Genomic DNA, 144,179 nt, shown 5'->3' with positions numbered 1-144,179 from the left:
GACTTTTCCAGCTTGGAAGCATTTGCACTGATGCATTCCTTTTGAGTCACTTTGGCTTAATTACATACAATCAGAAGGCGGCTGGTCAGATGAATGAGGTACTTTTTCTACTCAGGCATTAACGGAGCTCAGATACCATCTTAAGAGCTACCACCACTAGGCAGAGTGACGAATACGGGCAGAGAACACCCTGGTCTTGCTTTCCTTTCTTCTGAGAAGATAAGAATTGTTTCATAGACTCTAGGGAGAGAGTGTGCTAGGAAGCACCTTGAGCAAAAGTTGTAGGATCTCGACCTGAGGCCATCTCAGTCACTAAATGGGGGATCTTAATTTCTTCATCTCTATAGATAGAGAGGGGAAATGAACTCACATTGGAATTTTCTTATAAACCTAGAAATACATAATTCTGCAGTTCCTGTTTCTTTGCAAAAATAAATGAACTTCATTTATCTCAAGGCCAGACTCCAACCAACCACCACACAAATTAGAAAATTCAATCTTTGAATGATGAATGGCATCTCAAATTGAATTGGAAAGCCTTTAAGAGGTCAGACCGGAAACAGTAAGAACAAACCTTTGCAAAATAATAGCAGACTACAGTAAGACACAGCTGAGTTCTTAGGTGGTGAATTCACCTTCTTGCCTAGTACATAATTTTTTTTTAAGAATTTCATCTTTGGCCAGGCGTGGTGGCTCAAGCCTGTAATACTAGCACTTTGGGAGGCCGAGGCAGGTGGATCACGAGATCAGGAGATCAAGACCATCCTGGCTAACAAGGTGAAACCCTGTCTCTACTTAAAATACGAAAAAAAAAAAAAAATTAGCCAGGCATGGTGGCGGGTGCCTGTAGTCCCAGCTACTCAGGAGGCTGAGGCAAGAGAATGGCGTGAACCCGGGAGACAGAGCTTGCAGTGAGTGGAGATTGCACCACTGCACTCCAACCTGGGCGACAGAGCAAGACTCCATCTCAAAAAAAAAGAATTTCACCTTTAGTGATTCATTTACAGTGACTTGGGCACATCATTTAATTTTTATGAAGCATGAACTTTTTATTAATGGGAGTGTAGGAGCAGGGTGTGGGTGTAATGCTTACATTAGGAATCACCTCTCTGTTCTGCCGCAATCCACCTGAAATGACTCAGAATGTTGTCATTGTCACCATCATAAGAACTGTCATCCATTGGTCACTGTGTCTCAGGTGCCTAAAATATCCTTATGTAATTCTGCAAAGGAGAAGTTTTGGGGTTTTTATTTGTTTGTTTGAGACACAGTTTCACTCTTGTCACCCAGGCTGGAGTGCAATGGCGTGACCTCGGCTCACTGCAACCTCCACCTCCTGGGTTCAAGCAATTCTCCTGCCTCAGCCTCCTGAGTAGCTGGGATTACAGGAATGCATCACCACACCCAGCTAATTTTTTGTATTTTTGTAGTAGAGATGGGGTTTCACCATGTTGGCCAGGCTGGTCTCGAACTCTTGACCTCAGGTGATCCATCCTCCTCAGCCTCCCAATCACGCCTGGGATTACAGGCGTGAGCCACTGCGCCGGGCCAGGAGAAGGTTTAAAGATAGTTCCAATTGATGAGTAACTCTCCCATTCGGTTTTAGAGTTTTCATAGTAATGAAACATTTTAATACTGTTGAAGTTCAGTTATTTTTATAAATATTAATATATTGATAATCAACAATAAATACAGTTAATTCATCTTGACATTTTTGCCAAGCAATAACTACAAAACCTTGTTTCATATATGTTTTCTTTTAAAGACACCTATTTTGTATATGTTGTGGATTCATTGACATTGACTTCATGACTAACTGCACTGTCACTCATGTCCAGACAAAGCTTATCTAACACACGCTTTTTCTCCATAAGGCACATCATACCCTTCTTGCACTTAGGAACACTAGACGGCATTTCAGCACTACACTTGGAGGTCTTTAAAAACAATAAATCACCAATGATAAGCACAAAAAAAAAATGTTAAAAAGTTGTACTAAAATACCTAAAATACTTCACAAAGGACATTCATTTACAGTATTGAGAGCCAAAACAGGAAAGCAAAGACTTTGTTTACATCTCAGACACTCACATTTTTTGCCACTTTGTTGCATATGTGTGTCTGTGAAGCCGAACAAAGGCCATGAGTATGAATCTTTTATTTGTTTGTTTTCGTTTTTTTGAGACAGAATCTCGCTCTGTCACCCAGCCTGGAGTGCAGTGGCGCGATCTCGGCTCACTGCAAGCTCCGCCTCCCGGGTTCACACCATTCTTCTGCTTCAACCTCCCAAGTAGCTGGGACTACAGGCAACCGCCACTACGCCCGGCTTTTTTTTTTTTTTTTTTTTTTTTTTTGTAGACAGGGTTTCACCATGTTCGCCAGATGGTCTCGATCTCCTGACCTCGTGATCCGCCTGCCTGGGCCTCCCAAAGTGCTGGGATTACAGGTGTGAGCCACTGCGCCGGTCCAAATCTTTTTTTTTTTTTTAAGACAGGGTCTCACTCTGTTGTCCAGGCTGGAGTGCAGTGGTGTGATCTCGGCTTACTGCAAACTCCGCCTCTTGGGTTCAAGTGATTCTCCTGTCTCAGCCTCCTGAGTAGCTGGGATTACAGGTGCCTTCCACCATTCCCAGCTAATTTTTGTATTTTTAGTAGACACTAGGTTTTGCAATGTTGGCCAGGCTGGTCTCAAACTCCTGACCTCAGATGATCTGCCTGCTTCGGCCTCGCAAACTGCCAGGATTACAGGCATGAGCCACCGTGCCCTGCTTGAATCTTGAGGTGACAAATACATTTTAGTGACCAGAGCAACTCACAAATACGGAATCTGCAAATAATGAGGATTGATTGTAGTTTGAAAACTATGGTCTTAAATAAGGAAGCAGAATAATATACACGTTAAGAGCAAGAGTTTTAGAGGAAGACTCCCTGTGCTCAAATCCTGGCTTAACCACATACTAAGTGGGCAAATTCTCCTTCATGTATTGGCTTTATTTCCTATGAAATTGGACAATAAATGTATTCAGCTACATAGGACTGGCATGAGGAACAAAAGAGTTAAAATGTATAAAGTTCTCAGAACTGTGCCTAGCATGTAATAAATGCTCACAAACATTAGCTGGTTTTCCTCACCTCCCTCCCCTGCCCTGCCTTCCTTGAGGGAGCTAGCGAAAGAAAAATAACCCCAAACTGAGAAGACCCCATTTTAGATTTCCATACTTGAAAAAGCAGAAGCGATTCCCCCATTTTCCATTTAACAAAGAAAAACTCAAATACACCATTAAAATATTCAGTTGAATAATAAATATGCATACTTGTGAGTTTCTAGAATTTTCTGAGACTATTTCCCCATTCACTTCTGTAATAACTTATTTCCACTGAACTTCCATATATCATTTGCTTTTTATGAAGCTTGATACTCTGCTCACTGGAAGAGTAGGAAATGGGAATGAAGCTGATGTTTACACAACATGTGGCAATACCTTCTTGGCCCAGGGCTCAAAGGTATGATTCACTGTGTCATACATAGCTGTTTAATCCCCAGATAAGTCTTCAAGAATGCACCTACCTTACAGTCTGGATCATGTAGCAGAAGAACCACCATCAGGTGACACCTCATCCACATCACAATTCCTTTTTCTTAGAGAATAAATAAACTCTTTTTTATAAGATTGAATTTGCAAACTGATGTGTATGGCTAGAGAGTAGCTGAGAAACAAGAGACAAGAAAATATACAACTAACATCATTACTAGTAATTTCAAGGATTTATTACTAAAATTAATAACATTCACTTTAAGATTACTTTCATCTAGTAAACAAGATTCTTGAAGGTATCAAAAGAAAGAAGATTTCTGGTTAGAGTTGGTGTTTGTAATAATAATAATAATAATAATAATAATAATAATAAATGTTATTGTTACCACCATCCGTTATTAACATTAGAGCTGGCCCTGTCCCTCTTTCCAAGGATGATTGAGGTGACCAAAGAAGGATGAGGACAAGAGAGTTTGCAGGAGATGGTACAAGGCTTATAAAGGAAGTTGCTTTCAGCTCAGGAATGGGAAAAGATAGCCACATACATTCACAGCTTGCATCTTCATTTGAAATTACAGCATCAGAATACCTAGGAAATAGTAGCACACGGATAGCAAATACATAAATTCACCATATCAGCTCGTGTTCTTTGGGGATGATCTCTGGAGCCCTGTTGGAAGGGTTGGAGTGCAGTGGTGGGATCTCGGCTCACTGCAACCTCTGCCTCCTGGGTTCAAGTGATTCTCCTGCCTCAGCCTCCCTGAGTAGCTGGGATTGCAGTCGCCCTCCACCATGTCCAACTAATTTTTGTATTTTTAGTAGAGACTATGTTTTGTAGTGTTGGCCAGGCTGGTCTCGAACTCCTGACCTCAGGTGATCTGCTAATTTTTGTATTTTTAGTAGAGACTAGGTTTTGCAATATTGGACAGGCTGGTCTCGAACTCCTGACCTCAGGTGATCTGCCCGCCTCTGCCTCTGTGGGATACAGTGCCAAACCATAAATTGGGAAATTATGACTGCATCTGGGTGCTGTGATGCTTTTTATGCTGTGATGCTCCACCTGATGCTTGTTATGCATCAGCTCATTGCTTCCTCACAATGGGCATGTGAGGAATGCCCATTTTATTGAAGAAACATGCACAAGATCCCATTGATTAACAAAGCTAATTGCTAATACATGTCCTTGGATATCACCAAGGTGTTTCTTTAGTCAAAACCCCTCGGCTGAGAGCCAATACATTTGAATATGGTAGCTCCTGGTTACACCACTTGATATCCATGGGACCTTGGACACTTTTCTTTAATCTCTCTATACCTCCACTTCACTTAATAGAGGTAGTAATAGATCCCTGTTGCAGGGTTGCTGTGCCTACGATAGTGTTATGGAAAGTCTTAGCATAGTGCATGGCAGACAGTAAGTGCCCAATAAAAATGTTAGTTTTTATTATTGCCATTATTGGCTTTCCAGGGTGCACTGAAAGTCACTAATGCTGCATTTCTGGCACCACCCAAGCAGTTAGTATCCAAAGTCCCTTGGTGGGAACATACTGCAGACTCAGCCAAAAGGGATGTAGCTGACGCTTGGTGGATAAACTTTTATCAGACTAAGTAAAACTGCACCTCAGGTCCCGATCATAAGTCTTTATGGAAAATCATCAAACTATACCAAACAGTACAAAACTCCTTTACCGATTTCCTTAGGAATTATATCAGGTATATAATTGGAATATATGTTATTTCATTTCATGTATTCCATCTTTTCCTGTGAATTGATCACTCCTGCCATCTTGGGGCTCCAGCAGCCTGCCCGCAGCTGTCTTAAGCACTTGTCAGATTTTCTGACCCAGTGAGGTTGGCATCATTATAACCACTTTAAAAATGGGAAAATTAATGTTTTGCGACCTTGGGTAAACTTGCCAAAGTCCACAGAGCTAGCAAGCGGCAGAGCCAGGCTTCATCCCAGGCACCAGAGCCTGTTCCCTAAACCGAATGGTAGAATTCTAGCATGGCGTTTGCAGTGGCTACATTGTGTATTCATTGTATCCACTGTGACTGAAACATCATTTATTTGACCAGTCCCCCATTATTGTGCATTTAGAATGTTGCCAGTTTTTTCACTATTACACCTGTGACACCAGATACCCTTATACACCCTTTGGTTATTTTCTTAAAACAGTGTTCCTAGAAGGGGAATTGCTGGATTAAAAGGCTTTCTGAGATTTTAAAGTTATGGATAAATAATGCTAGATTGGCCTCCAAAAATAATCTATCATTTAAAACTCTCACTAATGATAAATTAGTGTTAATTTCCCTTTTCTTGATTGTGTATTCCTTTAATCAACAAGATACTTAAGCACCTATTAAGCAAGGCACTGATTAACCATAGTGCATTCATATGTGCTGATTTTTTTTATAATTATAATAGGTGAAAAATTATACATTTGTTTAGAGGTCCTCCAATAATCCAAGAAAAAGGCAGCTAAGAAAATTCTACAGAAGAGGAAACAGATATGCAGTGAGTTTTGGTAGCACATCCAGGGTCGTGCAGCTGGTGAGGACACAGCCAGGATTAAAGCCATCCGGCTCCAAAAGCAGTGCTCTCGCCCTTCTGCCACCCTGCCAACCCCTGGCACCAAGAGTATCCAAGGGTTTTTGTGCAATTTCCTGTCCCTTCCCCACAAGCTGCATATTTTGAGCAAAGTCAGTAAAGGGAAACAAGGAGAAGAGCTGATGGAAGAGAAAGTTGAAATGGGGTGATAATTTACAAGCTTCCAGGCTAACCTGAATGTCATGGATATCCTGATTCTGTCTGCCTGAGGAATCCCAGCAGCTGATAGATGCCAAGGTGATGGCTCTACAGTTCCGTGGCAAATGATATTGAAACTGAATCAGACTCTAGAAATCATCTGCACAAAACCCTTTATTTTTAAAATGTCAATACAGAAGCCCAGAGGGAATGGCTGCCTGGTATCCTGTCAGGTGCTGAGCGATAGCAGCAGAGGGATTAGAACCCAGGGCTTCTTAAGCTTCAGACCTGTTCTCCTTCCATACATTTTTTTCTGAACAAGCCCAGATGGCTCTTGACCCTTTCCACTAATAACCAGCCCTCTTCTCATCTTGGCAGTCCCAGTACGAGAAGGAAAGGCGAGGTCCCTGTCAAGTATCTGGGATTTTTATCTCCATCTCTCACCCTTCACAATCCTTCTCATAAAATTTAAAAACTCCTCTATTAAAAAAAATAATAATAATCCCAGCCCTCTGGGAGGCCAAGGCAAGAGGATCACTTGTGCCCAGGGGTTTGAGACCAGCCTGAGCAACTTAGGGAGGTCTCATCTCTACAAAACAATAATAATAATAATATAAAACTTTGAAAAGCAAAAACCACCAACAAAACAACAAACTGGAAAAATGTTTGCAATTCATATTCAAATACATATGCAAATATTAATGAATAAGGAGGTCATACATAAATTTGTGAAAGATAAACAATCCCATGAAAAATGGCAAATGGAGATAAGCAGCCATGTCAGAAAAACAGAAACACAAATGGCCTTATAAGAAGCAAGGTCTCACTCACAATTAAGTTCAAATAAGAATAACAGCAATTACTAAATGATAAAATAGCAAAAAAAAAAAAAAGATATCTCATTTTAAATAAAATTAGCAAATGTTTAGAAAATACCTACCAATCTTTGGCTTCTCTTGCTTCTTTGCCATGTTGTTCCAGTAACAGAAGGAAATGCTTCCCAGTATTTGCTTTACTAGTTAAACAATTTAATCTCCCTAGTCTTAATTCCAGTCAAATGAATAGAATAGTTTGTTTTTCTCTCAATAAATAAAATAAAACCCAGTTCTCATAAGGAAAAGATGTTCTCTTAAAGCATAGCTTGCCTGGCCACAGAGTAGGAGAAAATATTTGCAATACATACATCCCATAAATGATTTGTATGTCCTTATATAAAGTATTCTTATAACTTAATAAGAAGACAACTCAGTAAAAATGGACAAACTATTTGGACAAACATTTGGCCAAAGAAGATATGCAGATAGCAAATAAATAAATGAAAAGATGCTCAGCATCATTAAACCATTATGGAAAAGCAAATTAAAACTATGATGAGCTATCACTACACATTCACTAGAATATCTGTGGTTAAACAGACTGGTATACCAAGTGTTGGCAAGGATGTAGAGAAACTGGAACTCTCAAACTTTGCTAACAGAATGTCAAATGGTGCAACCACTTTGCAAATCAGTTTGGCAGTTTCTCAGAATTGAAATATACATTAAGAGGATAACAAGATAAATTAGAGACCGGGAGAAAGTATTTTCAAACCACATGTCTGACAAGACTACCATCTGAAATATATAAAGAACCCCCCAAATTAATGAAACAAACAATTTGATTAAAAAGTGGGTAAAAGAGGTGAACAGATATTTCACTGAAGAGGATGGACAGAAGACACATAAGCACATGGAAAGATTTCAAAACCATGAGCCATGAGGAAAATGCAAATTAAAACCAAAATAAGATCTCACCACATGCCTATCAGAATAGCTAAAATAAAAAATAATGACAATACCAAAAGTTGGCAAAACTGGTTTACTCACACATTGCTTGTGGGAATCTAAAATGGTACGGCTGTTATGAGAAACAATTAGGCAGTTTTTTGTTGTTTGTTTGTTTGTTTGTTTGTTGTTTTGAGACGGAGTCTTGCTCTGTCGCCAGGCTGGAATGCAGTGGCAATCTCGAGTCACTGCAACCTCTGCCTCCCAGGTTCAAGCAATTCTCCTGCCTCAGCCTCCCAAGTAGCTGGAACTACACCACACCCAGCTAATTTTTGTATTTTTAGTAGAGATGGGGTTTCACCATGTTGGCCAGGATGGTCTTGATCTCTTGACCTCATGATCCGCCCACCTGGGCCTCCCAAAGTGCTGGGATTACAGGCGTGAGCCACCACGCCCGGCTGGTAGTTTTTTTTATAAAATTAAACATACAATTACCAGAGAACCCATCTTTCTGGATATTTAGCCCAGAAAGATGAAAACTTATTTTCACAAAAATCTGTACACAAATGTTCAGCTTAATTCATAACAGACAAAAACTAACAACCAAATGTCCCTCAACCAGTGAATGGTTAAAACTGCACAACCCGCATGTACAGACTGAGATGAATGCACAACTTAGAGGAATCTTAAGGGAATTATTCTGAATGAAGAAAAGTCCATCCCAGGCCGGGCGCCGTGGCTCAAGCCTGTAATCCCAGCACTTTGGGAGGCCGAGACGGGCGGATCACGAGGTCAGGAGATTGAGACCATCCTGGCTAACACAGTGAAACCCCCGTCTCTAAAAAAAATATAGAAAACTAGCCGGGCGAGGTGGAGGGCGCCTGTAGTCCCAGCTACTCGGGAGGCTGAGGCAGGAGAATGGCGTAAACCCGGGAGGCGGAGCTTGCAGTGAGCTGAGATACAGCCACTGCACTCCAGCCTGGGCGACAGAGCGAGATTCCGTCTCAACAACAACAACAAAAAAAGTCAATCCCAAAAGGTCACATACTGTATGATTCCAAGTACATAACCTTCCTGGAGTAACAAAAATAGAGAAATGGGAACAAGTTAGTAGGTTCCAGGGCCAAGGGCAGGGCTGGGTCAGGGAGAAGGGAGGTGAGTGTGGATGTCATGGGCACACACATGATCCTCCTGGGGCTGGAACTATTTTGTATCTTGGCTGAGGAGGTGGAACATACACATGTGATAAAATTGAATAGAACTAAGTACAAGTCTACAAAAACGAGTACAAACAAACTGGGGAGATCCACACAAGATCTGTGGATTGTATCAGTATCAATATCGTGGTTGTAACATTGTACTATAACTTTGTAAAATGTCACCACTGGGAGGAAATTAGTAAGATATTGTTTTTTACAGTTGCACGTAAATCTGTAATTTTCAAAAAATTAAAAGTTTGACATAAAAACATTAAACATACACTTACCATATGGACAAGCCATTCCATTTCTAGGTAATTATTCCAGAGCAATGAAAGCTTATGTCTACATGACAGTCCCAGAGCAATGAAATCTTATGTCTACATGATAATCCCAGATCAAGTAAAGCACATGTCTATCAAAACCTGTGCCAAGAAGTTTATAACAGTGTTATTTCTAATAGCCAAAAATTTAAAACAATCCAAATATTTCTCAGTAGGTGAGCAGACAAACAAATTTTGGCATACCCACGCAATGGAATCCTACCCAGCCATGAAAAAGAACAACCTATTGCTACACACAACCACATAGATGAATCTTAAAATAATTATGCTTTAGTAAAAAAGTACATACTGTACTGTGTGATTCTCTTCGTTTAAAATCCTAGATAATGAAAACTAATCTATAGTGGCAAGAAACAGATCAGTAACTCCCTGGGGAAAGGATTGGGGCAGGAAGGAGTGGGAGGGAGGGATGACAAAATGGGACAAGAAAATTTTGGAGCATAATAAATATGTTCATTACCTTGATTTTGTCACAGATATATATGTATGTATAGTACATGAGGAAGCTTAACAAATTGTTTACTATGTATCACTTATACCTCCATAAAGCTGTTAAATAAACAACAATAATAACGGCACAGCTTGCCTTGAAGTTTTCCGTCTCACCAATATACCCAGCACTATTCAATTCTTTCCAGTGTCTCCTGCCCCAGCTCTTAGTGATTAGGTTCCTTACAGTGGTGTGTGCTTCTTGACTTGTTGAATTGTTACTGTATGGATTTCCTTCATGTTTCTGTATCTTCCTATCAGATCCTCTTAGGAATTTGTGTCAAAAGAACTGGAAATAATAATAATATCATCCCAATAGACTCAAGGCAAGGAGAGCAGAAGCTACTCTCATCTGTCATGGAGAAGGAAACTTGAGCTCAGAGCAATTGGATGATCCGGATAAAATACAAGTCCAGGGCTGAAGCATTCTGGTCCAGTGCCCGTTCTAGCACACCTCACGGAACAGGGGAGAATCCTTTTCCTTCTTTCCCCATACTTCAGCCAGGAAGGTCAGGGAATTGTTGAAACCTTCATGAGATGATTCCCAAGAGACGAGGGGTTGATAATATAGTTGATGTGTCTGAGTCTGAGAATTTCATCGGGCCAAATTTGACAAGAGGATGGGTAGTCACTGAATGAAATGTGGAGGATGCCCACACATGGGCTCTCTTTCCGGTCCTCTGCCTCCAAGCCTGGGTGATTATGTCCAGTCCCATCTACTCCGGACAGACCATCCTAGATCCGGAGAGCAGGAATCAATGAGGTCTCCTGGACTAAAGCTACACTTAACTGTTCAGTCTTACCAGGGAGCTCTGCCTTGGGAGTGAGGAGGATTTGGTATGTTCTTATGTGTTTCTCACTCTGTCTTGGCAGGGAGAATGGGTGTGTATCAGAATGCAAGCATTAAAAACCAGTTTGCAAATCCCTAACCGCACATCTCCATGGCTCTGCCATGCCCCACCTCCCCCAAAAGTCCAAGACTTGTCTGCAGCTCGGGCGCTCCTTCCCTTTTGGGAGAGAGATGCAGAATCTTAAGGAAGGTTAACTTTATAATCCAAGTGGATTCCTCAGAGCTTCTCAAATGGGGTTAGTGTGGCAAAAGCTGCTAGTTGACTACATTAACCCTTCCCTCCTTGGTAACAGAACCCCAACTGGGTACTTTGCTAACTAAAAAAAGAAAATAGACTACTTCCAGGCTTCCCTGCAGTTAAGTATGGCCTATGACCATGAGACCAAGTTCTGGCCACTGAGACTGAGTGGGAGTGCTGTGTGGAGCTTACGGAAGGAAGGCTACTTATAAGAGCTGCCTGAGATGAGAGGGGATTGTCTTTCCTCCTTTCTGTCACCTGGAATGTGGAGGTCTTGGCTGAAGTTCTGTTAGTCCTCTAGGACTAAATAATGAGGGAGCCACGTCCTGAAGATGGTGGAGCAGAAGATAAGAGCTTGGCATCCTGATGCCCATGAGCCCTCCAGCCTGAATCACCCACTTCTGGACAATGTGTGTGCAAGAGAAATAAACTTCTATCTTGCATAAGTCACTTATTTCTTGGGTTTCTGGTGTATACACCTAATGCTAATCTTGAATTAGTGAGCCTTCTCTCTTTCTTTCCATAGCTAGCACTTTGGTGGCTCACTGCGTTCTGCTGGATTATCTCTTTACACGTATTTACATTTCTCTACTAGTCTATGGCTTTGGTAAGAGAGGGGACCATATATTAGTCATCTGCAGGTGCCTGGTACCTTCCTGCCTTGCACACAGCAGGTACCTTTTGAATATGTTTGAATATTTGAAGGAGAGAAGGTCCAAGATGAAATTCAAAAGCTGTCTGGAGTTGGAATGTCCTATAATCTTCACCCTCTTGCTCCGCTATAGATGATTCATGAAGACCAGCCTCAGGGCTTTCCTTGCTGGCAAACTCAGCTAGCGGGGCCCAGAAATAAGGGTGTAAAAAAGCCATTGTTGGCTCCCCTCCCACCCATCCAGGACCTTCCCCCTCACTCGCAGATGACAAAGCTAAGGCTTTGTTTAGGCAAAGTGCAACATTACATTTCTGACCTCTCAGTCCCCAACCAAAACTCTAGAAATGGAGAAAAAAAAAAGTCTCCATTCTCCCATTATTCCTTGCATATCCAAGTCAACATTTGTTTAAAATATCCAGACACTATTTTGGTATAGTTTTCTCCTTCTTAGATTTCTACCCTGGTATTGAACCTTCTATCTCCTCTTCTATCAGCTGCACATTCAACATTTCCACCTCTTTATTTACTACTCTCCTTTTTTCTGTAAATGAATTCACTAAATAAAATTATGTTGGCAGCACCTAATTAATGCTTCACATTGTACAAGGTGCTTGGAATATGAAGACAAAAAATATGATTTCAAGTTGGGTTTCTCCACTAGATGTAAACAAACAAAACACAATTTGGCTGGTAGCTATCCTGGCACTCAGAGCCACACACAGTGGTGGCCTTGAGGAAGAACTCCCTAAGCTTTTTCCAGACAGTTGAGAGAGGCCTGGCAGTGAGAAGGACTTCCTATTTGAAGTACCTGGGGAAGAAGAGCATTTGTGGGTAAGTTGATATGGTTTGAATGTTTGTCCCCTCCAGATCTCATGTTGAAATACGATTTCCATGTTGGAGGTGGGGCCTGGTGAAAGGTGCTTGGATCATTGGGGCAGATCTCTCATGAATGACTTGGCGCCATCCCTAGTTATAAGTGAGTTCTCATCCAGTCAGTTCATGCAAGACCTGGTTGTTTAAAAGAGGCGAGGACACACACCCCCTTGCTCCCACTCTTGTCATGTGATATATCAGCTCCCTCATGCCTTCCGCTATGATCATAAGCCTCCTGAGGTCCCACCAGAAGCTGATCAGATGCTGGCACTGCACTTCCTGTACAGCTTAAAGAGCTGAGAGCCAATTAAACAATTTTTTCTTTATAAATTACCCAGCCTTGAACATTTATTATAGTAACACGGTAACAGTTTAACACACAAGTTGAATCCCTCTTAGCCAGAAAATAAGAAGAATACATTTTCATATGAAAGCAAATAAGTTGGACATTAACACCCTACTTGATGGAAATACAGAGAGGGGTCCAGGTATGAAAAGTCTTAGGCTCCTTCTGCCTCTTCTATTCATTCATTTATGAGAAGTTCCAGTTGAAGTCTAACCATGAAGGAGCCTGACCAGGAACCACAGGGCCCTCTGGATTTGGCAAACTGGACTGATTATCCAGAGCCAAGCTGAATACGGATGTCCTGGCTGCTGCAGCTAAAACACTGTGGTCAATCCCAGAAAACTGTCAAGGCAACTGCCAAGGACATCTCCCAGCTGCTATGTCCTCAAGCTCCAGTGAGAAGGCGTAGGTTAACTATTTAACTCTGGCTTCTGACTCAGTCCTTTAGGCTTGTCCGTGGGCACTCGCTTGGATTCAGGACTGGGCATGATGCTTTTTGCTCTGTGACCACAAGGTAGTAAGATGTGTTCACAACATCCTAGAGAGTTAGGGCTGAAGTTGACGTCATCATAATGTGGCTGGGGCCTTTATTTTATAGAGGAGGAAGCTACAGCACAGAGAAGAGATGTGACTCATTCTATGAGCTAAGAACTGTGCCCTGGCCAAGTAGTGCTGGTGTAGCCAAAGATGGGTGGTCCAAACATCATCTAGAAAGCGTGTTAGTGTTTATCCAGCTCTCCACTGTGGAAAGAGGCAGGGAGGGGATGCCTCTGACAACTTCAACCAAACCCAACACTGGTGTGGCCCATAGTGGAGTAATACGCCTCCCAGTGAATGCAAGGCAACCTCTAAGCCTAATCTTTTCATTGCTCAGAGTATTTGTTCACAAAACACTCTTGACTACTAGATCCCAAGGTGTCTTAATCATAGAACACAAGATCCTTGGAAAATTATAGGAAGCCATAGAGATAGATATCCTACTGTAGCCTCATATTCATTGGCACATTAGACCCTTATGAGTTTGGTAAATGTGAATTACTTTTCCCAGAGGGAGATGATCCTTGTGTCCATCCTTCTGCAAGAGTGACCCCACAGGCTCTGCCTGGAGGAGCCAATGAGATCTTCTCACTCTACTACCTCTCAATGACAACAGGCAGAAGATAGCTTCTCTCATCTAGTGGATGTTAGGTGATTTTGGTGAGTGTTGTCTCAGAAAAGTAGTGAGTGAGTATTTATGCCTCATGCACCACCAACCATGAACACCGACCATATATAAGGAGGCAGATCATAGAATCCCATTCTTTATCCAGTAACTGATTAGTCTTCAGATGCCCCCAAAGCCCCATTCTCTACCCCTCCTTCTTCTGAGTGATCCCTCTTTTCTCTTCCTTCTGTGCTCCAGGCTCCAATAAGTTTTCTTACTCTTCCTTTCCTAATAAAATGTCTCTCAGAAAGAATTATCTGAAAAATGCCTTGGGGGCAATATCTGAGGCTCTGATCTCTCCTCTCCATTCCCTCTGCCCCTGACTTTATTCAGTCCCGCCCCTTTCCACACCCAGATATTGAAACAGCCCTGCAGCTGGTTTCACTGCCTTCATTGCTATCTGATTCAGCTCTGTTCTCATCAGGACACTTCCTTACCTAGATATATTCAGTGGCTCCTCACTGCATATGGAATCCACTCGAGACTCCTGTGCCAAGTCTTGCACAAACTGAACTCAGTGGTTCTTTTTAGTCTCATCTCTTTCTCTTTCCCCTTCACTGGCCTTCCCTCCAGCCGGCACATCCCCTTGTGTTATTCCAATTCTTCCTTACACAGCCTTCCATTTCCTGGCTTCATGCTCACTCTACTTGGACTGTTTTTTCCCCAACCCTCACTTCCATTTATCTAAGTCTTACCCATGTGTATGAGTTAGGATTCATTAGGAACAACAGAGACTCGAAATAACAGGTTTAACCATGATCAGAGTTTGTTTCCCCTCATATAGACATTTGGAGACCTAGGCTCCTTCTAGTCCATTGCCCCGTCATCCTTAGAATGGTCCAGGATGGGCCGGGTGCAGTGGCTCACGCCTGTAATCCCAGCACTTTGGGAGGCCGAGGTGGGTGGATCACAAAGTCAGGAGTTCGAGAGCAGCCTGACCAACATGGTGAAACCCCATGGCTACTAAAAATATAAAAATTAGCCAGCCATAGTGGTGCATGTCTGTAATCCCAGCTACTCAGGAGGCTGAGGCAGGAGAATCCCTTGAACCCGAGGCAGAGGTTGCAGTGAGCCGAGATCACACCATTGCACTCCAGCCTGGGCGACAGAGCAAGAATCCGTCTCTCAAAAAAAAAAAAAAAGATGGTCCAGGATGGAGCCTAGAGTTCCATTCACCACATCTGTTATTTCATGAATCTGGGTTCAAAAAAATAAAGAAAGAAAGAAAGAAAAAGAGGAAAAGGGTGTGTACCAGCTGTCTTTTGGGGATAGTTCCTGGAAAGTGCCACTTCTAACATTTCGGCTTACATCTTTTGAAACTTAATCATGTGATCACATTTAGCTACTACGAAGGCTAGGAAATGACTCAATTCTGGGTGACTATATTCGCAGTTAAAAATTAGGTGCTCTACCATTGTAGACAGAGAGAACAGCTATTCATGTCTGCTACACCCTTGTTCAGCGCTACCTCCTCCACGAGCCTTCTTTCCATCTCCTGAACTCCTAGAGTAGTTTATCTCATCTTTTCTCCTAGCACATGACACTTCTTACCCTCTTACGGCCACCTGTGTTCTTTTATTATGTCCCCTGCTGACCTATGGTCACCTGCAGGGCAGGATTTTGTGCTGAATTCATTTGAATGCCTCCTGTCCTCACCACCAGTGGCTAGAGAGGGGACAATATTTACCAGAGTGGTCCACAGTTCCCTGGCTGTTGGCAAACCTTCTCATTCTGAGCCACTGCAGATAAGCATCCTTAAGAGCATGGATCTATTTTTACTTTCAGATCCTCTTTTTTACTTGAATCCAGATACATGTTCACATGTTGCACCATGGATGATTTGAGTGACACCCACACAGACTTACCTCTCCCTTCCAACAACTGGAAAGAGCTTTAGCACACCTGGGTACTCATGCCTTAGGATGGGCTCCCTCCCAGGATCCCCTTCAGGCTCTCATGAAAATACTCTTGCCAAGGTTCACCCCATTCCTCCTTCATGGACATGTCTGGATTCCATCTTAGGCTTGTAAGTGGTTACATAATCATAAGCTATTGCATAAATAATCATAGACTGTTATATAAACAGTACCCAAAGCCTCTGGTGCTGTGCATATAGGGTGTGATAAACATTTGACAGATGGGTAATTATTGCCTCCAATTTGCCAGTTCTCTGGATCATTTGATGAGGCTTAATGCTGACCAGTTTTTGAAATGCGAGCAGATAACCGTGGAATCTCAGTTGAATGTACAGATGATGACAGTGAGGGGATGTGTTATAGGTAAGTCAATAGAAATCCTGTCATACAAGGGGAAGGTAAGGATAACCGATGGTGTGCAGGCAGAGAAGCCTGTTCTGTCTTCAAACAAAAAATAGTTTCCAGAGTCTTATTTCATGAGAGATGTTAGGTGCTTCTTGGACATTACATCTTAGCCCCACAACAGCTTGAGGGTATAGGCTCCATTCTACAGATGAGAAAACTGGCACACAGAGAACAGAACAACTGGTTTGCCCTGCACCACCTAAATCTAGTTTGTTTGTTTATTTATTTATTTAATTATGAAACCGAGTTTCTCTCTTTTTGCCCAGGCTGGAGTGCAATGGTGACATCTCAGCTTACTGCAACCTCTGCCTCCCAGATTCAAGTGATTCTCCTGCCTCAGCCTCCAGAGTAGCTGGGATTACAGGCACACACCACCACATCCGGCTAATTTTGTATTTTTAGTAGAGATGGGGTTTCACCATGTTAGCCAGGCTATAAATCTATATTTTAATTTGAGCTCAGATCTGTCTTATCTGAGCTCAAATTATTATTATCCAAGCAGATCCAGTGGGATTTTTGCAACTGGATGGCCATTTGGATACTTGATGAGCCTTTTGGAACATGCAGGGGTGGATGGGCAACAACCATCGACCATACAGTAAGGTCGTACAGAGAAACCCATACAGAGAGGCCGCTAGGGTTTGGCAGCGTGAGAGTGGCCCAGGAGGAAAATGATCCCTTCACTGAGGGCTGAACATCAAGGGCAGGTTTGAGCAGAAGCCTCCTGACCAGATGTTGGGAGGCCATGGAGAGGGTTGCGTTTCACAAGGTTGGTGTCTGTCTCCCTACTGACTCCAGGACTGTAACCAAAGCAAAGGTTCTTCAGCCAAGAGGAGAGCAGGTTTCTCACGAAGAATGTGGGTGAGAACACGGATTTAAAAAGTCAGTGGAAAACGGCATGACAACTTAGAGCCTTTTGAAATGTACCCTTAAAAATGACTGGGTAGGCCGGGCGCAGTGGCTCACACCTGTAATCCCAGCACTTTGGGAGGCCGAGGTGGGCAGATCACAAGTTTAGGAGATTGAGACCATCCTAGATAAAACAGTGAAACCCCATCTCTACTAAAAACACACAAAAAATTAGCCGGGCATGGTGGTGGGCGCCTGTAGTCCAGTTATTCGGGAGGCTGAGGCAGGAGAATGGCGCAAACCCGGCAGGCGGAGCTTGCAGTGAGCCGAGATGGTGCCACTGCACCTCCAGCCTGGGCAACAGAGTGAGACTCCATCTCAAATAAATAAATAAATAAATAAATAAATAAATAAATAAATAACTGGGTAAATTTTATAATAAATTGTATGTCGTGGGTGTTGTACCACAATTTAAAAAAAAAAAAAGTCAGGAGAAGAAAAGTGACAAATTCATCCCTAGACCAAACAATAGGCCTGGTGTGATTTCCAGTATTATAAGAGGGAAGGCTATTTGGCTTCATCCTTTAGACTCTAGGTAAAAAGAAGCAACTTTGGTACAAGACTGGACATGTATGTCCTGGAATTGGAATAAAGATGGATGAAAAAAATTAGTCAATAGCATCCTCTGCCCACCCACTGAGCTCACGCAATTAGCTCTGTGATGCAGGTCACCCCGAGTCCAGCTTCCCTGGTAAGTCAAAGGTTGTTCCATCAGGGATTTTGCCATGATAATTAAAAACAACAACTGGGGCCGGGTGCAGTGGCTCACTCCTGTAATCCCAGCACTTTGGGAGACTGAGGTGGGTGGATCATGTGAAGTCAGTAGTTCGAGACCAGCCTGGCTACATGTTGAAACCCCGACTCTACTAAAAATGCAAAAATTACCCAGGCAAGGTGGCAGGCACCTGTAATCTCAGCTTCGTCAGAAGACTGAGGCAGGAGAATTGCTTGAACCCGGGAGATGGAGGTTACAGTTGGCCGAGATTGTGCCACTGCATTCCAGCCTGGACAACAAAGCGAGACTCTGTCTCAAAAAAAAAAAAAAAAAAAAAAAAAAAAAAAAAAAAGAAGTAGAAGAAGAAGAAAGAAAGAAAAAAGAAAAAAACTGGATTTCTTATGCACTTACTACCTGCCGAAAGGTGCTCTGGTAAGCCTTGTGCTAACTCAGGCTGAGGGACTCAGGATCAGCGTTAGAGAGGAGACAGTTGGGCCTGAAGGAAGGGTGGGAGAGGATAGGGCAGAGAGGACCTAGGGGAGGCTGCAGACCTAATAACTGGGTTGGGGAAGGGTGATGCCCTGCCTTTCTGGACAGGCTCTGCCCCTCTGAATGTGAGGGAACAGCACATTCAGTTCTCTGTGGTTGGTTGAAGACTGATAACAGATCAAGAAGTCTCTTAAGACCGCATGTATCTTCTGTTTAAATTCAAGTTCATTTTTTGGCTAGGATTCCTTCAATAATTCAAAGAACTGAGACTTTGCTTTCATAAATCTAGTGTTCTGACCTGCCAAAAGTATTTACATTTATGAAGAGCAGCAGTGTCCTTGGGGAGCAAATGAGCAGAGTCACAGGAATGGGCAAGCACTTGCCATGGCCAGGCGAAGGGCTTGCCAGCGTGCTTGCTCTCACCACCACCCCATCCCTGTCCTAGCCCTCCACTGCCATACCCCTTGGTTATAGTCAAAGGCTTTTTTCCTGGGCTCCCTGCTACCAGCTTCTCCAGACCCCAGCCTACGCATTCAGGTGCAGGAATGTCTTCCTCAAAGGCTGCTTCGGTCATTTTGCTTTCTTGCTTCCGAACCCAGCAGAGATCTTCAATCCCCCGTCTGAGCCTCACCACCGTCCTCGGATCCCAGTTCACCTTCATCTCTCATTCCTGTCGCCTCTCACTGTCTTCATTAGCGCCAGCCAAGCCCATCTCATTAACAACCACCGCAGACAACTGGTGTTTTCTGGCATCTGTGCTTTGTCATGAGTCACTTCACCCATTATAAAACCTCCTCCCTCTTCATCAATTCAGGGCCACCACCTCCTGCAGGACCCAGCTCACCGCCACTGGGAAATGTTCCAAAACAGCCATTTGAGAATTGGTTCATTGTGCCCAGTGTCGCTCGGCTCAGAGACCTTCAGTTTCACCATCTCCCGAGGGAAAAAGAATGTCTGGTTTCCTATCAGCACGGGGTCCAGGCAGTGCTCTGGCTGTGCAGATGGAGGAGGAAATAGGGGTGGGGGTGGGGTCTCTAACATTTTCTTAAACAGTTTTTCAAGGCATGTTCCCTTTTTTGACCTCCGCTTCTAAAGGCACACAGTGCTGCCATTCCCGGGCCGTTAGAGGGTTCTGTGGTCTAAATTGGACTGCTTTTTGTCTTTCTTCGCTCATGGTTAGCAATGAGTTTTCCACATCTGCTAAATCAGTTGCTATTTGTCCATGTGCTTTATACCTTCCAAAAAGCACCCTCCTTTTCTGTATCCTCGCAGCTTTCTGCCCTCTTGTTCCTTAACCCGTCTCTGTAATGTTGATAGAGTTCCACAAACATGTGGTCAAGCTGTCCTCTTTAACTGGGAATCCTAAGTGACCACTTGCTCTTTGCTGCTGTGTTCTCTCTGCCCTGAAGGTACCTGCCCTCCCCGGCTGTATAATAGACTCCTGGTCTCTCTGTCTGCCACTACAGAGTGCAACTCTCTAGACACACACAGAGATGGCTTTTAACAGATGCCTCAGCAGCCTCTGTTGACTGGGAGCCATCCCAGGGCCACATGAGTCACTGAGCTTCCTCCAGTGTCTTGTTGTGTCTGCCAGGGCTGGCCAAAGCCCTGGGGAGAGACACTGGTGTTCCTTCACTCTTTCCCACGTGGCAAGTTATGAAGTACATTGAGCTACGTCCTCTGTCGTGTCGCGTGTTTCCCACGGAGTCTGTGTTAGGATGTGGAGGTATAGTGTCAGTCAGGCAAACGCAGTCCTCAGCCTGATGTTCTTATTTCCCCAGAGAAAACAGAAGATGCTTGGCGTTAAGACACACAGTAAGAAGAGCCTCATACCCCTGGGCCTACTCTGACTGATGACACCCTGGTATCGGATCTGTTTCTGAACATCAGGGAAAATTGCTGAGGTCCAGTTCTGTTCTGGGCTCCTGCCCTTCCCCATGCACACATCTGGTATACATTGTGCTCTAACCTACCAGGTGCCCCGGAGACAGGCAAGGAAGAACTGACCCAGATGGGTGGGTTATTCCTTCCTTCCACCTACATTGTTGGAGTTATTTATATTGGTGGAGAGTTTGGGCCTTGATTCAAATAATCAGAACTGGCCAGGCTTGGTGGCTCATGCCTATAATCCCAGCACTTTGGGAGACCGAGATGGGTGGATCCGTTGAGCCCAGGAGTTCGAGACCAGCCTGGGCAACACGGCAGAACCTCATCTCTACTAAGACACAAAAATTAGCCAGGTGTAGCGATATGCACCTGTAATCCCAGCTACTCAGAAGGTTGAGGTATGAGAATTGCTTGAACCTGGGAGGGGGAGGTTGCAGTGAGCCAAGATTATGCCACTGCACTCTAGCCTGGGCAACAGAGTGAGACTTGTTCTCAATACTACTGCTAATAATAAATAAATAAATAAATAAATAAATAAATAAATAAATAACCAGAACTGCAGACCCCAGATTTAATTAGGTCTACTACAGAGAGGGCAGCATCCCAAAATTCGGACCCAAGAAAGCAGAAACAGGGTGACTGTGGTCTCACATTGGAGTGCATAATCAATTTGCTCATTTCTTAAGTATGCATTGAGTCCCTTCTCTGTGCAAACTCTGCGGTTAGATGCTGGGAGTTCAAAAAGAAGCAAGTAGCCTTGGCCCTGTACTACAGGAGATTAGAATCTATAGAAGATGCAACCAGGTAAATGGGTACCCTCTGTGTGGTAAGTGTTACGCCAGGGTGCTAGAGACAAGTACCAGGAGACTTCGAACAGTTCTTGGAAAAAATGGAATTAAAAGGTAAACATTAAAAATGTAATCTTTATTTCTCAACATAACCTCCATCAAGTTCAATACACTTTTGTAAGCAATGATACCAGCCATTTAGTCCATCCTTAAAGAAATGAGGGTCTTGAGAATTTAACCATGTCAGTGCAGTCTTTTTTTTTTTTTTTTTTTTTTTTTTGAGACAGAGTCTCACTCTGTCACCCAGGTTGGAGTACAATGGCATGATCTTGGCTCACAGCAACCTCTGCCTCCCGGGTTCAAGCAATTCTCCTACATCAGCCTCCCAAGTAGCTAGGATTATAGGCACCTGCCACCATGCCCAGTTAATTTTTTGTATTTTTAGTAGAGATGGGGTTGCCATGTTGGCCAGGCAGGTCTCAAACTCTTGACTTCAGGTGATCCACCCGCCTCGGCCTCCCAAAGTGCTGGGATTACAGGCGTAAGCCACCATGCCTGGCCCCAATGCAGTCTTTTTACATTATTCACTGAAGAAAAATGGGTGCCCTTTACAATTTTTTTAAAATTAGGGAACGAAAAAACAAAGACAGAAGGAGCCAAATCAGGACTGTAAGGTAGAAGCCTAATGATTTCTCATCAAAACCCTCACAGAATCTTCCTGTTTGGTGAGAGGAATGAGCAGGCGCATTGTAATGGTGGAAAGGACTCTCTGGCGAAGCTTTCCCAGGCATATTTCTGCTAAAGCTTTGGCTTTCTCAAGACACTCTCATAGTTAGCAGATGTTATTGTTCTTTGGCTCTCCAGAAAGTCAACAAGCAAAATGCCTTCAGCATCCAAAAACTATTGTTGCCATGACCTTTGCCCTTGACTGGTCCGCTTTTGCTTTGACTGGCCCCCTTCCACCTCTTGGTAGCCACGGCTCTGATTGTAATTTGTCTTCAGGATCATTCTACTAAAGCTGTGTTTTATCTCCTGTTATAAGTATTTGAAGAAATGCTTCAGGATCTTGATCCCACCTGTTTAAAATTTCCATTGAAAGCTCTGCCCTTGTTTTCAGCTGATCTGGGCACAACAATTTTGGCACCCATCAAATGGAAATTTGCTCAACTTTAATATTTGAGTCATAATTGGATAAGCTGAATCTTTGAGATAGCTATGGTGTTGGCTCTGGCTACCGTTTCTGCTGTTAATCATTAGTCCTCTTCAATTAGGATGCAAACAATATTAAATTTTTCTTTGAAAACTGATGCAGATTGTCTGCTACTGTGGGCTTAACCTTCAATATCATTTCATCCCTTCTTAAAACAATGTACCCATTTGTAAACTGGTGATTATTTTGGAGCGTTGTTCCCATAAACTCTTCATTTAAAAAAAAAAAAAAACAATGATTTAATCATTTTTCCACCCAAACATTACCATACACTTGATGAGTTTTTTTTTTTTTATTCAATTTTAATAGAATTCATGTTGCTCTGGTGGAGGCTCCTTTGAAACTGATGTCTTACTCTCCTTAGTGCCTCAAACTAAATCCTGTTCACGCACGTCATAACAAGTTAGTGCAAGTTTCTTTTGATGCCAAAACATTTTGAATTCATACATAGTTTTTTCATCATACCCACTTTCCAAGAACTTTTTGAAGGCCCCTCTCATGTGATCCCAGTCTAGGGATCAAGGCGGACTCCCAAGAAAGGTGGCATCTGATGTGAATAATGAGTGAGACTTAGGCAAGCAGAGGAGGCAGGATAAGGCCAGAGCTGAAGCCTAGAACTCCAGCATTGTTCCATGTGGCCCACTGGAGGGTGGTGGTGGAACGATGGGAGATGAGGGGGCTAGGGCTTGCACAGGTTTAGGGGTCAACAAAGAGTGTGGACCTAGCCCAGAGAACAATGGAGAGCCACAGGCAGTGCTATGGAGAGACATAATTTAAATTTTGGAAAATGTCTCTGATAGCTGAGTGCAAAACAAATTGCAGGGAGAGGGGTCTAGGTGGTGGCAGGAAGATGAGACCCCAGCAGGGGTACCAGGGAGAGAAGACGGTGGCCTGCGCATGGGAATACAGTAGAGCTGGACTCTAAGCTCTTCAGTGGGGAAGAATCGGTGGGATTTGGTGATGGATTCACCAAGGGTGATGAGGTTTAGGGAGGAGGCTGGATGGTGGTCCTACTTCTGGTTTGGGCATCTGTGTGGTGATGTTTACTAAGACAGGGAATCCTAGGAACAGTTCTGCAAGATTCGCTCTATCTTCTTTACTTAAAAAAGGGTGACAGTGAGAACTGAAGATGCCTCTTCCAGGAAACTGCACTCTACGAACTTGAGGAAGGGGCCAGCAACACCCTGAATTCACCAGCCCTTTCTCAGCACTGCTCACTGCCAATGCACTGCCCTGCTCCTCAAACTGTCTCTATAATTGGACTTTGTGTACAATGAACAGCCAAGAAAACCCAGCGCGTTTGGCTGACTCCCATAGCATCCCAACCTAGCCCCAGCTATACTTCATGATTTCAGGTGTTAGTCTCTGGCCCCAGCTATACTTCATGATTTCAGGTGTTAGTCTCTGGCCCCAGCTATACGTCATGATTTAATGTTTAGTCTCTGGCCCCAGCGATACTTCATGATTTCAGGTGTTAGTCCTCGGCCCCAGTCGATACTTCATGATTTCAGTGTTTTTATTCTCTGGCCTCCAGCGATACTTCCAGATTTCAGGTGTTAGTCTCTGGCCCCCAGCGATCTTCATGATTTCGGTGTTAGTCTCTGCCCCATCGTACTTCATATTTCGGTGGTTGTCCTCTGCCCCAGCGATACTTCATGATTTCAGGTGTTAGTCTCTGGCACCCAGCGTACTTCATGATTTCAGGTGTTAGTCTCTGGCCCCCAGCCGATACTTCAATGATTGCAGGTGTTAGTCTCTGGCCCCAGCGATCTTCATGATGTCAGGTTTGTTAGCTCTGGCCCCAGCGATACTTCATGATTTCAGTGTTAGTCTCTGGCCCAGCGATACTTCATGATTCAGGTGTTAGTCTCTGGCCCCAGCGATACTTCATGATTTCAGGTGTTAGTCTCTGGCCCCAGCGATACTTCATGATTTCAGGTGTTAGTCTCTGGCCCCAGCGATACTTCATGATTTCAGGTGTTAGTCTCTGGCCCCAGCGATACTTCATGATTTCAGGTGTTAGTCTCTGGCCCCAGCGATACTTCATGATTTCAGGTGTTAGTCTCTGGCCCCAGCGATACTTCATGATTTCAGGTGTTAGTCTCTGGCCCCAGCTATACTTCATGATTTCAGGTGTTAGTCTCTGGCCCCAGCTATACTTCATGATTTCAGGTGTTAGTCTCTGGCCCCAGCTATACTTCATGATTTCAGGTGTTAGTCTCTGGCCCCAGCTATACTTCATGATTTCAGGTGTTAGTCTCTGGCCCCAGCTATACTTCATGATTTCAGGTGTTAGTCTCTGGCCCCAGCTATACTTCATGATTTCAGGTGTTAGTCTCTGGCCCCAGCTATACTTCATGATTTCAGGTGTTAGTCTCTGGCCCCAGCTATACTTCATGATTTCAGGTGTTAGTCTCTGGCCCCAGCTATACTTCATGATTTCAGGTGTTAGTCTCTGGCCCCAGCTATACTTCATGATTTCAGGTGTTAGTCTCTGGCCCCAGCTATACTTCATGATTTCAGGTGTTAGTCTCTGGCCCCAGCTATACTTCATGATTTCAGGTGTTAGTCTCTGGCCCCAGCTATACTTCATGATTTCAGGTGTTAGTCTCTGGCCCCAGCTACTTCATGATTTCAGGTGTTAGTCTCTGGCCCCAGCTATACTTCATGATTTCAGGTGTTAGTCTCTGGCCCCAGCTATACTTCATGATTTCAGGTGTTAGTCTCTGGCCCCAGCTATACTTCATGATTTCAGGTGTTAGTCTCTGGCCCCAGCTAGACTTCATGATTTCAGGTGTTAGTCTCTGGCCCCAGCTAGACTTCATGATTTCAGGTGTTAGTCTCTGGCCCCAGCTATACTTCATGATTTCAGGTGTTAGTCTCTGGCCCCAGCTAGACTTCATGATTTCAGGTGTTAGTCTCTGGCCCCAGCTAGACTTCATGATTTCAGGTGTTAGTCTCTGGCCCCAGCTAGACTTCATGATTTCAGGTGTTAGTCTCTGGCCCCAGCTAGACTTCATGATTTCAGGTGTTAGTCTCTGGCCCCAGCTAGACTTCATGATTTCAGGTGTTAGTCTCTGGCCCCAGCTAGACTTCATGATTTCAGGTGTTAGTCTCTGGCCCCAGCTAGACTTCATGATTTCAGGTGTTAGTCTCTGGCCCCAGCTAGACTTCATGATTTCAGGTGTTAGTCTCTGGCCCCAGCTAGACTTCATGATTTCAGGTGTTAGTCTCTGGCCCCAGCTATACTTCATGATTTCAGGTGTTAGTCTCTGGCCCCAGCTATACTTCATGATTTCAGGTGTTAGTCTCTGGCCCCAGCTATACTTCATGATTTCAGGTGTTAGTCTCTGGCCCCAGCTATACTTCATGATTCAGGTGTTAGTCTCTGGCCCCAGCTATACTTCATGATTTCAGGTGTTAGTCTCTGGCCCCAGCTATACTTCATGATTTCAGGTGTTAGTCTCTGGCCCCAGCTATACTTCATGATTTCAGGTGTTAGTCTCTGGCCCCAGCTATACTTCATGATTTCAGGTGTTAGTCTCTGGCCCCAGCTATACTTCATGATTTCAGGTGTTAGTCTCTGGCCCCAGCTATACTTCATGATTTCAGGTGTTAGTCTCTGGCCCCAGCTATACTTCATGATTTCAGGTGTTAGTCTCTGGCCCCAGCTATACTTCATGATTTCAGGTGTTAGTCTCTGGCCCCAGCTATACTTCATGATTTCAGGTGTTAGTCTCTGGCCCCAGCTATACTTCATGATTTCAGGTGTTAGTCTCTGGCCCCAGCTATACTTCATGATTTCAGGTGTTAGTCTCTGGCCCCAGCTATACTTCATGATTTCAGGTGTTAGTCTCTGGCCCCAGCTAGACTTCATGATTTCAGGTGTTAGTCTCTAGCCCCAGCTAGATCATGATTCAGGTGTTAGTCTAGCCCCAGCTATACTTCATGATTTCAGGTGTTAGTCTCTGGCCCCAGCTATACTTCATGATTTCAGGTGTTAGTCTCTAGCCCCAGCTATACTTCATGATTTCAGGTGTTAGTCTCTGGCCCCAGCTATACTTCATGATTTCAGGTGTTAGTCTCTGGCCCCAGCTATACTTCATGATTTCAGGTGTTAGTCTCTGGCCCCAGCTATACTTCATGATTTCAGGTGTTAGTCTCTGGCCCAGCTAGACTTCATGATTTCAGGTGTTAGCTCTAGCCCCAGCTATACTTCATGATTTCAGGTGTTAGTCTCTGGCCCCAGCTAGACTTCATGATTTCAGGTGTTAGTCTCTGGCCCCAGCTATACTTCATGATTTCAGGTGTTAGTCTCTGGCCCTTCACTGCCCTGTACCAACACACACACACATCTCAGGCACCGCAGCAGCCTACAAACCTGCCACGGCCTCTTCACTCCTGAGTCATGGGTGCACACCTCTGCCTGGAGCTCAGCCCCCAGCCACCCTCTCCCTATTCTCAGGCTTATGCTCACAGCCCTACTAGATCCCCAGGCCTCCTGAGATGCCTCTTCTAGATGAAACCCGAGCAGCGAATGCTGTGTCAGCCCGAACCTCCTCTCCTTTTTTCCTCTGTTCAATCACACAGAGACGGGTAAGCAAAAAGACACGACGCATCCTCCCACTGTACAAAGATAACCACCTGGTTATCTTGGCGTGTAAGATCCGAACTCCCCTTAATAGTGCTGAGCTGAAGTTAACCCGGGGAAGATCATGGGGCTAACTCAGATGCAGTCTCTATCAGCAAGAAGTGGAACAATCACTCACGTGACTCACTGCTGTTTAAAGTTAACTGTGATTGCTACTGTTACAGGCTGAATTGTGTCACCCACTCCAAATTCTCATGTCGAGGCTATAACTTCCAATACCTCAGAATGTGACTGTATTTGAAGATGGGTTCTTTAAATGGCAATTAAGTTTAAATGAGGTCTTATGGGTGGGCCCCGATCCGATATGACTGGTGTCCCTATAGGAAGAGGAGATTAGGACACAGACACACAGAGAAGGCAGAGCATGTGAGGACACGGGGAGAAGATGCCATCTACAAGCCATCTACAAGCCAAGGAGAGAGGCTTCCTGAAAATGGTTCAAAAACCTGCTGACACCTCACCCTTGGACGTCTAGTGTCCAGCACTGTGAGAAAAAAAAATGTCTATTTCATAAAATACCGTAGCCACCCATCTACGGTATTTTGGATGGCAGCTCTGGCAAACTAACACAAGCGCTATACCAGAGATCCAGAAAATGTGCTGCAGGAACGCAAAGGAGAGAGAGAAATCCTCAGGAGAAACGAGTCAGCACAGGGGTTACTTGTGTGTGCTCCAGAGTGGACTGGCTGGGTTCCAACCTCCCTGACTTGCTGTTTCCCTCGTGAGACCCCCCCACCTGGCATGGTGGTTGGAAGGATTAATAAAATGAAGCGGGGACGGCAAGGATCCGACCGTGAGGCACCGTAAGGCCAGCTATTTGCAAAGGAAACCCGTGTCACCTAAACTGGGAACTGGAAGACAGAGAAGACTGCAGGGCTGCTGGTGGAAGAAAGGTCATGTCCAGCAGAGGGGACCCCATGAGGCAGGGCTCGTGGTTGGGCGGGGCAAGGTCCAGGAAAAGCAAGTCACCTGGGGGAGTTGGGGCCAGGGGAAGGAGGCCTGGGCAGGAAAATGGGGGCGAGATGGCAGAGGAGAAACTGAAACACCAGACTAGATCTATTCCCAGGGAAAGAGAAACCATAAAGCAAGGAAGCAGCAAGATGGTAAGGGAATCCCAACAAAGCCGCCAGAAACGAGATGGGGATTGAGGCAGGAGAAACAGTTGCAGGCTTCTGTGATGCAGAGGAGAGGCCAGGGAGTGATTTGCATTCTTCTATTTGCTCATGTGAAATATTAATTTCAATGTTTGCATGCATAAACAATGAGAGAGCCCAGACACAGCCACTCCTCTCCAGTTCTTAAAAGACTTTTTGTGAAGTGTTCCTGGAAGAGATAGTTAATGCCTTGCCCTACTTGCCCTGAAATTGATTTCTGAGAAACAGGGCCCTGCATTTGTGAGTTGGCTGCGGAGATGGAGGATTTCTCAGCCCAGCCCCTCGGCCCATCGCACCTCGTGGGCATGAGTATGTAAGAAGACTCAGGAGCTCAGGTTGCCAAAGAGAGAGTAGTCTTTATGGAATTCAGTGGGCGGTGGCAAACGAAAAAAGAGTGCCCTCTGTGCTCCTCCATTTAGCCGTGCCATGCTGTTTAACCTTTGATCAGACAGTGCGAGCATGTGCCCTTTCTGCAGGAATGGAGACTGGCTGTGCGAACTGTCATTTCTTTCTAACTTACCCATTACCTGGGTAGCAGAAAAGTTGAAAGTTGCCTGTAAGGGCCAGGCGCGGTGGCTCACGCCTATAATCCCAGCTCTCAGGGAGGCAGAGGCGGGAGGATAGCTTGAGCCCAGGAGTTCGAGACCTGCCTGGGTAATACAGCGAGACCCCGTTCTCCACAAAAAGGAAGAAAAAAAAAAAAAAAGACAAAAAAAAAAGAAAGTTGCCTGTAAGTTGGATATGATCTAGTTCAACTCTCCTGTTCTACAGATGAGGAAACGGAGGCCCAGAGAAGAGATTTACTCAAAGCCTTCCAGGTTTGTTAGTGCAACAGTTGACATTGGAACTCCGATGCAGTGACTCCCAGCCCAGCGTAGCATAACATTTAGCGTCCACTGGAAAAGTGTTGCCCGACAGAAATACAACACAAGCCACGTATGTAGTTTTAAGCCTTCAAGTAGCCACATTAAAAAGATAAAAAGGGCCAGGAGCAGTGGCTCAAGCCTGTAATCCCAGCACTTTGGGAGGCCGAAGTGGGCGGATCACAAGGTCAGGAGATCGAGACCATCCTGGCTAACATGGTGAAACCCCGTCTCTACTAAAAAAATACAAAAAATTAGCCAGGTGTGGTGGCAGGCGCCTGTAGTCCCAGCTACTCGGGAGGCTGAGGCAGGAGAATGGCCCGAACCCGGGAGGCAGAGCTTGCAGTGAGCCGAGATAGTGCCATTACACCTCCAGCCTAGATGGCAGAGAGAGACTCTGTCTCAAAAATAAAATAAAATAAAATAAAATAAAATAAAAAATAAAAAGAAACAGATGAAATTGGCCTTATATACAGTCACACCAGGGATATGTTCTGAAAAATACGTCACTAGATGATTTCATTGTTGTGCAAACATCATAGAGTGTACTCACACAAATTTAGATGGTCTAGATCCATTATCATCTCACCAGACCACCATTGTATATGTGGTCCATCATTAATGAAAATGTCGCGATGCATGACTGTATTCTGTTGAATGCAGTATACGTAAAATATACAGATTCTGTCTGTGAACACCTTCCCATTCACTAGGCCAAATCACTTTATGCACCTGCTCAGGCCTAGCTAGGCTGAGGGTGGAAAGGTAGGAGTCAGACTCCAAATAGAAGCATGAAGGCCTCTCCGAGGAAAGCCATTAACTGCAAGCCCATGAAGTCACACATTTAGCAGAAAATATGCACTTCTCTCAGGAGCATTAAGCATATAGAGAAATATTCCCAAAATAAAAGTGTAGGTTGTGGTAGACGCTGTCCCAGCCAACAACAGACAGAGGACCTTTTATACAGCCACCCATTTCCAGGGTGCTTTTTGCTGACAAGGGACGACTGTGGGCTGCTGGTATTCCATCTATGTCTTGAGGTGGCTGGATGTGGGTGGCCATGCCAACTCCTGGGCAGAATACTTGAACAGAAGTGCCTGGGGGGACAGAGGATTGCCCCTCACCCTGGGGCACTTATGAGGTCAACCCAGATGACTCATATGGAACCCCCAAGCCTCCTGGATCCAAGAAACTACACTGACCTCCAGAGTTCATTCTGGAACTATGCTAAGTGCCAGAAATCCACTTCTTTCCAAAAGTTCAGAATTCCATTTTAATTCCCCTACAAACTGCTGCCTACTGACTTGGCCTCCGCCCTCCTCAAAGGTGTCAACATGCTTTGAGGGCCAAGTGCTTCTTCTCCGACCCTCGAAACAAGTTCCCATGTTGGCGCCACAAAGCAGGTGGACCAACTAGAGCTGCTGATGAGCAGCAGGTTCCCACAATAAGAAACCCCTAAAAGCAAAGTTGGCCTTTTCCCCACCACCAGCTGGTCCATGGCGTGACTTACCTGAGTGCTGATCAAGGCAGACACTCCCATCAGAGGAGTTAGGAAGCTCCTGGGACAACAGGTGGTCCCAGTTTGATTGTGCAGAGGTTGAATCTGCAACTATGCTGACCAATCCATGTGGGCACTTGAGTCCCTGAAGAGTGACTTGACCAAGCGGAGACATGGTTGGTGTAAGTGCAAACTATGCACCAGGTATCAGACATAGTATGGAGGGGAAAAAAGGATATAAAAAATATAAAGTACCTCACTGAAAATATTTCTGTTGATATATGTTGAAATGATATTTTTTATGTATTGGATTAAATGCAATGGATTATTAAAATTACTTTTACCTATTTTTAATTTTAAGGAAACTATTTTAAAATTACCTATGTGGCTCACGTTTTACTCTCATCAGACAGCACTGTTCTAGTGGAAGCATTTCATTTGAGGAGCCACCACTTGGGGTGCAATTCTGATGGCATTGGCTGAGATTTGACTAGCAGTGTGGTGATGGATGGCATGAGCCTGGTGGTCACTATCCAGGACATGGGATGTGAAGTGGGGGGACTGGCTGGGGGTGCTGTTGGATAAGAGAGGCCACACCCCCATCCCCTGCTCCATTCACTGCCCTGAATGAGCAGCTGAATTCACTGCCCCAGTTTAAACCATAGGCTGAGGAGCCATCAGCCTGGGCCCAGGTCTCCCCACTGCTACCACTGTGGTATCCCCCAGAAAACCTAAAACAGGACACTCCAAAGGAAGGCTGAGCTGTTTATTGCTTCTCATCCTTTAGAAACGGAAACTAAAATTTAGGGCTGAACTTGGGGGCCTGGTCAACACAAAGGATCCTTGCTCTGTATCTTGATTTTGGTGGTGGCCATATGACCCCACACAGGTATAAAATTGCATAGAACTAAATACATGTACACACACACCCCTATGTTATTTCCTATAACTGCATGTGAATCTACAATGATCTCATAGTTCAGGTCCATATTTATACACCCATATTCATAGCACCATTATTCGCAATAGCCAAAAGATAGAATAACCTAAGTGTTCATCAACAATGAGTAGATAAACAAAATGTGGCATATCCATGCAACGGAATCTTATTCAGCCTTAAAAAGGAAGGAAATTCTGCCGGGCGCGGTGGCTCATACCTGTAATCCCAGCACTTTGGGAGGCCGAGGCAGGCAGATGACCTGAGGTCAGGAGTTCAAGACCAGCCTGGCCAACATGGTGAAACCCCGTTTCTACTAAAAATATAGAAATTAGCCGGGCATGGTGTTGCAAGCCTGTAATCCCAGCTACTCAGGAGGCTGAGACAGGAGAATCGCTTGAACCCAGGAGGCGGAGGTTGCGGTGGGCCGAGATCCCACACTGCACTCCAACCTGGGAGAGAGAATGAGGCTCTGTCCCAAAAAAAAAAAAAAAAAAAGGAAGGAAATTCTGACACATGCTACAACCTGGATGAACCTTGAGGACACTATGTTAAGTGAAATAACCCAGACCCAAAAGGACAAATGCTGTATGAGTCCACTCATATGATATATACTGAATAGTCAAATTCATAGAGGAAGTAGGATGGTGGTTGCCAGGGCCTAGGGGAGAAGGGAATGGAGAATTGCTTAGAAGCTGTGGTGTTTCAGTTTGGGAAGATAAAAAGAGTTCTATGGCTGGATGGTGGTGATGGTTGCACAACTATATGAATGTGCTTAAAAATAATTAAGATGGCCAGGTAAGGTGGCACACATCTAGCTGTGGTCCCAGCTATTCAGGAGGTTGAGGTGGGAGGATCGCTTGAGCCCAGGATATCTAGGCTATAGTTCTAGGCTATGCCAATCGGGTGTCTGCACTAAATTCCACATCAATATGGTGACCTCTTGGGAACAGGCGACTATCAAGTTGCCTAAGGAGGGGTGAACCAGCCCAAGTCAGAAACGGAGCAGGTCAAAACTCCCATGCTGGTCAGTACTGGGGATGCACCTGTAAATACCACTGCATTCCACTCAGGGCAACATAGCAAGACCTCATCTCTTAAAAAATAAAATAAAATTTTAAAAATGTTTAAAATGGTAAAGTTTAGTCATGTGTATTTTACCACAATTTTTTAAAGTTAAAAATTTTTTAAAGTCAGAACCTTTTGACCTAAAGATTAGTGACTCTCTTTTACAGTGACCCTGTTCAAGAAGGTGAACCAAAAAGCTATGGAGCCCGTTCGAAGGAACCAGACTTCCAGCACCTGGATAAATAAACCATAAGGAAAGCAGGAGCTGAGAGTGGTCCTTGGTGAGGTGCTGGGTGTCGGGGAAGGTGGGGGCCAGCTTGGCATCCGCTGCCTGTGCTTCACCCCAGTCACCCCAGCACATCGAGTACCCAGGTGGAGCTCTTGTGCCACCCAAAGGTGAAACTAAACCTGTGATTACAAAGTTAGCCTTGATCAACATTGTTGGTAAATGCGGGGGTTAGAGAGGTGAAAGTGCTAGAAGGAGGCATGAACGCCTAGGGCTGAAAGGTGATGGAGAAGACAAGGACAGACCCCAGGGTCAGCAAATCGAATCTACTTAAGGTGCGAGATGGGGTGGGCATTTGGGGACATAGTCACCTATATCATATCAACAGAGCTACAAAGGTGTTTTATTTTTGTTTTTGTTTTTGTTTTTGTTTTGTTTTGTTTTGCAAACTAAAGGGTTTAAAAAGTCAGAGCCTTTTGACCTAAAGATCAGTGACTCTCTTTTTACAGTCACCCTGTTCAAGAAGGTGAACCAAAAAGCTATGAAGCCCGTTCAAAGGAACCACCCCAGTTGTACCATTGAAACAGCCCCGATTTTCCTAATGTATGGGAAGGGCATGAAAGAATCCCCGGAGTAGGGCAGGGCAGGGAACCTGTCTGCACTCCAAGCAGTTGGCCACCCGAAGGAGGTAACTTCAGATGCTTCCACTGAGAATCTGTGAGACAGTAGTTAGGAGGAGGGAGTGGCCAGGCTGAGATTTTTCCCTCATCCGATCATGACTGAGTACAAGATAACAAGAGTCCCATTTTTGGTAATGGGGGCATTTCAAAGGAGAATTATTTTGTACCCTTAAGTTCACGTAGGTTGGCCAGAAGCCCCCAGCCTGCCTGGAATGTGCATTTAAAATGCCAGATATCTCAGCAATAATTTCCAGCCTCAGGGCATTTACTAAGACACGCAGCACCTCTACCACTCTACTCAGATGCACCGTCACGGCCATCCCGCAGACCTGTGCCAGACAGCAGCGCCGGTGGCTCTGCACCCGACCGCAGCTGAGAATGTGTGGATGCCCATATGATTCTGCTCAGTTCATGGTGTCTTCTCAGCCACTGTGTCCTGAGCCAAGAGATTTGAGTGTTTGTGAAAACCAGCATTGTTTTCCCTCTTGGTCATGTAAGTCATGGGAAATTTTTGTGTGGTGATGCATAAATCCCAGAAAGTTTGGTTTAAAAAGCTCCCTAAAGTGTGGGTGGTTCCTCAAGTATGTCCAGATTTAGTGAATATCCTGAATCCGTAAAACAAGCCTGAGAGTTTCACCCAAATGCCATCTCTGTGAAGAGGCCCTCCAGATTCATGGACACCCCCATTAGTGAGTTCTGGCAGCTGGCTGTTAGACGTAGGACTTTTAAACTCAAATTTAAAATGAGTCTACATGCCTGAGTGAGTAAAGTTGCTGGGAAATATTACGCTTCAAGGCAGGTCAGGCCAACTCTCCTATGATCTAAAATCCCTGTATTTAAAAAGTTATAATTCATCCCGAATAAATTAGCTTTCCTCTTTGAGAAATCTTCCTTTAATGTTTTGCTCAATCCATCAACAATTATTTCATGAGCACCTGTGCATCCAGGATTGGCAATACCACAGATTCTAATTCCTTCTCCTATCCTTACTCCTTGTCCTCATCAAGAAAATGATTTGCCTCTGATCCTCCACCATGACTTGGGCAGCCACAGAAAATGAGGCTTCAAATAAATGTGTTGATGTGGAAAGACAGCAAGGCTTATAAAGGAGTATATATTTCATTCCATTTTCATAAATATGTAAATAGTATGGGCTTAATCCCACTTTTATAAATACATATTCTTAGGCAGATAAATATATATTCATGTGTATATTTCAATAAAACAAAACCTAAAAGGATATATACCAAGGTGTTAGCAGTGGTTATCTCTGAGTAGTGGAATTAATTTTCTTTTCTTTTAGCTTCTCTGTGCATTTTTTCTAAAAGAAACACATATTATATGTTAAAAATGGAAAATGTTGTAAAGGAAACAGTGGCATTGAGAGGTGGTGGTAGTTACGTTTGGTAGCCATTTAAAGAGGTTTATGGCTGGGTGGAGTGGATCATACCTGTAATCTTAGCACTTTTGGGAGGCTGAGGCGGGAGGATCACTTGAGTTTGAGACCAGCCTGGTCAACACATCAAGACCCCATCTCAACAAAAGAAAAAAAATGGTGGTGCATGCCTGTAGTCACAACTGCTCAGGAGGCTGGGGTGGGAGGATCACTTGAGCCTGGGAGGTCGAGGCTGCTATGAGCCATAACCACGCCACTGCACTCCGGCCTTGGTGATAGAGCGAAACATTGTCTAAAATAATATAAATAAATAAAAATAAAGAGGTTTGTGTGTTTCCGGTTGGGGAACTCAAACTTTTTTCTGAGACTAAATGCTTCTGTACAGGAACATTTTAGGCCTAAACAAAGAGAAAAAGTAAAGTTTATATTTTTCCTATGTGACTGGGACTAAAAAACATACATACATAAATATAATTTATATTTTTAAAATGATGTCTTTGCAACCTCCTCCTTAAAATGAGGAAGGAATCTTCTCTGGTCTGGTCCAGCTGATTCCTGGCCCTGCCTTTGTTGTTCTTACTGAAACAAAGGCTGCAGAAGAGACTAGAAAAAGCAAAGAGAAGCTAAATTGATCTACATACGGAAGAGCATAACGCTAGCAAAAACGGGGAAAATACACAAAATGGGGAAGGAAGTTGACAGAGCTGGAACAGAGAAGGGAAGGGAAAGTAGGACAGAAGCAGTGCAGCTGGGATTTTAGGGGGGAAAAAGAAGTAGAGAGGAGAGAGAGAGAGAGAAGGCATTGAGCAGCTGCTCTGTCTTGGGGCCGTTGGAGCAGGAGGAGAGAAGGGAAGTGGAAGAAGCAGAGACCTCATTCATCAAAAGAAACTGTAGCAGAGCACGCTCTTCGCCTCCTTCTCCAGAAAACCTTCAGTGCAGAGGGACATTGCTCTTGAGGGCTGGGGCTCCAGTTTGTATCTCTGGGGATACATTAGCTGAGATGAGACTCACAGCTGAAGCCAAGAAGGCCCAAATCTAGTTGGATCTGAAATTTTGTTTTGCAAGATTGGAAATCCAGTCAGCTGAGAACTCCCTGGGACTCCACCTCATCTGGGAAGATCAGGAGACAGCCCCGCCCTGTCTTTGCTGAGCAGTGGAGGGCAGTCAGATGGGCCACTGGGTTGGCCCCATATCCAGTGCGATTCTACTAAATCCGGGCCCTCTTGCTTCAGCTGAAAGTCTCATCTCAGCTAATCCATCCCCAGGGACAAAAACTGGAGCCCCAGCCCTCAAGAGCAATGTCGCTCTTCACTGAAGGTTTTCTGCAGCCCCGTTCCGGGGACTCCACCCCCTCATCGTGAGCTCCAGCAACAGTATTTCCACTTCGCTGGCATCCTGGGTGCTGATCCAGGGTACCCATCTGGATTAGTTTCCTAAGGCTGTTGTAAAATTGACACAAGCTGGCTGGCTTTAACGACAAGAACTGGCTGTGTCACAGCTCTGGAGGCTGGAAGTCCAAGATCAAGACGCTGGCAGGGCAGGTCCTTTCTAAGGACTGTGGGAATGAGCTGTTCTGGGCCCCTGTCCGGGCATATGGATCCGTCTTCATCTCCACATGGCCTTCTCCCTGTATGTCTGCCTGTATGTCCAAATTTCCCCTTTGTTTGAAACCAGTCACACTGGATTAAGGCCCATCCCAATGACCTCACTTTAACCTGATCACATTTATAGAGACCCTATCTCCAAATGAGGTCACCTTCTGGGGTACTGGGGGTTCGGACTTCCACGTGCCAATCTTGGGTGGAGGAGACACAATTTAACCACCGTGCCCACTGACAGCCCCATGGCCGGCGCACATCCTCAGTGCCTGCAGCCCCCACCTTGGCGGTCACTCCGGGGACTCCTCCCTTTTCTTTCACACGTGTTCACTTCACAGCTGTCCAGGTCATTCTGCCCTCATCTGAGGAATTTGCAGAAATTCCCCAGAACTCAGGCTTGTTGATTTCACCCTTCTCTGTTTTCAGTCAGCGGAGAGTTTTGTCCTAGGCTTCTGTTAATCTGGTGAATTCAGTAGGGATTGAGGAGGGAGGAGAGACTCATGGGTGGGTTCAAACCCCTTTCTTGATGCTGATGTTGCTTTAAAGCTACTTCCCTGGAGGACCTCAAGTGGGCCGGGATGCTGTGTATGGGCCTGCCGACAGCTTCCTGCTCCTGCCCGGTCCTGCCCTTGGACAGAATTGGGCTGTGGACTCATTTTCTTAGGGGATTCCTCCAACCCTCACGGGGACATGTCTGCTCCTTAAAGCATGGGTTCTCTGCTGCAGATGCCGGGGGAAGGCTCTGTAGCCGGAGAGACTGAGGAATGAAAGGTACATTCAGGCCATGCAGAGTCACTTAGCTAAAGGGTGGGCTGGAGATGGACAACTGGACAAAGAGGCACAGAGAGGTTCGACGTGAGGAAAGTTGAGAGGAGGGACTGCATTATCACGGGAAGGACATGCTGCTTTGATCCGGATGAAGGAGCTCCCACGTCTTCTAGTCATCTAGGTGCAGCAAAAGGTTTGCATTAAAACCCAGGTTACTGGAGTGAAATACTGAGGGGAATGTGGTTCATGAGAATAGCAATTTCTATTTGAAAAACATTTTAAATCATGTCTTAAAGGATTTGTAATTGTAGGGCTTCTTAAAACTAGTGGTTTTCGGAGGCCCCAGGGTGTGCTTGGATTTCCCACATAGGCTCCTGTGGCCTCCTCCAGGGAAAAAAGAGAAAGGGGTGGAGAAGATGCCAGAAGCACCCTGCTCTTTCCTCTCCAGCTCACCCTACTTGGAGCAGAGACCTCTTCTATCACCTGTTTGGTACAACAGGCTCCCACATAGGATTTTATTTGGTAAAAGATCTCCATGATTACAAAAAAAAAAAAAAAAATGCACGCATGCATACAAGCATATATACATTAATGCCACTGGTTTACCTAATGAGTTTTCCATGCATATATTTTTATAAGATTATATGCATGTTGAGTATCGGTACTATATAGTTGAGTACCTGTATAAATGAGTTTTCCATGCGTATAATACTCAACTATACAGTGCAGATACTCAACACACCTATGATTTCAAGGTTGATACTGCTGTGTGAAGTTGAACATGTGTATCTAGAGTTCATTCCTAATGAGAAAGATCATCTTCAACACAATGAGGAACATACTTTAACCTAAGAGGGGTGTCATCTCCAGAGAGGATGTTCCAGCCATTAAAAACAGGAAGTGTACTGAAGCAGATCGACCTCTGGCTTGGACACTGTGGCAGAGTCCTGTGTGTACCTAATTAGCATTACAAAATGAAACCAAGTAAGAGAACCAGCTCCTTCCTGAAAGAGGCCATGAGGGTCTAAATGTTCCACAGATCTGGCTGTCTCTGTGGGAAACCACCTCTTGGAGAAGGAAGATCTGAGCTTGTAAGGCCATGCATCTTCCCAAAAGCTTCGTGTTCCTGCTTCAAGGCTGTTCCTCCCCAGGAAGCACATTGTGGGGTTATTTTCCTGACGTTCCCCTCCTGGGGGATTTAAAAGTTCTTATATTTTGACATGGGGGCAGTAAGCAGAGTGGCCAGAAGGAGAGTCTTTGGTGACTGCCTGGCCCCTTGCCTGGTTTGATTCTGTTCCTGAATCATAAGTGGAGAACTCCTATATTCAAAGCATGGTGGTAAGAGCTGGGAGTACGAAAGTGAGAGGGAAAAAAAAAAAAAATTGCCCTTAAGGGGCTTTGGTGTATTTGCAGGAGAGAGTCTCATGAACAGATGACTGAACGTCATGTGGAAAGTTCTATCCTGAAAGTACACTCTAGCACCAAGGGGTACCAAGGTGAGGTAGAGTCCAGTGCAGAAGCCACAGGTGGCCTCTGGAGCAAATTCACCTCCACTTCCTCACAGGACTCTATGGATTGTTGGTCTATAAATACCTCTAGCCATCACAAATGCACTTTTGCAGAAGGATTGAATTTCAGCATTAGAAGCAACCTTCATAGCCATTAAACCCTTCACGTATCTGATGCTGGAAGCCCTTCTAGGACACACCCACCAAATGGCTTTTTTGAGTTGCTTTTAGGACAGGATACTCGCTACCATGTGGGGAGGTGCTTGGACTACCTGGGTGCCCATTGAGAGGTGTCTGGCTTTTAGAGCCTGCTGCCAGCTTTGGGGAGTGTGAAGGCTGAGGAATGATGCTCTCTGTGTGTCTGGCTCAGCCGGCAGGCCGAGGGCTCCAAGCACAGGGATTCCAGGGCCTCAGGTTGCATCTCAAGTGGTGCAACTGAGCAGTCAGCTGCTGGCAGTCACTCTGAACACACGCTGCTCCTCAGGGCACGGCATGTGCCTCCCAAGGCAGTCAGGCCGTTCCAAAGGGTCAGAGCAAAGCACACAGTGCCCGCAACAGTCTGCTCCCTTATTTGGCCTTGGGGCCTATGGTAACCTAAGCCTAGGCAGGGGCTCTCAGCACCGCATCCCTCAGCTCATTTCAGCCTCTAAGTGCATTGTGCTCTGTTTCCACGTGCTGCTCACCTTGTTTTGGAGAGTTCTAATCTCACTCACATCCTTCTATTTCTCTCATGGCCTACAGGTCCCCTTTTACTATTCCAGGTGCATCAGAAGTTACAGTTCCCGTGAGCATAGGGGCTGTGTCTCTAGTGAGCTTTTCCCAGTAAAGTCATATTATTCATGTCACTTCCACCTTCAACCCCAACATTCCCTGACTCTGTCTTTCAACTCCCTTGTCCCCTACGGATCCCTCTTTTTCTCAGCTTCTAAGACACTTGCAGCCTACACCTTGTTAGCAAGTTTTCCATTATATGCTGCTTTGTGCTATTTTCCACTGGTTTCCTCTCTGCCATCCTCCCCGCAACAAGCCCCTAATAAAGAAGAATTTTGTTTCACCCACCTCTGATATGCTTTGAAATATCGGTTGACACTGAACTGCGGGGAGGACGCTAAGGGTGCACTGAGCTGAAAGCAGGTGACTTCCTTCCAACCTGGACAGCGCACATAGCTCATTTGCTGAAAACAGAACCTTCCAGTTCCCTTTGCCCGCCCTTCTCCATTGCAGGCACACATTAGCGTGGTCTCTGAGAAAGGGAGGAGAAGACGCCCAGCTCTAAATGTGTTCACTGGTATGTGTGTAAGGAGGGGCGTGCTCATTTGGCTTGTTAGTACCAAGCTGTGGGCACCTTTCTACCCTGAGATTTGAGTGATTCTGCAGCGATAGATGCTCGGGGGAGGACAGCAGAAGCATCCAACAGATGACTCCTGCGGCTCACCCGGGTCAGGGTGGGTACACTTGGGGGTGTCTTGTAGTTGCCTCTCTGAGGAGCTGGGTTCTGCTCCCCAGGTTCTTCACACACTCTCAGAGATGGTCTCTCCTGAGGCCGCAGACGGCACCCTTGCCAAATTGCCCAGGGCAGGGGTACACAATGGGGGCCTGTTCCCGTGGAAGCCAGGCATATTCCATGAGACAGAAGCAGAGAAGAAAGAAATGTCTAAATATCTGTTTTTGCTTCCTACACCTCACCCACTCAAAACATTAACTTCATACCAAGCTCCCACTGCATCAGTGTCCAGGGACTTCAGGAGGCCCAGGAAGGAGCAGAGGAAGCCGCCTCTATGCCAGCTCTGGCAGTACGTCAGCCCTGCGGCCTTAGCCCCAGGCTTCACGAGCTTTGCATTTCCTTAAACATTTCATGGAATCACGTGTACCAGCTGCAGGCCAATGATGCCAAGGGCCAGATTTTTTGTGTGCAATTTGTATTTTTTTTTCTATTTTGCTTTCTTTTTAAGTGGAAAGCTTATATCTTCAGACTGCTACATTCATTGGTCAATTCGAGTTTCGACCCATCCTATCACATCTGCTACCGACAATCCAAGCCATAGCCTAACTTCAACGTGTCAGATTGCAGTCAGGGTGCTAACTTCAGGGGAATTGAAGGAAAGAAGATGACTAGCTTTTATTTTGCTATCTCCATTTTATGAAGTTTGACTTTTCAGCAGGGAAATGGGACTTGTTAAATAATAGAATAAAGAAGCATATATTCCATGCACCATTCTGGGCACCTAAAAGAAAAGAGGGCAATTGTACCCCCTAAAAATGCTTTCATTCTTACCAAAAGGCTCAGTAGCAATCAGAAAAAAAAAAAACTTCAGAAAGGCCTTGTGTGCTTAGTCTTACCAGAAATTAAAAGAGATTGCAAAGCTACATTAATGAAAATATTTGATTCTGGTGCATAAATAGACAGATGGATCAATGAGCCAAAGCAGAAAGTCCCAAAAGAGACTGGAAAATATAAAATAATGCATAAGGCAAATTTCATATCATTGCAGGAAAGATGGATGATTCAATAAATATTGTTGGAAAACCTGGCCAATCATAAAGGAAAAAAAAGTCAAACTAAATTCTCCTTCATGTCTTTACACTAAAATAAATTACAGGTAAAAAAAATATTTAATTTTTTTAAAGTTTTAAAGCATCAGAAATAAACATAAAGTAATCTTCTCATATAATCTTGAGAGAGGAGAAAGTCTTTGTAATCAAGACAAAACTCAAAAGCCATACATAAAAATATTGATAAGGTTGAGTATATAAATATTTATAATTTCACATATACCAAAAATACTAAAGTTATATAAAAAAAGTGAAAATGTGGGGAAAACATTTGAAAGACAAATTATGAACAAAAGACTAATATATAAAGGGTTTAATATAAAAACAGGACTGTGAACCACAAATAAAAGGCTAAGGACTCATTTTTTTAATGAGCAAAACACATAAACAGGCAATTCACACAGAGAGAGAACAAATGAAAGAAATTAAAAGAAGCAGCAAATTAAAATTGGTAAAAATGTTTTACTGAGTACATTAACAAAGATTAAAAAGTTTGTTGGCCACATAAATGTCTTCTTTTGAGAAGTGTCTGTTCACATCCTTTGCCCACTTTTTGATGGGGTTGCTTGTTTTTTCCTTGTAAATTTGTTTAAGTTCCTTGTAGATTCTGGGTGTTAGACCTTTGTCAGATGGCTAGATTGCAAAAATTTTCTCCCATTCTGTAGGTTGCCTGTTCATTCTGATGATAGTTTCTTGTTTTTTGTTTTGTTGTTGTTGTTTGTGGTGGTTGTTGTTTGAGACAAGAGTCTCGCTCTGTCACCCAGGCTGGAGTGCAGTGGCGCAATCACAGCTCACTGCAAGGTCTGCCTCCCAGGTTCACACCATGCTCCTGCCTCAGCCTCCCAAGTAGCTGGGACTACAAGCGCTTGCCACCACGCCCAGCTAATTGTTTGTATTTTTAGTAGAGACGGGGTTTCACCCTGTTAGCCAGGATGGTCTTGATCTTCTGACCTCGTGATCCACCCACCTCGGCCCCCAAAGTGCTGGGATTACAGGCGTGAGCCACCGCGCACGGTCTACGGAGCTTATTTTCTAATGAAGAAGAACAAAAATAAGCAATAAGCGGAATATGTGATGTACCGCATGGTGCAGAGTCACATGAGGAAAAATAAAGATGGGAGTATGTGAAGGAATCCAGCTGCGAGAAAGGTTCTTGGAAAAAAGCTTCACCGAAAAGCGGGTATTTGAGCCAAGACTTGTAGGAAGTGAGAGGGGGCACTGTGCACTCACATGGGGAAGAGAGTTCCAGCCAGAAGGAAGGGCACTGCTAGGATGAAAGTGAGGGTGCCGGTGAGCTGGGGCGCGTGAGTGAGAAAGGGAAGGATGGGAGAAGAGGTCCACAGAAGAGGAACGCAGAGGTCCTTGTAGGGGCTTGACAGACTCTGATTTCCCCGTCGAATGCCATGTGACATGATCTGACTTAAAGTTTTTAAAATATGCAGAGAAGACTTCCAAAGAGATGCACACCAACCCGTGACAGTGATTGACTCTGGGCAGATGGATGGTGGCAGGCAAGCGAGAGGTGTGGGGGAATTCCTTTGCATTCTATTCCGTGGGCTGTTTCATTTGGTTCTCCTCTTCCCCAACCTGAGTGCATAGTTCCCTCCTTGTTTTCTTGTTTTATAATGCTTTCTCATTTTTTAAAAGAGCATGCTATGTGCAATGCAAAATAAAGAACTTCCCCTGCAAAGGGATCTTTTTATTCCTGGATAGCTTGGTAATCTAGGGCTGATTGGGATAATGACTCAGACTGGCTTCCCCAAAAGCAGAGCCTGAGAAGAGGGTTGGAGGACATGCCAGGTGAGGAGTCTATTTACGAGGTGAACCCAGGAGACACTGGTAGAGGAGTGAAGAAGTGAGACAGAGAAGGCAAAAAGGGCAATACAGGGTGCATTCTTGAGCAGATTACGATTTGGGTAACTGAGGCACGGTCCTGCTGGGAACTCTGGGAGACTGTGTGGAGTACGCCTCAGAGTTATTTGCTCAACTTAAGGACAAGGAAGCTGGGCTGTTTGTCCACCAACTTGTATTTGCTGTTAGGAGGGAAACTCTGTGGGAACTTAGCTCCATTTCCCATCCAGGGGGTCAGAGCAAAGCTCTCAGGTGGAGTGTGTCAGGTGCCTGGACCAGGACGCCATGGGCAGGTGCTGAAATGGAGGGCCCGTGGGCCGTCTGCTGCAGGGTGTGCTTTGCCTTTTTAAAAATGCGTACGATGGTTTCACCTCAAGTTCTTTTCACCCTACTGTCCAAAATAGACCCTGCTTTGGCCGGGCGTGTTAGCTGATGCCTGTAATCCTAGCTCTTTCGGAGGCCAAGGCACCAGGATTGCCTGAGCTCAGGAGTTCAAGACCAGCCTGGGCAACAGAGTAAAACCCTGTCTCTACTAAAAATACAAAAAAATTAGCCAGGCATGGTGGCACATGCCTGTAGTTTCAGCTACTCGGGAGGCTGAGGCACAGGAATTGCTTGAAACTGCAGGGCGGAGGTTGCAGTGAGCTGCAATCACGCCACTGCACTTCAGCCAGGGTAACAGAGTGAGACTATCTCAAAAATAATTAAATAAATAAATAAATAAATAAATAAATAAATAAATAAATAGACCCTGCTCCTTAATTCATGTCACATGAAGACAGAACAATCAGAAGAAAATGGAGTGGGCTTAGAGCTGCACTCGGGGAGTTGCACAAACCCGCAGTCTCTTGTACCTCTCCTGTAGCCCAACAAAGAAGGCCCTGGAACGGGGGCATGCATGCAAACACTTTCTGTCCATTCTGCTCTGGTGAGGGGGAAAAAAGCTTTGAAAACATGCCTTTAGGAAAATGTATGATTCACTATTTTTTTAAGAAAATAAATTGTAGATAGCAATGCACTTTTGGATCCAGTCAGGATGCCCCACCCTCCCCTCCACACCCATTCATGTCACTCTGCTTCTTCAAGCCCAGCACTAAAATGACTGTCTCTTTCAGGAAGCCATAGCAGAAGAAATCCACCTGCCCCATCTAGTCTACCAGGAGGTGCTCAGCACACGGGTCACCAGGCATCAGCAGTGAGCCTGGAAAATGTGGATATACTGAATCTAAACACTCAACAAAATCACTGGGGCTCTCTGATCCTGTCTCATCATCTTCAGAATGATTGGTGAGATTAAAGGATCTCTGTAAAATGATCTCAAACAATCAATCCTTCTACTCACTTGATCTTTCTATGGTTTTAAAGCAACTGGTTTTGGGAGTTGACCATGAACTGACTCAGAAAATGATTACCAGAAGTGGGGTTCAAAAAACGCTCTGGGCAGCCCCCACTTTGTTAGAATGAGAACAACCTTTCATACTGGTAACTTTGAAGTAGACAGCTCTCACTTGGGGATGCAAGTTCTTGTGTATACTTTTAAAAATTATCTGTGAGTCCTTCAAAGGCAGGCCTTAAATCCTGCTTGTCTTCACCTCTCCATATTTAAGGTTCTGTGTTGAGCTGTTGATAAGCCAGTATTCACATTGCCAGGTCAATGAGAGAAGAAAACCAAGCAGGCTTTATCCTCTGCTTATAGCTTTAGCTCCTGTCCTGCCCAAAACCCTGCATGGCTGTTCATTATTCTATACACCATGGAATACTATGTAGCCATAAAAAAGGATGAGTTCATGTCATTTGTAGGGACATGGATGAAGCTGGAAACCATCATTCTGAGCAAACTATCGCAAGGACAGAAAACCAAACACTGCATGTTCTCACTCATTTGTGGGAATTGAACAATGAGATCACTTGGACACAGGATGGGAAACATCACACACTGGGACCTGTCGTGGGGTCGGGGGAGGGTGGAGGGTTAGCATTAGGAGATATACGTAAAGTAAATAGCGAGTTAATGTGTGCGGCACACCAACATGGCACATGTATACATACGTAACAAACCTGCATGTTGTACACATGTACCCTAGAACTTAAAGTTAAAAAAAACAAGATTTATCTTTTTGTTTTGTTTTGCTTTTTAATGTGATGCACATTAGACCTCTTCTTACCTTCCAGCCACAACGTGGGTTGTGGCTCACCAGCCCTGCCACACGGGGGCCTCTCAGAGTGTCATCTTCAAGTGAGCTGCATGTGAATTACCCAACATAAGTATTTAAAATGCAAATATCTGGGCCCCCATCAGCTCTACCAATCAGACTCTGAAAGTGAACCCCAGGAATCTGCACTTTTAGCATGTGCATAAGGCAATTCGCAAGAATGCTGAAGTTTGAAAAACACTGCTTCCACTAGGCCATTTTGACCTCCTTTTAATGTCTTGAATGAACTGACCTCCTTCCTCCCTGAATTAGTTATCTACTGCTACATGAAAAATTACTCCAAAATTTAGCCTCTTAAAACAACAAACATTTGTTATGTCGTAGTTAGGTTAGGAATTCAGGAGCAGCTTAGCTGGTGGTTCTGCCTCAGGACCTCTCATGAGGTTGCAGAGATGTTGGCCAGGGCTTCAGCCCTTTGAAGGGGCCACAGAATCTGCATTCAAGTTCACACCCATGGCTGCTACCAGGAGGCTTCCGTTGTTTCCCCAGCATGGGCCTCTCCACAGGACTGCTGGAGTGAAATGTCAGCTTGATTCCCCCAGAGCAAGTGATCTGAGGCAAAAAGAGTGGGCGCCTACTATTAAAGCCAAGGTCTCTTTATAATCTAATCTTGGAGGTGACATCCCATCGCTTCTGCCACATTCAGTTCATCAGAAGTGAATCACGAAGTTCAGCCTGCACTCCAGGAGAGGGGAATTTAAGCTCCACCTCTGGAAGGGAGGGGTATCAAAGAATCTATGGACAAAATTTTCAGAATACTATACCACCTCCACACCTTCTCCAATGTTGTTTTTCCTAAGTGTAATGTCCCCCTACCCCCAACACACACACACACACACACACACACACACACACACACACGCTAGGCTAAATCATACTTGCCCTTCAGGTATGAAATCAAGCACCACTTCCTTTCAGAACTACCCTGTGTGGTGGCACAGGTGGTGCAATCGTATAGCTCCAGGTGGTGCCATTCACCTGGTGGCCATTGTAGATTTGTGTGTTTATTACAGCAGGTGATTGACAATATGAACCTCACGTACATTCAGAACGGTTTACTATTGTAATGGTGGTATGTAAGAGGCCTCACATCCTCAGATCTGTCCCAACTCCAGCTAACAGGGAATCTTCATCCGCCTGCAGACAGTTGAAGCCCCATGTCAGGAACCCAATAGCCCACCTTGATTCTAACAGGGCAGAATTCTATGGCTGTTTGCCAGGTGCATGTGTCCTGGAGCACGGGGGCTGCACCATGCCCTCGTGGAGGAAGCTGGGAGCTCCCAGCCTGAGGGTGATTAAAAGCAAGTTTTGTGGGACAGGCAGGGGTGATGATGATGAGGCCTGCATGCGGAGGCCATGCTGTCTGGTAAAAAAAAGCTGAGGCCTCTCTGCTTGTGTGAACTTAGGATGTTCTCTTAACCTAAGTCTTCCTGATCTGACAGTGGTTGGGGCATCAAGTAAGAAAGGTGAACACACTGAGGATAAATGCATTCCATACAAATAGAGGGTGTTGCTAGGGTCTGCATATTTGCATACCCCCAAAATTCATGTACTAAAATCCTAATCCCCAAGGTCATGGTACTAGGAGGTGGGGCCTTTGGGAGGTGATTAGGTCATGAGGGTGGCACCCTTATGAAAGACATTAGTGCCCTTATAAAATAGGTCCCAGAGGCCTTTTGCCCCTTCTGCCATGTGAGGACACAGCAAGAAGATTCCACCTACGAACCAGAAAGCAGGCTCTCTCCAGATACCAAATCTGCTGGCACTTTGATCTTGGACTTCCCAGGCTCCAGAACTGTGCCAAGTCTGAGGGTGAGGAGGCAGAAAGTAACGCTAGAGATCCGGGACTTGAACTTGCCAAAATCAAATAAATCAAATCAAATGAGGAAGCATTGATTACTATGGGACACTACTCAGCTATTGGAAAGAGTGAGTTATAGCTCTATCCGTTGACTTTGAGGATATCCATGATGCACTGTTACATGAGAGAGTCAAAAGAAAGTTATTTTGTAAGATCTCCTCTTTGTAAAAACAGTATTTTTTTAAAAAGAGAACATTTACTTAACCATTTCTACTATAAAGCCAGGGTTGTCATGTTACACTATTCCAAAGAACTTCATTTTCATTATGGTCTATGTGAAATTCTGTCTCCACTCCCATCATTCTGAAATTGTGCAGTGCTCAGCATGTGCAACTGTACAAGGAATCCTGTAATAAGACATGCAGAGACCTGGAGGATGTGGGAAAAAAAGAGTGAGGCAGTCATTAGCCCTGCTTTGCTTCGTAATTTGAAACATGATTTATATTTTGAGATCACTCAAGCACCAGGATCTCTGATCATCCTGTTTGTGCATTCTAGAAGCCAGGACTCTCCCACCACCACACACATAGGTTTCTAAAGAACCTACAGGAAAAGAAGCTCAAATATGAGGTGCCCATACATCCCACTGCTTCAATTTCCTCAGGAATGAGCCCCAGAAAGTCACTGAGACACTCAGGGAAGCAGCATGGGAAGACAAGGAGATGAGCTGCCTCAGGAAGCTCATTGTAGCCATGGTTGGAGTGGAGAAAAAGTGGAACCAGCCTGAGTACCCATCAGGAGGAGGAATGGATACATGAGCTCTGGCATTTCTCTGCAATCCAAAAAATTGAGGCAATTTTACATTAACAGGGAGAGATGTTAAGCGGAAAAAGAAAGTTGTAGGACATGTATAGAACTCTCATTAAAAAAACTGTGTGTATTATATGTATACATACATTAAATATATATGTGTATTTGTACTGAAAAAGAAGAGTCTGAAAGGATATATGCCAAGCTGTAAACAGTGGTTACTCCTTGGGGTAGATGTCAAAGGAGAGAAGTTTCCACCATTTACTTTAGATACGCAACAGAAGCAAGATTTGATAGGTGTTGAAGTCAGAGGAACTGACCTTATGTCAGGGGTTCTTAATTTTTTTTAATAAAATACATAAGAATAAAAGCAGAAACCAATTTTGTTGAAACAAAATAATCAAAGTATTTTTAAACACAGATATTTGCTAAGTATATTTTGAGTTTTCTTTATTAATGCATTAAATAGCAAGATGTAGCAGCAAGTGCAATGACTACCATTATTTCAAAAAAGCAACGAGCAGACACAATATTTCAAGATATCTGCAACTGTCATGTGGTATGAAAATATCTGTGATTTCCAGTGCTGACAAAGTCACAGGTGTTGGCAATACTTCACTTAAGGAAATGCTCATATCCAGTGAGAGGTTCAATAAAACAAAGCTGTAATTTTTTTCCCATCCAAGTGCATGGACTCCTGAATTCTATTTGTGGATGTCTTGAAGGTCCGTGGGAGCCAGGTTAAGAACCCTGAGGATTTCTGCATTCTAGAAAGTCAGCATTCATTTCTTAGTCAAATCCTGCTTTTCTTCTGAGAAGGCTCACTTTGGAGTTTATTCGTGCATGATTTATGTTTTGGGGGTGTCCAGAGTTAATGAAGTAACCCAAATGCAGTTGACTCTGATGCAGATGTAAAACACTCTATTAGGTGATACGAAATAGGTCTTTTATTGAGACTGGGCCTTTGCTAATTTACAGAAAGATTTTTCAATACATAAAGAAATAAAGGCTGCACTTTCTTTATTATTTTTTTAATTTTTGTTTGTTTGTTTGTTTGTTTATTTATTTATTTATTTATTTATTTATTTATTTTGAGATGGAATCTCACTCTGTCGCCCAGGCTGGAGTGCAATGGTACAATCTCTGCTCACTGCCACCTCTGCCTCCCGGGGTTCAAGTGATTCTCCTGCCTCAGCCTCCCAAGTAGCTGGGATTACAAGTGCCTACCACCACGCCCAGCTAATTTTTGTATTTTCATATTTAGTATTTTACATTTATTAGAGACAGGGTTTCACCATGTTGGCCAGGCTGGTCTTAAATTCCTGACCTCAAGTGATCTGCCTGCCTCAGCCTCCCAAAGTGCTGGGATTACAGGTGTGAGCCAACGTGCCCAGCCTAAGGCTGTACTTTCATTATTTTGTTCAGTGTTTCTGGTGGTGATGGTGGTGCTCATGGTGATGGTCACAGTGGTGGTGGTGGTGGAGGTGATGGTAGTGATGGTGATGGCAGTGATGATGGTGATGGTCATGGTGGTAGTGATGGGGTTGCAGGTGGAGATGGAGGTGGTGATGGTGGTCATGGTGATGGTGGTAATGAAGATGGAGGTGATGGTCACAGTGGTGATGGTGGTGGAGGTGATGGTGATGGTAGCGGTATGGTGGTGATGGTCATGGCCGTAGTGATGGGGTTGCAGGTGAAGATGATGAAGGTGGTCATGTTGATGGTGGTGGAGATGCTGTGTGTGTTCTATTTGAAAGCTGTGAGTGATTATAAGGCTTAACTTACCCCATGTTCCGGCAGTGGGACTCTAAAGAGGACCAAACAAAAGCCCCCTGCTCTGTTAAATCATTCTGAAGCTCCAAATACACTGTATTTCCTGACTGAACAAGTCATGCAACAGACAATGTACTGTTGGATATTGTGGTTGTCTTTTCCATACCAGGAAAACTAAACTACATCTCATGGATGAGGCTGTTGTTGTTCTCAGGGTAATTTTGTCTATGATCAAGAAAAGAGGGAGCCTATGAACAGGGCAAAGTAAGGTGCAGGAGGCCCCAATATCTCCAGGATTAAGGAAGAACTGGTCCTGGATTCTGAGTTATGCAGATACACTGAGATCCATGTTGAAGGGTGAGCCGGCCCTCACCAGGGAACAGAAATCACGTTTAGGTTGTGATTTAGGCCACCCCTCACCCCACCCCACCCCCACCCCATCCAGAGTAGCCACTTCTCACAGCAATTGTAATTTACTCTGTTTAGCTTCTGATGTCCCCAATCCATCACAGCAGACATGGTTGGCTTTGGCAAACCTAGCAGAGCTGTGCTTTGGGAAGCTGCAGGGGGATCCAATAGCTACAGTGGGGAGGGGCAGAACAGCAGTGACCTGGGATCCTGCAGCTGCTGCTTCAGGGAGGAAATGGGTGGCCGGAGGGGACCAGTGGCCATTAGGGTGGTTTTGTGGAATACACAAACATTTCTTAGCTCTTCCCAGGAAGTATGCGGGAACTCTCCTTTGTCCTCAGGCTGGAGCTCCTACTCCTCATATCTGAATATTAAAGAACATATGCTCCCCCTAAGGTTTGACATGGTCAGGGTCACTTTTCACACTTCAAGAAAACCTGAGTTACTTGCAACAAGCATCATTTAATTTTGTAATTTAAAAATTAATCCATGAAGCTCAAAAGGTAGAGAAGAAGGGAAAGGAGGGAGGGAGGCAATAGGAAGAAAGAAAGTTGAAGAAATGAAAGGAAGGAAAGAAGAGTAAAAGAATAAAAGACAGAATAAGGAGTACTGTGCCTATAACCAAAGAGGTTGGAAGGAGATAGAACGAGGGCAAGGTCACGGTTGAAATGCACCCCACACCTCAGTCTACAGAGGTCCCCGGAAACCTGGCCAAGCAAGTAGGGAGCAGGGGCCATCTGCCACAGTCAAGAAATGAGAGGTAGAGCTAGCCCTTTTGCTCTGGAGAACTCAAAATGTGAGGTGGGGCCTAGCAGGCCAGGAGCCAGATGCTAAAGGCTTAGACCTGGCACCTGACCCAGGTCTGGAGAGGACATTGATGGGGCCTTGAGGTCTCCTTTGTAGCTGCCCAGTTCAGTCCTCTAGGATAGAGTCAGTCAGGGAATAAGAGTCCTGGAACAAACAGCGTACATATGTTTGACACTTCCTCTGTGCTGTCACTATACTGGGCTACAGAGAGAGATGCCCTGACCTAAAGCCTGTCCGAATCAGGGGTCACACATGGCGTTACAGAAACAAACATGGATGTAGGGGCTGAATATAACCCGAACGCAGCTTTGCAAAGTTTTAAAAACTTACCCAGCCACTCACATTCAACTTGTCCAAAAATTCTGAATGACCTCACTCCTTTTTATGAGCAGCTGTCCTGATACTAATCCTGCCTCTTTCCATAATCCCTCTTTCATGAGACTGAGAGAACACGTCATGAGCCTAAAGCAAATACATTCACAGAGCCCTGCACTTTGTAACTCGCATCACCACTGCAATGCGATCATGCGCTTGTCTAACGCTCCACTGCTGGGACATAAGCCTGATTGCGTCTCCTGTGTCCACGGCTGGGGCCCTGGCACTAAGCCTGGCACAGGCAGCACTGGGTGCATATTTGTTGAGTGCCTGTTGGCATGCTGCAAACATAGGAACAAGGAACAAGTTAGGTCTGGGAAATTACGTCCCTTCTGATGAAGGCTAAAGAAAAGGAAATCTACTTGGAATTCCATCAGATAGGTATGGATTGGTCATTTAAAAGAATAGAATCACTATATGTTAAGCTTTTTTGAACTTGTGCCTCCTGTTCCTTCTCTCTCTCTAATATCCCATAAAGAAGAGTATATGAAAGGAACCTACTGAAGAGTTCACTCAAATCATACTCTTGGGACTAGACGGAACCTCCGTAGCCTTCATAGCAGAGCTGTCTACTCAGTGTTTCAAACTTTACAAAAGCCAAGTGGTTTTTCCAGCCTCTGGACATGATGAAAGAAACCACCTCTTCCCAGTGCATTTTAGATTGGGTGCTAAGACTTGTTCTCACAAATCACTTGCTCAATAAATACTTGAGCACCAACTCTGTGCCAGGCCATTGCAGGGCTCTGGAAATATGACGGTAAACACAGCTGACCTCGCCCAGGTCTCGGGACCTTCAGCCTCACCATCCTACCTCTGCTGGTTCAGGGACACACGGTAAATCGGCCACATGAAGAGGGGTCTCCAGAGGGGCTGCTTCATGGTAGAGGAGCCATGGCTGAAGCTGGGGTCAGCAGCCACTGGACAAACTCATCTGCTCTACTTGAGGACACAAGCAGGGTTGTCATGGATAATACCAGTGAAGAGGAGATCTGAATTTCGGGGAAGCAGCCTGCACTTGGAGTTGAGAGGCCCAAGTTCCAATCGCGAAGGGGCTCTCCTCCTTCCATAATTATCTAATCAACTAGTGAGCACGGGTCTAAGTCTATGGGAGCTTAGACACGCTCCAAAATGCAAAACTGTGAGCAGAGAGCTTCGCACACTGAGGGCCACCTGTCTTCCTTCCAGAAGTTAGTACTTCTGGGACTAACTTTGCTCTCCATAAAAACCCTCCCCATTGGCAGACACACAGAAACAACCCCAAGAGTCAGGTTTTTAACTTGTCTGAAATCCTGTGGCTTCTCACATCCCTTTGTCTACCAAAAATAATGGAATGCTCTGGGTGACTGACCAATTGAATCTAGAAAGGACGTGAATTGATACCATGAGCTTTGCCGGGCCCCCAACAATAGAAGCTTCTAAGAAAGGCCATAGATGGGATTGGAATTTCCATTGGCCCTGGAATATGGGGCCTGGGAGAAAAGACAAGGTCTTGGCACCAAGTCGAAGGTCCTTTCCATGCCATCTGCTGCCCTGAGCAGTGTGCTAACAAGAGGCTAACAAGAGTGGGTACCTGTATATTCTGGCCTGCCTCATAAACAAATCAGATCATCATCAGGCTCAAGGCAGAGAATATGGGGTGGCTTCAAGCCCCACCTAACGTGAGGTATTTCTTCATCTCCATCTGGCCCTGCTCAGCATGCCCCCATGTTCCCACATACATCCTCAGAGCTGGGGACAGGCCCAGCCTAGCCATGCCTTACAGATCTAGGACACCGTTGTGGGGTTTGCAAGCACCACAGTAGCTGGCTGAAGTCTTGGGGTTCCTGGTGAGAGACAGAGGGAAGGGGATGTGGGAATGTGTAGTGAAAGAAAAAGACGGAGATTTTCCTGGTTGCTTGACAAACATAAGCCCACTCCTTAACTTCAGCCCAGGCTCTGACAACATCAGATCACAGTAAACCTCAGGTCCCTGTTTACTCCCCTTCCCCGGCTCTACCTCCCCTGGTTTCTCAATCTGTCTACTCTTATCTGGCACTGATAATGTGTGGGCTCTGAAAATGTGCCCTTTGGTCTGAAAGTGTGGGGATTCCAAAAAGCCTCCAAGAATGAATGACTCAATCGAGGCTGAAAAGAGCCACATCGTCCAGATACGTACATTTGCTGGGACCCAGCTCGCAAAGCACTTTAACAATCTTTTCGCAACCACTGTCCACATGGAGTAAGGCTGCAGGGCTGCCATTCCTACTCCTAGATTCTTGTCTTCCTGGATGCATTGTCAGTCCCTGGTTGGGATTCCAGCACCGAGAGCTGCGCTGCTCCATGTAACTCCTCCACTGCCTCTGAAGACCCCCTTTAGGACCCAAGGATCAAAATCCCTACCTCAGGGTGCCCATCTTGTTCTCCCTGTTCTATTAAAAAAAAAAGACAAAAAAAAAAAAAGACTAAGGGACTGATCCTACTGCTCTAGTCTCATTCCAAAGGGGTTCCTAGACTTGCTGTTGATAAAGTCAACAACTGCTCTTTGTTTAGGTCTCACCCAACCTCCTATTCCAGTTAGAGGGCTCCTAGGCCACCCCAAATATCTGTGGCTTGCCCACATCTGCACTGTGCCTTTGTTTATGAGTTACCTCCATGAAGACTTTCCTGCAGCCTCTTTTGTTTGGTTGGTTGGTTGGTTGTTGTTGTTTTTGTTTTTGTTTTTGTTTTTTTTTGACAGTTTCGCTCTTGTTGCCCAGGCTCTAGAGTGCAATGACACTATCTTGGCTCACTGCAACCTCCACCTCCCTGCTGAGTAGCTGGGATTACAGGCGCCCACCACCATGCCTGGCTAATTTTTTCTGTATTTTAGCAGAGATGGGGTTTCACCATGTTGGCCAGGCTGGTCTCGAACTCCTCACTTCAGGTGATTCACCCACCTCGGCCTCCCAAAATGCTGGAATTACAGGCATGAGCCACCGCGCCCAGCCTCCTGCAGCGTCTTACCTGTCACGCAGACTAATATCCTTTAAGACATGCTCCCAGCCCATGGCTAGAAAGGCTGCAGAATGTGGAACTATTTGATGTCCTAATAGCCCCTGCCAACATGAAAATGACCAGCAGGCTCAGTCATGCTGCCGAGGTTAAACTTCAACTGTTTAAACGCCAACCGTGGAATCTGCAAATGGGTAAATACCATACTCTGTACAGGGAGCCAAAGAATCCGCTCGAAGCAGCTGCTCAATATGTGTCAGACGGGGCCTTAGTTACAGAGCAACACAGACGAACTAACAAAATACATATTCTGATGTTTCATGAACCTGCTACGTCAGGGAGACTAATTGAAACAGCTTTCCTGCCAAGCAGAAAATTCCATATGGAGAAGAGATAAATAAAAAGAGGCTGCGGGCTGTGGAACATCAGAGGAAGGCAGGTCCCTCTGAGAGATGTAAGTTAAATATGTTTCGCGTAATCTGAGATACCCCGGGGCCTCTCCAGCTTGGACAGACAGATGAGGTTACATTAGGAATAACCTGCATTCCACTCCATGCCCTGGCTGCTTGTGATGAAGCCTTAGCAAGGGCGCCATGTCTATTTCTGGCAGTGCCAAGGATGTCTCTTGGTTTCTCATGAACAAAGCTGGTCCTGCCAAGCACCCATTGGGTCTACCAGACCTGGCTGTTTCTTGTCCATACCCAGAGCGGTGGGACCTGCTTGTTGATGCATTGTGAAGTCAAGACCTCTCCCCATTTTGTATGTGTACCCCAGGGCTTTCAAGGATTTTTAGTGAAAGGGCCGTTTGAGAGTTTGAATCATTGATCACCACCCACATGGCACTCAAAAAGAGCTGAACCAAGGGACACATCTGAGCATCAGACATGGCAAGTCATCCTCCTCCCCCAGGATCATCCTCCTCCCCCAGTGACCAAGGCTTCATTACTGAATCCAGCTGCTTCTTCTCTGGCGGAATTCATGTAGTCATGGCTGGTTAAGTCTCAGTGTTAGCCAGACCTGCGAGTCCCAGCTCAGGCTTGAGCAGAGTTCCCCATTAAAAGGAATTAGACTCTTTTTCTTTGTTAAATTGCCTTAGGAGGTAATGCTTCTGGATGACAGTCATGGAACACAGACAATTTCTATCACAACATCATATGTTAATGATATCCTAGGCTCATGCTTGTGTTGTTATAATAGACTGAGAATTAATTTAAACAATAATATCTATAGAAAAATTATTTTGCTGGGGGCGGTGGCTCACGCCTGTAATCCCAACACTTTGGGAGACCAAGGCGGGCAGATCACCTGAGGTCAGGAGTTCAAGACCAGCCTGACCAACATGGGGAAATCCCATCTCTACTAAAAATATAAAAATTAGCTGGGTGTGGTGGCAGACACCTGTAATTCCAGCTACTCAGGAGGCTGAGGCAAGAGAATTGCTTGAACCTGGGCAGTGCAGGTTGCAATGAGCAGAGGTTGTGCCATTGCCCTCCTGCCTGGGCGACAGAGCGAGACTGTGTCTCAAAAAAAAAAAAAAAAAAAAAAAAAAAAAAAAAAAAAAAAAAAAACAGAAAAATCATTTTAATTTATAGAGTACATACTTTTGTAAAAACTATTCAATGTTTAGAAATTTTTTAAAAAACTGTGCAACCTTCAGTAAATTACCATACCACTCCGCCCTTCAAGTTATTAAAAGAAATAACCCCAAATTCCAATAATCTCTAACACTCAATGAGTCTCTATAATCTATACTTTCCCAGATATAACCTAGAAATGAACAACCATAAAAGAACAAAAGAGATAAAAAAAGTACTGGAGAAATTTATCGCCTGCCTCCATGTCTATAAATGTTCCATGAGGCCAGGCGCGGTGGCTCAAGCTTGTAATCCCAGCACTTTGGGAGGCCGAGACGGGCGGATCACGAGGTCAGGAGATCAAGACCATCCTGGCGAACACGGTGAAACCCCGTCTCTACTAAAAAATACAAAACACTAGCCAGGCAAGGTGGCGGGCGCCTGTAGTCCCAGCTACTTGGGAGGCTGAGGCAGGAGAATGGCGTAAACCCAGGAGGCGGAGCTTGCAGTGAGCTGAGATCCAGCCACTGCACTCCAGCCTGGGCGACAGAGCAAGACTCTGTCTCAAAAAAATAAAAATAAAAATAAAACGTTCCATGGACACAAAATACAATCATTCAAATTCCCTGGAAACCACGTATATTTTTGCAAGAATTCATTCTGACCAACAGTTGGGAACCAAGAACAGGTCTAGAGCTCCTAATTTAGGCAGCTGTTCCAACACAAAAGCAGAGGAGCCAGAGGTGAGTTCTCCAACGCTGCACCTGTGTCTGCAAACGTTTACACAAGACCCTTGAATGGAGAACATGCCTTGTAGGGCAAATTCGACTTTTCCAAATGACACTTCTATAAGTTACTACATCTCTGTGAAGGATGCTGGATTAGTATTAACTGTCTTGCAAATACACATACAGAAACTCAGGTAAGGTCAGCCTTACTCAGTAGATAAACCCCAAACACGAAACCAACTGGGTCAGCCTGTCATAACTGGATCCCTCTTGCATGTAAAGACAAAGGTTGTCTTCTTGGAGATGGAAAAGAGTTCAGCATAGCTCGCTTTGGGGCCAACTCAGAGCATGGGTGAACCAATCCTAGCTGTCCTCTGACAAATAACAGCAGGAGTCCCACCAGGTGCTCCTCCCCCAAGCACTCAGCTCCACAAGGCAAACCTCAGAGAATTACAGGGGGAAAGAGCTCTCCATTTATCAGTAGGCAGCACCCTGGTCCCCACCGCCACTTTGTTTGCCCTCCAAGGGAAAAACCTCTCAATACCAGGTCCAGGAGCAGCTGGATGGGATCACTCAGAACCCAGCCAAGAGCTAATTTTCTCTTGGCTTCAAAATCCATTCTATGCTTGGAGATGCTGTGGCTAGGATTCTACAAACCACATTCTGGCTTCGTGCCCTGATAGGCTCTGCCCTCAGGGGGCGCTAGCAGGAATCTGCAAGAATAAGGAGGAAGGAGGAAGTGGCTCCTTGTTCACTTCCTGTTTGCTTCCTGTTCACTTTCTATCAGCTTCCTGTCCCTGCCAGACAGGTTGCTAACCCTAGCAGCACTTTTTCTTCACCCGGGCAGTGGCAACTTCTCCCAGAAACGTTTCAATGCAGTTTTTGGTTTTTCTAACACTCACAAAAGCAGCCTCAGGGGGGGTCCCCTCAGAGACACCAACAAAACAGCTCCCCAATTCAAAGGCGGGGGCACCATCCCCACAGGGGTTCTCCTCGGAGCTCAGAGATACCAGCTGCATTGAGCAGCATCCCCACTCCCCCACCTCAGAAGTCTGAGATTCAGCCCTGTGTCCCTTCTCCAAGCAACTACCTTTCAATGAGTCCAGCATCTTCCTCTTGTTCCCAAGCCTCAAGTGTGATGCCTGCTTCCTGTGGTGCTACCTCCATACATACCTTTGTATTCCCTTCCTGCCCTTTACTGTCACCTGGCTAATCATTCTTTATATTATCTCTAATAAAATAGCTGGTGTGATTTCTATCTCCTGCCTGGACCCAGACAAATCACCCACATTTTGGTCCTGAGCATCTGTGGCAAAGACTAGAGCCGGGGACTGGCCAGCCCCACCGGAGAGCAGTGTGGGAGGGCACACACTCACCCACCCACCTACAGCTCACATTCTAATCTGGTTTCTCTCAGCCAAGCTCTGCATGAGCAAGAGCAAGTTCAGATTTAAAGGACACCATGAAATGAGTGGTAAATGGAGCTTCATTGCTGTATGTTCTTGGGGGATGGCTGCAGGGACCCCTGGCTAAACATTTGCATGTTTCTCCTTGTTGGTCAGTAGCGAACTGTAGAGAGCATCCTCATCACAGGCTTTCGGGCAAAGATGATCTTGTTATAGTTTTCAGCTGGACAGTCTCTGGAATCCGTATGTAAGCATGTGGGTTCTGGGATCATGGTAGGAGCCATGGCCGATACTGAATAAGCGCCCCACATTGATAACGTGGATTCTGACAGCGTGTCCCTGAACACAGCTTTGCCGGAAGACTTGGACGACTTTCTCCTTTTCGGCTGAATGACACTGGAAGGTTTATTCTGCCTAGACGCCCAGGGGCTTTCCTCGAGGGCACGCATGCATTCCAGTTCTCTAGTTTTGCTTTTCTCAGTGAGTCTTTTCACTGTCTGGGAGGTATAGGTGACATAGGCTGGCCAAGGGTCGTGTTTTTCAAGCAGCTTCTGGGGAAGTCCAGTGTTTTCTGTGAGTCCTACCAGCAAAGAGAAATGCAGGCCATTTAGAGGCAGTCACATGCAATAGCTCGATTCTTCAAAAAATGAGAAGACCTCGGAACCAGATTTTGAAGTCCTCCCTATTTTGCACCCCTTGTATTCAGTCAGAATAAAATCCAATTCAAAGTGGGGGAACAGAATGACATCCTAGAAAGTATATCAATTAAACAATGACAGAATGGTAAGGAGCAAGAGACAGAGTCAAACAGACCTGATTGATTTTAAATATTTGCATAACCTCAAATTGTTTTACCCCTGAACTTCTATTTTTTCACCAATAAAAGTGGTTAATCGAAGGCCTGAGAACTAAAGAAAGTAATATATTTCAAGGGCTTGGAACAGTACAGCTTAGTGCTTAAAAGCATGGGTTCTGTACTTGTCTGCTTCAGATGCCTACTCTACCCTTTTCGTAGCTATGAACCTTGAACAAGTTTCTTAACCTTGCTAAACTTCAAGTGCCTCATCTATAAAATGGTGATTAGAACAAGACAAAGTTCACGGAACTTTCTTGTGGATTAAAGATAATTTATGTAAAGTTTTTAGCACAGTACATGACATAATCAGTAAATGGTACCTAAAACTTTTGGCTATGTCTCCCAGCCCAAACTATTTCATTTAATCCTAGTTACACCTTATAAGGTAGGTATTCTCCCCATTTAATAGAGGACAAAACTGAGGCTGACTAGCTTGCACGACTAACAAGTGGTGGGTTTGAACTCAAGCTTAACAAGACTCAAAAAAAAAAACAAAGCTTTTCACTATGGTTGCTGGCCAGAAGTTTGGGGTGTTTGCCAAGAGGGTTAGGTGTTGCTAGAAATTCAGTCCATTAGTTTATCAAGCAGCCTGTTCCTTTACAGATCCAAAATCATGGGCATGCCAGTCCTTCTGATCTTTCATTTGCAGCGTCACTCTATTTAGCAGAAATGATTCAATTTCTCTCCTGCAGCTGCTACCTTCCTCTGTGTTCTTATGTGGTGCATTCTTTCCCTAATTCTATATTTCTTTGGTCAGTTCAACTGGAATTTTGCAGGGAGGGGAGTTAAAAGAGTCATCTTGCCATCTCCAAACTGAATGCAGTTTTAAAAAAATGCCGTAAGTGGGGATAATCAAGTGAAGTGTAAGTTGTATTCCCACACTACCTCGTGCGTGTCCAGGAGCTGGAGCTTGTCTGGGGACAGAGCTGTCAGTAAAGAATGTGCTGTAGAAGGATTCCATCTCCCTGTAAAAGTCATGTGTGACATTACCTCTCACTAGAAAATTCTCGGCAAGGCCTCCAAGCACAGACTGTTCACCCTTGCCTCCTCCAAGCAAATGTAAAGATCTTGTGGGATAGGGCATTTGCATGAATCTGGCAGAGTCCAAACTCAAACGCTTGGAGCAAAATGAGCAGCAACCCCCTTCCATCTCCTGAACATGCTTTGTTCTCTGCCAGCATAACAAGAGTGGCCGCCCAGTGGCCTCTTCCCACTGCAAATCCTCCAACCCTAGACAGCCCCAGGGCAGGAGCTTCCATTGGTAACGTTCCCAATCCTACCTTCTTCTTTCTTCATCCTTCTTGCATCCATCTTCTTTTTAATATTTACTGATTTCTTAACATCACAGGTCCAGATTCCTATGGGAAAATACGCTTGTTAGCTAGAGCCTCCTCAAACTGGCCTGAGTTTAGGAAAGCGATTAGCAGCCACCCTGGGGGGGAGGTCCTAAGTCCTATATGGTCTCTGCATGAGGCTAAGGTGACTTCATCCCCTGAGAAGAGGACATGTTTTCTGTGGAGCTGAAGACAGGCCAGGTGAGCCCCGCAAAGGCCTGCAGGCATGGCCTTGCTCAAGAGCTGTAGGCTGTCATGACCGTCTCTGGGTTTTCTGCTTTCCAGTCTCCTAGCTTTAAAGGAGAGAAGCTGGGTAGGCTAGGGGCTGTGTGGAGGCTGGTTCACAGAGGGGAAGTGGGAAAAAAAAGTCCCCATTTCAAAACCTTGCTGTCTCCTCTACCAGAGTCCGAGAGTGGTCACATTACTACAAGTGTGACATCCAACCTGCACTTCTCAGCCTGGAATCAGGGAGAGAAGGTAGCAGAGATGGGCAGCGGCCAGGAGTCAGCTGCCGGGGCCCCAAGCCCAGGCTGCAACATGGAAGTCTAATGCTCTATGCGGCCATACAGGCCGCATACAGGTTTCCAATGGAAACCGTGGTGTAGCAGTTCTCAATCTTGAGGCTGCATCCACCTGGAGAGATTGTTAAAGCCCAGATTGCTGGGCCCACCTCTAGAGTTGCTGATTTAGCAACCACTGTTTTAAACCAAAACGGGGAAAGAAAAAAAAACACTACTGGAGATTTGTAAGGTTATATTATTAACTACCTAGAGACAAGAAATGGGTCCAGGAGATCTTTTTGGTTCCTTTCCAGCTCTAAGACACATGCACATACCTAAGAGTTCATTACATTTCTATATTCAATTTTGCCTTCTCTGCGGCATTTAAGCACTTAAAAATGCCATGAAGCACTTCCACTATCACCTGCAAATGCCCATTGAGAAAGAGTCTCAGATGATTCTGAACAGCTCCCAGATGATGCTGGTGCTTTTTGGTCTGGAGGCCACACTTTGAGAAACATGGGTCGAAGGCAGTGCTTCTCAAATTTTAGCAAGTACTAGAATCACCTGGAGACCTTGCGCAACCACAGATACCCAGGTCCCACCTTAGAGATTCTCATTCGGTAGGTCTGTTTTGAGGACCTGAGAATTTGCATCTCTAACTAACTCCTAAATGATACTGATGTTGCTGGTCTGTGGTTCATACTCTGAGTGGCCCCGGTTTAGACTGAGTAGTGAGTGTTAAGCCTTTTTTATCAGCTCCCACATACATGAGGGCTGACTCCTTTCTGCATGGAACACTCCTCTGACATAAGCACTCCCCAGGTTTTTCATCCCCCTTTTTCCCTAATCAAGGAACTATTGTGGAATGCTAGTGAGTGTGTCATTGACAGGGGCAACTTTAAATTCCACTATTTTTATAGAGTAAATTACTCACACATTTCAGCATTTTATTATAACACATCTAACAAAGGATGGCATCCCGGAGATTCATTCATATTCCAAAAAAAAAAAAAAAAAAAGGCATTTTTTGATCAAACCTATTTACAGACAGATCTTACGGAGTCCCTGCTGTGGGTATCAATGGCAATCTTCCACAACAGTGCAGTTCTAGAAGAATTCACAATGTCATTATTCTGAGGCTAGGGAAGAAATAATGCTCAAATAGTCATCTAACCTACAGAAACTTTCATGTCATCATTTTTTTTTAATTGTAAGGTAAAGCATCTTAGTTTTCCTTCTAAGACCTACCATAGAGCCTTAGAATTTAAAGTCACCCATTCCAAGTCCCCCATAACACAGAGCATGACATGCAAGTGGACACTCAACTTGGGCCTCTCTCTACCTCTAGTGGAAATAGAACTCTTTACTTGTCTTCCATATTTTAGCATTGTCAGAAATTTCTTGGCTGGGTGCGGTGGCTCATGCCTGTAATCCCAGTACTTTGGGAGACTGAGGAGGGTGGATCACCTGAGGTCGGGAGTTCGAGATCAACCTGGTTAACATGGTGAAACCCTGTCTCTACTAAATATACAAAATTAGCCGGGCGTGGTAGCGCATGCCTGTAATCCCAGCTACTTGGGAGGCTGAGGCAGAAGAATCGCTTGAACCCGGGAGGCGGAGGTTGCAGTGAGATGGAATCACATCACTGCACTCCAGCCTGGGCAATGGACTGAGACTCCGTCTCCAAAAAGAAAAAAAAGAAAGAAATTTCTTCATCTTCTCATATGTAAAATAGGATGCCAGATGGTGGAAATATGTTTCAGCTGGCAGTATTTGGGAGATTTGGGAGTCATTCCTTTCATCATTGCTTCTAAGTTTCTAATTGATGAACCCTGAAGCCTTGAGGAAAGCACAGTCTTGGTCAAACATCGGTTTCCAGACTTGTGTGCATCTGTGTGACCCACCACCCTGCTCAGAGCCTCTGGCCAGGATTCACCTGACCCCTACAGCTGTGCCATGTGACTGATAGGACGTGTCTATAAATGGTGGGTTTTTCTCATACCTGCTGAAGCAGGGACTAGGAAACCATAGAAAGAACCAAGGGAGGGAGTGTTTGAGACTGCCTCAAAACTCATGGGAAGGACTTGTTTGTTTGAAAATAACAGGAGACAAATAGTTGACATTAAGTCTGAAGAGAAGCTGTGGGCTTTTATAATTTCCTTCAATTCCAGCACAAAGGTTCCATTTTGTGTCCCTGTAAATGAAATGCAAACCAGCAGTCTACAGACAGAAACAGCATTGACGGGAGGGGCAGGAGGCAGAGTGTTGAAGCGGCTTTCTTGTTTTTCCTACAGACACAAAGCCCATGTTCAGACCACTGGGCTTTCAGGGCCAGCTCCCCACTCCCCCCACTCAATCTCTCATCCCACCATTTTCAGAATCTAATCTGATAGACTGCGTTTGGCCTAGATCATTCAATTACCTGGAACGTGAAACAATCCATCTTGATCACCTTCCTTAACTTCTTAGGACCTCAGTTGTCACTTACAAAATGAGGATGAGGATGAACTGCTGTCCCAGAGAGACACAGTTCTGTAATTTTTTCTTTTTTTTTTTTGTTTTAGAGACAGGTTTTAGCTCTGTCACTCTGGCTGGAGTATAGTGGCACGATCGTAGCTCACTGCAGCCTTCAACTCCTGGGCTCAAGCAATCCTCCTGCCTTCACCTCCTGAAGCTGGGACTACAGGAACACACCACCATACCTGGATAATTTTTTTTTTTTTTTAAGTAGAGACGGGGTCTCGCTATTTTGCCCAGTCTGATCTCAAGCTCCTGGGCTCAAGTGATCCTCCCACCTCTGCCTCCCAAAGTGCCGGGATTATAGGTGTGAATCATAACACCTACCCCACAGTTGCTTTAAAAATATCTGGAAGTTGCTTTCTTTGCCACATCTACTACAAGAATGAAAACGATTCTCAGCAATCAGACTGCCAACATTCTAGAAAATGTTGACATTACTTTGAAGGGACGCACAGTTATCATGAAGGGCCGCAGAGGGACTTCAATCACATCAATGTAGAACTCAGTCTTCTTGGAAAGAAAACAAAAAAGGCTCCGGGTTGACAAATCGTGGGGTAACAGAAAGGAACTGGCTACCGTTCGGACTATTTGTACTCGTGGACAGAACATGATCAAGGGTGTTACACTGGGCTTCCATTACAAGTTGAGGTCTGTGTATGGTCACGTCCCCATCAATGTCGTTATCCAGGAGAATGGGTCTCCTGTTGAAATCTGAAATTTCTCGGGTGCAAAACACATCCACAGGGCTCGGATGAGACCAGGTGTTGCTTGTTCAGTATCTCAAGCCCAGAAAGATGAATTAATCCTTGAAGACAACGACACTGAGCTTGTTTCAAATTCAGCAGCTTTGATTCAGCAAGCCAAAACAGTTAAAAACAAGGGTATCAGGAAATTTTTGGATGGTATTTATGTCTCTGAAAAAGGAACTGTTCAGCAGGCTGATGAGTAAGATCTAAGAGATGTCCAGCTACAGAAACAAGATACCGGATGATTCCTAAGACCTGCTTGTGATATTAAAAGATGTAATAAAAGATCAATTGATTTGGGAAAAAAAAAGTCTGGAAATTAAAATGCTTGTAAACCAGTGGTCCCCAAACTTTGCAGCACATTGGAATCACTAGGGATGTTGGAAAAATACAAATGTAGGCGCCCACTCCCAACATCATGATTTGACTGGAATGGGATGCAGTACAGGCATTGGAATTAAAAGTTTCCCAGACAATTTCTCTGTGCAGCAAAATTTGGGAAATGTTGTTCTAGAATCTAAAACAAAAAACCACTGAAGATTTATAAAATATTATTATTAACTACTTAGAAACAGAAAACGAACCAGGTGCGGTGGCTTATACCTGTAATCCCAGAACTTTAGGAGGCCATGGTGAGTGGATCACTTGAGGCCAGGAGTTCGAGACCAGCCTGGACAGCATGGTGAAACACTGTCTCTACTAAAAATACAAAAATTAGCCAAGCACGGTGGCAGGTGCCTGTAGTCCTAGCTGCTCGGCAGTCTGAGGCAGCAGAATTGCTTGAGTCCAGGAGAAGGAGGTTGCGGTGAGCTGAGATCACCCCACTGCACTCTAGCCTGGGAGAGAGAGAGAGAGAGAGAGAGAGAGAGAGAGAGAGAGTCCAGAAGGTCTTTTCAGCCCCTTTGCAGTCCTAAGACACATGCTTTCACTCAAGAATCCCTGATTACAGTCAGCAGTGCATCTCAGGAGCCTTTAAACATTTAAAAGGGCCACAGAGTACTTCCACAACCACCACCTGACAATACCAAAATTGACTTAGATCAAAGAAGAAGAAGCAATGGCTTTAAAGTCCAGAGCTAAGGAAACTGTGGTCGCCATGGGATTCTCATGCAAATCTAATGATCTCACCCTCTCTGGCCACAAGCTGCATCCTTATCTCAGGAAACCATCTTGCAAAAGGATTTTACGGGTTCCAGGCAGGATTGATGGATTAGTGCTCTGGCACAAATCGACCCCACTCAGACTTTTTACCCTACTAATGCTGTGAAAGTAGTGCCATTTACATAGTCATGACGAGTGGATTATTATCTCAATCTGTTTCCTAAACCGTGTCCCACAGAATGCAAGAATCTCTCTTCAAGATGTTAATAGGTATTACTTAAAGAAAAAGAAGGGGCCCATGGCAAAAGCTGCCCTGTAAAGCCATATAGATTGTTTAACCCAGGAGTCGCCACATCTTCTAAATTGTGCAAGATTTCAGGCCTGTCCTCAGTCAACTAAGTTAGAAAAAAAATTGCCATGTTAAAAAAATTCCTTTGGGGCAGGATTTTCAGAGTCTGTTGTATGTTAATTTGTTCCGTAATTCTCCAAAAGGAAGACTGAATATGCAGCATCCCCTAATCTCATTTGACCAAGGAATCACTCATTCATTCATTCATTCATTTATTGTGTGAGGCATCTCATGGAGCTAGAAACCAGTAACACATTTGTGGCGATTGTGAAACAATGTTCTTCTCCTGCCCTTGTTTTGGATTTGCAAGCCTCAGAGAACGTTGTGGAGTAAGAGGATAGAATGATGACTTGCTCAGGGTATAGTTGGGTCTTCAATGAATCACCTCCTCTGAAATCAGCTGCAGAGTCCCCAAAACTGTCCTTATGCAGAAGAACAAACTCCACTAGAAACAAGACCTGCGTTCCCTCTGTTCAGCCTCTTTCCTCTCTTCTCTGCTCCAATCTGCAAGGCCTCTTTTGTTTGTCTCACCTCTCACTTTTCTCCCTGAGCCATCCCTAGGTGTCTTGCCTGGCCCCAGAAGGAGAATCACATTTTCTCAAACAGCAACCTGATGCAAAGCCTCATTTCACCTCTGCATTTTATCCTCTTTAACCTTCCATCTCCTCCCTGCCCTCAGCTTTTTTCTTTTTTTTTTTCCTACCCTCTGGCCACTCCTCATTTATTTTTGACTAAAGAGGAAGCTGCCACTAAAGCCAGAAGTGTCTTGAAAGGCTCATCTCTGAGATCTGGAAAGATGCTCCTGGGCAAAGATCCACTTAGCAGAACGTGCGGTTTCCGTGCTGATCTCCACCCGAATGGGCTGACAGGAGACCCACAGAACTGCGCATCTCACAGGATCAGCACAGGCACTGACTCCCTGAACTTCAAACTGAGAAACACGGGGAAACAGTGAGTGCACACCTACGGATTCTCAGTGGCGCCCCCTTCTGACTCTCTCCACTTCTTCACCCTGCCCCTATCCCATGGAAACTCACCATGGCCCCACCTCTACCAAATGGGCTCTGTGGGGTGCACACAAGAAGATGACCATTTCTTGTGCCTTTAGTGACACAGACAATGGGGAGCCTTGGGAATCCTAGAAATGTTAAGACAAAGGGGAGTGGGAGTGGGGAGGGGCGAGCTGTTCTTTCGGGAAAGAAGGCATCTCTTTCTCCCTGTGCAACAATTTGCTAGACACCATCTCTTCCTCCCTAGCGCCCCTCCCCAGAAACGAACACACACACAAAGAAGAGGAGAAACAAGTCCATGACCGCACTATCTTTAAAACGTCATGTTGCATATGGTGGGTAGTGTTAGCATGTTCTTATACAGACCGTGCCTCTTTCTGGGGGATCAACTGTCTCTAACCACATCAGGGTGGGGAGGTGGGAGTCTAATCAGAATTGTTCATCTTCTAACACAGACTTGGCATCACTGATTCATCACTTATGCTGGAAAGGAGGGGATATGTTGCTTCTTGATAATGCTTCTATACTTTATTTTCTGTATCGATTATACGTGTACATTGAGGGCATTTTATTGTCCAATGGTGAAAACAGTTCAAGTACCTATGGCCATTCAACATATATTCATTCATGCACAAATGCACACTTGTACACATTCAAAAAACCTGTCCTGAGCTCCAAACATTACTCTTCTGAGAGGCTCAGGTCCTGCACTCACCCAGAACCCACTGTGGATTTTCTGCATTTGCCTTACTTTGGGATCTACCCTTCTCAATGTCAGGGGTCCACAATCCAGGTTTCCCATGCTGATAAATCCAGACGAATCCTTGCCATCTGTGTTATGAGAAACAAAAGCAGAGGCCTCCCAGTACATAGGACAATACATGTTCCATCAACCACTCTGCAGTCAGGTACTGACTAAGCATCACATACACCAGGCAGGCACTGAGCCTTGGTTCAAGGAGCTCATAGCCCCGTGAGGAAGACAGACCACCAGTTTTCTAACTCAACCTGGGTGGGGAAGGGTGTCAAGAAGCAGGTTCAAGAAGAGAAAATGTTTGTGCTAAATCTCAAAGGGCAAAGGAAATGATGGGCAGTGGGCATGGTTTAAATGCCAACCTCAATGTTTCCAAATCCTGAGTGAAATGCTTCCTCATTCAAGATCCATGTTCTCCTTCCAGCATGAAGATAAAATAGGCAGTTTCCAAACAGTATGTTTTCTGCATGTGAATTATAATGCTGAATTGGCTGAAGAAACACTTTACAAATTCACTGCAAGAAAGAAGCATTAGGCATTGTATACCTATCAGGTACAACCATGAATCTGAATTTTATATTTATCCAAGGAATATTCAATTATAAATATTAAACTCCCACTTTAAGATGACATTGGAAGGCCCATTGAGCATAAAACACATGTGGCCATATCTATTGATCTATTATCTACAGATCTAGTTCCAAATTTAAAAATCAAATTTCCAAAACAAGCCAGGCAGGAATAATCAGAGGAGAGATTTTCAGCCTTTTTCTTCCATGGACATTTTTGGGGTAGGCTTGTACACTGGCAGGCTGGACACATAGGAAAGATATGGAGAAGCAGGCAGCAAGAAATAGCCCTACAACCTCATATTCAGGAAAACAAACATGAAAGGCTTTAAGCAATTTGTGCCCAGAGACCCTCTCTCTGCCTGACGGCTCCTGAGCAGTGTGACCATTAAAATGTGTGGCCTCACAATGTCTAATCAATCAGAAAAAGGAAGTCCTGCTCCGTTGAAACAATAGGGACATTGTGAACCTGGAGAACACTTCGGGGAAACAGCCAGGCATTTCCCAGGACTGCGCTCAATCCATGGGCCAGGCCACCCCTTTTGAAATGCTCAAAGCACTAGGAATCAAGGCCAGTGTTTGTTTTGAAGAAGATGACTTGCATTTGAGATTTTACCTAGAAGAAAAGAAAGTAGCTGCCTCCTACATGATTCAGTTATTCCATCAGCCTATTGACAGCTTGTACTCAGTAGCACACAGTTCCCCAGTGCATGTCAGAATGTGAGAAAATGCATGCATCACCCATTGCACCCAACTCTTGAGTAATAAGCATCCCCCAAAATCTTGTCTCCCCATTCTCAGCTCCCATCACCAAGACTCTCCCCTACACACATACACACACATTCACACACTTATGCATCTGCACGCACACATGTACATACACATGTTTACTTGCATGCACATGTGTGCACATGCATAAATACACACATACACACGCACACTCAGCTCTCAACACCCCATCACTCCCCACGCTAGCCAAGCTCTCATACCTTTACCTCTTGGCACATTCTGTTCTTTTGCCCTGAATTCTCTTCCCAGTCTCCACTTCTTTTTTTTTTTTTTGAGATGGAGCAAGATCACTCTGTCACCCAGGCTGGAGTGCAGTGGTGCCATCTCGGCTCACGGCAAGCTCCGCCTCCCGGGTTCATGACATTCTCCTGCCTCAGCCTCCCCAGTAGCTGGGACTACAGGCACCCGCCACCATGCCCAGCTAATTTTTTTGTATTTTTAGCAGAGACGCGGTTTCACCATGTTAGCCAGGATGGTCTCAATCTCCTGACCTCATGATCCACCCGCCTCAGCCTCCCAAAGTGCTGGGATTACAAGCGTGAGCCACCACACCCGGCCCCCGTCTCCACTTTTAAGGAACTGCACATCCTCCAAATACCCTGGACCATAGCATGACCATGCAGAAAACACTTTCCTAACCCTTCCAGGAAGGGAATCACTCATGCGCTCTCAGAGAAAGGTGAGAGTGACTGTATTATAAATAGTGTGTGTCACAATTATGTTGAGAAATTGCCAGAAAGCAAAAAGGTGTGAGGCTTTACTTCGCGCCTTGGGTAAACTAATGAAATTGCATTCAAAATCTGAAAAGCTGAGGATAAGAAGCTGAAATATAGAGACACACACACCCTTTCTCCTCTCTCCCTTCTGCCGCAGACACCCCTGGGACTTTCTGCCAAGAGCACTTTGTCAGGTCATCATCAGGGGACGTGCTCTTTCTCCTGGGCCTTTGCAGACCTCTCAAGGAAGGGTTGTTCTGGAGCCTGGAGGCAGTCACTTTCCTTACCCACAACTGCCATCCTCAAACCATTTCTCCTCCCCTGAAGCTTGTGCCCGGTCTACAACACCACCTCACCTGCCTGCCAGCTTCTGAGCTCTGTCCTCTGCCCCTCAGTCCCTGACAACTTGAGCCCCAGGCACGCTGTCCTCCTCTGCGCTGTTACCCTGTCATCACCATGGCTTCTTCGTCATCTCCTGAATGATCCGTGCAAACCTCCAGCCCAGCAGTCCTCGACCTGCTCACTTCCAATCACCAGGTCTTCCTCTCAGTCACCACCACCCCTGCCTCTGTGATCAGCCCACTGTTCTTATCGTCCCCAATAACCACACTACGTCCAAAATCTAAGCTGCGAGCATCTCACTCTTACTCTTCCCTCCTCCATCCCTCCTGCTCACTCCCCAAGCAGTTCCCAGTCCAGCAATTCCTGGATTTCAATCCATTCACCCCACCTTCCCCTTAGTCTCCCCTTTGTGTCCCAGCTTCCTGCTTTATCTTGTTGATACCCCACAGCTCCTCCTTATGGTCCCTTGCAAACACCCTTAACCCCGTATCCCTCTCCCATGTGCCGGGCAAACACATATTTGCATGGCAAAGCCTTAATACCAGTTCAGTCCACCTGTGGGGCTCTTTTGGGTGCCGTCATCTCAGCAACTAAACATGATGGGAGGAAAATGCCACCGTGCCGATTGGTCCCACGTGGAATAACAGCTAATATTTCTATGACATGTGGTGCGACCAGGGCACAGGCTAAGCGTCTTACCTATAGTAACTAATTAAATCCTCACAAAACCCATATGCATTAGGTACTATTGTATTAATCTCATTTGACAGGCAAGGAAACTGGAGCCTGTAGGGACATTAAGCAGTCTGTCCAAGGTCACACAACGATAAAGTGACAAAAAAAACCAGGATTTGCCCTCAGGCAGTCTAGCTGCAAAATCCTTTTCTTTATAATATCACACACTTGCTCCTCAATCTCCAAGTCAATCAACAGAGCTAGTCCAACCAACACTTCCCCCTTCCTACTCTTTTCACTCTTCCACTCCCCAAGCAACTCTTTCTTTTTTTAATATTATATTTATTTTAGATTCAGGGATCCGTGTGCCTGTTTGTTACATGGGTATATCGTGTCATGGTGAGCTTGGGCTCCTAGTGAACCCATCACCCAAAATATTGAACATTGTACCGAACAGGTAATTGTTCAACCCTTACCCTCTTCTCATCCTCCTCCCTTTTGGAGTCCACGGTGTCTATTGTCTTCACTTTTTTTTTTTTTTTTTTTGAGACGGAGTCTCGCTCTGTCACCCAGGCTGGAGTGCTGTGGCCGGATCTCAGCTCACTGCAAGCTCCGCCTCCCGGGTTCACGCCATTCTCCTGCCTCAGCCTCCCGGGTAGCTGGGACTACAGGCGCCGCCACCTCGCCCAGCTAGTTTTTTGTATTTTTTTTTTTTTTTTAGTAGAGACGGGGTTTCACCGTGTTAGCCAGAATGGTCTCAATCTCCTGACCTCGTGATCCGCCCGTCTCGGCCTCCCAAAGTGCTGGGATTACAGGCTTGAGCCACAGCGCCCGGCCTTGTCTTCACTTTTATGTCCATGTGTACACATCGTTTACCTCCCTCTAGTAAGTGACAACATGTCATATTTTATTTTCTGTTTCTGGGTTAGTTTACTTAGAATAATGGCCTCCAGCTCCATCTATATTGTTGCAAAGGACAGTCTTTCATTCTTTTTTATGGCTGCATAGTATTCCATGGCATATATATGCCACATTTTTCTTATCCAGTCAACCATTGGTGGAGATTTAGGTTGATTCCATGACTTTGTTATTATGAACAGTGCTGGGATAAACATAGGAGTGCAGGTGTCTTTTTGATAAAATGATTTCTATTCCTTTGGGTAGATTCCCAGTAGTGGGATTGCTGTGTCCAATGGTAGTTCTATGTTTAGTTCTTTAAGAAATTTTCATATTTTTTTCAATAGAAGTTAAATATTTTATATCCCCACCAAGCAACTATTTCAAACCTCCTCTTCACCTCCTCCTTCCATTGTAGGTTAATGTCTTTGTCTTGCCCTACTTTGAGAAAAATCCAAGAATCCATCAAGAACTCCCTCATCTCCCGCCATGACTTGTACCAACTCTCCACCATATGCTCCCCTGCACTTTGCCTTCCTTCCTGCTACAATGAATGAAGCATCCCTTTTCCTGTCAAAGAACACCTCTCCACTTGCAACCCAGGCCTCTCTCCCTCCACCTTCCAAAATGCAATGGTCATGGATAGAGTTGAGCACTCACTCTCACATTCTTGAAATGTTCTCCTACCTGGTTTCTGTGACGCCACAGGAGTAGAATCCCACCATCACTCAGCAAGCTCCTTCTCAGTCTCCATTGAGGATTTCTGGGTCCCCTTCTTTTTTTTTTATCTCCACATATCCCCAAAGTGATGGGAACCAGTTTTGTGGCTTTATATCTCATCAATTTGCCAAATCTAACTAGACTGACTTCTTTCCCACAGTCCAAATATATATATCCAACTGCCAATATACTACATCTTTATTTGTATATCTAATAAGCTCTCAAACTTTTCATGGTTCAAACAAACTCTTGACCTTTCTCCATAAAATACTCCTTTCTGGTCTCTTCCATCTCAGAAAGAGGCATCATCATTCATTGAATTGCCCAATTCAAACATCTAACATCTCTTGCTTCTTTATTCAATATCTCCAGCCCATTATCCTCCCCAACCCCACCATGATTTAACTTCTCTATGCCACCAGCCTCCTCTAAGACGTCAACATCTATTAACTGAACTACTGAACACCTGCTACTGGTCTCCCTGCTTCCACTCTTGTTCTCCTATGATATGATTTGGCTGTGTCCCCACCTAAATCTCATCTTGAATTGTACCTCCCATAATCCCCACTGTTGTGGGAGGGACCTGGTGTGAGGTAACTAAATCATGGGGGTGGGTTTTTCCCATGCTGTTCTTGTGATAGTGAATAAGTCTTACAAGATCTGATTGTTTTATACAGGGCAGTTCCCCTGCACATGCTGTCTTGCCTGCCGCCATGTAAGACATGCTTTACTTCTCCTTCACCTTCCGCCATGATTGTGGAGACCTCCCCAGCCATGTGGAACTGTGAATCCATTAAACTTCCTTCCTTTATAAATTAGCCAGTCTCGGGTATTACACCCTACAACTCCTTCTCCAAAGAGGACCCAGAGTGATTATTTTTAAACATGATCAGATGAAATCATACCCCTGCCTAACATTCTCATGGCTCCCCCTCCATTTAGAAGCCAATGCCAGTTCCTTATGTTGGCCTGCAAACCCTCTTTGATCTGGCCCCTACCTCCCCTCCCAGCCTTAGCTAGAGTGGCTCCCCACATTACCCACTGTGCCCAGCCACACTGGCCTTGCCTCTCTTCTTTAAAAACATCAAGCGTGTTCCCACCTTAGGGTCCTTCCCCAGCTACTGCCTCTGCCTGGGATGCATATGTCCCTGATCTTCACATGGGTTGTTCCTTCTTAGAAGTCAGGATTCAGCCAAAATGTCAACTCCTCAGCCTTCCCTGACTACATAACAGCACCACCAGTCACTATCACATCTCCTATTTTAATACTCTGCCTAACACTATCCCTGCCTGACATTTCTTATGATTTACTCATTTATTTTCTCTTAACCAACTAGACTATACGCCACATGACAGCAGCAATCTCATCCATCACATTCATTGCTCTGTCCACAGGACCTTAAGTCAAAATCATCAGATAAATGGACATTCCTGCAATTGCCATAAGTAACTTCTCCTGGAATCTCCAGGGATCACTGGAAATCCAAATATCCAGCAGCTGCACACTTGTATGGGACACAAATGAAAAACATAGACTGTCTCACTTGGCAGTAGCCACTATTAGAGAAGGTAAAATGACAAAAGGTGGGACATTATAAAGGATGACAAACAAATAGGATTAATGGAGAGGTCTGGGTTCAAATCCTAGCACTGCTCATTACTGCTTTTAAGTGGGCAAATCCCTTGCCCTATCTCTCTCTGAGTCTTAAAGTTTTCCCCCATCCATAAAATGGTAATGATACCTGTCCCAGTAGGTTTATTGTGAAGACTGAATGAGACATCGCAGGTGCCTATTAAGGAGCAAGAATTCAAGCACACGGACCTGTGACAGTACAGGATTCAGGCTTTGTTGCAAGAAGAAATGAAACCTTGTCTAATATGAAAAAGTCCATGGCACCTAAATGTACCAAATTCTAACTCAAGCTCTCTCTACTCCACTTTCCCTTCGAAACTCCATTTCTAGTCTCACCTGGTCCAATATGTGTTCTTACCAGGGCCAGGTGTCATCACCACCAAATGCAGCTCCAGGGGTATCTTCTGTGTGTTGTTGATGGATGTTAGCTGCTTTTTCAAATGCATGAAGTTACCTGCCTCATGATTGTAAATTCACCCACCTGGTCCCTCCTCTATACGCCCTTCATATCTCCTTCCAGGACTGCTCCAGTGATACTTCTTTTGAAAGGCTGTCCCAGGCCTCTAGGTGGAATAGACAGGCCCTCCTCTCTGCTCCCAAGTATCTTATCTGAACCTTATCTATCAGGGCCATTTATCCCATTATGTGTTATTTACTTGGTATGTCTCTCTCTCTCTCTGTCTCTCTCTCCCTCCTTAAATTGTGTTTTTAAGGCTCAGAGGTGAAATCTTACATTCCAGACAACTCTTGGCCCACTGGGAGGATAGACTCTGGTCAAAACCCAAGGCCATATTCGCTTACCGTGTCCTGATATCTTGCCTTCCTCTCTTCTCCCAGCTGAAAACTCTTTCTTCAAGTCCCTGGTGCATCTCATTTCACTGGGTTCCTGAGAAACACAGAATGAGGAAGGTTAACTGGCAAAATTTTAATATAATGTAACTAAGATGAATGATTTGGGGATGGGGAGATAATTGACACTTAAATATATAAAAAATTGTTGCCTATAATTAAAAATTAAAATAGCAATTGTCCATTCCCCAGAAGTCACAAAAGGGGCCTCTTGAAATTGGGCAGAAACCTTTAATTATTCATTTCAAACGAGTCTTTCTAGGCACAAAGATATCCCAATAGTATACAATGAAACATAACTATCCACATAGAAAATATGTGTGGGTAACATGCCAGGAAATCCTGAAGTTCTGACAAAAGGAGTTTTTGTTGAGTCAGAAATCCAATTAAACAAAAAGGGTTTTAATGTGTCTTCTTGGCATGGTGGAGAGATGCATCAAATACTTTTAAAATCCGGGAACGGGCTCTTCATGAAGCGTGTTCTGTGGCATCCTCTTCCCAACAAAGGCCTGGCCTTTAAAAACCACCCTCGTGCACCATTGCAGAAAAACCACCCTCTCTTTACTGTTCTAGTGAGGTTCTGCAGTATTATTGTGTATGGATTTCAATATCTGAAGATGGCAATTGATAGGAGAATTCACCAAAGTTCCCAAAACAGTAAAACTGCATATTAAACAATTGTTTTAGGGAAAGTATAGCATAGAATTCAGAGCTCGAGTTCAAGACAGGTCAGTGACTTAGCTGCGTGACCAGGAACAAGGAACAAGACAGTTAAAATTCAGAAGCCTCTGTGTTCTCATCTGTAAAACAGAGGCAGTAAGAGAAACTATCCTTGGAGTGCCATGAGGATTTAATGAGATAATTCATATACGGCATTGGGCAGAGGGCACAGGCACATGGTAAGAGCCTATTGGCTGGACTGTTATCATCATTAATATGCAGGGTGGCAATGTCTGCTGCAATGCCAAAACAATGCAGTCCAATGTTCAGGCTGGAGAAATTAGTACCAAGACACATCTTGCCAAAACTGAGTCACTGCGTTGAAGATCAGGGAAGGGACTGGAGTCATAGGAGGTCAGAACACATGCTCAGGGGACTCTTCAACACAACTGCTGCCACAGTGGTATCCCTACATCTCACCCATCCCTCCCCAGCCACACTACTTTTCACATCCCAAGAGTCCTGTTTATACCATCTGCTCACTAAAAGGCACTCTCTAGAGCTCATCCCCCAGCCCAGATGGGTCCCAGCCATCTGGCATTGGTCCCAGGCATTGCGTCCACTTGCAGCCATATATGTGCACATGTTAACTGAGGAAGGTTTCCAGCCAATAGACAGCAATACACACAAGTGCACATATACACACAGCCCTGAGCAGAACATCCATATAGTCACTGGCATGAGAAAGAGTCTACAAGCCACACACACATGCATGCATGAATATATACACACACAGGCACATGCATACACACACAGGCACACACCTGTGTAACTCCCTAAGTCACCAGCCACGTCCGCTCTCCCTCACCCCAGCTTTGACATCCCTTGTCCCAGCTTTGACATCCCTTGTCCCAGCTGAGTTCTATTTCTCTTCTCAGATCATTGCAGCCCTGGTCTAGAATGACTTAAGGAGCAAAACTGAGCCAAGAAGTCTTGCCAGATTCCTACTGGAAGTAATCTGGACACTTAGATCTGCAAACAGCTCAAGCGGCTGTAGGGTAGAGCACAGAATTCGGAAGTAGGATAACTCATGTTAAAACCCAGCTTCACCTCATTATGTCTAATCTTGAGCAAGTTCCTTAGTCTTTCTGAACCTCAGTTTCCTTATCCCCAAGGTGGGAAACATCCTGCCCCATGGGATGTTATGATGATCCAATTGATGTAAGTAAAAGTATTCCATGATCCATAAGGAGCTTTGTAACCATTAGTTTTTCTGGTAAACATTAAGAACCCTGAAGTATTGGTATAAATTCTAGTCTATGATTTATGGCTGGGGGTTCATTCTGGAAACAGGAAAACTAGACAACATTGGCATTCAACTTGAGGACTAGATGAACTCTAGACAGAACAAAAGTGTCACATTGTTCAGAGAGTGACAGAGACCACAGAGAAAGGGAAAACCAGTGTGGTTGCTGTCTTGGGCTCATCTGCTTTCCTTGGAGTGGAGCTGGGATGGGATGGGAGAGTGCAGGGTAGATGTAACTATTAATAGTTTAGAAACTCAGAATTTTTTGCCCCTGAGAAAACTCTAGATGCTATGCCAACAAAGCTATCTACCTCCCAGGAAGAGTAAGGGTGAACATGGAAATGGTTTTCCTCTGCCCCTCACAACTCATGTCTTAACAGAACTGCAAGGGTGACAGAGCCCATAGGACGAACAGCAAATGGGCCCATAAGGCCTATCCTAGGCAGGCTGTAAGATGGCTCCCAATAATCTCACCTCTTTGTATTCACTTCCTTGTGAAATCCCCTCCCCTGAGTGTGAACTGCATCTAATGACTCACTTCTAATAAACAGAATATGGTCTAAGTGATAGAATGTCACTTCTGAGATTAGGTCACAAAAAAAGTTGGTTTCCATCTTGAGCACTCTCTCACACTCTCTTTCTCGTTCATCTTAAGGGAAGCCAGCTGCCATGTTACAAACTGCCCTGTGGAGAGGCCCATGTGGCAAGGAACTAAGGGAGTTTTCCAGCCAAGAGGCAGCAAGAAACTGGGATTTTTAGTGCAACAGCCTTTGAGGAGCTTAATCTTGCCAGTATCCATGTGAGTGAATTTGAAAGTGGATTCTCCTCCTGTTGAGCCTTCAGATGAGACCACATTCTCGGCCAAAATCATGACTGTAGCCTCATGGAGAGACTCTGAGACAGAAGCAGACAGCTAAGGCATATCCAGATTCCTGCCCCACAGAAGCTGTGAGATAACAAATATTTGTTTAAAGCAATTAACCTTTGGAGTGCTTTGTTACCCACCAAGAGATAACCAATACAAAGCCCCTACCAGATATACCAAGGAAAAATCCCACCCACAAAACTGAGACAGAGAAGGGCTTCTAATCTGGCAGCAGTGGGAGAAATTTCACTGCATAATTCCTTCTTCCCCATTCCATCTCCAGAGGACATCATTTCTACTAATGTAAGGTAACCTATGTAAGTAAAGAATTTAAGCCTATAACATACCACAAAAATGAAGCTGCCCTTCCAACAAAGCAGATTTTGACAAGGCCATTTTGAGACAGTGGATATACTAATATGGCCAGAGGGGTTGCAGGTGGGGTATGGATGGAGGGCAAGATACAGGAGGAAGTATCCAAGATACTCAGAGGTGGAGTTAGGGTGCTTGTCTTGCACATTACTTGAGAGGTATAGATAGCTGACGTTTTCATGGTTACTTTTGAAAACTAAGTAAAAATGTTCTTGGCACCAAAATGGCTTTGTGAAAGTAGCCAGATCAAAATGCCAGGTTCTGTCATGGGACTATTTTATTCAACCCTACTACATAAACACTGTTTGGACTCCACCTAGGCACTCAAGCCAGGAAGATTGCCACTAATCTTCCTTTCCTTACACACACACCCCCACATGCACACACACACACACACGGGGCTCAAGAGTAGGTTTCCAGAATCCAACAGCACAGGATCTAGAATGGAGTAAGTTTTAAGGCCATCATCCGTCCCATGCCTGACTTGGATTTGGGCTGTTCTGATTCAGAGGCTGACAGCTACCTGCTTAGAGGCTGGCACCCCACCAGACTCTACGGAGCCCTGGTCATCATGGGGTCTGATGGGAGTTTTCCCTGAATTGCTCACCAACCCAGAACACAAGAACGCAGAATCTATTGTGCATGGTGGACCCAAAGAGTGCCTTTAATTTGGAATCGATCCTATTTGTTTTCTGAAGCTCTCTGTATCGTTAAAGCCATTGATTTACCAACACTTAATAAAGAGGAGAATGTTTCCTAGAGTCCTGCATGGTTGTGTGGTCAGAGGTGGGATGACCCACTGCACAGCACCAAGAGATGGAACCAGCTGCACTGGGGATGGGCCCTTCCAGTCCAACATCCCAACCCTTGCGCTGCTTTGCCTCTCTGTACCTTGGTTTCCTCCTGGGTAAAAATGAGGGTTGAGGTCTGCTGCACCCTGTCTCCCTTCCAGCTCGAATCTCCTGTATGTCCCTGAAACCTCTTGGCACAGCAGTCCCCAGGAAATGGAATGCACTGAAGTTTCCTAACATCCCACCAAATGAATTCCTTATGAGCCCAACTTCTGGGTTTGTACTCACCAACAAAACACTGCAAGCCCTGACCTTCCAAAAACTCAGCTTGTTCTCATTCCCAGATGCGTTTTCAAAAGAGAAAAGCTAACTTTTGCCCTCTAGGGTGGGAAATGCGAAAGGCACAAGTGCAGAGCTCTGTGAATTGAGACCACAACAAACCCCGCCTGGGCATGGAGCCCACAGAGCGGGCGCTAAACAGCCTTTCCAACCACAGAGTGGAAATTCTAGACGCAGAAGGTGCCCAGATGGGCCCTGCTTTCGTTCTCTTGCCAACTGCCGTAAACCTGTTTCTGTCCCGTTGGAGCTGCAACGTGGAGCCAGAAATCTGGAAGAATTTAACACCCAGTTGATTCAGACACAGGAAAACATTGTTCAAAGTAAACACTGGAATCCCTCCCTCATCATCCAGGAATGTGGAGCCAGCAGGGTCTGAGCTCAGCAGCTTCTCAAAAAAGCCCCCGCTAAGCTGCTCTGCTTTTGGGGCCACAGACTGGGAGGGCCAGGAGGGGCTCCACACGCTGCCAAGACAGGGATGAGGCTAGGAGGTCAGTGCACCGGGCTTCTCCTCTCCCATGGAAACATGGGCAGTGCTGTCCACAGCCTCCAGCTAAAGAACCCTCTGTTCCCCCAGAGGACACAGCCTGTGTGCAAAGGCCGCTGAACTTGTGAAAGCCTGAAGGAAACAGAGAGGGGCTCAGGACGCTGTGAGACTTTTCCATTTCCTTTGCCTCCCACCAGGCCGTGAAAGAGTCACTTTTCCTCGAGGAAGAAAGAAGGCTCTGTGTGCAGGGCGAGGGTACAGTCCTTCTAACCAAAAGATGTGTGTGCTGCATGGATTTGGCCACCGATATTCATTTCGCTTTTACTAGGACTTAACGAATTCCATCTCTCAATAGCCGTATGCCAGGGTCCCACCCTGTTTCCTCTGGCTCTGGAGGGTGGAGAGGAAGGACTTGCTTTACCCAGGGGTCTATGAGGAATCTCGTAGATACTGCACCTTAAATCACCTCTGTGTCACTGTGTCACCTCTGTGTCACTGTATCCCTCTGCCTAAAATTCCACTAAATTCCATTTACGAAGATGCAGGCCTGAACCGAATTGTTGGACGATTTCTCTCAGTCAGAGTGGAGGGGGCAACCTTCAGATTAGGAATGTTCAAGGAGAAGAATGCAGAGTCCAAAGATGACCACTTGGCCACCAGAAGCTCTGAGTAGAGTCCTACTCAGTGGCAGGGCAGCTGGGCGGCAGCAGAGGCAAGTTGGGTCATTGTGAAGAGGCCAAAGAAACAAATCGCTAAATGTCCAGCATGACAGTCTGTCTCGTCCTGGCCGTCACTCCTGTCTCTCCCTGACAGCCACGACATTCACCCATTCCTGATCCCTGAGGGACCCACAACCGAAGGCTTATTAATCCACTCATTTAATCTGAATTATTGAGGGCCTCCTACTGAGCCAGGTGAGCAAGAGGGATACAGTCCCTGCTCTGGGGAAGCCTGTATCATCCAGACCAGAGGCTGTCAAGGGGTGGTCCTGGGACCACCACCACCCGCAGCAGCAGCACCAGGGAGTTTGTTGGAAATGCAATTTTTTGGATCCCACCTTAGCCTGAACTAGAACTAGAAGCTCTGGGGGCTGGGCCCAGAAATCTATTCTCACAAGCCTTCCTGGGGATTCTGTTGCTCATGAAAGTTTAAGAACCATTGAGCAGGTCTGTCACTGCCTCACTTGATAATAAACAAAATCTGCAAGTTTCATGATTTGCCTTGGGCAGGTCACAGAAATGGCGTGAGGGCTCCTATGCTCCTAGACTCAGAACAGCTATGCCAAACTGAGCTGTCATTTGGAAATTTTCGGTTCCAGTTTCAGGAACACTTTTTCCACCTCAGTTTGGCCACTGTTTCATGGTGATTCCTAAAACTTTTTTTTGCAGAAGAGGTAGGAACCTCCCCTCCACTCATGAACAACAAGACAAATGGGGCTTCTTTTGACTGGTAGCACCCATCCCAACAGGGGCTCTGCCATCCTTTCTGAAGGTGGCTGTGAGAAGGCCATTTCCACTGTTGTCTTCAGGCCCCTCCTCACACCATTCTCTCACTCTTGGTAGGTGTCAGGGAACATATACAGCCAGGTTTCTCTATTGAGTTGATTTCTAAAGAGATGCACCAATCAATGAGGTAGAATTCCATTCATTCACTCGCAGATGACTTCCGTGCTGCCAAACGGAATGATCTCCTTTGCCTCTTCTGCTTATCTCATCTGACCTGTTGGCAAGGGAGCCAACAAGCCTCTTTCTCCCAAGTCCTAGCACCTCACAGGCCTCTCTTCTCAGGCCCCATGCTGGCCCCTGCTCCTCTGCTCCACTTAGGGTGAGGAAGCCCCTGCCCCGGCACCCTTCACGTCTTCATCTGCAAACTCATCACAGTGCCCCAACTCCCAAACGTGTGTCTCTAGCCATGGGCTCTTCCCTGAACTGCAGGCTCTTATATCCAATCCCTGCCAGACATCTCCTCACAGATGTTTTATAGGTACCTCAACCTACCTCATTCCAACAGCTCCTGACACCTCTCTCTCCCACCGCATTCAAAAACCTGCTTCCCCACTGGTCTTCCTCCAGTTTGTTAACCAGCACCCCTAATGAACCTGTTGCCAAAAAACTAGGAATCCTCTTTTCCTCTTCCTCTCATCTTCAAAATCCAATTGACCAGCAAGTCATGTCAATGCAAACTGTAAATATCCTAAATCCTTCGTTCTCTTCATTCTACAATTATGACAACTACTACTGCTGCTGATAATAATAATACAAAAATCACTCACACCATAGGTGTTTATGTTTTTTTTTTGTTTTTTTTTTTTTTTTTTGAGACAGAGTCTTGCTCTGTCGCCCAGGCTGGAGTGCAGTGGCCGGATCTCAGCTCACTGCAAGCTCCGCCTCCCGGGTTTACGCCATTCTCTTGCCTCAGCCTCCCAAGTAGCTGGGACTACAGGTGCCCGCCAACTCGCCCGGCTAGTTTTTTGTATTTTTTAGTAGAGACGGGGTTTCGCCGTGTTAGCTAGGTTGGTCTCGATCTCCTGACCTCGCGATCCACCCGTCTCGGCCTCCCAAAGTGCTGGGATTACAGGCTTGAGCCACCGCGCCCGGCCTATGTTTTATATTTATTAACTCATTGAGCCTTCCCAGCAAACCTGTGCATTAAGTGCTGGATTATTCCCTCTTACAGAGGGTAAAATTGAGGTATATAAATGTTCAGTGACTTCCTGAAAGCCATATATCTAATACAGTGGAAGCAGAATTCCATGTGATCAAACGTGTTGCCCCTGTGCTGCCCCCATATCCACCTGGTTGCCCCCACAGCCTCCAAACTGGCCTCCCTGCTCCCACTCTTGCCCCTGTATAATTTGTTTTATCCACACAGCAGCCCGAGTGATCTTTCTAAAACCTGCACCAGTACACACCACTCCCCAACATAAACATCCCTTTCCAGGGGTTCCCCCAGAGCCCTTGGGATGAAATCCAAACTCCTTCCATGGCTGCCTCTGTCCACCTGTTAGGTCTCCCTGTTTCTATCTTTCTCTCTCCGTCCCCTGCCTTCCCCACCCCCAACCACCCTCCAACCACATTGCCCCCTTCTCGGTCCTCAAACTCACCAAACTCCAACCATTCCCTCCCTCACGGATTTTTACATGGCTGGCATTTGATCATTTAAATCTTAGCTCAGTGTTGCCTTCTCAGAAAGGCTTTTTCTAACTTCCTACTCTAAACTAGCCACTCAATCCAACTCTATCACGTCACCTTGTTCTGTTTCCCTGACAGCACTTACTGCTATCTGAAATTATTTCACATTTGTTTACGATTTATTTTCTGCCTGCCCTCTTAGAACTTGAATTCCATGAAAGGAAGGAATTGTTCTGTCTTTTCTCTCACGTATATCCCAGGACCTAAAACTATAATACGGAGCTCTGTGCCAGGCATAGGGATAGCAAGGCGAAGGCAGCAGAATCCCTGCCCTTAAGGAAGTCAGCATCTGCAGTTCCACGACAGCATGTGGGCTGCCACGAGGACAGGAGCAATTCCTCACCCATCCTAGGAATGCTGGGAAGACTTCCTGGGGTGGATGATTTGAGTTTATTTTATTTCAACATTTATTCTGGACCAGACCTGCCAGTTACAGTGATGGATGAGACCAGTGGTCTGCTTCCTTAGTACAATATCACTTAGAGAGCCTTTTAAAACACAGACTGCTGGGTCTCGTGCCCAGAGTTTCTAATTCTGGAATAAGACCTGGAGTAAGCACCAGGAATTTGCATCTCTAACAGGTCTCCAGGTGAAGACCAGTATCATCTAGGGACCACATTTTGAGAACTGCCAGATTGGACCATTTTCTTGCCACAGCTCACCATCAGTATGGCTCAGTGCAATGCTGTGTACCATTTGCTGTGATAGGAATATAGGCTATATATAAAAATAGGCTACAGATAAAAGGAATCAGTAGGTACTTCTTGGAGGAGCCGGAACCTAGGTTTCATTTTGAATAATGAGTAGGCATTACTGAAACAAATAAGGGATGAAAAACAGAAAAAACTTGAGGAAAAGGACAAAGTAGTATATAGTCTTAAAAATTAAAATATATTTCAATATTGCTGAAGCATAAAAGCATAAAACAAAGACTGGCTGAAGGTGAGACTGAAGTAAACAGCAGATTCGAGTCTCTTAAAAAATTAGTAGCAGGAGGCCAGGCTGCATAAAAGACAGGTGAGTACAGCACACTTAGGGAACTGCAGAAACGGTGGCCAATACAGAGGGTGCTCAAGGGTCAGGGGAGAGGTCTCTAGCAAGAAAAGATTCTAGGCCGGGTGCACACCTGTAATCCCAGCACTTTGGGAGGCTGAGGCGGGCGGATCAGGAGGTCAGGAGATCGAGACCATCCTGGCTAACACAGCGAAACCCCGTCTCTACTAAAAATACAAAAAATTAACCGGGCTTGGTGGCAGGCGCCTGTAGTCCCAGCTACTCAGGAGGCTGAGGCAGGAGAATGGCATGAACCCGAGTGGCGGAGCTTGCAGTGAGCCGAGATCGCGCCACTGCACTTCAGCGACAGAGTGAGACTCCATCTCAAAAGAAAAAAGAAAAAAAAAAGATTCTAAAGAAAAGTAGAAGTGAAACCATGAAGGGACCCTACCTTGGGGCTGGGTCCTAGGGGAATCAGAGGGTTCCTTAGCTGGAGGCTGCAGACAGAATTGCTCATATATATGGGCATTCATTCAGTGGAATACTATACAGCAATGAAAAGGAACAGGCTATACATATGTGCAGCCTCATGAATGAATCACATAAACATAATGCTGAGTGAAAGAAGCCAGGCACAAAATAGTAAACATGAGTCGATTTACATAAAGTTCAAAAAACCGGCAAAATATAAGGTTTAGAAATACATTTAGTGTAAAGCAAGTGTGTGACTCCCACAAATTCAGGAGAGTAGTGACCTCTGAGGATTAAAGAAAGGGATTATTGATGGGAGGAGGAAGGAAGGAAGTTTCTAGAAGCTAGCAGTGTTGTATTTCTTGTCATGGGTGATTGTTACTGAGTTCACTTTAGACACATCACCAAGATGTAAGCTGTATGCCTCACTTTGAGCACTTTATATTTCAAATTTGTTTTTTAAAAAATTAAGATATTAAGATAGTTGAGCAGGAGATGGGGGTGGGAGGAAGTGGACAGGAATGGAACAAAAACTGCTAGAAGGAGGGAAATGAAGATTGTCGAGAGCATGACTGCAGGGCTACGCATGCGTGTGTGGGTGTGAGTGTGCCATTCTCTTCAGTGTCAGTCAGGAGCCCTGGATTGAGGGTGAGGAGAGATCAGGTGTGTTGGGAAACAATGGAGAAGTAGCTAGGGGAGGGCTAGGGTCTTTATGAGTGGGGCTGAAATCTTGGATCACTGGGCTGGGGTGGAGAACACAAAGCCTGGAGATGTGCCACCAGGCAGTCACACCTCTCAAAGAAAGACCCCACCATCAGACACTGACTTTTAGGCTGTAATTAGCAAGTTGGTTCGTGTCTCTCTAAGGCCAAAAGTAAGTGTCTAAAACCAGAACAAAATCATTCTTTCCCATGTTCCTAAAAACCTTAAATACAAAGGTAAAATAAACATTTATTTTAGAAATAAATGATGAAAACTGAAAAGCAAAGTAGGCCAACTATTTCCCAGGCAGCCGGCCTGACCTGCTGCAAATTCTTGGTGTCCGGTTTCAGCTAGGCACTCACTGTAACTTGGCCAAACTTTCCTCGTTGACTTTCCCCACACATTCCATGCAGCTCCACCCTCTGAGCCATGAAGCTGCTCCCAGCCGCCCTCTCTGCGGTGGGCTCTCGACCCTGCCATGTGACAGAGGCTATGCTGGCTGATTCCAACCTAAAGTACCTCCTCCTTAACACTGTCTTCTGAACATCCTCCTGCCTGCCTGCCTGTCATCAGAGATGCGGGTGGCCTGAGGAAATGGGGTCTGAGGGAGCCCCCAGAAGGTCCTGGGGAAGATACAGGGCTAGGGTCTAGTCAGGGGCCAGTAGCTGGTGGAGAAGTCTGAGCTGAGACTCACAAGCTGGGTGAAATCAGCAAGGGTCCATCCAAGTCAGGCGGGCAGAGGAGCCAGCAAAGTGATATTCAAAGGTCAAGCAAGTAACAGAGTCAGAAGTTAGACAGAGCACGGGGACCAGGAACCCAATGCCCTCTAGGAGTATGCCATGGAGGTGCAGACCTCGAATGTTGGCATCAGGCAGTGCTAAGTTTGAGTCTTGGTTCTGATCAACTGTGTGACCTTGGGAAACTTATTAATCTCTCTGGCCTCATTTTTCTCTGGTGACGTGTCACTGAGCTTGGGCATAGGGCCAGGGATGGGGATGGAGATGCCAACGGGTAGAGGTGGAGACCCCTGGGCCAGGCAAGGCTTCAAGTTTGACAGCTGACGTATCCGTACTCCAAACAGACCTTAAATCCATCAAAGGCAGAGACCAGCACCTGCACTAGGCTTGGCCCCTGGCACAAGTCAAAGGAGGAAATGATTAACACGGGTCCGTGAACATTACGTATCACCCTCACTGCAGCAGCGCCTGCCTTTTCCGAGCTTGCTTCTTCCCTTCCCACCCCTTGCTAGTTGGAGCTGATTCCTCAGTGGCAGCACTAGGTTCTGGGCATTAGCAATCTGAAAGCTGGGTAAGAAGTCCTGGGGTGGGGTTTCTGTGTCCTTTCCTGCGCCCTCACCCAATCCCTGCTGGTGCACCTCCCTGGCAGCCTCCCTCTGCTCGCCTCTCCAGCCCTTTTCCAAATGTCCCTCCTCATGCACCCTTCCTCTTCTGCTTTCAAACTTTGCCAAGTCTCCCTTCCTCTAAAAAGCTCTTCCATTGACCCCCAAGCTTCCGTTACTTCTATTTTGCTCCTTTTCTCTGCCAAAATCCCCCAGGGAATGGCCCATACCAGCGGTTGCTCTTTCACTCACTCCAGCCTGGCATCCACACTCACAGCTCTGCTGACAGCCGGCACAGGAAGGAACCAGCAGGGATAAGAGAATAGAGGCACAGACATCAAGCGGGGTTCAAGAAAGTGCAAGTGGGTATAACACACACACACCAACACACAGACACACATAACACAGACACACACCAACAGATACGCCAACACACAGACACACACACCAACAGACACACCAACACACAGACACACACAACACAGACACACGCCAACAGACACACCAACACACAGACACACACACACACAACACAGACACACACCAACAGACACACCAACACACAGACACACACACACACAACACAGACACACACCAACAGACACACCAACACACAGACACACACACACACAACACAGACACACACCAACAGACACACCAACACACAGACACACACACACACAACACAGACACACACCAACAGACACACCAACACACACACACACACAACACAGACACACACCAACAGACACATCAACACACAGACACACACGACACACACACCAACACACAGACACACACACAACACAGACACACACCAACAGACACGCCAACACACAGACACACACAACACACACACACCAACAGACACACACAACACAGACACACACACCAACACACACACAACACAGACACACAACACAAACACACACCTATACCAGACAGACCAACACACAGACACATGCAACACAGACACACACAACACAGACACATACCAACACCAGACACACCAACACAGACACACATAATACAAACACACACCAACACACACACACAACAGACACACACCAATACAAACATATACCAACACACAGACACATAACACAGACACATGTCAACACCAGACATACCAATACAGACACACGTAACACAGACACACACCAACACACACACACAGACACACACCAACACAGACAAACATACACCAACGCCAGACACACCAACACACAGACACACATAACACACACATCAACACCAGACATACCAACACAAACACACACAACACAGACCCACACAAACACCAGACACACCAACACACAGACACACATAACACACACATCAACACCAGACATACCAACACAGACACACACAACACAGACCCACACAAACACCAGACACACCAACACACACACAACACAGACACATGGGTACATACTCACACACACACCAACACAGAGACAGGCACACACCAGCACATACACACCGAGACATTCATACAACACACAGACACACACGCACAAAGACACACACAACACACAAAACACACAAACACACAGACACATCACAAACACCCACGGAGACACATACACCACATACACCTACACATGCACAGACATGCACACTAACGCCTTCCAACATGGCAGCCAAGGGGCTCTTGCTGTGGTCGGAGAAGACGGGGAGGGAGCCTGGCCAACCACCATGGGGAGGACACGCAGTGCTCAGCAGGAGGACTCCAGACCCCTAAGGGAGGATCCTGGAGTTGCTACACCTGGGGGCAGGTCAAGTGTTACAAGGCCCAAGCGTTCTACAGCTGGTGGGGAAACTCTCTTTGTGCCCTGCACAAGCAGTAAGCACTTAGAAGACATCCCTGAAGGAGAGACGGAAAGGGAGGGGGAGGGAGGGAAAGGGAGGGGGAGGGAGGGCAGAGCCTACCAGGAAGCCTGGAGGAAGCCTGCGACCTAGGACCCAGAAGGTCAGCTCCCTGACCCAGACCAGTGAGTGAACTGACAAGTGGCAGTCTGGATTTGAACCCAGGGACTCGGCTGCCCATGTTCTTAACCTGCGTCACCTATCTGCTTCTCTCATACTGACTCAATGTAGCTCAAACAAGTGTAAAGCAAGAGCTTCTAGCACAGTGGGCTTGGGGCTCAGGCCTCCAGAAACACTGCCTGGGGTGGGAGCCTGGGCGCCAGGCCGGCCTCCACCCGGATGGGGAGAAGGGAAGGGCTGCCTCATCTGCAGAAACGAGTCTCTTCTGTTCTCTTCTCCCCACCCCTATCTATACCAAGGTGCCTTCATGGATCATAAGGTTTCTTACTAATTTTTTGTTTCATTCACTGGTGTTTTTTATTCCTTGCTCTAAATTACTTTTTTTTAATTTTTATTTTTATAGAGACAGTCTCACTGTCACCCGGGCTGGAGTGCAGTGGCACAATCATGGCTCACTGCAGCCTCAAACTCCTGGGCTCACACAGACACACACAACACAGACACACACCTGGGCTCAAGGGGCCCTCCTGCGTCAGCCTCCAGAGTAGCTGGGACTACAGGTGCACACCAATGTCCAGCTAATTTTTTTTTTTTTTTTTGTAGAAACGGGGTCTTGCTATGTTGCCTAGGCTGGTCTTGAGTTCCCAGCCTCAGACAATCCTCCCGCCTCAGCCTCCCCAAGTGGTGGGATTACAAGCATGATTAATTATTTTTAAATAAGTAACTTGATTATTATTGCTTTGTAAAAATCCTCTTAGCTATCTTTGTCCCTATAGCTTTCTATAGGTGCTTAACAATTTTTTTTTAAAAGGCATTTGCCAGTTCTGGCTAAACATTCCTCTGGTCCTGAGCTCTGTGGAGAGGTCATACATCTGTAGGAACATCATCACCCTCGTCCCCAACGTCCATCACCCCCAGGGGAAGGGGGGGAACGGGGATATATTTTGTGTGTGTGTTTTGTTTTGTGTGTGTGTTTTGTTGTGTGTGTGTGTTTTGTTGTGTGTTTTTTTTGTGGTTTGTTGGGGTTTGTTTGTTTGTTTTTGTGTGTGTTGTGTGTGTGTTTTGTTGTGTGTGTGTGTTTTGTTGTGTGTGTATGTTTTGTTTTGTGTGTGTGTATTTTGTTTGTGTTTTGTGTGTGTGTTTTGTTGTGTGTGTATGTTTTGTTTTGTGTGTGTGTTGTTTTGTTGTTTGTGTTTTGTGTGTGTGTTTTGTTGTGTGTGTATGTTTTGTTTTGTGTGTGTGTGTTTTGTTGTGTTTTGTGTGTTTTGTTGTGTGTGTGTTTTGTGTAAGTAGAGTGGTCAGCCGTGTGTGCACAATAGAATTACCTGGCTGCCATTATAGACGCACCTGAGCTCGAGCCCTCTGCAGACACAGTAAATCAGAATCCCAGGAACGGGACGAGCTTGTTGGCAGGCGTTGGGCATCAGTACGTTTTACAGAGTCCCGAGGGGATTGAGTGACCAGGATTGGGATCCACTGAAGGGAAGTAATGCTGGGGATTCTGGGGACCCTTTAAAGTCAGGATCATCCTTCAGTGAAGGACCTGACCTTCTCCTGGAAGTTGGGTGTGAGCCTTTTCACTTTCACCCTCGACTTCCCTCTCTGGGGACACCCAGTGTTCCAGCCCAGACTGTTACCTGACAAGTTTCTGTGATTCCCCATCCTTCCTTCACTATCTTGGCTATTTCCCTGCTCGACGTTTATATTTTGTCTCCACTTGTCCCTTGTACTCTCGATCCCACTTCTCCTTGGCCCTCTCTTTGCTGCACCTAACCATCCTCTTGTCCCTGCCCCAAAGTGACCCACAAGCCAGAAGTCAGGAGTGAAGGGGGCACTGTGACATCAGAAGTTGCCATGCATCCCCTCCTGAATCTTCTGCCCTGTTCTCTTCCTCCTCTGCAGGCTCAGTGGGCACTGTGACATCAGAAGTTGCCATGCATCCCCTCCTGAATCTTCTGCCCTGTTCTCTTCCTCCTCTGCAGGCTCAGTGGGCACCAGCAGTGCAGTCTTCAAACACGGACGTTGGAGTGATTATTCCCACCCCCAAGAGTGAACACCTACTATGTGCTGAACCCTAGACCAGACATACACACATAAAGATACACAACACACACACGCACACACACACACCCCAACATGCATGACCTCATTTGAGATCTCTGATCATTTCAACAAGCAGTTACTCTGGGCCAGACATGGCCCACTACAGAGATAGACGAGACCTGTGGTCTCCTTCCTTAGCGCCAGAATCTCCTAGAAGGTCTGTTAAGACAGATTGCTGCGTCCCACTCCCAGCGTCTCTGATTCAGTAGATGTGGGGTGGGGCCCAAGAACTTGCCTTTCTAACAAGCTCCCAGCCTTCTGAAATCAAATGCTCTTTACATAAGCTGCAGAGAGAATGACTGTCACTAACAGGCTGTTGAGAATTAGCCCCTGTGGCCCCGTGAAAAAGTCCCCAAGATGCCAGGAGGACACAGTGCAGGGCAGGCTGTAAAGTCTGGCAGTTTCATTGCGGTCGTTAACTTGGGGCAGTACCCAGGAGACAGGCTAGACTTGCTCTCCCTGTGTTATCATCAAGCCCTGTTGACAATCCTTTGCAATGTCTCTCCCTGTGTCTGTTCCTCTCCACTGGCCCATCACCTCTCTAATCCCAGAGCTCAACCTGTCCAGCCAGGAATGTAAAGTCCCCTCACCTCTGTGCAACCACAGCAAGCTCTTGCGCCTCCTCCAAATCATACTGACTCAATCATGTATTTCCCATGATCTCCCTTTCTTCATAGTTCTCTATAATCTTTAGAGAGAGGTGCTTTCTAGAAAAAGACCAGGCAGAAAATACCTGTGTTCAGCTTCAGTTTTAACATTTAGTTGTAAGAAAACATACATCAAGTGGTTCCCCAACAAAAATCTACCTCTCCTCATTGCCCATGAGTCAGCACCTACAGCCTCATGCAGAGCCCTCATTGCTGCAGTTCTCAAAAAGCCTTTCTGTATCCTCCCCTCTCTCCAGGCTCTAGTTCCTCTTCAAGTCCAGCCCTAAACTCTCTGAATTCATTCTCGCTCTGGAGCTCCCTTGTCAGTGGAGCCATGCCTTCAACCTCTCCATGGGCCTCTATTTTGTGGCTCAGTGTCTGTGAGCCCCGAGTACCTCCATTCGGTTCTTCAAGCAAGCTCTAAATGGGGGAAAGATCTGAGCAAAGTCACAGAGGTGCGGGGCGGCCTGGGCGTCTGGAAATACTACAGGGAATGCACAGGTGAGAGGCATGAGGAGGGAGTTGGGGTGGTCCAGTCTGACAAGGTTCTGCTGTCTCTCCCAGCAAGTCTGGGAAAGACGGTGGATATCACTGAGTGCACAGGCCAGGTTTGAGGTGTAGCGGATGAGCAGGGGACCTCCCCTGTGGTTCCACAAGAACCTCCAAAGACTCACCCCAGAAGTCTTCTGCAGCTTGAAGTGACTCTCCGAGCTGCTGATACCTAGCACTGATGTGCGACGGGCCAGGGCCCAGCAGGGAGTCAGACCCTCAGACTCGAGAAAGAGCCATTTGAGAGTGACATCAGCCCACCACCTGCTGGTGTGCACAGATGGTGTTTCAGGAAGCCATGAAGCTAATCATGTCTGTTTCTGTGTTGTCCATGGCAAGACTCCAAGCCCAGAAAAGAAAATCTGTAGCCCGAGTTATTTTCCTCCCACAGGGCTTGCCTGGCCTTTGATTGTTGACTTTGGGGAGGTGCATTTTTCCCTCCTCTGTGGGCAGCAAATTCCCCACGAGTCAGCAGGCCCTGTATCTGGGCTCACCATGGGCTTCTACTGGCACTGAGAAGGGGCAAGCTGAGCAAACGTGCAATGTGACCCCAATGCTGACCACCCCAGAGATGCCCCATGGGACTCCAGGACTTGATCTCAGTGCTTCTGGGGTCCCTCAGTGTCCCTTGCTGGCCTCAGCACTGGACTGCCTGGTAACCTCCCCACAGGCAGGTACTAAGTGAGGCTGGCCCCTTCATTCAAGGCAGAATGAATTTAGGCCGGGCACAGTGGCTCACGCCTGTAATCCCAGCACTTTGGGAGGCCGAGGTGGGTGGACCACGAGGTCAGGAGATCCAGACCATCCTGGTTAACACGGTGAAACCCCATCTCTACTTAAAAAAATACAAAAAAAATTAGCCGGGCGTGGTGGCGGGCGCCTGTAGTCCCAGCTACTCAGGAGGCTGAGGCAGGAGAATGGTGTGAACCAGGGAGGCAGAGCTTACAGTGAGCCGAGATCGCGCCACTGCACTCCAGCCTGGGCAACAGAGCGAGACTCCATCTCAAAAAAAAAAAAAAAAAAAAAAAAGAATTTAAAAGCTGGGGTTCCAGAGTCAGCTCCAGGTCACCCATGCACATGCCCCGTGCCAGATACTGCTGTCAACTGTTCACACACTAACTTACTCCAGCTCAAAACTCCCAGGAATACCTACAAGGCAGCTTCCACTACTCTAATCCCCATTTTACAAAGTGATGAAACCAAGGCACACAGTTCAGTAAGTTGCCCATGGATACACAGTTCCCAAGTAGAAAACTCAAAGTGCAAACTCCAGAACATACACCGCTAAGAAGGGGCCACCAGGCAGCTCTCCCCGCCTGAGAATCCTCCTGAAATCCATGGTGAGCCTGCCCAGAGCCCCCACCCCTCCCCAGCGCACATGGGCTGCTCTTCCTCTTGCCCCACAACCCCAAATCACTGGCCAAATGGGCTCAGGTGTATCCCTTTGGCCTCCACGCTCAAGCTGTATATGAACAAAAAAATCACAGAAAAAACTCAATGTGTTAGGTCAGTTTATTAACTCTCCTTCTTGGTCCCCAAACTGCCTTTCAGCGTGTTGAGCAGCTGCACACATCACCCCTCCCTCATGAAGTCCTGTTGGCCCTTTACCCCCAGCTGAGTAAGTCAAAGGAGGACATATGATCAAATCAGGCAGTCCACCGGCTGACCTCTGACCTATAGCCTAGAACAAAAAGAGGACCTGGGCCAATCCAATTATCTCTCAGGAATGCAAAAGGAGAAGGAAAAGAACAGGCAATTGGGCCGGGCGCAGTGGCTCAAGCCTGTAATCCCAGCACTTTGGGGGGCCGAGACGGGCGGATCACAAGGTCAGGAGATCGAGACCATCCTGCCTAACCCGGTGAAACTCCGTCTCTACTAAAAAATACAAAAAACTAGCCGGGCGAGGTGGCGGGCGCCTGTAGTCCCAGCTACTCAGGAGGCTGAGGCAGGAGAATGGCGTAAACTTGGGAGGCGGAGCTTGCAGTGAGCTGAGATCCGGCCACTGCACTCCAGCCTGGGAGACAGAGCGAGACTCCGTCTCAAAAAAAAAAAAGAACAGGCAATTGACCGCGGAAGCCAAAGCACAGAGGATGCTGTGAGGAACACAAAGGCCACAAGAGGTCTTGATAAACCAAACGTCGATGCAAATTGGTCTATAAACTTCTTAAGTCTCTTTGCCTGTACAGTTCGCCCCTCGCTCTCTGATACTGTGTCCTTATCTGTAGAAGGAACTGATTTTCCCATGGTCTGTACTGCACTGATTACATCTTCATAGTGTCCTTTAGCAAGTGTCTCTGTCCCCCTATAAAGCAGCTGTCATGTCTAGAGCTGTGACCAACTCTAGGTTTGCTTTTCATAAATGATGGTGTAAATATTTGGAGGTACAGAATCCAGGGCTGTCTCTCCTTTTGCGGTGTTAGCAGCTATTAATGATTTATTGACTAGAAACACTATTTTATTAACAGTTGCAGACTGGTAATATTCTCAAGCTATCATTTCTTTTTCGTTTTTTACTTGGAATACTTCTAAAGGAGACACTTCTCATCAACTGTTTGATTTCATTGCAGTTTATGAGAAAGGCAACACAAAATGTTGCATATTTTCTCCTTTATTGGCCAGTTTTCAAAAGAATATATTGAATATTTGCAAACTACAAAAGTAGCTAAAGTGATTGAGGATTTTTGTAGTGAACTCTTGCAGTGAACTGGTTTAAGACAGCTATTGGATTTTCTGCCACTCACAACTAAATTTAATCCTAGCTGATACAACACACGTAAAGGAGGAAAAGAGGCAAAATGCAATGCAATCTTTTCTCCACTGAACTATGTGTTCCTTGAACACAGTTTACATCCCAGTCACTCTCACACCTCCAGAGCCTACAGGGATATCCAGCTTATAGTATATGCTCAATAAACATTTTCTGAATTAAAGACAAGAGCACAACCATTTAAACCTATCAAAATGAATGAAAATGGATTTTATGAGCCTTTACTAGAACTTGTAGATATTGGTGAGAAATGCTAATTCTACCAGATGGTTGACAGCCCAGGCAGGAGAATGAGCACCTCTGATAGTAATATAATGGTACAGGCCGGGCGCGGTGGCTCACACCTGTAATCCCAGCACTTTAGGAGGCCTAGGTGGGTGGATCATGAGGTCAGGAGATTGAGAACCTCCTGGCTAACACGGTGAAATCCCATGTCTACTAAAAATACAAAAATTAGCCAGGCGTGGTGACGGGCACCTGTAGTCCCAGCTTCTTGGGAGGCTGAGGCAGGAGAATCGCTTGAACCCAGGAGGCGGAGGTTGCGGTGAGCCAAGATTGCTCTACTGCACTCCAGCCTGGGTAACAAAGCGAGACTCTGTCTCAAAAAAAAAAAAATAGGTAATATAATGGTATAAAACTGAATGTACCTGGTGACATGGCTTATAATGTCAAGAATCTGGAAACAATCTAAATGCTGATCAAGGGGAAACTGATTAAAATATGGAATATCCATATAATGGAAATTCGATGTCTCTAAACTAATGAGGCAAATCTATACACATAATAATCACGATATATATTTAAGTAAAAATGGCAAGATCTTCAAAATACTACAGGATCCCCCAAAACAAGCAAAGTCAAAGAAAGTACATGGCAAATTAAATAAGATGGGCAAAATTGGACGACTTTTGGGGTGCTGAGTGATGAGTATGTAGATAGATGTTCATTGTACCAGTCTCTCTATTCTTGTGTATGTTTGAGAAAATTCTGTAATAAAAATGAAAATAAAAACAAAACTACTTGTTCTGAGCCCTGCTTTTTAGTGTGTTTTTCATTTTGTTTTCATTGTTTATGTAAAATATTTCAGAATTCTTCCCATGTGAAAAATGAAAAGGAGATTAAATCTACATTTAAATGTTTGGATATTCATAGAAGACAGATCTCTGGAATGCTATGAAATTCCAGCTGGAACTGTGATACTGTGAGATACATATTTGGTCTTCAACCTGCTTCCTGACATACAACTCCTAAAACTCTTACCATTTCAAAAGTGTTGTCCTTTTGTATGCTAATGAGCTGACTGAGGGTTAGCATCCTCTAGGTAGCTTCAGGATGAGACTGGTCACCAGACCAAGGCAGGATTAAACAGCTGAGACTTTCAGCCCCCAACCTCTGAAAGGGGAGAAGGGCTGAAGGTTGAGTTAATCACCATTGACCAATGGTTTAATCAATTATGCCTAAGTAATGAAGTTTCCACAAAAACCCAAAAGGACAGGGTTCAGAGAGCTTCCAGACAAATGAGTGCATGGAGGTTCCTGGAGGATGCCAGGGAGGGCATGGAAGCTCGCTTCCCCTTTCCCCATACCTAGCCCCATGCGTCTGTATCCTTTGTAATATCCTTTATAATAAACTGATAAACTTACATGTTTCCCTGAGTCCTGTAAGCTGCTCTAGTAAATTAATCAAACCCAAAGAGGAGTTCTTGGGAACCCCAGCTTGAAGCCAGTCAGCCAGAAGTTCCAGAGGCCCAGACTTGTGACTGGTGTCTGAAAGGGAGACAGTCTTGAGGGATCCAGCCCCTCACTCTGTGGGATCTGACGCTGTTTCCAAATAGACAGTGCTGAAACTAAATTGGAGGGCTCCCAGCTGTGGCCACTGCAGAACTGGCTGCTTGTTTGGTGTGTGGAGAGAAACACCCCCCTCCCCATGTTTAGTCACAGGTGTCTTCAGTGTTGATTGTTGTTACTGAGTCAGGGAATAGAAAAAAGCACTTTGGGTCATGTACTTTTCCACTCATAGTAACTGATGAGGAAGAAATGGGATGCTTACTCCTTGTAGGAATGTTTCACCACAGGCCTGTGTGACATATTGATTATAGAAGAACTAATATTAAAAAGAAAGTATGAGAAAGAGTGACACCAATCACCTTTTGCTCTCTGTCTGGCTAATTCAAAGCCAACCTTTAGGTTCCAGGTCAAAGGTCACCTTCCACCGTGGGGCACAGAACTCAAGCAACATTAATGTCCCTAACAAACCAGTTTGGTCCATTAAGGAGTGGCAGGGGTGGCTGCCTGCCTACAGGTGTTGAATTTCGAAATCTTTACAACACAACAGTAGCCCCCAAATGTATTTTATAGACCACATCTAGATCTAGGCTCCAGATTGCAATCCCACATAAAAAGGGTTCTGCTCCCTGACTACCCACCCAGTGTAGAATTGCTGTTCCCTCTGCGGTGCCCCATGGCCCTTTGATCATACTTCTTTTGATGCATTTATATTGTATCGGACTATAGCTCTTTGAATAATGAACGGTAATCATTGCCAGCCTTTATTGAGGGCTAATCAGTGGGCAGGCAACATTCCAAGAGCTTTATGTCCATGATCTCACTTAGCCCTCACAGCCACCCTCGAAACTAGGTACAATTGTTGGATCCCCATTTTTCAAATGAGGAAACTGAGCCCCAGAGAGGTTGAATAATTTGTTCAAGTTCATACAACCAGCAACAGGATGGGCAGACAGAGCTAGGATTGGAACCCAGGCAGTTTGGCTCCACAAACTACCTGCTTGACCAGCATTTTATTTTGAAAGACAGGACTTGTGTCCCAATCCTATTGGGAGATTCAGTGTCTAGTACCTTAGTTTAAATAAAGCAAAATTAATTCAACAATACTTCCTTGGGCAACTACAGAATGCAAAATTTCCTTCTCTACTTCCATTAAGGCAATACAGAGAGTCGTGTTTATTTGCGTCTTACCTTATCCACAAGTTCTTTTCAAGAAAAATGGCTACTGTGCAGATAAACCTTGAAAACATTAGGCTAAGTGAAAGTAACCAGTCACAAAAGGCCACATATTGTAGGATTCCATTTATATGAAATGTCCAGAATAGACAAGTCCATTGAGACAGAAAGTAGAGTTCTTAGTGCTGGGGGAGGATAGGATATTTGGAAAGTGACTGCTAAAGGTCAAGAGGTTTCTTTTCGGGTGGATGAAAATGTCCTAAAAATTGGTTGTGGTGATGGTTGTACAACTTTAGAAAAGACACTAAAAACCATTAAATTGTATGATTAAACTGTAAAATTATATGGAATGTGAATTATATCTCATAAAGCTGTTTAAAAAGAAAATATCTATTGAACTCTCTTTTTCCAAATACATGCTGCAAGCAAGATGAGAAAGAAAATAGATGAAAAATACAACTAGAAAATAACACGAAGTGAGAAATTATATTGCTTAGCTAAGTGGATTATCTAGATAGATGATGGGTAGTTTTAGACACCAGTTTCCTGTTGATTTTTCTCATGTTCTCCCTTCCAAACCAGCAACCTGAGAGCATCAGAGATTGATCAACAAATTATATAAGTTACTAAGTTATTAAGAAGATGGCAAACAACAGACAGAAGTAAACACCAAGCCACATATACACAAGTGCTCCCTCCATTGGCTCCTTCAGCACTTTTTTACCAGTTCTGGTGACCCAAACCTTTTGAGTTATTTGTTACTTCTCTTAGATGTACATCAAAAACCAGCTCTGAGTTGTGTTTTCATGATGGAGTACAAGACAGATTTCACCCAGTCAACTCTTAACTCTCAACTCAAGAAAGAAAGAATGTGACAGTGTAGTTGTCCAGAAGGGCAGGCAATCCCTTAGGAATTTCTTTCATCTTTGGAACACATTACGTAATTTATTTTGCAAGACAGTCTCCTAGTTAATTCCATTTTTCATTGGCAACTAATAATATGAATTCATGCTACCCAAAGTAACTCTGGAGATACACAGCCTGCTGAGACAAGAGGAGTCAAGCAGGCTGTGAAATGTTTTCCATGCTTTTAATGCATACAGTGGGTAATGCATATGGAAATGTGTGTGGAGGTTCACAATCACATCCACACAGTTTTCTAGATAGACCCATGAGATTTTCTGTTCCTTCCATAAAATCCGTAAGCCAGCATTTTCCTTCCAACCACAGGTCACCCAGCCCCAAAATGTGCAAATTTTTAAGGGTTCCCCTGGGTCTTATATCTTGGACTCTTGTCCAATGTTTCTCAATCCTTGCTCTCTGTTTCATTATGATAGCCCAGCGTTCCCAAATGTCACTCCACGAAAGGTACTTCTAAATTACTTGGGAGCTATTTACTAACACCCATTTCCATAAGTCACACACTGGAATGCAGGTTTAATAGATCTGGAGTGAAGTCTTAGAGGCTGTATTTTGTTTGTTTGGTTTGTTAGATTTTGGTTTTTGAGTGTTTTCTTAAATATTTTTAGTGCATCGATGTATTTATCAATTTGAGTTGATAAATAATAATTGCGTGCATTTATGGAGCATAATGTGATGTTTTTATCTATGTAAACATTATAGAAAGATTCAGTTAAGCTAATTAACATATCCTCAGCTCACCAACTTACTTTCTGTGGTGAGAACGTTAAAAAATGGGCAAAGGGGGGGCGGAGCAAGATGGCCGAATAGGAACAGCTCCAGTCTCCAACTCCCAGCGCGAGCGACACAGAAGACCGGTGATTTCTGCATTTTCAACTGAGGAACTGGGGTCATCTCACTAGGGAGTGCCGGACAATCGGTGCTGGTCAGCTGCTGCAGCCTGACCAGCGAGAGCTGAAGCAGGGCGAGGCATCGCCTCACCTGGAAGCGCAAGGGGGAAGGGGATCCGTTTTCCTAGCCAGGGGAACTGAGACACACAACACCTGGAAAATCGGGTAACTCCCACCCCAATACTGCGCTGTAAGCATACAGGCATTCCAGGAGAATATATCCCACACCTGGCCGGGAGGGTCCCACGCCCACGAAGCCTCCCTCACTGCTAACACAGCAGTCTGCCGCGATCTATCCGCAAGGCAGCAGCGAGGCTGGGGGAGGGGCGCCCGCCATTGCTGAGGCTTAAGTAGGTAAACAAAGCCGCTGGGAAGCTCGAACTGGGGGAGCTCACAGCAGCTCAAGGAAGCCTGCCTGTCTCTGTAGTCTCCACCTCTGGGGACAGCGCACAGCTGAAGACCAACAGGGGAAGTAGCGGGAGCCGGTGCAGACGCGAACGACTCTGTCTGACAGCTTTGGGGAGAGCCGCGGATCTCCCAACGCGGAGGTTGAGATCTGAGAACGGACAGACTGCCTGCTCAGGTGTGTCCCTGACCCCTGAGTAGCCTAGCTGGGAGAAATCCCCCACTAGGGGCAGTCTGACACCCCACACCTCACAGGGTGGAGTACACCCCTGAGAGGAAACTTCCAAAGGAAGAATCAGACAGGTACACTCGCTGTTCAGCAATATTCTATCTTCGGCAACCTCTGCTGCTGATACCCAGGCAAACAGGGTCTGGAGTGGACCTCAAGCAATCTCCAACAGACCAACAGAGAGTCCTTCTGACTGTCAGAAGGAAAACTATCAAACAGGAAGGACACCTATACCAAAACCCCATCAGTTCGTCACCACCATCAAAGACCAGAGACAGATAAAACCACAAAGATGGGGAAGAAGCAGGGCAGAAAAGCTGGAAATTCAAAAAACAAGAGCGCATCTCCCCCTGCAAAGGAGCGCAGCCCATCACCAGCAACGGATCAAAGCTGGTCAGAGAATGACTTGGACGAGAGGAGAGAAGAAGGCTTCAGTCCATCAAACTTCTCAGAGCTAAAGGAGGAATTACGTACCCAGCGCAAAGAAACTAAAAATCTTGAAAAAAGAGTGGAAGAATTGACAGCTAGACTCATTAATGCAGAGAAGATCATAAACGAAATGACAGAGATGAAAACCATGACACGAGAAATACGTGACAAATGCACAAGCTTCAGTAACCGACTCGATCAACTGGAAGAAAGAGTATCAGCGATTGAAGATCAAATGAATGAAATGAAGCAAGAAGAGAAACCAAAAGAAAAAAGAAGAAAAAGAAATGAGCAAAGCCTGCAAGAAGTATGGGATTACGTAAAAAGACCAAATCTACGTCTGATTGGGGTGCCTGAAAGTGAGGGGGAAAATGGAACCAAGTTGGAAAACACTCTTCAGGATATCATCCAGGAGAACTTCCCCAACCTAGTAGGGCAGGCCAACATTCAAATTCAGGAAATACAGAGAACGCCACAAAGATACTCCTCCAGAAGAGCAACTCCAAGACACATAATTGCCAGATTCACCAAAGTTGAAATGAAGGAAAAAATCTTAAGGGCAGCCAGAGAGAAAGGTCGGGTTACCCACAAAGGGAAGCCCATCAGACTAACAGCAGATCTCTCGGCAGAAACTCTACAAGCCAGAAGAGAGTGGGGGCCAATATTCAACGTTCTTAAAGAAAAGAATTTTAAACCCAGAATTTCATATCCAGCCAAACTAAGTTTCATAAGTGAAGGAGAAATAAAATCCTTTACAGATAAGCAAATGCTTAGAGATTTTGTCACCACCAGGCCTGCCTTACAAGAGACCCTGAAGGAAGCCCTAAACATGGAAAGGAACAACCGGTACCAGCCATCGCAAAAACATGGCAAAATGTAAAGACCATCGAGGCTAGGAAGAAACTGCATCAACTAACGAGCAAAATAACCAGTTAATATCATAATGGCAGGATCAAGTTCACACATAACAATATTAACCTTAAATGTTAATGGACTAAATGCTCCAATTAAAAGACACAGACTGGCAAACTGGATAAAGAGTCAAGACCCATCAGTCTGCTGTATTCAGGAGACCCATCTCACATGCAGAGACATACATAGGCTCAAAATAAAGGGATGGAGGAAGATCTACCAAGCAAATGGAGAACAAAAAAAAGCAGGGGTTGCAATCCTAGTCTCTGATCAAACAGACTTTAAACCATCAAAGATCAAAAGAGACAAAGAAGGCCATTACATAATGGTAAAGGGATCAATTCAACAGGAAGAGCTAACTCTCCTAAATATATATGCACCCAATACAGGAGCACCCAGATTCATAAAGCAAGTCCTTAGAGACTTACAAAGAGACTTAGACTCCCATACAATAATAATGGGAGACTTCAACACTCCGCTGTCAACATTAGACAGATCAACGAGACAGAAAGTTAACAAGGATATCCAGGAATTGAACTCATCTCTGCACCAAGCGGACCTAATAGACATCTATAGAACTCTCCACCCCAAATCAACAGAATATACATTCTTCTCAGCACCACATCGCACTTATTCCAAAATTGACCACATAATTGGAAGTAAAGCACTCCTCAGCAAATGTAAAAGAACAGAAATTATAACAAACTGTCTCTCAGACCACAGTGCAATCAAACTAGAACTCAGGACTAAGAAACTCAATCAAAACCGCTCAACTACATGGAAACTGAACAACCTGCTCCTGAATGACTACTGGGTACATAACGAAATGAAAGCGGAAATAAAGATGTTCTTTGAAACCAATGAGAACAAAGATACAACATACCAGAATCTCTGGGACACATTTAAAGCAGTGTGTAGAGGGAAATTTATAGCACTAAATGCCCACAAGAGAAAGCAGGAAAGATCTAAAATGGACACTCTAACATCACAATTAAAAGAACTAGAGAGGCAAGAGCAAACACATTCAAAAGCTAGCAGAAGGCAAGAAATAACTAAGATCAGAGCAGAACTGAAGGAGATAGAGACACAAAAAACCCTCCAAAAAATCAATGAATCCAGGAGTTGGTTTTTTGAAAAGATCAACAAAATTGACAGACCGCTAGCAAGGCTAATAAAGAAGAAAAGAGAGAGGAATCAAATAGATGCAATAAAAAATGATAAAGGGGATATCACCACTGACCCCACAGAAATACAAACTACCATCAGAGAATACTATAAACGCCTCTACGCAAATCAACTAGAAAATCTAGAAGAAATGGATAATTTCCTGGACACTTACACTCTCCCAAGGCTAAACCAGGAAGAAGTTGAATCCCTGAATAGACCAATAGCAGGCTCTGAAATTGAGGCAACAATTAATAGCCCACCCACCAAAAAAAGTCCAGGACCAGATGGATTCACAGCTGAATTCTACCAGAGGTACAAGGAGGAGCTGGTACCATTCCTTCTGAAACTATTCCAATCAATAGAAAAAGAGGGAATCCTCCCTAACTCATTTTATGAGGCCAACATCATCCTGATACCAAAGCCTGGCAGAGACACAACAAAAAAAGAGAATTTTAGACCAATATCCCTGATGAACATTGATGCAAAAATCCTCAATAAAATACTGGCAAACCGGATTCAGCAGCACATCAAAAAGCTTATCCACCATGATCAAGTGGGCTTCATCCCTGGGATGCAAGGCTGGTTCAACATTCACAAATCAATAAACGTAATCCAGCATATAAACAGAACCAAAGACAAGAACCACATGATTGTCTCAATAGATGCAGAAAAGGCTTTTGACAAAATTCAACAGCCCTTCATGCTAAAAACGCTCAATAAATTCGGTATTGATGGAACGTACCTCAAAATAATAAGAGCTATTTATGACAAACCCACAGCTAATATCATACTGAATGGGCAAAAACTGGAAAAATTCCCTTTGAAAACTGGCACAAGACAGGGATGCCCTCTCTCACCACTCCTATTCAACATAGTGTTGGAAGTTCTGGCTAGGGCAATCAGGCAAGAGAAAGAAATCAAGGGTATCCAGTTAGGAAAAGAAGAAGTCAAATTGTCCCTGTTTGCAGATGACATGATTGTATATTTAGAAAACCCCATCGTCTCAGCCCAAAATCTCCTTAAGCTGATAAGCAACTTCAGCAAAGTCTCAGGATACAAAATTAATGTGCAAAAATCACAAGCATTCTTATACACCAGCAACAGACAAGCAGAGAGCCAAATCAGGAATGAACTTCCATTCACAATTGCTTCAAAGAGAATAAAATACCTAGGAATCCAGCTTACAAGGGATGTAAAGGACCTCTTCAAGGAGAACTACAAACCACTGCTCAGTGAAATCAAAGAGGACACAAACAAATGGAAGAACATACCATGCTCATGGATAGGAAGAATCAATATCGTGAAAATGGCCATACTCCCCAAGGTTATTTATAGATTCAATGCCATCCCCATCAAGCTACCAATGACTTTCTTCACAGAATTGGAAAAAACTGCTTTAAAGTTCATATGGAACCAAAAAAGAGCCCGCATTGCCAAGACAATCCTAAGTCAAAAGAACAAAGCTGGAGGCGTCACGCTACCTGACTTCAAACTATACTACAAGGCTACAGTAACCAAAACAGCATGGTACTGGTACCAAAACAGAGATATAGACCAATGGAACAGAACAGAGTCCTCAGAAATAATACCGCACATCTACAGCCATCTGATCTTTGACAAACCTGAGAGAAACAAGAAATGGGGAAAGGATTCCCTATTTAATAAATGGTGCTGGGAAAATTGGCTAGCCATAAGTAGAAAGCTGAAACTGGATCCTTTCCTTACCCCTTATACGAAGATTAATTCAAGATGGATTAGAGACTTAAATGTTAGACCTAATACCATAAAAACCCTAGAAGAAAATCTAGGTAGTACCATTCAGGACATAGGCATGGGCAAGGACTTCATGTCTAAAACACCAAAAGCAATGGCAGCAAAAGCCAAAATTGACAAATGGGATCTAATTAAACTAAAGAGCTTTTGCACAGCAAAAGAAACTACCATCAGAGTGAACAGGCAACCTACAGAATGGGAGAACATTTTTGCAACCTACTCATCTGACAAAGGGCTAATATCCAGAATCTACAAAGAACTCAAACAAATATACGAGAAAAAAACAAACAACCCCATCAAAAAGTGAGGCAAAGGATATGAACAGACATTTCTCAAAAGAAGATATTCATACAGCCAACAGACACATGAAAAAATGCTCATCATCACTCGCCATCAGAGAAATGCAAATCAAAACCACAATGAGATACCATCTCACACCAGTTAGAATGGCAATCATTAAGAAGTCAGGAAACAACAGGTGTTGGAGAGGATGTGGAGAAATAGGAACACTTTTACACTGTTGGTGGGATTGTAAACTAGTTCAACCATTATGGAAAAGAGTATGGCAATTCCTCAAGGATCTAGAACTAGATGTACCATATGACCCAGCCATCCCACTATTGGGTATATACCCAAAGGATTATAAATTATTCTACTACAAAGACACATGTACACGTATGTTTATTGCGGCACTATTCACAATAGCAAAGACTTGGAATCAACCCAAATGTCCATCTGTGACAGACTGGGTTAAGAAAATGTGGCACATATATACCATGGAATACTATGCAGCCATAAGAAAGGATGAGTTTGCGTCCTTTGTAGGGACATGGATGCAGCTGGAAACCATCATTCTTAGCAAACTATCACAAGAACAGAAAACCAAACACCGCATGTTCTCACTCATAGGTGGGAACTGAACAATGAGATCACTTGGACTCGGGAAGGGGAACATCACGCACTGGGGCCTATCATGGGGAGGGGGGAGGGGGGAGGGGGGAGGAGGGAGGGATTGCATTGGGGAGTTATACATGATATAAATGATGAATTGATGGGTGCTGACGAGTTGATGGGTGCAGCACACCAACATGGCATAAGTATACATATGTAACAAACCTGCACGTTATGCACATGTACCCTAGAACTTAAAGTATAATAAAAAAAAATAAAAAAATAAAATAAAATAAAATAAAAAAATGGGCAAAGGATTTGAACCGACATTTCTCAAAAGAAGAGATATGAACAGCCAACAGGCATATGAAATAATGCTTAACATCTCTAATCATCAGAGGAATGCAAATTAAAACCACAGTGAGATATCAACTCACACTTAATGTGTTGGTGAGGATATGGAGAAAAGGGAATCCTTGTACACTGTTGGTGGGAATGTAAGTTAGCACAGCTATTAGGAAAAACGGTACAAAATTTCCTGAAAAAACGAAAAATAGAACCACCATATCATCCAGCAATTCCACTTCTGGGTATTTATCCATAGGAATTAAAATTCGTACATCGAAGAAATAACTGCATCCCAATGTTCATCACAACACTATTCATGACAGCCGAGATATGGAAGCTACTAAGTATCCATCATCAACAGATGAATGGATAAAGAAAACGTGGTACATACACACAATGGAATACTAGCTAGCCTTTAACAGGAAGGAAATCACGTCATTTTTCAACAACATGAATGAACCTGGAAGGCATTATGCTAAGTGAAATAAGCCAGATTCAGAAAGACAAATGCTATGTGGTCTCATTTATAAGTGGAATCTAAAAACCTTGATCTCACCAACACAGAGTAGAAAGCTGATATCAGAGGCTGGGGTAGCGGCAGCAGGGGTGGATAGAGGAAAGAGGCAGAGAAACGAGAAATGTTGGTGGGGACACAATTTCAGTTAGACTGAATTCATTAGTTTTAGTGATCTGTTGCCCTGCATGGTGACAACAGTTAATAATAACATATTGTACATTTCAAATTTGCTAAAAGAATAGGAAGCTGTATCTTTAACAAAAGTCTGGGAACCATTGGCCTAGATTACCACAACATCACCCAATTGTCCTTCTGCTGTAATAGTCTAAATCTATTTTTTTGACTGTTGACAACTTTTTTTTTTTTTCTCTGAGACGAGGGTCTCACTCTGTCACCCAGGCTGGAGTGCAGTGGTGCAATCACAGCTTACTGCAGCCTCAGATTCTGAGTCTCAAGCGATCCTTCCATTTCAGCTTCCCAAACAGCTGGGACTACAGGTGCACACCATCATGTCTAGCCATTTATTTATCTATCTATTTATTTATATTTATTTTTTATTGTTTTGGAGAGACAGGAGTCTCAATATTTTGCTCAGGCTGGTTGCAAACCTCTGGGCTCAAGTGATCCACCCACCTAGGCCTCCCAAAATGCTGAGATTACAGTATTTCAAGTCACCACACCCGGCCTGCTAACAACTTTTAAGCCTCCCCTTTCCCTAACCCCCTTGTGCCCTACATCTGGGTAAGCTCATGTGAAAGTCTGGATGCTCTTTGTTGCTGCAAGCAGGAAATCCAAACCACACAAGCCCCTGCTCATACTGCAACCACTATTAAAAATTCCAAGGCTTGGCCAGGCGTGGTGGCTCATGCCTGTAATCCCAGCAGTTTGGGATACCAAGGTGGGAGGATCACTTGAGCCCAGGAGTTCAAGACCAGCCTGGGCGACATAGTGAGACCTCATCTGTAAAAATAAAAAGAAATGAAAATCAAATCCCAAGCCAGTCTTTCTTCTTGCTCTCCCAAGCTGTTTTGAACTAGCCTGGGATGTCTACCCTGTTCTTCCCCAGAAAGCCTTATCATGTAAGTCAGGGGCATCCAATCTTTTGGCTTCCCTGAGCAACACTGGAAGAAGAATTGTCTTGGGCCACACATAAAATATACTAACACTAACAATAGCTGATGAGCTTAAAAAAAAAAAAAACTAGCCAAAAAAAATCTCAAAATGTTCTAAGAAAGTTTATAAATTTGTATTGGGCTGTACTCAATGTCATCCTGGGCCACATGCAATCCACAGGCTGTGGGCTGGACAAGCTTGATGTAAGTAATAAACATGTGCATGTTCTCTTGGTATGTGTGATGACATCAATCTTGACATCCAAACTGAATTTGGAGTGGGGATCCACCTTGCTTCTGCAAGGTAACCACAGCATCTGGTCTCTCACCGTTAAAAGGAATTCTCCACACCACTGCTGGAGTTCTTTCAGAAAACTCGCTTTGCTCAGATTCCAGATTTGTTTGATGATGTCCCTCGGTTCCCCCTCCCTACACTCCCAGTAGTACTCTGCCCCACTTAACCTTGTCAGCCTCATCTTCCTCCACCGTTCCTCTCACACGCTTCACGCAGCAACCACACCACAGTGCTGGTGTTATACTTCAAAGCACTGATAAGTTTATTTCCAATATATTCCCACTGCCGCATTCTTTCTCACTGAAAAGCTCAAAGAAACCAAAGCACTTCTATAGCTTAAAAAAAAAAAAAAATCTGAAAGCAGACTTTGTTTTTCCTCCCTCTAAGACCAGACAATAGTGGGGCTAGGGAAGTGGAAAGGATCTGGTGGAAGGAAAGTGAGGAGACACAGGAAGAAGGGAAGAGGAGAAAGAGCAGAGCCTCAATCAAGAGGCACTTCCCCTTCCTCCCAGCCCAGCTTCACCCCTGTCAGGCATTTTCTGATCCTCCCTCTTTGGGGCTCCACTGACATGCCACTCACACTTATCTCGTTGTGATATTGTTAGTTGTTCACATGTTTGTTTACTCCAGTGGGTCAATGACTTCTTAAGAGTACGGAGTGTGCTTTAGTTGCCCCACATGCAAGGTACACAGGGCTGGCAGGCCTCCTGCCATACACTATTAACTTATTAATTTTTAGAAATCCTGTAATTAACTTAAGACCATGCGATTATATGACACTGCGTTTTTAGTAGACTGAGAAGCATTATTTTTCAATGTAAGCATTGTGAACATCGCAGTGAGTTTGGAACCTTGTTTTCTTGTTTCTACTTTTCACAGTTCTAGGAACTCTGAAGTGGCCTGTGGCTCTCTTGATCTCCAACAACCCCTGTGCATATATCGAAGTCCTATGCAGAAAATGTTCAGGAAATAACCACTGATCATTTGCTACTTCATTGCAAAATTCCTTAAAGATGAACCAATGCCAGAAGCCAGTGGTTTCCCTATAGGAAAAGAAACTTGCTACTTCTCCCTGTCTTTTCCAGCCCAAGAGGAAAGGGCACCATATGCCCATACTTACCCCATAAAGCAGGTCCCAGCCTCCTGAGCCACGCTGCAGTGATTTCTTCCTAGCGTGTTTCTCCCATGGCTATTGACCACCTGTGAGACCCAGGCAGTAAGTATTTCAGTTCCAAGCAGTTTATGGTACAGTAGGAAGTAGATTCTGCCTTTTACCATGTGTGAGCCTTAGGAAGCTCCCTTTCCTTCTCTAAGAGCTCAATGTCTTCATTATAGAAGGAAAATTATAATAACGTCTGCCCTAGTCACCTTGCAAGAATGCCTTTAGTATTAAACTAGAGAAATAGTTGTGGAGAGGTTCATAAACTGTCCAAGGGCCATGCAAAAGCTTTACTCTTAACTTCTCCTTTATAAGTGGATGAGCCTGGCTTGCCAAGGAGAATAGTCCCATTTGCATGCCAGAAACACTTGACACAGCATATACTCCCTACAATATGATGCTAGAATTAATAATGCACAGAGTTGTAGGCAGGCCCAAGTGTATTCTCTAGTAGGACAGGCTTTTGCAACCTTTTTTATAAAACAATCCATTTTTTGAAAAAAAGAAAATCTCATTCCTTCCTTTAATCTCATTTGAAATTCCAAATAAGTAAAATAATCATAATCATTAAACATCATGATTCCGAGATGACCCCCTACTACTCTCCCTCCCCAGCTGAAAACCACTTAGGGGGTTACTAGCTATCTTGTGTCCAGATGAGGCATTTATAACACAAGCTAATAATACATTATTGCAAATGCATGATGTGTCAGGCCCATTTCTAAACATTTACAAATCCTAACTCAGGAACTAGCAGCACCTGTATGAGATACGTATTCTTACTTCTCCCATTTTATAGATGAAGGACCTGATGCCCCCTCAAAAGAGGAAAAGTTGGCTGGGCAGAGTGGCTCAGGCCTGTAATCCTAGCACTTTCAGAGGCCTAGGCAGGAGGATTACCTGAGGTCAGGAGTCTGAGACCAGCCTGGCCAACATGGTGAACACTCATCTCTACCAAAAATACAAAAACTAGCCGGGCGTGGTGGTGCACACCTGTAGTCCCAGCTACTCGGGAGGCTGAAGCAGGAGAATTGCTTGAACCCAGGAGGCAGAGGTTGCGGTTAGCAGAGATCACGTCAATGCACTCCAGCCTGGGCGACAGAGCGAGACTCCGTCTCAAAAAAACAAATTAAAAAAAAAGAAAACAATTTTAAAAAAGAGGGAAAGTTATTTGCTTAGACACACGGCTAGAGCATGGCAGCGCCAGGCTTTGAATCCCTAAACTCTTGACAGGTTTAACCTACTCACTAACATAACACTCATCATTTCAATACGTTTCAATTTGATTTTCATCCAGCAATGGATAAGCCATTTTGGAGCATCTCCAGATTGAACTTCTACCATGTGAAACCCACCTGGGAACCAGATGCAGCAGCACTCAGCAGAATAGCTGCCCTGGGAGGCATTGATTCTAGAAGCCCCTGCCTGTACCCACTCAAACACCATCGCTCTCGTGGGGTCCCTCCTGTGTCACCCCTAGCAGCCCTACAAAGTAGGTATTTTTTTAAACCAATGTTTCCACATGAGGAAGCTGAGCCTAGTGAGACTGTCCAGCAGGTCTTCCCCAGAATCACAGTCTTTTCCCACCTTACTGCACCCCCTTCCCAGACAGAGCCTTTGAGAGCCCTGGGGCTGTCCATTCCCGCCACGAATAAACTTGCTTAATGCCGGATGAGAAGCCACTCTCAACTTGCATTTCCTGGAACAGGCACACATCATTTCTATTTTCCTAATAGCCCAACTCCCTTCTGAGGAATGAACCTCCACCCAGCCTGAAAACTGAAGAGATTTTTCTAGAAAATTTCAAAAACATCCCATGTTTGAAGCATGTATTACATTTCCAAATATGTCTGTACTACATTTAATGACTGAATTTTTTTCTTCAGCCATGGAGCTACAAGCTGCTGAACATAAAAGAGCAAAGACATTCATGGTCTATGCTGGTTCCAGGCATAGAAAGCCCTAGAAATATGTTAAATCATCAAGAGTATAGGAACCACAGCAACCAAAGAAGAAAACTAAAAATCAGCGTTGTCACTGGGTTTTGTGTCCTTTTGGAAGAGTGTCTAGGTGAAATGAAATCCAAAGAAAGCCTGGTAAGAGATACACCAGGGCAGACCCCCAACCCCTGTTTATGACAAGTGGAAATGACAATGGTGACAGGAAATGCTGCCTTGGCATGAGAAGGATGACATTTACACCCGCAGCTGGGTAGAGGGCACGCAGGACTGGTCCCCACAACTTCCCCTAATTTGGAGGTACACAGGCTGGAGGCTTCCTGATGGAGAAAATCAGAATTATCCATACCAGGCTGGGAGTCCAGCCCCATCACCCCAAGAGCAACATCAAAGCAAGGCTTCTCTCTTCTCCACCATTCTCCACCGTGTAGTGACTTCTCACTAAAAATGATGAGGTCAGGCATCTTTACAGTATTGGACTGGCTTCCCCAACCGAAATAGGAACTCTGCTAACCCTATCAAAATATAAGCTCTGTAACATTCAAGTCTGTGTATTCCTTGCACACTGTTGTGTTCTCACACCTAGAAAAGTGCCTGACACAAAAGAGATACTTGCCATTTTTTTGTTTACTCTCTAAGAAACCAAACAAACAGAGAAGTGAAGACATAAATTTATCCACCCGGCACCTGGGGCATCTGTCACAGAGAAGATGCCAATGGGGACATCAGCTCCTCATACTGGGGCAGCTTCCAGCTCCAGCCTCTGTCCCTCCCTGTGTAACTCTGAAGCTGCTGGGCTGCGAAACCAGCAACCTCTGGGGAGGTTTTAACAGCATCCAGGTAAACAAGGAGAATCGCTTCTGGGGGGACCAGCCAGAGTCAGGTTAGATATGGTTTTTAGTTCAGGATAAACACATGAGGAAGAAAGCATAAAAACTGTGAGACATTCTATATTATAAATGTAGAGATGATTGGAAGATGATGAGTAGATAGATAGAATTACATAGATAGAATTCATATATATATACACACACACACATATGTATTTGCATGTATATGTGTACATATATGAAGATATATATGGTACAGAATGCAAGAAATATACAATGTCGCCTTCTTCCCCTCAGATTATTTGTTATGTTTCTGGCCAATGAAAAAATTATATGAAAAAAATGGAAATTCCTTCTCTTTATTTGAATGGCTTCCTATTAAACACAGGATTTGCTACATGGAACTGAAACGTTAAGCATTAAGGCTCTCAGCTGCAAGAGAGAGTATTATGAGTTGAATGGCGTCCCTGGAAAAGATGTTGAAGCCCCAACCCCAGGACTTGTGTATGGACCTTATTTGCAAACAGGGTCTTTACAGAGACAGTTCAATTAAAATGAGGTCATCGGGATGGGTCCTAATCTGGTATGGAGTCAGAAAAGGGGCAAATTTGGACAAAGAGATGTGTACATGGGGAAAATAGCGGGTGAAGACAAAGGCAAAGATTGGGGTGAAGCATCTGCAAGCTAAGGAATGTCAAAAATCACCAGCACACCACCAGAAGCGAGGAGAGGGCCATGGAGCTGGTTCTCCCTCGCAGCCTTCAGAAGGAACCAATCCTGCCAACACTTTGATCTCAAATTTCCAGAACTATGAAGCAATGAAGTGCTGTTGTTGAAGACGCCCAGCTTGCAGTACTTTGTGATAGCAGCCCAAGGAGAATAATACAGATAAGCGCTGGCTTAAGCACAGAAAGCAGCAGCCTCAAGACTCAGTTCATCTAGGTTTCTCTAAGTTCTACCTTCCTCAGTCTGGGCTCCATTCCCTGGCAAGCGGTCACTACGTGGTGGAAGTGGTCACTACGTGGTAGTCCCCAGAAGCCCCTTACTTACAACTTTCCAGTTTCAAGTCCCCTCTGGGGAGGGCTTCTCTTCCCAGGAGTTCCACAAAAGACCTGGAATCAAGTTTTAGTGACTTGAATCTTGGGGAAGGGGCCAGCCTCTGAAAGGAGTCTGAAAGGGAGATGAGGATTTTTCCCTGTGGAAAACCAGGGTTCTATTACCAAAGAAACAGCAGGTGGAGGCTGAATGCCAAGCATACAGACACACGAATACATTGTATCTGGAATACATTTTAATACAAGGGATCTGTGCATCCATCCAATCAACAGGTATTTATTGAGTGCAAGACATTGTTCTAGATATGTCAGTGAGAAAAATGGACAAAGACCTTTGCCCTCATGAAGCTTATACTCCAGTGGAAAAAAAGGACTCAGTGATTGAAGGTCAAGAAAATTACTGTGGCCAACATGCTAACTTGTGGGCTCGGAAGGTCTGTTGAAAGAGTACGTGAATAGAAATGGGATCTAGTGGATCTGCCAATTGAATTCCAGTTACTCTCAGAAGCCCACAGCAGTGGGGAGTGGGGGATTATAGAATTCTCAAATGCTACATAGCATGGGACTTCAGTGAATAAAGAGGCAGGTGGATCTGCGAGTCCCAGGAAGGCAATAATAACTTCTCTCACACTGGAGAACCTGATACCTAGTGATGTGTCATTCTTAGACAAACACATGGAAAAACAATTTAAAAATTGGCCGGACACAGTGGCCCACACCCACATCTGTAATCCCAACACTTTGGGAGGTCGAGATGGGTGGATCACTTCAGCTCAGGTGTTCGAGACCAGCCTGAGCAACATGGCGAAACCCCGTAGCCACAAAAAATACAAAAATTAGCCAGGCACAGTGGCACGTGCCTGTGGTCCCAGCTACTCCAGAGGCTAAGGTGGGAAGATAGGCTTGAGCCTGGAAGGCGGAGGTTGCGGTGAGTCAAGAGCCGCCACTACACTCCAGCTTGGGTGACAGAGTGAGACCCTGTCTCTAAAAATATATAAATGAACATGTATGAACCCTATTACAATGGTCCTTTTATAGAATTAAAACTGCATGCTCCTGGCTGGCACAGTGGCTCACGCCTGTAATCCCAGTATTTTGGGAGGCCGAGGCAGGCAGATCATGAGGTCAGGAGATCGAGACCATCCTGGCTAACACGGTGAAACCCTGTCTCTACTAAAAATACAAAAAATTAGCCAGGCGTGGTGGTGGGCACCTGTCCCAGCTACTCAGGAGGCTGAGGTAGGAGAATGGCGTGAACCTGGGAGGCAGAGGTTGCAGTGAGCTGAGATCACGCCACTGCACTCCAGCCTGGATGACAGAGTGAGACTCTGTCTCAAAAACAAAAAAAACTGCATGCTCCTTAAGTACTGTTTTTCTATTCCTTCAGGGAACTCCTCCCCAGGCTACCCCAGCATCAAGAGAATTGTGCTTATTCTAAGGACAAAAGAGGACATGAAGTCACCATATTTTGCTATAGGGTTTCTTCAACAGCCAAGTGTGTTTAAATCCAAAACGCTCCCTCCCTGGATGAGATCACGGATGGAGTGAGCACTTGCAGCTGAGTTGGTGAGCTTTCAGAAAAAGAGAGTCCTAAAATAACAGCTTCCTGAATTCTGCAGCTCCCTCTGAAAGTCTGAATTACCTTGCTTCCTGAGCAAATAATGCAGTCTCTTTGCTTTAATCCAAGGGTAAAGACTTTTGGTGGAGGCCTTAGTGCATACTTATCATCTTCAAAATCATCAGAGACTTTTTATTCATTTATTTATTCATTCATCAACAAATACCTTTTTTCAGCATGGTGTTGAGGCTTGAAAGGCAAAACCAATCCCAGTCCTACCCTCTGGGTCACTAAGGCCTTCCCTAGCCTGCAGTTTGCACAGCTGTCAATCAGTCTCACAGATAAACATGTGATTTCGAGTCACATGGGAGCCTAAATATGGAGATTTGGTCCAATCAGGGGAAGTCATAGAAGACTTCTCTAAAAAAGTGATAACTGAACTGAAATTTAAAGGATTGAGTGGAAAGTATCAGGTGAAGAGAAGAAATAAGAATATTTCCAGGACAAGAAACAGAATGTACAAAGGTCTGGAGTGAAAGAGAGCAAGATTCAGCAAGTCTCAAATGCACAAGAGGAGTGTGGTGGGAAATGAGCCTGGGAAAAACCATGAGGAAAAGTCACATGAGGAAGCCCTGTCCTCATCCTAAGGGCATTAGGGAGGCATTAAGCATTTTGAGCAGTCAGTGATGCGCTCAGATTTGTGTTTTGAACCCACAATGGATGCCACACAGTGGATACAACATGGTCAAGAGTGGCAGCAGGTGGAACATTCAAGAGTTTCTTGCAGCAGCCCGTGTGATGGCTGATGAACTAGAAGGATGGGGAAAATATGAAGAGAAAGGGATGAATTCCAGAATTGTCTAGGAGGTCAAAGTGGCAGATCTTGCCTTATTAGATGCAGACTTGAATGTGAGGAAGATATCAAAGTTAACTCCTGGGTTTCTGGCTTTCATATTTGTATACTTGGTGGAACCATTGACTGAGGTAAGACAGACTGAAAGAAGAGCAGTTTGGAGAATTTGGTCAGTGAGTTTGATTTTTTTAATTAATAGACTAATTTGTACAGAAATCTTAGGTTTATAGAAAATTTGAGAAGTACGTAGTGTTCCCATATACCTTATCTCCCAGAGTATTTTGTGTTTGATATCTGCCATTAGTGTGACACATTTGTTATAATTGACGAATCAACACTGGTATGTTATTACTAAGATTCCTGGTATGTTGTTATTAACTAAGGTTCATAGTTTACACTGAGGTTCACTCTACGTTGTACAGTTCTACAGGTTCTGACAAATGCATAATGTCAGGTGTCCACTATTGTGCAAAGTATCACACAGAATCATTTCACTGCCCTAAAAACACTCTATTCTTCATCTATCCATCCCTCCCTCCCTCACCCCCTTGACAACCACTTATCTCTTTTGTCTCTACAGTTTTTCTTTTCCAGAATGTCATATGGTTGGAATTATATCAATAAGTAGCCTTTTTAGACAGGCTTCCTTCACTTAGAGCTATGCACTTAAGGTCCCACCATATCTTTTTGTGGCTTAATAGCTCATTTCTTTTTATTGCTGAATAGTATTCCATTGTATGTATATACAAGTGTTTGCTTATCCATTCAGTTACTGAAGGATATGTTGACTGCTTCCAATTCTTGGCAATTATGAGTCAACTGTTACGAATATTCATATGTTGAATTTTATGTGGACATAAGCTTTCAACTCATTTGGATAAATATCAAGAAATAAGAATAATAAATATTGCTGGATCATGTGGTAAGAAACTGATTAGTTGTGTAAAACTATCTTCCAAAGTGGCCATACCATCTTGCATTCCCACCAGCAATGGAGAGTTCCTGTTGTTTCTCATCATCCTCACCAGCATTTGATGTTGTCAGTGTTTTGCGCTGTTGCCATTCTAATAGGTATGTGATAGAAGCTCCGGTTGCTTTACTTTGCAAATCCCCTGATGGCATATGTTTCTGAGCATCTTTCCAAATGTGGATCTGCCATCTGTATATCTCCACTGGTGAGGTGTCTGTTATTTTGCTGACTTTTCATTGGCCTATTTGTTTTCTTATTGTTCAGTGTTAAGAGTTCTTTGTATTATGTTGGATATAAATTCTTTATCAAATATCGTTTTTGCAAATATTTTCTCCCAATCTGTGGCTTGTCTTTTCACTCTTTTAGCAAGTCTTTTACAAAACAGAAGCCGGTGAGTTTTATTTTGACATTGTTAACCTTGAAGGGTCTTTGTGGCATCAAGGGGAAATGTCAACTAGGTGGCACAGGACAGGAGGGAGCATGGTGAGTTCCAGGAACTCAAAGAGTGTGTGGCTGGAGCAAAGAGACAGTAGGACATAGGCCAGTCTATGAAGTGGCCTGCAGACTGTGGTGAGGAGTTTGGTCTTCGCCCCACTGAAGAATTAATTCCTGAAATTCTGGTGGATCATCTTTGAAATCAAGCTTTTCAAGTTATTCTGACAGAGAGTAAATATCATAGCCAAATCCCTTTCTTGAAGGCAGTGAGGAGAAATTTGCGTCTGGGGGTTTAATTCAGTGCTTCAGGTTGAGCATATGTTTACTCAATATTTGTTGAATAAATGATTTAAATGTCTAATATGTTATGTGGTGACATTTATATAAATATCCATGTGATAAATTCATTCATTGAGTCATTCATATCTCATGAGTGACAATTATGTGCCAGGTACCATACCAGTAGCTAGAAATAAAACATATAATGATCCTGGCTCTTATGGAGTTTATATCCCAGCAAGGGGAAATAGTTGATAATATACAAACCTAAAATGTAAATTATAGAGGATATTAAAGGTACTGCTCTAAGAGAAAAGAAAATGTAAAGCAACTTCAAGAAAGTGTCCAGTTTGTGATGTTTGGTAGGCAAAATATAGCATACTTCATCAAAAAGGAACAGTGAAATAAATATCTTTTTAAAAAATGAGCTGGAATAGCCATATGGTTATCAGAGAGAAGAGTGTTCCAGGCAGAGAGAACAGCTTGTGCAAAGGCCTTGAGACGGATAAGTGCCTGGAAAGCTCAAGGAATAGCAACGAGGCCAAGCAGCTGAAACAGAGAAAGCAAAGAGGGAAAAGAGTGAGAGATGAGGCCCAAGGTCACAGGAAGCCAACTCACATAGAGCTTTATAGGCCAATGTGTGGACTTACACTCAACTTGAACGATATGGGGAATTGTTGCAGAGTTTTGAGCAGAGGAGCAGCATGACCTGACTTGCATTTTTAAAGGATTTCTTTGGTCCCTTGAGAAGGACAAAGGAAGATCATTTAAGAATATTTGCACTGATTCAAGCAAGGGATGATAATGGCTCTGTTCTAGATGTGTTGAAGATGAGACTGACAAATTTCTGGATGAATTGGATATGGGATGTGTGAGAGAGAGGAATCAAAGATGACTGCAATGTTTTCAGCCTGAGGAACTGGAAGGGTTGACTTGAAATCAATGGAAACAAGAAAGGATGCAGGGAGAGCAGATTTTGGGTGGGATTGGATTAGGAGTTCCGTTTGGAATGTATCAAATGTGAGGTGAAGCAGTTCAGGAAATGCCACTCTGAAAGCTGATGCTTTGATGTGCTGATTACTTTGAACTGAGGGCATTTGGGGAGCAACAGATGCAGGCAGAGGCTTTCTCTGAGCTCCCCTTATCTGCCTAAGGACAGATCCTCCAAAAGGAATTCAGTTGTCATGAATTCCTTCCCCAGGAATCTCATCAACCAGGGAAGAACATAGGAAAGGAGATAAGATTGACATCAGCACTGACAGACCATCACTTACTCTTCTGAGGGCTCCTCTCAGGCAACGTTTATTACCTGAGAGACATTTAACAAGACCACCTTTATTTGCCGTACATTTCCTCCCCTCACACTTCCATAATTTGTTCTGCCACCACCCCCCAGAAGTCCCAAGTCCCTATTCCTTTCTATAGCGGAGGATGCTATACAAGCTTCAATCACTTCACCTCTCAAGTCTCATATTTTGTGGGACTCCCATGTGTACATACATAATTAAACATGGTTTTTCTCTTGCTATTCTGTCTTATGTCAGTTTAATTCATAGCCCAGCCAAGGAGCCTAGAAAAGTAGTGTCTACCAGAGAATTGGTGAGTAGAGAGGTCAAGCAAGAAGAAGTAAGCAGTTAAGGGCATATGGGCTGCAGAGATGAAGCTGTGAGTCATTCATATATTGAAGTGTCTTCATCTCCTATAACAAAATACCATAGCCCAGGAGATGTATAAATAACAGACATACATATCCCATAGTTTTAGAAGCTGGAAGTCTGAGATCAGGGTGCCAGCGTGATTCTGGCGGGAGCTCTCTTCCAGGCTACAGACTACTGACTTCTTGTTGCAGAAGGCGGGCAAGAGAGATCTCTGGGGTCCCTTTCATAAGGGCACTAATCCCATTCATGAGGGTGCTATCCTTATGAGCTAATCACCTCCCAAAGGCCCCAGGTCCTGATGAGGAATTCAACATATAGATTTAGGAGGAACACTAGTGATACAGCTCCGCTGAGTGGAGGAACACCAGAGCTCTTGTCTCATGTTGAATTAGATAAAACAGCACAGACACACGTGGAGTGGTTTTCAGGAGCAGAGAGTTTAACAGGCAAGAAAGGGAGAAGGCAGAGGAAGAGGCTTCCCTGTACAGAGACAGAGGGAGGGGGGCCAAAACCGAAAGAGGAGACCCCAAGTGCCACGGATACCAGCCAGTTTTATGAGTAGGCTGGAGGAGGTGGTGTCTGATTTGCACAGGGCTCAGGGGATTGATTTGACCAGGCATGTCATTCACGTAGCCCAGTGAAAAAGCTGGCCCTCCCACCCTAGCCTTTTAATATGCAAATGCAGGGTGCCATGATGTTCTACACACGTGGGGATATGTGGGGGCAGCCATGCTGCTAGGCACATGTTGGGGCAAGGGCAAGAGGACAAGGGTGGGAATCGCCATGTTTGGGTGCACCCAGCTTCTAATGACTGGCATTTGCCTATCAAAGGTTGATGGCCCAGGTCTAAGAGCCAGTGCTTTTCTGCTAGACAAGAAATATTTCTGGAGCTGCTTTAAAAATGAAAACTTTCCAAAGACCCCTTTTCCTCTCTGTCTGCCTAAAATAATTTTTTTTCTTTTTTTGGGGGGGGGGGGGGGACGCAGTCTCACTCTGTCACCCAGGCTGGAGTGCAGTGACACGATCTTGGCTCACTACTAATTTTTAGTATTTTTAGTAGAGACGGGGTTTCACCGTGTTAACCAGGATGGTCTCGATCTCCTGATCTCGTGATCCGCCTGCCTCAAGCCTCCCAAAGTGTTGGGATTACAGGCATGAGCCACCGCGCCCCGCCTTTTTTTTTTTTTTTTTTTTTTTTTTTTTTTGAGACTGAGTCTCGCTCTGTGCCCAGGCTAGAGTGGTGCGATCTTGGCTCACTGCAACCTCCACCTCCTGGGTTCAAGCAATTCTCCTTCCTCAGCCTCCCAAGTAGCTGGGATTACAGGCACCCACCACTACACCTGGTTAATTTTTTTGTACTTTTAGTAGAGACAGGGTTTCAACATGTTCGCCAGGCTGGTTTCCAACTCCTGACCTCAAGTGATCCGCCTGCTTTGGCCTCTCAAAGTGCTAGGATTACAGGCGTGAGCCACTGCGCTTGACCCTAAAATAATGTCTTAATAACTCCTACCACGCTAGCATTCAGTCCATTACAAGAAGATATTTAAAACTTAGAGACTGAGTGAGGTCATCTAGGAAGTATATATAGATAGAGAAGAGAACCCAGGTCTGAGTCCTGGGGTGCTCCAACATGACACTATTTACCACCTCCAATGCTATTATCCAGGCCCAAAACATCCTCAGCTACATTTCAGCAGCCTCCTAACCAGCCTCCCTGGTTCCACACTTGCCGATCTCCATTTTTCTCCACACAGCAGGCATAGCGGTCCCATCAAAATCAGATCCCACCAGTCCTCTGTTCAAACCCTACAAGGGGCATGCAGATGTGGTACATTCATATAATAAGATCATATTTGTCAATAAAAGACCCTGTATCCTGTGGTCCATTTACATGATATGACCAGCATAAGCAAATCGGCAGAAAGAAAGCAGATTGATAGTTGTCAAGGGTTAGGGGAGAGAGGAATGGGTGTGACTATTAATAGGGATGAAGTTTCTGAATTTACATGACATTGATGTTTACACGACTCTGTGAATGTACTAACAACCACTGAATGGTACACTGTGCATGAGTGAACTTATGGTACATGAATTCTATCTCCATATAGTAGTCCCGACTTATCCACAGGGGTTACCTTCTAAGACCGCCAGTGGATTCCTGAAACTGTGGATAGCACCGAACCTGATTGCCATTAGTCAGAAAGGAGAACATGTTTCTTTTCATGTCTTCTACCCACAAATATAATGCCTTTCCACCTTAACTAAGCACTTATCATATACCATGGCCATACTTTTGCAGTTCGAGTTGCGATAGCAAAACTAGTAACCAGATTTCTTTTCTGAGGTTGTTGTTTAGGGGGTTTTTGGACCTTGCAAGTTTTGTACAATGAATATACATTACTTAGGTGGTCAGGAAAATATGTTATGTAAGGGGAAAAAGTCCTACTACTGCTCCCACTGCTTGCGGGATGCAATCCTAAACCCCTTAACAGGCCCAGCTTTTCCAAAGTCAAAGCTGTTCCTCCCCTCCCTTTCTGCTGCCCTAGGCCAAAATGAATCCGGTGGAGTCCTGGTTCCCCAAGATGAAAGGAGATGTTCTCTGAAACAAAAAGAGAGGATTCCCTGTGCTTAAAAATGATTAAACAGGTTTTGTCCTGTTTGGTTTGGTTTGCTAAGAGCCTGCAGTAAAATTTGCGCATCGTGGAACTCTAAGAAGGCCACATAGTGGACTACCCACCCTGACATATTTGACCCCAGAACCTCCTCTTTTAGTGGCTCATCTCCAAGGACTTGAGATCGAAGGAACAAGTCCCAGGGACGTCGCCCCCATCAGACAGGACTCTTGGCTGTGCAGCAAGCGTCTCCAACTCCCTCCAGCCCAAGCTGCTGGAATCCTCTCCCCTCCTCCACCTACAGAAACCCTACCCACGCTTCACAAGCCAGTCCTACTTGTGCCCTATCTGCAAAGCCTTCTCTACTCTCAGCACCTCATTCCCCTGTGTTTCTACAGAACATCCCATGCATGATGAAAGCTCTTATCATGGTCATTGCTCCAGCTGTCATCAACTGCTGAGATGTCTTCAACACCAGACTGCAAGCCCCTCGGGTGCAGCAATGGGGCCTCCTCCACATGGGTTTCCCAAGGGCATGGTGTGAGGCTGGGCTCTGGGAATGTTTATGCCCTGGAACTGCCACTTTGGAGGCAGGTGGGCCTCCCTTCTTGGGGCGAGCCGCCCAGCAAGCAGGCCGGCAAAGAGCTTCATGCAGCATCCTTTCCACTTCCCCTTCTCAGTATCTCTGCCTAGGGACAGAAAGTCCCCAGAAACTTAGGGGTGAAGATTTTGGGTGTCTTTTTCATAGCTGTTCTCTTTCTTTATCTTTGGAATTTCTTTAAAAGGCTGTTTTTTAATCTAATTTTTATTTTTTTTAAAGACAGGTTCTTGTTTTCTTGCCCAGGCTGGAGTGCAGTGGCACAATCATAGCTCACTCTAGCTAATTTAAAAAAAAAAAAAATTGTAGAGGAGGGGTCTCACTGTGCTGCCCAGGCTGGTCTCAAAATCCTGGCCTCAAGCCATCCTCCTGCCTCAGTCTCCCAAAGCACTGACATTACAGGAGTGAACCACTGCACCCAGCCAAAAGGCTGTTTTTAACTCAGAGGACCTGGTATCTGGAATTAACCTGTGGCCTGGCTATGATGGTGTCATTGAGTCTGACATCGTCTATTAACTTACTGGTTGGCAAAGGAGCTGTTTGGAAAATAAAAACTGCCTACTCGGTGGGAAGAGGGTCGATCTGCTGTGGGGGTTGTGGGGAGTGGAAAGCACCCCAGACTGAGAGTCAGGAAGCTTACATTTGAGTTTTAACAATGTCACTAACATTATAAACGTTTAGGTCAATCACCTAACTCTTCCAAAACTCTAGTTCCTCAATTCTAAAGTGGAAGAATTGTAGGGATCCTTCACAGCTCTAAGACTAAAGATCAACTTAAAAAGAATAACCCTTAGGATATCTATTTGTAAAGAACTGTCTTTCTTTTCTCTCTCTTTTTTTTTTTTTTTTTTTTTTGAGACAGAGTCTTGCTCTATGGCCAGGCTGGAGTGCAGTGGCCCGATCTCAGCTCACTGCAAGCTCTGCCTCCCGGGTTCACGCCATTCTCCTGCCTCAGCCTCCTGAGTAGCTGGGACTACAGGTGCCCACCACCACGCCCGGCTAATTTTTGTATTTTTAGTAGAGACAGGGTTTCACCATGTTAGCCAGGATGATCACGATCTCTTGACCTCGTGATCCACCTGCCTCAGTCTCCCAAAGTGCTGGGATTACAGGCGTCAGCCACTGTGCCCGGCCTGCAGAGAACTATCTTTCAGAATGTTCTAGTGCATATAGTACAATCTCACACAGGAAGGCTCCGTGGTCTCCACCACCAGCCAGCAACGTCAGAGGGGATTGTTCATGCCCTTGCTAGTGTCTTCCAAGATGATCCTTTGAGAGGTTTGTAGTAAGTTTGTAGAATACTGGTGAGTCGAGTCAGGGACAGCTTGAGTGTGATTCGCACCCGCTAAAACCACCTCCCTATGGCAAACCATATCCACAGAGCACATTCATAAGGCTGATTTAGAATACTTGGTGGTTGTGCCTCATCAGTTACCCTCTTTCTGTCCAGACCTCTTATTCTGACTTAGTGGAAAATAAGGTTGTTATAGCAATGGCTCCATTTGTCCTGTGGGCAAGAAACTCAGGGGGAGAATTAGTCAATTCTTCCTGGACATTCGGGAGCTTCTGGGTGGAGGGAAGACAGCAAAGCAGAAACAAACAGAAATCCTAGAGAGGCAGTCATCTGAGCATTCGTCACAGGGGTAGTCCTAGGATCCACCCTCAGGAGCCGTGAAAGGCCCATTGATCTGGCTGCGGCAGGGAGTGGCCCTGAGCTGGTGACATCTTAGGCGAGGAAAGGCACAGATGTCTGTGCTGGCTGTGATAAGAGGCTTCTCAGGAAATCTGAGTCACCTCGGGCTGGCTCTTCGAAGCATAGAGGCCCTGCAAGCACCACGGCCTGGAGGCAAAGCTTCCTGCTAGCCCTGGGACCCTGGGACTTTGCATTTCCTGTTGGTGTCCTTTGACCTGGGCAGCCACCACCCCTGGGAAGTTTTCCAACACCCTCACCCATGCGTTTTGAACCTGGTGTTCATAGCTCTTTGTCTCTACTCATCTCGCTTTTGTTTCCTCTGGAATGTTCCAAGCCCCCTGCATCACCCCATGCCAGGAATCTGACATCCCAGGGTGGAAGCCGGTTTCACGTTACTCACCCCACCCTGTGATTTCCTGATGGAGGATCCGGAGACCTGAACTCTGGTCCAGGTCTACAGACGACTCATAATCATGGTTGAGGCCCCTTTCTAGGCCTTACTGTTCTCATACACCTAACTGGGGATGGGGGTAGGTAGGACGGGAAACTTTTGGAGAAACAGATGTTTTAAAACTGGAATGATGCTAGACGTTTATTTGCTACTACCTGCTGGCTGCTGCCTGTCATTTCATCATTACATAGAAAAGAAATGCTCCAACCTTTTCTCATGCATTTACTCCTTGGTATAAGGGAAGGATCCAAGAGATTTCTTATGGAAGCAAAAATAAAAGTAAATTATGCAAAGGCACTGGTTCCCTTCAGGGGCTGGAGTAAGACTAGTGAGAATTGTGGAAAGGGAAGAAGCACAGAGAGAAGATTCCACTTCACACATATTTTTTAGGGTTTGGCCTAAATAAAAGAACTTTCAGAGATTATAAGAGAATATTTGTGTTTAAAAAAAAAAAACACTTTAGATAAATGTAAGAGTTAATTGAGCAAAAAAATATTCAAGAATAAGATAGACTCAGGCCCCCGCAGTGACTCTGGCGCATGGTCAGAGAGGATTTATAGACAGAAAAAGAAAGTGACCTACAGAAAATGGAAGTGAGGTACAGAAACAGCTGGGCTGCCTACAGCTCTGTGTTTGCCTGATTTGAACACAGTTTGGGCAGTTGATCACCTGTGATTGGCCGACGCTCAGCTGCTCTGATCGGCTGACACTGGGCTACTTGCTACAAGCCTCCGTTACAATCTCTGTACACATTCCAGTAAGGTTACCATCTGCACAGCGGAACGTTTAGGTGGAACTTAAAATATGTAAGGAGGCAGCTTGGGCTAAACTTGTTAACATTTGCTAGAGAGAAAAAAAAAAAAAGCATCTGGGAGTCAACCAATCCATCTTTGATTTCTCAACTATGGAGACCACCACCTTGAGCATCTTCTCTAAGGTCCTGTAGACAGGAGTAATGCCTGGCAACTTGACTTTACAGTCCATGACATTGGATAAGCCTCTCAACCTCTCAGGTCTCTGTTTCCTCAATCGTCAAAGAAGGATGACGGTAGGATTGTGGGGAATTAATGAGTATATTTACTCAACTTTGAGACAGTAGGTGTGCAATAGATGTTATCATCATCATCATCATATCATCCCGCTATCGCTACAGCTGCTGTTCCTGCCACCCAGGTCTCCCAGCAGCAGGTCGTCCCCTAGAACCACACCCAAACCATCCTCCTAACCAATGCTGTACATCCTTCAGTAAAACTTTTCAAAAATGGACACAAAATAAAACAGTTCTTAAATGAGCCTACTTCTATTTTTCACATCCCCATTTCCCCAAGACGTACCTGTGCTCCACATGGAAAACCATCAATTACAATCCTGCTCCTTCTGGGGCAGGGCAATGGGGAGTCACCCAAAGGAGAAGCGATGTTCAAGCCCCCCACAGAAAGACCCCCAAACTCCCAAAGAGAGATGGACGTGAACGTGGGTGGAGTCCTGGGCTGATCAGACAGCAAGCAGGGCCAAGGGACATGAAGACAGGTGTGTTCTTGGAGACTTGTTACAGGAAGGAGCAGACTACCTCCTCCCTGGCCCCCAGTCCAAGCCTGGTTCTAGGTTAGAAGCGAATCAGCTGGAAGAGGAGCAGCTGGTGACCAGAAAGCACAGCCTTGTGCCCTCCCAGAGAGCAAGGCGTGGCGTGCACAGCCTGCCCCAGGCTGCTGCCAGGGCCACCGCGGGGGGTCAGCTTCCATTGCTGAGCTCTGCTACGCCCTGGGAGCACCAGTCTCTGTCAAAAGAATGGACTTGTGCAGCTAAACCCCACAGGGGCTGGCCATTGTGGACCTGTCTGTCTGCATTTCAACTCTGGGCTTCACTCTTTGGTGAAAGTGAATCTCCAGTGGCACAGGCAGCCGGAACAGAAACGCCACACAGTCTCACCGTCATGCCAAGAGCTTCGTCTGCTTTGGGACAGAGCCCTGTGCTGGGAGCATTGGGGAGACTCACAGGGATCCGGAAACCTGCTGCTGCCCTCAGGGAGCCTGCTGTGTAGCCTGGAGAAGGAACTCATAGGCATTTGCAATACTGTCTGTCTTGGAGTCTGTCATCCTCATCGAAATTAATGTTAACAGCACCAACTGAGCCTTTCTTACATGGGTGTGGAAACCACCAATATTCCTGGTATTAGGAGGTGGGCCTACGGGAGGTCATTAGGTCATGAGGCTGGAGCCTGATGAAGGGGATTAGCGCCCTTACAAGGGGATGAAGAGACCAGAGCAAGTGGCTTGCTCAGTCCCCTTCTCTCCCTCTCTCCTACCCTCCTTCTCTCTCTCTCCCACTCCTCCCTTTCTCCCTCACCCACCCCCTCTCTTCCTCTTTTTCTTCCTCTCTCCCTCCCTCTCTCTCTCTCTCCCCTCTCCCTCTCTCTCTCCGTCTCCCTCCCCCTCTTCCTCTTTTCCTTTCTGTTTCTCCCTCCCTCACTCTCTCTCTCCCTCCCTCCCTTCCTTTCTCACTCCCTCCTCTCTCTCTTCCTCTCTCTCTCCCTCTCTCTCCCCTTCTCTTTCCCCCCTCTCTCTCTCCCTCCCTCCCTTCCTTTCTCACTCCCTCCTCTCTCTCTCCCTCCTCTCTCTCCCTCCTTTTCTCTCTCTCTCTCCCTCTGCAGATGCCTGGCCATCTGCAAGCCAGGCAGAGGGCCTTCACCAGACATAGATCTCTGCCTTCCCATCTTTCAGAACTGCAAGAAACGAATGTCTGTTGTTTAAGCCACACAGTCTATGGCATCCTGTTACAGGAGCCCACACTGGGCAAAATAGTGCTATCCAAAGAAAAGGTAACAAGTCCAATTATTCACTACATTTTCACATATTTGAAAGGTGGACGCAAACAGTGTGTTCCCAGTAGTTCTTTTCTTTTATTTCTTTTCTTTTTTTTTTTTTTTTTTTTGGAGACTGAGTCTTGCTCTGATGCCCAGGCTGGAGTGCGGTGGCGCAATCTCGGCTTACTGCAAGCTCTGCCTCCTGGGTTCATGCCATTCTCCTGCCTCAGCCTCCCAAATAGCTGGGACTACAGGGGCCCACCACCACACCTGGGTAATTTTTTTGTATTTTTAGTAGAGATGGGGTGTCACTGTGTGAACCAGGATGGTCTTGATCTCCTGACCTCGTGATCTGCCCGCCTTGGTCTCCCAAAGTGCTGGGATTACAGGCGTGAGCCACCGCGCCCGGCTGTTCCCAGTAGTTCTTACAAGCTAACTTGTTCAACCTAAAGCCTCAGCACAAGTTACACGAACTGCATTATTATTCACCTTGGCCAGCATTCATCTGATAAAGTATAATTTCTCAATCACCATTTTCTCCTGATTTGCATGCTATTGCTTATATTATGTAATTTTTCTTTTGTTATTATTACTGTTGTCTCATGGGATAGCCTCAAATCACAAAATGAATGGGTTTAAAAATGTTTTATTTTAAACATCACTAAAAAATAGTGATGAAAGCAGTGACAGAGTATATACTCAGAATACCACAATAAATACAATAGAAATAAAAGCTACATATTAGAATAACATAACAATCATTATGGTACATATGACTTCCATGGGAACATAAACTGAGAACTTATGTGTCCTGGAATTTCCTACATACTGCCAAAAAAATTGTATAGGAATGGGCCAGGTAAGGTGCCTCACACCTGTAATCTCAGCACTTTGGGAGACTGAGGTGGGCGGATCACAAGGTCAGGAGATCAAGACCATCCTGGCTAACACGGTGAAACCCCGTCTCTACTAAAAATACAAAAAATTAGCCGGGCATGGTGGCAGGCACCTGTAATCTCAGCTACATGGGAGGCTGAGGCAGGAGAATGGCATGAACCTGGGAGGCAGAGCTTTCAGTGAGAGGAGATCGTGCCACTGCACTCCAGCCTGGGCAACAGAGCAAGACTCTGTCTCAAAAAAATAAAATAAAAAATTGTATAGGAATTATGACAATTTATCTTATGATTGAATATCATTAGAACAATGATCCACTCCTATCTCCAGTGGATTGTTAGTTTAAACATTCCATTAAATAACTCCCTGGGAAGTCAATTATTTTTCTGTAGAACAGGTGCAAAATAATACTTACCAGGAAAAAGCTCGTTACTTTGGTCACTGAGAGACCAAAATATAGACACATCTTCTAAATTATACCCAAGTGGCAAAAACAGTTCACACTTGTTTCTAAAATGCCAGAAAAAGAGACCCCATGATAAATGTTGAGCTTAGCATACAGCAGGTGGCTTTTACTCTAATTTATTAACAGGCAAATTCCTTTATCAGATGATATTGTCGAACACTATAATATCAGTATAAGAGCACTTACTCCTGACAGTGACCACAGACGTTTTCATCTGTAATTTGGCTAAGTCCGTGCTTCTCAACAGGGGTCAATTTTGCCCCCCGGGGACATTTGGCTAAATCTAGAAATATTTTTCATTGTTATAGCTGAAGAGGAAGAGGGACAAGAGAATGCTGCTGGTGTCTGTGTGTCAAAGCCAGGAAATCTGCTAAAATCCTACCGTGAAAAAGCCAACCGCCACAAAGAATTTTCTGACCCAAAATGTCAGTGGTGCTGAAGTTGAGAAACTCTGATCTCAATCACGAATACACAGAATATGAATCAGCTGTATGAGGAGAGATGGGGGGGTGAAGGAGAGGAGGAGGGAAAATGATAAACAAAGGGCTTGAAGACTTTTTGTTCTTTTAAAATTGGTGCTGTAGAAGAAGAGATGTTGTTGTAGCTAAGATAATGATTACTGTGATTCATGAAGCTCAGAAGGCATCTTGCCCTCCATATGATGAAGAGCCAGATATTGGTGCGGCCTGCTTGATTAGCAGAGGTCAGGTCAACAACTGACTGTCGAAATAAATGACGAAAACCGGTAATATGGTCACATTGTGATCACTGAAAGTTCATCTTTTAAATTTCTCTTGTGAAGAAATGAGCCCAAGGTCATGATTCTCCTTTCCCACTCTGAAGAATGCAGTTACTCAAAGGGAAAAGTACTTACACGGGGTTTTGAAAAGAGAACTCAAGTTCAATTTTTTTCTTGATGAAAGTTATGTCAGGAAAGGCCATTTTTACCATTTCAAGATAGCTTAACGTGGGTGATATATCACACTGATTTTATTTTATTTTATTTTATTTGTTGAGACGGAGTCTCGCTCTGTCCCCCAGGCTGGAGTGCAGTGGCGTGACCTTGGCTCACTGTAAGCTCCACCTCCTGGGTTCACGCCATTCTCCTGCCTCAGCCTCCTGAGTAGCTGGGACCACAGGTGCCCGCCACCGCGCCCGGCTAATTTTTTGTATTTTTAGTAAAGACGGGGTTTCACCGTGGTCTCGATCTCCTGACCTTGTGATCCACCCGCCTTGGCCTCCCAAAGTGCTGGGATTACAGGCGCGAGCCACCGCGCCCGGCCCACACTGACATTTTGAAGATGCATTTTTCAAGGCAAAAGCAGCATTCCCACTGGGAGGGAACGGACTTCAGAGGTGGGCTTGCTGCCATCGGGGGCTCTCTTATCCACCTCCCAACCTCGTGCTTTGGAGTTAACCCTGTGAGAGAGGGCAGTGGGCGGGGCCTTCTAACAAAGCTGAACTGCATTAAAATAATTAATTGGGAGGCCGAGGCAGCTGCAGCATCTTGGGTTCCTAATTAAGCAAATCAGAACCCAACTGAATGCAAGCGGTGAAACAAAATGTAAGCCTAACCAATCAGAAACAGCCAACTAACCTCTATCTAAGGACTCTCCACTTTAAGAAATCAAATATTTTCTTCGTCTTGCTTTCTTGAACACTTTATGAAAAGTTCTCCTGAAGCCCCTGCTGTGCTGGTGCTGCCCAGTTCATGAACTGCTGAATGCTCACATAACTGTGTTAACATTTTAACGTGCCTGAGTTTACCTTTTAACAACTGTTCTGCTTCCCTTTCATATTTCTCTCCTCCATAAGAAACTTCTAATCTCAAGTGAGAATATTTCCACCCCACAATGGGAAAGAGGCCAGCCACCAGGAGAGTGGAGCAGACAATCCTGCATGGGGTACCCAGACTTCTGAGCCTGAAGTAACCTCATATAGTCCCACACATCCTTCAGGGTTAGGGAGCAGCCACGTGTTTGTTCTCCCATGTAGCACAGAGGGGAGCAGGGATGGAGCTGAGAGCCAGCAGACCTGATGTGCGAGGGCCAGGATGCCAAAGCAGACACAGTGGGGACCACATGACTCAAGACCAGATAGGGATAAGGACACATCACTGGGTACATGCGGAGACTTATTACATCCCTATGACTGACATCTCTCACCACTACCCCACTCCACTCCTGCCCCAGTGTTAGATAATAGGTGTCTGAACTCAGATACCTTTCCTGAAGGACACTGGGAGGTGGAAGAATTCTAGACTTAAATTTAAGAAAGAAACACAGAAAAGTATTGAAGTGACTGAGTGCTCAATTGATAAGACTGTGCTTTCTGGTATCAGGTGAAATTGAACCTCAGGATTGAGACTCTAGTCTCTAGCAATGATAGCAATACTATATTGATTATAATAAACAAAACTTCCTTTCTTGCAAAGCCAAGTTACAGGGCTTGAAAATGGAAGCCCACGCCCACCCACCCTACACATCAAATTTGTGCAGAAATGTAGAGGCTGAAAATAAAATGTGGATTTTTATTCTATAGATGGCACAAAGCTCAAGTGAGCGAATACTTACCCTGGAGTTACCAACATCAGGCAATTAAAAACCAAAACCTGAGGATAGTTATTTTTGCCTCGGCTTTCATTCTAACTACCATACAAGCACGTGCTCAGTGACTATGCAAGAAGTGCTTTGGCCTCAGAGACTTTTGGAGAGCACTGAGAACAAACATCTGTAACTTAGAACATTTCCTTGGAACAGATCCTTTGGGCGTTGGGGTCTTCAGAAGCACCAGAATTTCCTTTACAAAAACCAGAGTAAAGGCAGGAACTGGAAAGAGGAGGTGGTTAAAAGAAGATGGAGTTCTGAGAAGCCTGTGGATCCTTTTCAATAGAAGAAAATAAGCAGTTTCAGACAAGTTCTATCTTGAAATTTCCATGCAGATGCAAGTTCCCAGAAAGCAGCAAGTTAATTCCAACAAGTGATAGCTATAGTCGAAGCAAGTCCTTTTCTACTGGCAAGCGGGACAGGGCGTAACTACACAATTCCAATCATTTTTAGAGCCATCCTTTAAAGCTTACCCCAAAATTAAGCACACACCCCACAGAAATCAACTACAGAGCTCATGAAATGTTAGAACTGAGAAGTGCTTCCAAAATTATCCAGTCTAGGGACCTCATTCTGCAGATAAGGACTCAGACACCCAAAGACAATGTGCCCCACCCATTGTTACCAAGTTAATTCGAACTGAAAATAAAACTCTGGTCTTCTAATTCCTAGTGCAGACCACTTTTATCCATTGTTATTATTCTAAAAAAAAAAAAAAGGGGGGGGGTGGCACTGTTTGTTTTTCCAGTACTGACTTTCTCCAATATGACAGCAAGGAAATAAAACATAACAGTGTGAGTTGGAAGGTGGTAAGTGGACAAGAGGCTTCAGGTGGGCACTGGCCCCCGAGTGAAGAATTAAGTTGGTGGTTCCAATAGTCTGGAGCAGTGGTTTCCAAATGTTTTCATCACAAATCATTAAAAAGTTTGAGCATTAAACTTTTTAATGACATGTGATCAAAAAACTTGGAAATCACTATATATATATAAAAACATACATGTATGTGTGTATATATACATATAGAGAGAGAGAAAGAAACATAGCCAAAGATAGGGAATTTTAAAAGATGATATTTTTTAAATAATTTTTTTTTTTTTGAGATGGAGTCTCACTCTGTTGCCCAGGCTGGAGTGCAGTGGTGCAATCTCGGCTCACTGCAAGCTCTGCCTCCCAGGTTCACGCCATTCTCCTGCCTCAGCCTCCCGAGTAGCTGGGACTACAGGTGTCCACCACCATGCCCGGCTAATTTTTTGTATTTTTAGTAGAGACGGGGTTTCACCATGTTAGCCAGGATGGTCTCGATCTCCTGACCTCATGATCCGCCTGCCTCAGACTCCCAAAGTGCTGGGATTACAGGTGTGAGCCACCACACCCAGCATTTAAAATAAATTTTAATAGAAGGTGACATGGTACAGGTGAATCACTATAGCAAATTCATCTCCCAAATTTCAGTGACTTGACAGAATAAAGTTTCTTTCTTTCTCATGTTGGGGATGGTAGAGAGGGCCTTGGCCCCTTGCATTCATTTGAGGATGCAGGGTCTTTACATCTCATGGCTCTTTCATCCTCTAAGGCCTTGGAATCCTCTTCTTTTGACCAAAGAATGGAGAAAGAGAGGAAGACTTGAGGCCTGCATGATGCAAGGGGACTTAAGACCTAGACCTGGAAGGGGCAACATTATGGCATCATGGCTGCCCTGACTCCATTCATCCAAAGGCAGTCATGTGGTCCCAGCAAGGGAGGCTGGGAAACGTAGTCTAGCTCGTGCTTGGGAGGAAAAGGCAATGAAGTTTAGTGAATACATAGCAAACTCTGACACAGAAATTCAAGTCTCCCCATATCCCAGAAAAGTTTTTGAGCATCCTGCAAGGTTTCCCATTTGGAAACTATTAGCCTGGAAGACTAGGCATAGACTGACCCTGTCAGCCTCTATTCCTCTCCCACAGAGCAGGACTCCCTGAGGAGAGCCAGATTTAGGACTAGACAGGAAGATGTTAATAATGGCTAGCATTACTGACAATTTACCCTGCGTCCAGCACCAGCTAAGCAGTTTACACGCATTAACTCATTAAATCCAACAAAAACTCAGTGATGTAGATGCTATTAGTATCTCCATTTTCCAGATGAGGAAATGAACTGAAGCCCACAGAGACTGAGTAACCTGCCCCAAATCACACAGCGTCAGATATGGAATTTGATGTCCATCACTGGCTCCAGAGTCTGTGCTGTCCGTCACTACCTTGTGCTGGGCCTAGAGGGAAAATGGGAGATAACTCCCAGCTCTACAGGCTTTCCACACCAGGTAAAGACAGGACAGAAGAGCAGCAGCCTGGGGCTGAGTGAGGCTGTACAGGGAAAGCAGAGTCAGACAGGATAGGAGGGTGGGCACAAGGTAAAAGGGAGTGAAGAAAAATGAGCTTGCAGAGTCAAGCTATTGGAGCTCAGCCATGCCATTCAGGACGCAAGTGCTGCATGGAGGACTCAGAGAGCCCAGGTGGTGCCCAATGCCCTGAGAAGCCCCTTTCACGCTGGTCCCTGTCCTTGATTAAACTTGGAATGACAACGGGGAAGAAGTCAGCCCCACAGAGGTGGCCATGGCCTGCCCACATCCCACCTGCTCCCAGAGCTCATGCCTGTTTCATCCTGGGACAAGCTCAGCTACTCGCCTGCCCTGGCAACAGGTTCCGAGTGTCACCAACACTATAACAGCCCCTGTGGTGTGCTGGGTCCTCCAGGCTCACTCTGGCCCTTCTGATGCCCTAGCGCCTTGGGCTGCCTTCTAAGGAGTCCACCTGTCCTGGTCTCCACGCCAAATGGACCTAATTTACTCAGGTAGAAAAACTCTCAGTGGGTGGCTCCAGGGCACTGTCCCCACTGTCACCACATCATATTCTAAGCCAGTGGGTGAACAACCTCGGTTCTGGCTCCCCTTTGAACATGACCAGAGTCTGTCCATGGGCAAGAAAACAGACTCTGTCAGATCATGTGTTCTTGTGGTCGCTCCTGCCATAACTCTGACCTCCAGCAAATCACTCAGTGCCTCAGTTTCCCCACAGTAAAAGTAGCTCAGAAATGTTATGACTCCAGCCCCCAAGGAAATTCTGGGTAGTTCTGTGTGTCTTCAACACTGCTGAGTCTTTTTTCCAGACAAATCTTCCTCCCTGACGAATCTTGCTCTAGGATATGTGGAGTTATAATTTGCCCTCAGAGATGCAGGTGCCCCACATGAAGAGCCGGTCTCTGCCACATGCCAGGATGCCTGTGAACATCGCAGAGGCCACCCTAACCCTGTCACAGACCTTCCTTGCTCTGGTGGCTATTAATTCTCCTGAGAAAAACCTCTGCTGGTCGGAGCCCACATTTCATTCAGGGATCCAACCTGGGCTATCGTCCCAGCTCCAGGAAAGAAGCAGCTGCATGCCTTCGCTGCTTCTATTCTGATTTTTTTTTTTTTTTTTTTTTTTTTTTTTGAGATGGAATCTCGCTCTGTCGCCCAGGCTGGAGTGCAGTGACGCGATCTTGGTTCACTGCAACCTCCACCTCCTCTAATAACAGTGGGAAGGTACAGGATGTAGCTAAAGCATTTCTGCCAGGGTTTTCCCACTGTCCCTTCCTGTTCATCCCCGTCCCTTCCCGTTGACTCATTTCAACTTGGGATTCACTATGACCACTAGATCCTTTTCCTCTCTATTTCTCTTGAAGTTCATTCTACCACTTGGACATTATTTAATCCCATATTCACAATGCCTACCTTCTCAATCTTTAATTAACTTGGTGAGCTATTAACAAGAGTTCTATTTCACCCAACGACTCACGGAGGAAAGAAGAGAACCTCACATTTGTGGGACTGGCCTCAGTATTCACTCAGGAGCTGTAGTACTAATAGCCACTCCTCAGAGTCCTTGGGGAAAGTGAGGCATAACAGAGAGGCTAACTGCAGTAAGTGGGCTGAGACTGGCCTGGTTGCTCTGAGCCTTTTCTGCCACTCATTTCTATCAAAAGACTGCCTTTAGGAGTTTAATGAAGCTGTCCACAGTGGGGCAGCCAGCGGTAGTGGGATTGAAGTGGAAATCATGTGAGTTAGGTGAAAAAGTAGAAACTGGCCTGATTCAGGGAGCTGCCACCCAGCTGGAGAACAGGTGTGACCTGTCAGTAGGCAGAGCTGCACAAGGCCAGATCCTCTCCCTCCTTAGTCACGAAGGCGCCCCCTGGCTCCAAGAGGAGGAGGGAGAACCAGATCTCATTCCCCAGGCCTGAGAGGGGTCACCACGGAGGCACAGCCCGGGAGGGAGCTCACAGGCCTCATCACCCGCCCCCCCAATCTCTCTCCATGTCCTTCCCGCCGTGACCTCCTTCAACGGTGTAATCACTCGGCCTGTTAGACACTAAGTAGTAAAACTGGTCAACTTATAAAACCACTTGTCATTACGAAGGCCCAGAAAAAGATAAAAGATGAAATTAAATGGGGGAGAGGGGCACAAGAGGGTGATTGAAAAAAAACACAGATAATTTCTGGAACTGGATCTGTTAAGCCTTACCCATTAGTCTCCGCCCTCGGAAGTAAGAGCCTGTCATTCTGCAAAGGGACACAGCCACACGCAGAGGGGAGGGTAGAGGCCTCCACCCCTTCCCTCTTCGTCCCCGCCTAGGAGGGACCGTGGTGCCAGTAAAAGAGGGACTGGCTGGCCCGGAGCCTTGGGGATCCCCTCCTTTATCTGGAACCCTCTGGCTCACCGCATCCTTCCTTGGGGCCGCACGGCCCTGCCCCACAGAGCAGGCGTGCTGGGGGCTGCTCGGCCAATGCAGGAAAGCGAACGCTTGCGGGGACCGCGCTGCTGCCTCTCCTCCGCCCTTTCCCCTTAGTTTTTCAAGTTCCTTGTTCTCTCTCGCTCGTCTCTCTCTCTCTCTCCCTGTCTCTTCTCTCTCTTCCCTCTCTCCTCTCTCTCCTTTCTCTCCTCTTTCCTCTCTCTCTCTCTCCTCTCTCTCTCCCTGTCCCTCCTCTCTCTTCCCTCTCTCTCTCCTTTCTCTCTCTCTCTCTCCTCTCTCCCCTCTCTCCCCTCTCTCCTCTCACCTCTGTCTCATCTCTCTCTCTGTCTCTCCTCTCTCTTCCCTCTCTCCTCTCTCTCTCTCTGTCTCTCTCTCTCCCCCCGCCAAAAGGAGCTTCAGATTTGTGGGTTGTTTTTAATGCATTCCAGATGCCAGAAGAAATTTTGGCCCGGGCTCACCAGTTCCTCTGCAATTGGGACTCCCCCCACCTCCCCTCCGGGCCCAAAAGCCGCAGGGAGAGAAATAGGCGGGCGGGCGCCATCTGTTGGCAGCTGCCTGGAGCCGCACGAAGAGGTGGAGGACTAAGGCGGGGCGCAGGCTTCCTGTAAAGAGCCGGATCCGTGATCCTCGTGAAAGAATTAATGTCTGCCTGATGAATCATCCTCCAGGGATGGCCGGAGCAGCGGCTCACGCCTGTGATCCCAGCGCTTTGGAAGGAGGAAGCAGGAGGATCTCTTGAGCTCAAGAGTTTCAGATCAGCCTGGGCAATGTGGCGAGACCCCGTCTCTACAAAAACTAAAATAAAAATAAATTAGCCAGGTGTAGTGGCACGCCTGTGGTCCCAGGTACTTGAGAGGCCAAGATGGGAGGATCGCTTCAGCCCAGGAGGTTGAAGCTGCAGTGAGCTGTGACCACGCCACTGCACTCCAGCCTGGGCCACAGAGCAAGACCATGTTTCAAAAAAAGTCCTTGAGGCAAAAGGTGATTCGCTTTAGAACTCCTCAGCCCTAGACATGAACAGTGAAGGGGGACTGAAGATTGTTGGAGCATGGTGCAGAACCCTCCTGGTCTCGTTTTGCTGCCTCATTATGTTCTATTTCAACTTTCCAAAAAATTTACTGGCATTCGAATGTCGAAAAATTGGTGACATTAGAATGTGAAATTCTTTGAAGGATGGATATTTTTGCATTCAGTTTCATGTTCACCAAAATAAGCTAGCAGAATATTCTGTGCAAGTTAATTTATAAGTATATGGTTTGGTGAAATCTAATATAGAGGAGAGGGAAATGTAAAGTAAATGAAGCGAGTGGAAATAAATAGTTGTTATGGTTAGGAAAAGGCCATCATAATGCTTTTCATGGCTAGCATGCAGGCCACCGAAGTTCTATCCCAAACAGAAGGAAGCTCTTGTAGGATGGTGAGTTATGGTAGAGTTCTAGGAGGAGTGGGTGTCAGCCTATTGGAAGGGGGAAGGGAAGGGTTGGGAAGGGTGGAAGAAGTGAATGAAGTTCCAAAGCCAGGAAGCTAGGCACAACCCGGTGAGTAGTACCAAAACCTAAGGATGGTTTCTCAGGGATGCTCAGAAAAAAGAGCCCAGTCTCCTGAGAGTAAGCGTGCAGCCCTGTCTCCACATTTTCCCCTGAACATGGTCCTGTCCACCAAATCAGGCCTGAGGATCCTGTAACACCTCCAGGCCCTGGGCCCTCACCCACTAGACAGCCCAGAAACCAGGGGTCTAGGCCTCAATCATGGGAAGCTCTGGTACTGGGCTTTATATTCCTGCATTTTCAACAGGAACAAGACTTTGTGGTGTGTGAGTTTTCACTCCCTTTCTCTCTCCCTCTTCCTCTTAGAGCCACCTTTGTCTTTGCCAATTTGTCCCTGGGGTTTGGTGACGCAGAGGCAGTGGCCAGAAAAGAGAGGCAAAATTGGAGTCCTTGTCATGGGGGTTTTGCTTCTGGACAAAGCTAAGATTCCCTTGGATATGAACATAAAAACAAGGAGTTGCTGGAAGAGAAGAGCTGCACTTCGGATGGGTTTATTAAGAGCTGAGAGCACAGCAGATGAGGCGGCTTTGGAAATCAGCTGCAGTAGCATAGAGGATACTGAGAATCATTTCAATAAAGACAAATTTTTTTTATAAGGGACAGGGTCTCGTGCTGTGGCCCAGGCTGAAGTGCAGTGGGGCGATCACAGCTCACTGAAGCCACAACCTCTTGGGCTCAAGTTGGGATTACAGGCACGCATCACCATGCCCAGCTCATTTTTTAAATTTTTTTATAGAGACGAGGTCTCACTATTTTGCCCAGCTTGATCTCAAAACTCCTAACCTCAAATGATCCTCTCTCCTCAGCCTCCCAAAGTGCTGAGATTACAGGTGTGAGCCACTGTGCCCCACGGAGGATGAGGTTTATAAGGTGATTTCTGGTGCATCAAGAAGGTATTTTCCTCCCCTCCCTCTGACCTTTGGGGGCTTGAGGGACCAAAAATTGGAAGGTACTTTCCATTGATCTTCTGGAAGAAGGAGAGGGTCCAATAAAATCGCTGTTTATTTGAGTCGGCATCATGCATAGCCCAGGCCACACAGACCCCCAGTTATATTCTGATTACACATTCAATGCATGTGTGTTCTCAGCACTGCAGAGGTAGTGGTAATGAAGGCAGCCCATGGAGCTATAGTCCTAGATGTTTTATTCCTTTAGTATTTAAAGCAAACCTATCCAGCAAAACAAAGGAGTCGAAAACAACAACAAAACCCTGCATGTCAGTTTTTAGAAAAAATCTGGACTATATATCTTTCCGAGATTCATGGAAATCTTTGATCCAAGGTGCTGTTGATGAGCCTATGGGTGGGCTGGGAGTTTGCTGGTGGACCTGCAAGGCTGTGGAGCGCATGTCAGTTCTCCCACCAGTCTCAGGCAGTGACGCCTAGTGGTTTAGAGCACAGCTTCTAGATCGAGACATTCCTGGGTTCAAATCCCAGCACTGTTGCTTCCTTCTTGTATAACTCAAGAAAGTCTTGGCTTTTGCAGATGCCGCCACCACTGGGAGCCCCATACTGTCAGCCGTGGTCAACCCCACCATGTTCTTCAGCATCGTCGTCAACGGCGAGCCCTTGGGCTGCGTCTCCTTTGAGCTGTTTGCAGACAAGTTTCCAAAGACAGCAGAAAACTTTCATGCTCTGAGCACTGGAGAGAAAGGATTTGGTTATAAAGGTTCCTGCTTTCATAGAATTATTACAGAGTTTATGTGTCAGGGCGGTGACTTCACACGTCATAATGGCACTGGTGCCAAGTCCATCTACGGGGAGAAATTTGATGATGAGGACTTCATCCTAAAGCATACAGGTCCTGGCATCCTGTCCATGGCAAATGCGGAACCCGATACAAACGGTTCCCAGTTTTTCATCTGCACTGCCAAGACAGAGTGGTTGAATGGGAAGTGAGTGGTCTCTGGCAAGGTGAGAGAAGGCATGAATATTGTGGAGGCCATGGGGCGCTTTGGGTCCAGGAATGGCAAGACCAGCAAGAAGAGTTGTCAGAGACCAGTTGTCCAGCTGACTGTGGACAACTCTAGTAAGTTTCACTTGTGTTTTATCTTAACCACCAGACCATTCCTTCTGTAGCTCAGGGGAGCACCCTTCACCCCATTTGCTCGCACTATCCTGTCATCTTTGTGTTCTCGCTGCAGTTCCCTTTGGGTTCCATGTTTCCTTGTTCCCTTCCATGCCTAGCTGGATTGCAGAGTTAAGTTTATTATTATGAAATAAATATTAAATAACAAAAAAAGAAAGCCTTTATCTTCTTATGCCTCCCTCTTCTTATCTGTACAGTGGGGATAAAAATAGTACCACTCCTTTCGAGTTCATGTAAGGAGTAAATGAATGAGTAGGGGAAAGTGTTAGCGCAGTGACTGCCTTATTGTAATGTTTATTAAGTGCTAGTTACTAGCCAGGCAAAGGGAACCATCTCTTGACGTAGGCAGGCTCAGGACCTTTGTAAACACTTGTGGTCTGATCATTCAGTCAGATCAACCCAGTGGCCAAGCTGCACACGTATCTCATGGACTGACGGCACCCCTAGGAGGTACTCTTCTGCTGGGTTAAAGGCATCTCTCAGTTGGTGAGGAGTGGCTCCAATGACTTCCACCTGACCCTGGGGTACTCTGATTCTCTTGCCCACTTCCCTGTAACAGGCACCCCACTTGCCCCTCATTGCAGATGAGAAAGGAAAGAAAAACAGAGCTGGGCTGCTGTGGTCTTTGTCGTGTCCTCAAAGCCCTCTGGAAGGAATAGAGAGACATCACAGGCTGAGGCTCTCCACCCAGACCCCATGTAATTGCCCGGCCAAAATGGGCCAAGGTAGGCAGCATCCCGCTCAGGTCCTGCAGGTCCTCACACACCCTGCCCCAACCTGGCCAGGAGTGCCCCTCCTGTTTCTCAGGGAACTGGGGAGTCCCAACTTCCAGTCGTTCTTCCGTTGGGACTCACATGCCCTTGCTACCCTCCCTGTGGCTTCGCTGGTGCTTCTCACCATACCCAAAGCTCCACCACCTTACTGAGTCATGCATTTACATTGTGCGGTGCTGCTCTGGGGCCAGGAAAATGACCCACTAATAGAGCTTACAAACAAGCACTGGCCAAGGTATGGTTGTCATGTTTAAAAACACTGCTGGGTATTTCTGGATTTACTTCTTGGTCTTGTCTCTTATCGCTATTTCCTTCCCTGTGTTCCTCGTGCCTCTAACATGAAGGGTAATTTCACTGCAGCCCCAGCCTCTCCAGTGTCTAGACAGCACCCTGGTAAACTGGGGGCACTTGCCAGGCGGAGAGACCCCGATGAGTCCCTGCACTGGGGACAGAAAATGTTCTGACTTCAATTGTTATTTATCTCATTTTTTAACTTCTATTTGGGGGTATGTTTTAGATTTACATAATGGCACAGTAATAGCTGTTTCCATTAATAAATAAATACGCAGTTACTGAGGATGCATGAGCAAATGTGGAAGGGCACAATTTTAAAGATTTGGCAGCCAGTGTCCTGGCCCACAGCACCCGTCTGTCATTCTCTGATCTGGCTTCAGGGAGGTTTCCTTGCTATATCAGCTCCCAGGGTTGTTCTCCAACCAGAGTAATAAGCACAACCTCTAACAGAGGGAAGCACCTGGCACCAACCAACCAATTAGAGGAACCTGGAGGCTCTGGGCTCAGCCCACATAAACCCCTTAGTTGCTGGACCAAGGGGAGATGGCAGGGGGACAGCCCAGGTGACAGGATGCACTTGGGAGGCCTGGAGCAGCTGCTGGTTACAACTAGTCAGGAAATACTTTAGAAAGTTGACAGCCAGGAGTGCTGAATATCAGCGCTGACCGCACCTTCCTTCCAAGTGGTGATTCCTACCACCTGCACCTTTGCGAGTTTCTTGGTGTTTGCTTATACAGATTCCTGAGAGTAAAATGCCCTTCCACCCTTCCTCTGCCTATTAGAATTCCACTCATCTGACTGGGCACAGTTCACACCTGTAGTCCCAGCACTTTGGGAGGCCAAGGTGAGAGGATCGCTTAAGCCCAGGAGCCATGATTGTGCCACTGCACTCCAGCCTGAGCGACAGAGCAAGGGAAAAAAACCAGAAAAATCCACTCCTCCTTCAAGCTCTAGTTCAGATCGTCCCCTATCAGGGAGAACCCGCTGATGCTCCAGGTTAGAAGGAAGGGCTCCTTCCCTGGCTCACAGGCATGCTCTCACTTAGCTCTTACTGTGTTCTTGCCTCACCCTGAAGGCAGCCTGTAAGTTCCTTGAAGGGAGAAACTATTATATTTCAACAAACCTAAGATGCCATGGTTGTAAAATGCATCATTGTTTTATGTACCTCTAAGAAAGAAAAGAACTTGCCAATGGGCTATGAGTGGTAAGACATACCCTGATTTCGGAGACATTGACATGTTTTTAAAAACAGCAAAAGTGCTACTTAGAATGAATGACATGTGGTGGCCAGCTGGCCTGTGTCTCTGCATCGCCCATGTCTAGAATTGCGTTTGATTTGCAGCAAGCATTCAGGAAATGTTTCTGTTTGCTTTTTTCGGGGTTCTAGTGAGGAGTTCCAGAGGAGGAAGTAGAGAGGAGAACTGGGCTGAAGGAAGATGATGGTGAGGCCTGAGGGACTAAGACTTGAGCTAACAAACAAATCAACAAGAAAAAAGCAAACAACCACATAAAAAGTGGGCAAAGGACACAAACAGACACTTATCAAGACAAGACGTACAAGCAGCCAATAAACGTGAGAAAATGCTCAGTATCACTAATTATCAAAGAGATGTAAGTCAAAACCAATGAGATACCATCTCACACTAGTCAGAATGACTACTATTAAGTAAAAAAATACCAGATGTTGGCCAGTCTATGGAGAAAAGGGAATGCTTATACACGACTGGTGAGAACAGCTGGCTAAGAGCCCAGTCACCTGAGTCATAGTTTCAACTCTGCAATGGCCTGTATGTCACCAAAAAGCCACTAATTCCTCTAAGATTCCCCATATTAAATGAGACAATAGGATAAGAATAACTACCATTTGCCAAGTTCTAGCAACATGTCAATGCTTTTATACATATCCATGTATTTTCTTAAAAAAACAGAAAAGCAGTATCACTGGCCCTTTTTATTTTTAAAAAGATAATGGGGCCAGGTGCAGTGGCTTATGCCTGTAATCCCAGCACTTTGGGAGACCAAGGCGGGCAGATCACGAGGTCAAGAGTTCAAGACCAGCCTGGCCAACATGGTGAAACTCCATCTCTACTAAAAATACAAAAATTAGGCCAGGCACGGTGACTCACGCCTGTAATCCCAGCACTTTAGGAGGCCGAGGCGGGCAGATCACGAGGTCAGGAGATCGAGACCATCCTGGCTAACATGGTGAAATCCTGTCTCTACTAAAAAATACAAAAAATTAGCCGGGCGTGGTGGCAGGTGCCTGTAGTCCCAGCTACTAGGGAGGCTGAGGCAGGAGAATGGCATGAACCTGGGAGGCGGAGCTTGCAGTGAGCTGAGATCACGCCATTGCACTCCAGCCTGGGTGAAAGAACGAGACTCCGTCTCAAAGAAAAATAATAATAATAAAAATACAAAAATTAACTGGTCGTGGTGGCAGGCGCCTGTAATCCCAGCTACTTGGAAGGCAGAGGCAGGAGAATCTTTTGAACCTGGGAGGCAGAGGTTGCAGTGAGCTGAGATCGTGCCATTGCACTCCAGCCTGGGTGAAAGAATGAGACTCCGTCTCAAAGAAAAAAATAATAATAAAAATACAAAAATTAACTGGATGTGGTGGCAGGCACCTGTAATCCCAACTACTTGGAAGGCGGAGGCAGGAGAATCGTTTGAACCTGGGAGGCAGAGGTTGCAGTGAGCTGAGATCATGCCATTGCACTCCAGCCTGGGTGACAGGGCAAGACTCCATCTCAAAAAAAAAAAAGAAAGATAATGGAAGAGGTAGCCACCCACAGGTCATGGGATCTTGGACAAGCCCCTTCCTGCATTTCATAGCTAAGGAAACAGGATCATAAATGTTAATCACAGGTACCCACAGTAGAGAGGTTTTATGAAAATAAAATACAAGACCAAATTCAAAGAGCTTTAAAAACCACAGAGCCAGACAAATGTGAGAGGTTATTATGAGCAAACAATGACATTACAGAAGTGAAAGTGCTCAGTGCCATCAAGAACAAGGGCTCTATTTCACTCCCATGTGTCACCATAATAAAGACAGAGTCCCTGATCTCAAAGGCATCAATTTTGCCCCGCTGGAAGCCTTCAGAAAATGTTAAAATTGTAATTCATTAATAGAGCAGCATCCTAAAAGTTCCTGCCATTTCCAGGAATCCAAACAACTGGTTTTAGGTCCTAAAGAATTGGAATCATTAAGAAATTTAAAGTACTAATAGAGTTTTTGGTAGTCCTACAAGTTTAGGTTTCTGCATGGTTAAAAAACTGAAAGACAGATAATTTTTTAATTGGTTCCCTTTTCCCAGTTCTTTTTGTTCTAATCCAAGAATTGTTCCAGTCCATATGCTTCCTTCAATCAAAATGTCCCCAAGTTTATGGAATGGGCTTCCCTTGTCCCCACTTAACAGCTCAAGAGTATCACTGTTATATTCTTTTTTTCCTTTCAATTTTGTTTTGTGACTCTGGAAAAATACTGGATACTTTCAATATCTAATACGATATGATCTCATGATAGTTTCATATTATTTTCAATATCTAATATGTAAAATTAAGTAATCTGATATTTTTAATGTTTACTAGCAGACAAATTAATTACAGAAGTGCCAGGAAGACTCAAGGAATTGGAAATTAGGGTTTAATTAGTGGTTGCTTAGAACAGCTCTTCTCAAAAATCACCTGGACAACTTGCTGAAACACAGGCTGCTGGGTCTCATCTCCCCAGTTGCTGAGTCAGTACATCCAGGTGGGACAGCATGATTTGCACTTTTAACAACTTCTAATAACTCACAGGGTATGGTGAAGGCTGCTTGTCCTGGGACCACACTTGAGAACCACTTATTTACATGGTTATTGGAAGAGCCAAGAAAGACAAACCACAGAAGCCTTCTCTTCTGTCTTTCTTGGGATGTGGGTTGCTCTGATGTTGAAGTGGATGGGGTTAGGAAGTGACTGGGAGAGACACTGTAAGCCAGGATGACAGGTTTCATTTTTAAAATCTTTGCCAGAGTTTCCTTCTTTAATCCAAGCTTTATCTCATGAGCAAGAAACCTGGCAAGACCAGGTTCTAACTCTCTCTATACCACCCTGGGATTCCAAAAGGACCTTCCATAAGAAGAAACAAAGGGGGCCTGGCACGGTGACTCAGGCCTGTAATTCCGGCACTTTGGGAGGCCGAGGTGGGCGGATCACGAGGTCAGGAGACCGAGGCTAACACAGTGAAACCCCGTCTCTACTAAAAATACAAAAAAATTATCCAGGCGTGGTGGCAGGCACCTGTAGTCCCAGCTACTCGGGAGGCTGAGGCAGGAGAATGGCGTGAACCCAGGAGGCGGAGCTTGCAGTGAGCCGAGATCACTCCGCTGCACTCCAGCCTGGGCGACAGAGCCAGACCCCGTCTCAAAAAAAAAAAAAAAAAGAAGAAGAAGAAACAAAGGGGACAAGGCTACTGGGGGAAGTCACCAGTACCGGTAACTATGACAACACCCAAACAATTCCTGCAACGTTCAAAGGTTCCTAAGAAAGGAGAGTCTGTTGTCCTATCTGGTGGCATCCAGTCCCCAAGAGGAAAGCAATCTCTGTTGCTACAATCCGCAAACTACTAGAAGCCATGCTCTCTGCTTTGCCTATTGCTGGCTGCACGAACATCATATGTATACATATTATACTTATATGTACATACATATATATACATATGTGTATACATATATATGTAAATTTTCAATAGCCCATAGAAGATCATTGATATATCTTTATTACAGATATATAGTTCAGATCAGGAAATATTAAGTTACCAACTCCTAAAGCAACCATTTTATTTCAAGCAAGCCAATCCTACTACCATGACCCAACTTAATTGGGCCAAAGAAA

At 45.2% G+C, this 144,179-nt stretch overlaps 1 protein-coding gene and 2 pseudogenes across 6 annotated transcripts; 2 read left to right on the top strand and 1 right to left on the bottom strand.

Moving 5' to 3' along the window:
- Positions 1–58,240: 58,240 nt before the first annotated feature.
- CDRT4 (CMT1A duplicated region transcript 4) lies at positions 58,241–134,718 on the bottom strand. 6 transcript variants are annotated; one of them, XM_030922848.1, is made up of 4 exons: positions 134,567–134,718; positions 74,490–74,574; positions 60,311–60,388; positions 58,241–58,754 (listed from the first exon to the last, which is right to left on the bottom strand). In XM_030922848.1, exons 2-4 carry the CDS (start codon positions 74,560–74,562, stop codon positions 58,327–58,329), a joined length of 579 nt encoding a protein of 192 aa, XP_030778708.1. In that variant the 5' UTR covers positions 74,563–74,574; positions 134,567–134,718; the 3' UTR covers positions 58,241–58,326. The 6 variants fall into 6 exon arrangements, with proteins under 6 accessions (XP_030778708.1, XP_030778711.1, XP_010358000.1 ...); XM_030922851.1 differs by lacking the exon at positions 134,567–134,718 and adding an exon at positions 108,075–108,154; XM_010359698.1 differs by lacking the exon at positions 134,567–134,718 and adding an exon at positions 89,677–89,828 and having other exon boundaries at positions 74,486–74,574.
- LOC104659608 lies at positions 63,770–64,336 on the top strand (annotated as a pseudogene).
- A 737-nt stretch (positions 134,719–135,455) lies between the features above and the next one.
- LOC115894760 lies at positions 135,456–138,337 on the top strand (annotated as a pseudogene).
- Positions 138,338–144,179: the final 5,842 nt, after the last annotated feature.

This window comes from Rhinopithecus roxellana, chromosome 19, assembly GCF_007565055.1.
Source record: "Rhinopithecus roxellana isolate Shanxi Qingling chromosome 19, ASM756505v1, whole genome shotgun sequence".
Taxonomy (NCBI): Eukaryota; Metazoa; Chordata; class Mammalia; order Primates; family Cercopithecidae; genus Rhinopithecus; species Rhinopithecus roxellana.
The sequence above is the reverse complement of the archived record's forward strand: the minus strand, read 5'-3'. Positions and strand labels throughout refer to the sequence as shown.

Coding starts and splice junctions, on each gene's coding strand:
- CDRT4 (XM_030922848.1), bottom strand. CDS start 74,562: ATGAGATGCACCAGGGACTTGAAGAAAGAGTTTTCAGCTGGGAGAAGA. Junction 60,389..74,489: donor AGGCAAGATATCAGGACACG/GTAAGCGAATAT, acceptor ATTTTCCCATAG/GAATCTGGACCTGTGATGTT. Junction 58,755..60,310: donor AAGGATGAAGAAAGAAGAAG/GTAGGATTGGGA, acceptor CTTTGCTGGTAG/GACTCACAGAAAACACTGGA.